This window comes from Pararge aegeria, chromosome 3 (assembly GCF_905163445.1).
Source record: "Pararge aegeria chromosome 3, ilParAegt1.1, whole genome shotgun sequence".
Taxonomy (NCBI): Eukaryota; Metazoa; Arthropoda; class Insecta; order Lepidoptera; family Nymphalidae; genus Pararge; species Pararge aegeria.
The window spans coordinates 11,308,226-11,430,343 of record NC_053182.1 but is presented as its reverse complement, the minus strand read 5'-3'; the positions used below and the strand labels follow the sequence as shown (position 1 = coordinate 11,430,343).

Below are 122,118 nucleotides of genomic sequence, written 5' to 3'. Positions count from 1 at the left end.
AATAAACAATAAGTTATCTTATGCTCTACTGCTACTAAGATCACACGGGTATGGTTTAATGGGTACCGCATTGGCTGCTACGCCGAACCAGTAAAGATCGCGCCTGGGCCCAAGCCCCAGCTAATTTCTAGGAGAGTCGTTTACAAGGCCGTTGTTTCTAAGGCGAATTCTGGCGACTATATAAAAATGATTTACAAGTTGATGTGCAATTTGCACTGCCACAATATTATGTATGTACGGGTAAGTAAAATTTTTGTTTCCTTTAATTATTTCTTTATTTTCACTATAAACTTTCATATTCAGACGACGACAACAAATTCTATACTATCAACATTAATTAACATTTAACTATAACGCCGGCTATACGCCGCTTACTCACTAGTACAGCGCAGGTATTTTGTTTGGTAAAATTAAATAAGGACGCATTTTCATTGGTCTATAATTCGATTTCAAAAACAGCATGCCATTCGATATTATGTAGCATTTCGAGTTCCGGGTTCCGTACCCAAGGGGTAAAACGAGTCCCTATTATTGAGACTCCGCTGTCCGTCCGTGTATTTATGTCTGCCCCTCTGTCATTAGGCAGGAACCGTGATAGTTAGAGACTTAAAATCTTCACAGATGATATAGATGAATATTTAAGGGGTATGCCATACAGCAAACGAGTTTTTTTTGTGCTCGATTTTGCTCGATATTGATATCGGCATCAGGCACTTGAAGTACATACAGAATATGCGAAATAAATTTAAAGGATGCATAAGTACGTTTCATAAGGAATCGCCTGTTAAAATATTAAATCAAAGGAAGCCATACAATCGAATTCAAAACATTCTAAGTGTTTACTTATGACAAACCTATTGAAGAGTCAAGACTGACACGCGCATAAAACTTACGCTACGCGACGCGTACCTTAGTTACTGAAGTGACTCCAATTAATTTTAATTTTGCATGTGATGTTTAAGCTGTTACTGATTTCTTTCAGTTAAAAATAGCTCGGTGGTTTACTCAAAAACTATTAGGTTTTCGGTTTCACAGATGACTTATCTCAGAGACAGACATAATGTACCTCTTAAGCCTGTGGAATATTATATCGATTAACACGTTGTACAAATGAATAGTTAAATTAAAATAGACATAAGAAATAAGACATCACTTTTTTTGCAATGTTAATTGATCATGGTACGGAACCCTTCGTGCGCGAGTCCGTCTCGCAAATGGCTAGTTTATTTTGTAAATTCATTACTTTGTTGTTTCGTTCTATAGTCCAGAAGGGTAGCGGCTAATGGACGTTCTCGACGAGGCGTGCGCCCCACCACGAGTGCACGTCGTGAAGCGCTGCGTGCGGCGCGCCCGCACTGTTATGCTGCGCGTGCGCACGGTTGCTCTTCGTTGTCGCGCTGGCCGTGCCTGCCGCTGCTGAACACAAATTTCTATATAAAACCCCAGTGTTATCACCCCATGGTGGTTGCAGCCAATTTCGATCGATCTCCGGCATGGTATTGCAATTTGGATTCAATAATTTGTGAAATTCGCTCTGGGCTGGTGGGAGACTTAGCTATGACTAGTTACCACCCTACCGACAAAAAAATGCCGCCCACGATTCCGTTTATGTAAGATTTAGTTGCAGTTTCGATCGGTAGCAAACCGCAAGTTTAAGTGTTCTTAAACACAAGTGTAACTGTACAGCTTATATTTTGTAGTATATTGCACGCCTCATAAGCGAAGCGTTGAGGTGAGTATTACTGTCAGTTTACGCACACCGAGTGATTCTCCAACTTAAAATGTCACTTTTTTCTTTATTGCTTTTATAAGTGAATATAAATAGGCAAATGTTTCGAAAAAGCACTATTTTTATCACTCATGATATTTTTCAATCTCTTTTTATTATTTAAACTAATAAAATTGTTTAAAAAAATTCTGTCTTGGACGTCCGTGTGTCTGTATGTGGTCACGATAACGAGCGAAATACTAATCGAGTTGAGTGAGTTTTTTTATAGGGTTCAGTATTTTGAGGAATATTACTTTTCAAAACCTAATACTTTTCACCTATTACTTTTTACGGTATAATTAGATGTATTATAATTATTATTTACCAATAATCTCAACTTTATTGTAATAAATGAGATTATGAGGCGTGCACTTTTGGATTTTCCAACTATCTCAATTTTTTGACACTTTTTATATGTTTAGTATTTTTAAAACAAACTTCGCAGTGAAAGTATTGGAATTCTTTAAACAGACTATAATGCAGATCATCTGTCTAGACTAGTCATAAGGGTCAGTAAGCAATATGGAGTAAAAAAAAAAACATTTAAATTGTAACTATGGATACTTACGTGTTGTTGGTTTTTTGTTAAGAGTCGGGTGTGGGTCGCTCAACGTTGGCTGTAAGTATTTCTTAACAGGACTCTCAGGTCTGCAAAATATAAAGCAGGTGTCCATAAACATTTTTTTACTGGTAAGAGACCTGCGTGGAGTGTTATGCAATAATAGCTGAATGAGGATTATTTATGTTCTAAATTTTGTGCTTATTCGCTTTTGATTTGAAATAACCCAAATTATAGGTTGCGGGGATAACGGAAGCCGGAAGAGCATTGCAGATCTTTGCGGGTTAGAAAGGAGAAAGCAAAGCTCTAAATCAAAAGTTTAATATTTCACGCTGATGTTATTCCAACTACAAATATCGGTGCCTCGCAATTCGACCGTAGAAAGGTGGAGGGCGAACTTAATCAGACAGTCACTTACATTTTGATAACATAAATATACCGCTCATTTAGGACAAGGATGACTTAACTAAATAGCGATTTATTAGTTAATTATAAATTTAATTAATAAAGAAAAAGACATTTCTCGAAGACGCAAGGATAAATTGGCGTAGAGAAAAAGTGACGTCAAATAACTATCCTTTTCGTTTTTTAATGTTGTTAAATGCTCTCCTGTAAAATGTTACATTTTAGATCATGGTTCAAAGGATCTATACATTTTAATATAATTAATATAATTAATATAAACATAGATTTAGTATATAAATCTTTACCTCGGTATCGTTACTGAAGGCAGTCCCGATCTTTTAAATTGGCCTTTACCGGATGAGCGCTTCGGTTGAGTGTCCAGCGATGATGTAACAACTGGAAAGCATTTGAAAATTGGGCTTATCTTATCAACAATTTTGTCTTCAGTATCTTTCAAGCACTCAATATCATTCTAATAAAAAAATTTGTTTACATATGCATCATAAATACTATTAGTTTAGTATTTTTTTATAACAAACAACCTCATGTTTACAGAGAAATTATTAAGGATAAATAGTTGTAGAAGTAAACGATTTGCACTCATTGAGGGATCTTAGGGAAGGCGAGCCGTAGATAAGTGCAATTATCTTTTTCATATATATCGACATATAATTGGCATGCGTTTAAGAAACCTCATACATCCAAAATAAAACGAGTTGCAGGGAGTTGCTGGATACAAGCGGCAGAAACCTTAGCGAGTGGTAATCTCTACAAATGACTAGCAGTGGACGTCGTGCCTTATATGATTTTGACACATCCAAAATACTTCTTAACTTAATCAATAAATATGCGGAACTTATGGCATGCTTTTTAGAAATCTACAGCATCCCAAATGAGTTTCCAAAAAAGTAATAACATTGAAAGATAGTGGTTAGATCTCTGTGTGTTGAGCTTTTTATTTTTAAGCAATTAAAATATCACTTGCTTCAACGGTGAAGGAAAACATCGTGAGGTAACCTGCATGACAGAGTTCTCCATAATTTTCTCTGTCAAGGGCGTGTGAAGTCTACCAATCCGCACTTCGCTAGCTTCGTGGACTAGGCCTACATTCTTCTGAGAGCAGATCCGTGTCCTGTAGTGGGCCGGTAGTAGGTTGATGGTCTATATGTATTATTAAACATGACTTACTTGACATAATTGGTTGCGATGTAGATTCTGTAATTTCAGTGCGACCAGTATTAGCGGCTGCCTGCTGCGAAAGTTTAATAAAGTTAGTAAGAATTTACGTGGACACGTCGTAAGTAACTACAGGTTAAAGGGCCCTCTTGGTTTAAACTATCATTTTTTTTTAGTAGAAAGATAAGGATACATTTATATACGGGAGCATATACAACGTGTAAATGAATACCTAAATAATACTAGACAGGCTTTAGAGGTACATTATGTACTGTCTCTGAGGCTTATCTGTGAAACCGAAAACTTAAAAGTTTTTGGGTAAACCACTGCCATTGTTTTTACTAAAAGAAATCAGATACATTCCAAAACTCACATGCAAAATTTAAATCAAATGTGACTCCTATCACTATATTAGGTACGCGTCGCGTAGCGTAGGTACTATGCGCGTTTCGGTCTTTAATCTCCAATAGGGTGGTAACTACGTAAGTAAACAATTAGAAAGTTTTGAATTCGTTTGTAAGGAAAAATATATGCTTCTTTTGATATAATATAATTCACCGAGTGATTCCTTAGTAAATTTACTGTTGCATCCTTCGATATTATTTCGAAATTCTGTTACACGTTGTATATTTAAGTCCCGAGCAATTGTATATATGTAAAAAGATATCTCTAGTACATATGGTGGTTAGTAACCTGTGCCTCGGCATCCTGTTTCTCCTTTTCCTTCTCGCTGCTTAACTCTACAGGTTGTTCGTTTGTTTTTCTGAGACCTGCTATTAGACTTGTTTGTTGCTTCTGTAAAACAAAGTTTGTCATTTATAGTAACATAAACTTTATGATCATCACTACTATCAACCAATCACATCAAAATGCCAAGGCTGCAGTACAATCACGCTGGCCGGATTGGCAGAACTCTCAGGCATGCAGATTTTCCCACGATGTTTTTCTTCAATACTTTCAATAGCTTCCTGTATACGAGACGTACTAAACTTGCATAAAAAACTCTTGCGACTTGTATACGAGACATACTAAACTTGCATAAAGGACACTGGATGCAGGAGCAGAGTGACCGCTCGCTAGCAGCCCGGGAATTCATTTGCCTGTGTAAACCTATTTTCGATTCTCTAAGATGAAACAAAGTAAAGCTCAATACTCGGTTAGTCTGCAAATAATGTTCTCTGTATATCTCTAATGAAAATATAAGTATGATTACAATGTTTAATTTACCTTAAACTAAAAAAATATGTGAAAAAAATCAAATTTAAACATGATTGAAATCATTGTAAATCAATTGAATTAACAGTGAACAGAGTTCGTTTTTATGTAATAGAAATGCAGAATAAGAATCTTCACGTTAATTCTTAACAAAATTTGAATTCATTTAAATTTACTGTCATTACTATGACAATTATGTATGTGGATTGTGGGTGCATGATAATGGTATGTATGGACCCTTTGCTTTAAATTTTAATTTTAATATAATTTTAATGAGTGTACGTTTGGCTGTCTCTAATATGTTCAGGTAATGAATTCCACAGGGATACATTTACAGTATCGAAGTGTTAAAGTAAGACTCACACTGCTGTTAGCGCGGATCTTCTTGAGGCATCCTTCGAGCCAAGTGCGTATTGTTTGCTTTGCAACCTCCTCTTCAATTAGAAACTCGAATTCTTCGCGTGCTAACAATTCCTCCATTTGCAAAGATTTCCGGATATCGACTGTGCGATACGAAAGCATACTAAAAAGAAAGGAAAATGTGGCATCATAGTGTTTAAGAGCAGTTTTCAATGCAGTTTTGCATTATTAATACTTCCTTATGTTTCATGACTTACAGGACATATAAATGATATGCGTTCTGGATATCGGCTGTGTCTCTAAGAGTAAATATATCTCGGCGACTCGCCATGCTACCAAACACTATGTTAATCAAAAAGGCCATCTCTTCACGGCGATTACATCATGAGGAGTTCAGAATTAGTCGCGATACTCGCATAAATGGAGGTGAAGCCTTACGATGACCAGACACAGTTACATAGACAAAAGTAGTATACGGTAAAACTTAATGCACCCTTTTCCTTCAGGGATGCACTCAATCGATTTTGCTAATGAAATTTTTAATATTTTCACAAAACACGAAAATTAATAGAAAAGGAATTGAATAAGATTAAGGTACAAACACTCTTATAACGCATGGAACCCGTATATACGATTTCACGTGGCTTTTGAGTTAGCTCTTCAAGAAGTTCGCACACATATGTACCATAATACGCGTTTACTGTTACTTACTTGATAACATCATGGAACGTCACGTCTTCGCCATTATGTAATCTTTCCAGTTCATAGCACATGTACTTGAACAAAAGTCGTTCCTTATGCGTGTCACACTCCAAGCGGCCTTTTAACAAACGCAATATGAATTTCACCTAAAACAGCGATAAATTTCTATTAGAATAATATACATAAAATTATAGTCAATTGATATTCTTGTATGAAAGTTGGAGCTTACCTTTCGAACCGGGATAACTCCCTTTTGATGTACATCAACTATATTCCAAGTATTTTGGAAATTCCTTATATCGGCGTACGACAAAAGAGCATCTTCTTCATTTGAGTAGAATAATGAAAAGTTTTCCATGATGATAGCTGCAAAAATTTTCATAATTAATAATATTGAAAATGGACTTAAGAAGTAATTATAATAAAGGGAAATCGAATTTCCGTTAGACTATAAAGTCTTATTTCAATGTGGGTAAAAAATAGTCAACTGCACTAATTTTATTGAAACAAATATACAGTACTGCGCCACTAACCAGTCGTGCAAGGCCTACTTCTTGTATTCCTCTGTGACTATGCAAAGAATATTACTTAGCTTAGCTTAGCTTTTAGGCAAGTCTTAAGAACTTCTTAAGACTTGCCTAAAAGCAAGTTGAGCACGATTAAGGTAACGTAGAAGATGCAGAAGTACCCAAGCGGACGGAAGTTCCCACCGTCGTAGAACAGCGCCATTATCTATGACCTATAGTCGTAAAAATGTAATAGGCCCGTTTTGACATTTGTCATCGCGACGTAACTAGTTATGGACCATAAGACTCGGGACTCGATACTCACGATAAATCAATTCAAGTTTTTATCAGTACTTGATTGATATTATTATGTATTGTAAAGTGTTCGTTCGTTCAAAGTATTCCTTTAACTTCACAACCAATACGCGTGACTGGCTGTTGATTATACGTCCACTTTTCAACATGTTGAAACAGAGTTAGTACTATATAACAACAAACACAAAAATCGAGTCAAATCACTATGTTTAAATTAATGTCCAAAATAGAAGAGCCATAGTTAACGTAATAGTAAACAATATATATCAAACTTAAACGAGCGCACAGTCAACTTTACAAGATGAGGAACGAAAAACTGCGCAGTGCGCGCGGGGACGCTTCAGTCATGTGCCGTTTGGTCAGATACATCAACCCAGACTCATTATTTAGAACCCATTTTGAGAACCAAGCTCATTCTTTGCAGTAAAGATTACTACACAATATTTAATTTCGATATTCAGTAAAAAAATGGTTACAGCTCTAGTATAAAAAAAAAAAAGACTAAGAACGTAACTGTTTTCGGAACGTTTCGCAACAATTATAAATTGCATGCTACGATAAAGTAAGCGCAAAAAGAATACTCGCGATATATTCTTTCATATTATTTAACGTCGCAAAAAAATTTACGTATTTTTTAAAACACTGTATGTAATTGATTTTTATTTTATTGTTTCTTTCAGTTTCATTCCAAGTTACATTCTATGGTCTTGCACAAATGTCAAAACGGGCCTATTATATTTTTACGACTATAGTTCCTGTATTCCCCTTTAACTGGACACATAACCCCCTGGGACCGGAAATATATCGCTTGGAAGGTACCGTACCCACAAATACTTTTAGCACGATGTAGCAAATTACGCAAGCCACCGGGGGTGTTTCGCAATCTTTCACATATTTCCGCGGAAATGCAATAGGATAGCGCCGCCACGCAGGCGTGCGACCTAGTACCTTAATTCGCCTGTGAATACCAAAAACATGTCGCTTGGAACTTCTAAGACTTACCTACACGCAAGTTGAGCAGGATATCTGCATTTCTGCGGACAACTAATAGGCACCTATTAGTTGTCCGCAGAAATGCAGTACAATAGCGTCACTACGCGTGTAACCTAGATCCTAATTTCGCCTGTAACTATACGAAACACTGCTTGGAACTTCTCTTACCCACAAGCAAGTTCAGCACGATGTATGTGATAATCACGTAGAAGGTACAGAAGTACGCAAGCGAGGCGGTGAAGTTTCCGCAGTCTGTCTCCCAGTAGTTATCCGCGGGTGTGCAGTAGGGCGGCGCAACCATGCAATCGTGCATGATCTTGTTCCAGTCCTCCCCTGTGACTATGCGGAATAACATCGCCACACTGTGGATCGGCGAGTTGAAGTTCGCGCGCCTGAAATAGCAAATCAAACAATGTAATGTGATAATCCCTTGCCGATTTGGCTACGCTTACTACAAGTCGCAGCATTGTTAAAAGGGTTTCGTTCGCGTGCCCTTATATGACTGATCTACCCGTCCTATCTTTGCACTGAAATATCGAACACTGTGAGGACAAGTTAAGAGACCACAAACATAACTAAACATCATGTTGGAGTGTGTTCTCATTTTCGCATTTTATCGGAGATGGTCGCATTTAAAATTCAATTAACTATATATTTCTAATGTAAATGCAAAAATATATTTCTTTATTTGTTTGTTACCTATATTCGGCGCAACCGTTGAACCTATCACGAAGAAATTTGGGACACATGTAGCTTGCATCCTGCAGATGGACAATAATAAATAATATTTATCATGGTAAAGCCGTTGGTAAAAATTAGCTAGAGGATTTAATAAAAACATTTGTCAGCTTGTCATGGCTTGACCGCTTTTATCTTGGGTGAAATTCTGCATAGAAATAGTTTGCATCCTTGAGACGGTCATAGGGAAAATAGAGGATTACTGAAGGAGTTTTTAAAACCCAAACTAAACGCGGACGGACTCGCGGGCAAGAGCTTGTAACTTAATAATACAATCCACTTTTTGCAAGCAATGATTGTTACATGCAACTTAATAAAACAGTCAGTAAAGTGGCAATAGGTCTTATTGCTCTTTACTGACTGTTAACATTAGTCGTATGTACATTTTAGACAAGTGCATCGATTTATTCCAGAAAATTAGTAAACGTTCAGGGTGGCTTTATTAAAAAAAATGGCAATGATAGGCACTCGGTGGAAAGGAGTTATCAAGTGAAAGTGGAGTGCGAACCTAAGTTCTTTTTGAATTTGCTCGGCTCTTTATGGACGTTGCTTTATATTAAATAGCCTTTAGCTTTCTTCATGGATTAGGCTTACAAAGAAGTAACAAAATTTCTTTCGCTTCATTATAAGTATAAAATTAACTTGTAGGCCTACAATGTAAAATGGAGCATATTTAGCGGTTTCGAGCTATATTCAAAGTGGACTTTTTATCATCATCTTAATGATGGCACCACTTGAGATGATATTAGTAAGCTTTGTTGTTCCGCTATTCCTTATACTGAATTTGATTACAACTTTAGTAACTTTTAAATCCAGATTCTGTAACATGAACTTATACTATATTGGTATAATTTTTGAAACATAGTCAAGTTACCTTCCGATACCTTCCCCATATTTAACGTTTCCAAACACAATTGTGCCTGCCAGTGCGTAGAAGAAAACCAGTAAGAACATGCCGAATATGATGAAGAAGCTCTTGCAGACGCTTACACCGACTGTGAGCATCAACATCTTGAGTGTCGTGTGCTTGCCAGTAATCGTGAAGAACCGTAGTATCACTACCATGAACCCAACGAAGTATGACAGATCGTTCTGAAAAAAAATTAATGAATCTTATATATTTTTATTGTACGTAAACTACAGAGAAAATGAACAGAAATATGAATAAGATAGTCTAAGGATGTTTGCTAAAAAGGTTCTAGTCCCATCGTCCCCGTAATAGTGTAAGAAGCTGGGATTTGTACATCATCATCATCATCAAATCAACCGATTGACGTCCACTGCTGGACAAAGGTCTTTTGTAGGGCGTTCCAAACTCCACGATTGTGGGCCGCTTGTATCCTGCGGCGGACCAACGCTACGTTTACCGGTGTGGGGTTGCCACTCCAACACCTTGGAACCCCAACGTCCATCGGTTCTCCGAGCTATGTGGATTTGTATATAATTATTCCAAATCGTCGTTCCTCTCATCTATCACATTAATGGAAACGCCTTTTAGAATATTATGGAGAACTTTCAAGCAAGCGGGTTTCCTCACGATGTGTGCCTTCATCGTTAAAGCAAGTGACATTTTGATTGCATTAAAAACGCACAAAACTCAAAAAAGTTACGCACATAACTCAAAAGAGTCGCGGGCAGCGGATGGAACTAGGTTACCAGGCCAACTATCACTGCTTTTTACAACGTATATGCAAATATGTAAATACGAGCATCGTCAATAGCTTATAACAATCTACTGCTGGATCAGACAGGTTGGTGATCTCATAAGATGGTTGTCGTAGCACAGAGGACAGCAGGGCTAGGACAGGCAGGAGACAAAAATTGTATCCCCAGACAAGGGATACAATTAACAGGTCCACCTGCTAAAGCGCAGGAACATGGAATAGGAGAGGTTTACACCTGGTTATTATAACACATATATAAATAAATAAATATACTACGAAAACACACACACCGCCATCTAGCCACAAAGAAAGCGTAGCTTGTGTTATGGATGCTAAGATGACTGATGAATATTTTTTTTTTTTATGAATAACATAGATAAATACATATAAAATACATATAAACACCCAGACACTGAAAAACATTCCTGTTCATCACATAAACATTTTCCAGTTGTGGGAATCGAACCCACGGCCTTTTACCCAGAAACCAGGGTCGCTGCCCATTGCGCCAATCGGCCGTCAATATATATTATTTGGATATTGTTTCCAGTTGTGCGCCAGTTCTCTGCGAGTTGATAAAGCTGAGGGGAGAATATAATTTTTATCCTTTCCTCGGGGAGATAATTATCTCCTGCCAATGCTAATCGTGCTGCTGGTCGTTCCGTGTAATATTCCCTAAGTAACTGATAAATCATAAAAAAACATAATAATATTACAAAAGTTTTATGTATATCTTCTAATTCTAGATAGACTACATTTATTCCTGTCCAACGCACCAATGGACAGGAATAACATATAAAGGTATGTAGGTAACTACAAAGGTAAACATGATCGGGCTGATCATATATCAGTCCACTGCTGGACTAGGGCCTCATCATTGTCGCCATTTTGTATTGCTGGAGAACTGAATACATTTCTTAGTGGTGAAACAGTAATAAACACTGTAATAAGTATAAATTAGTACTTGGAGAGTGAAGTGCATGAATATCCAGATGCACCCAGCGACGGTGACGAGTAGATCGTAGCGGTTTCGGCGGCTCTGCCAGTAGCCGCGCGGCGTGAACGCGACGGTCTTTAGCAGCACCTCCACCACGAACACTAATGTCAGCAGCGCCGACGTCAGAGCTAGACGGGCGGTGTTCGAAGAGTGCCGCGACCACTGATTTAAAAAAAAACTCTTATACAGCTTATAAAGAAAAAAAGGCGGAAAGCTTCGTGCGGTCGCGGTTTTTTCAGATTTTTCTTTGAATTTCATGTGAACTCGTTTTGGGGAGGATTGGTGTTGTTTGTATTGCGCATTTTGTAGTGTTGTCGTTCTCATAGTTATGTGGTCGGTTATTTGTATGGGTGAGTTATTTTAAAATATTATAAAAGTTAAAAATTTTGGATACAATATTTTGATGAACTTGCCTATGGAGGCGGCTAGCTACTGTGGGAATGGCGCTGATACTGCGGTATGTGCAATATAGACAGCACCAGAACTTTGCAAGTTTGCGGTAGATTTGGGGAAATGGTTCGGGGGCCGCGTCCGCCGTGTGCGAAGTTTCCCGCCCCTTTTGTCAGTCAACTGACTCCTGATGTTTTATATTTTATGTTTCCCTTAACACCTGACATTGGCTAATCTGTGTAAAGCCAGGATAGAAAAGCTTATACAGGATGTTCCAAAAATACTGCCAAGCTGAAGTTAAGAGGTAAAAAGCACACACACGCAAACACAGTTTTTTTCTGACCGATTGCGCCCAAGTTACTTAGTTAGTTCTATAGAAGGATTTTCCAGCAGCGCGGATGATATTATAGTGCCCAAATGTGTGCTTAAATACAGGTGCACTCTCTGGACCCTCACTCTTATAGGTCGATGGGACGGCAGATCCGACACGATCGGAAAGGGATCACTCGCAGGACCGACTGTTTAAGGTGCTCTCCGGGGCACGGGGGTGAATCACCGCCAATTTTCAAACTCCGAGCCGATACTAATAATTTTGTGATACAAAACACCAATACAATTAATTGGCTTGACTCGGGGATCGAATTCAGGACATGTTAAGCACTAGAACAAAGAGGCAGACAAGGTAGAACATGGCTAGGGCTACCAATATATTCCACGACTTAGTTTTCCAGTTATAGTTTTTTTACGTTAGTATTTTTTGTAAAATTTTAGGGATTTTATTTTGTATGTATTATATTAAAAAATAATTTAAAAAAATATTGCAGTACAATAATAAATACTGTTAAGAAAATAATGAATATAATGTTATTATACAAGAAGTTTAGTATTCATAAACATACCGTCACTGCCAATAAGCCGCTGTTGATAAGTACGACGATAGCGATTACTCTTTTAAATGACAAGTTTTGTGTGACGTCATAAGCAAACGCACGCACTTTTCTGCCATCGGGTCGAGGAGGAAGGTGTAAAGGCTGAGCGATTTTCAATCTTTTCTTTAAGTCACACCTATAAAATATACAAATTCATTTGAATAATATAGGAAGACACTTTTAAATATTATTTACTAACGTGTATTTCACTTGAGTTCGTTTTATAATTTCAATAACGTATTTTTTTCATGTTACCTACAGAATTATTTCAATCAATTCAAGTTATTTAAAACGAGTGTCTTACCATCTCCTCTGATCAACAGTTAGCAATGCAGTTCCTTTATTTTCTGAATAGTTTGCAATCACAACGCCAACAAACAGGGTCAGTCCAATCATACAACCCAAGAATATGTATACATGAATGTATATTGCATGTACCTGAAATTAATGTATAATTTAAGATAACGAGTATGCGAGATTACGTTATTGATAATAGATGTATAAACGTCAGATCACTTACGGAAATGAATAGTCTTTAGCGAAAAACAAAAATGGCAAGACTAACTTTAGAGTATGTCTGTATGAGAGTGTCAGAGTGAGTGGTAGTATGTGAGTTTGTTATTATGGAAAAGAACTTACGGGACCCAAAGCTTTTATCAATACATCTCGAACATCTAACCAACCCTTGAAAGAGAGCACTTCGAACAGGGTTAAGAGTGCGTCACCGATGTTATCGAAGTTGAAACGCTTTGGATTGGCCCTGAAATTTGATGACAAATCATATTAAAACATTAGTTTCTAATTGTATTTATCATGAAAAAATCTTGTACGATAGACATGAAATTTTCAGTTCGAATGCATATATGGTCAGACCTATATGCTTTCGAACTGTATAAGAAATAACTTTATTGTCTCCAATTTGCTCCTTTGACCAAGATTAGAACCCAAAATACATCTTAAACTTGTAATTATCCCTCTTTATCCTTAGTGTCAATTCAGCGGCGTGCATAGAGGGTATACAGAGGGTATGCAGTTGATATAAAATGAAGAAAATCTCCAGTAAGAGTTATAAAAAACTTAAGGATAGGCATTGTAAGAGTTATAAACAGCCTACCCTCAAGTATTTATAACTCATACTGGAGATTTTCTTAGCTTTTTATCATCTGCATACCCTCTATGCACGCCACTGAGTGTCATACAGACTATTCAGGCAAATGAAAACGTGTCTTGTTGAGGCAAATAAGGTGTCTGACTTCGAACAGGAGATAACAAAAACTAGGATGTAATAGATATAATAGACAAAAAATCCACCTCTGCATAGGGACAAAACGGTACGGATGGTGTAAGGCCAAATATCGTTTAACTCGAAATGTAAAGAAAGAAGATAAGCATCCACTGGACCTACGTACCAAACTCTCGGCACGAGCATAGACGGAAAGGTTTCGTTGGGCCCTGGACGCAGCTTCATCTTGGTAACGAACACACGCCTCATGAATACGCCAACGCAATCCTCGCGTCGTGTAATCGTTGGATCGTTGCAACGAGCCAATCTGCACATCAAACGATACTTTGATGTTTAACATTTTTAATAACTAAAAATAAGATACAACGAATAATGATATCGATTAATTCAATAATTATAAAAGATTTTATTGTTTAATCTTAACGATGTATTTAAAAATTCGTGAAAAAGTTATGGGTGTTTGTTATTTTATACAATATATAAGAGATAGAATTTTAGTCAAAGGCATTGAATCTAATTAGTACTCTCACTGCATAAAAAAGTCAATCATTTCCTATGATTGTTTACAAAGGAAATTATATTATCAAATTTGGATGTACTTCTTTGGCTCACATTTCTCAATTATGAAAGTCTCAAAAAATTAAAAATATCTTTGTTTCATAGTTTATATAAATATTATTCTTTACCTTCCTCCATACAACTGAACGCCATAGCTTGCAAACACAAACATCAGCAAAATTAAAAGCGTTGATACCTGAAACACAAGTTGGCTATGTTAATAACCGTTTACTGTAAAAGATTCGGGCTTTATAACACAAACCATAAAAGTTTTTTTTTTAGATACAAGATAACATAATTTAGTATTGTCAAATTAGAGATGAGTAAGGGTGCGGCGCCACTGACGCAGAGACGAATGTGTAAGAATCAGTATAATTTTAAATGTTTAATAATACTTTCTAAGGGAATGTGTCTTAGTTAAAACGACTCTTTAATGGGCGATTATTCTTCGTGTTTCCGAGACGTACCAACAGGATCTCCTTGAAGCCGCGGCAAAGCTCGTAGACGACCTTGCGCATATGCGGCACGAGCGTGAAGATGCGCAACGGGCGAACGCAGCGCAGAATCATGAGCATCTGCGCCGCCGATCCGGGTGGCACACGCACGGGCATCCAACACAGAAAGGTTAGCGACACCTGCACCACGATACGTTTTGAATTCAGCATCATTAGATTACATTGGTTGACGATATTTAAGTTACTGAGTACTGTCTATGTGTAGTAAGTGTAGTAAGTGTTTTTACTCTGTAAGTGATTTTTTTTTAATAGACTTTATATAATTTATTGAATGAAATTTTATACTAATTAATATTTTATAATGATTTTACTATTTGACATAAAAATTTACTGACATATTAATACCGAATACATTACATTACATATGCATTTTATATATTTTATATGATTTATGTAGAATATTTATTAATTAATTTATTTCATAATGAATTTGTTTTCATATGAAAATCTGTCATATTTTGCTACAGTTCATAAACAAAATAAACTAAGCTAATTCAAATAAAACATAACTAATTAAATGTTAATTGTAATTTATATAATTACTTAACTACTTTAATGAAATTAATTGTAATTAATCAAATTCTGAATGTTATTAATTATTTTTAAGTTAAGATTTGCATGCCTTTAAATGGGCTAAACATAGTTCTGTATAACTTTTTGTAACATCTATAATTTGACATGTTTTTTGCAAATAAATGATTATGAATGTTATGAATGAAATGAAATGTTATGTCTCCACTTGTTGCTATGTTTTGTGCCGCGTGGTGACGTCAGATAAGAATACAGTTGTCACCAAACCGCGGTTGTTCTAGCTGCGGTTGTCGTATAAGGCGACTACGAGAATACAACAGAGAACAGCCAGCAACAGCCTCTGTGCTACTATCCTATACTGCTATCACCAACATGTCTGCTCTAGGTGGTAATCATGGGCAAACCCTACCGTTTGGGGAGGCCTGAAGTCCAGCAGTGAAATTCCAAAAAAAATATAGAAGGACATGGTGGATGGATGTTGTCATAAGTACTTTTTCATACATTTGTTGAGTCTGAGGATTACGTGCTCGTTTTTTCTTCAGCAATCATGCCATTTAATCATCAACATAATTGTCTATCGCGTTATGACATATAGTTTTATGCCACTTTAAATCAGCATCCTCCAAATATTTGAACCACAGGCTAGTAGGTAGTCAACAGTCGAAGTATTATTACACAAATAATTTACTATTATCTCTATTTTTAGTACTATTTCGGTGTGTTACATTTTGACTTACTATATAAATGAAAACATCCAACACAGCAGCAGCGTCTTTGAGGTAAGCTTTAGGGGTAAAGAATAATCCATCCGCCAATATCTTTAGTGCCAATTCAAGACTCATGAAAACCACAAATCCATATTCTGCAATCTAAAAAATAATAAAATAATTTTAAATATGTTTTCATTTATAAAAAAAAACTCAGCCATAAAATTTTCATACCTGTAGTACAAAATTTTCCATAACACGATACGTGGGTGTTTCAAACATCATTGAAAGACACGACAGTGTGGTAACCATAATCATTACCCAGTCTAAGTACGTGACAAGCCCTAGAAAGTTGCTGCAAAGAATAACAAAAATATAATATCCAATTAGTTATAATATAAACGGCTGACTTCGTGAATCACTTACTGGAAACTTTTATAATGGACTTTTCTTTCGTTTCCAGTCACAGGGTCCCTTAAGCGTGCGTCATATCTTGCATCCACGATAGCACGACATATTTTGCGGAAGCGTGATTCCCTCGGAACTATGAGAAGCGGGGTATCGAATAACGGGTGATTTTCACGTAAGTCTTCTTCCCGTTGGTTCCTTCATAGAAAAAAACATATTTATCATGGGCAGCAGCACGAATGTTGTATTAAATATTGGAATGTCATAAGTTCCTTAAAAAGCCACAAAAGCACATAATTTGCATGTATCACCAAAAGTTTTCTCAGCGCAATAATGAATTTTATAGGCAAATATTTGCCACTTGTTACGTAACTTGGTTCACGTTATTGCAAAAAACAATAAAGATCTCTAATTTTACAAAAATTACATATAGCTTATGCTACTTCATGATAATTTAATTTTCTATTGGTAAATAAATTGATAAAATCTGTCCAGTAATTTCAAAGCCTATTCAGTCCAAACAAACAAAAAAAAGAATCTTTCCCCTTAATAATATTAGTATAGATGAGTCCGGCTAAGCAGCATCAGCACTCGCGTCAATCCATTTTAATGATTAAGATACTAACATAGTTTTATAAAATTGAAATATAATTTAAACTAATGGATCTATGTTGTTTTATGAATTACTTTATCATGGACGATATAATACATATAGTACATAGAGTTACCGTCTCATCTCTGCCTGTTGCCTCTTGGCCTGCAGAAGGCGTATATCGAGGTAGGGTGGGCGGGCACGCGACGATGGCACAACGCGCGACGCCGCACCAATGTCGCCGTTCTCCAGCAGATGTTCGTACGTTTGCTTCAGTTTGATCGACCCACTGCGAACCGATCGACGAATGGATCTCGAACCGAATCTACATGTATAAATAGAAACTGAAGGTTTTGTTCTTTTTACATGTACATTTTGGACATAAACAGACGGATAAAATTAGATGGAGTTTACATTTCATCATATCGACCCATTACCGGCCAACTACGGAGCACGGGTCTCCTCCCACAATGAGAGCCTCTTCACATTGTGGGAGAATTCCACCACGCTGTCCTAGTGCGATTTGGTGGACTCCCGTACCTTTGAGAACATTATGCAGAACTCGCCGGCATGCAGGTTTCCTCACGATGTTAACCTTCACCGTCAAAGCATGTGTTATTTTTTTAATTACTTAAAACACACAACTTTTAAATGTGCGTGCTGGGATTCGACCTCCTCCTACACTTAGAGTTAGTAAAATCGCGGTATCGATCCACCTGCCTCGGAGAGCATATTTAAATTTAATTTCACTATTATTTAAGTTAGTACCCACAACGGAACGGATTGCAAAACGGTTATAAAACATTCGGTTATAAGATTTTCGGCATTACGTAGAGTAGAGTAGCTTCTGTGACCATGTTTATCAGCGATAAATTCCCAGGGCACTTGTCTTGACAAAATAATTATACACCCTTAATTAATACAAAACAGTCAATATTTGTATTTTTAGCTTTAAAGAGTGATAGATAATTTTATGGCAAAACTGCATAAAAAATTCTTACTTTTTCTGATCGACTCGCAGCTGTTTTGCACTGGACACCGTTCCTTGGGGTTTTAGACCGGATTTGCCGCCCGTCGCCAACATTGCCGAATCTCCGAGCACCAGACGACGATGGTTGTTAGAATCACTGCAATTATTCATTACTTATTCTTGCACTACAACTCGGTTTGTCGTGAGGAAAAGTTCATTAATCAAAAGGGATATGATAAATAATAAATGAAAATTAATCGAACAAAAAAGAAATACCTTTTAAACCAAATCTCAGATGATTAACAACCTGAAAATAAATAAAACAAAAATAAAATAATATAATATGCTAAACAAAATAATATAAACCAAATTAAGATCGTTTTCTTGTCATCAAGGGTCTTAGGGATAAAAAGGAGAGACTTGGCTTATGATTCTACAAATACTAAATTCAATACTACTTCTTTAAATATATGAACGGGATGAGAATTACCCATATATATAATTATAATTTTCGTAATAAGAAATAAACAAAATTAACTGCGAACTGGATTGTTTGGAATTGCTAATAATTATCAATTTTACACAATATTTTAGAGTGCATGTTTTCCATTTAAAAATATTAGAAATATTAAACAATATTGTTATAAGATTATTTAAAAACCCAAACAAATTTCTGGTCTGTCTATATATTTGTGCCGACTTATCTTCCGCCTGAATCGATTTAACACGACTAACTCGGGCAGTTAAGATGAAATCACAAAGTCCAGGCTGCCTAATGCAGAATTAATCTCGGTAGAATCTGCCTTCCGAACAGGTGCTCAGTCACTACCATCAGACTGACTTGACGTTTCAAAAGCGCTTGTATAATAGGCCGGCCTACTTCAAATAAATGCATTTTGAATTTAGCCTTTTACTTTTCCCCAAGACACAACAGAATTTGCCACAAAAATTTTTCCTTGCAACCTTTTTTCACCGCGAAGAATTTACGCAGAGTACTGCAGAAAACGGAAAATTTTGCGTTGTCGAAGTCACAAATTTCTGAGAGGTTGGAAGTTGCTATTAAGTACTATTTTAACACATCACTTGATAATGGAAGCGACGACGTGTCTCCGCAGCGCTGAACTTGGTCGCTGGGACGGCGGCGCCACCGTCAGCGTCTTGACAAGGCAGCGCTTGCGATATGGGAAGGCGATCTTGTCGACGCCTATGTACTCGAACGCACGACGAGACAAATCGCCAACTTGTGAGCGCGTGCCCACTGCTACTGTCCCCGTCACTCCCACCGCACCCACTTCCTCGTCTCCATCCACTTCGCAGACGAATTGTCGCATGAACGACTCGCGAACCTGATAAGTGAGTTCGCATTTAGTATCATCGTCGTTCTCGACTTATGGCCGTTCAACTCAGGCCGCAAGTCTTCTCTCAAAATTAAGAAGTTTTGGCTTTATGCAAGTACAGATTGGTACTGTCCAAGTGAAATTTGTGGTAATAAGTAGAGATTCAAGCACTGTTTTTAAACAACAAGGAAAACTCCCGGGATATAAGTCGTTTCGGTAAACTGAATGTAGGTTAGTGTGCTCTGTACATAAAAACGATATAGGTAGATGGTGAGTCAAACAATTTAAATTTAGTTCAAAATATGGTAGGGAAATTAAATTGAACTTAGGTAATCTAATGCATAGTTTGATTAAATAACGTATTAATAAATCATGATTAAATATTTTACCTTAGGTAAATTAAAATCTCCGGGAACTTTGTGCAACTTAGTCATTTGTGGGCTATCAGGAAATTTCTCAAATATTCTCAACCGAAAGGGCAAGCTCTCCTTTATTTCGGCACTCTGTTGTCTGTATCTTAATTGCTTGAGCTTTTTTATGTCTTCGTCCAATTCCAAATTATCCAAAATCACTGCTACGAATAGCGATAGCACAATCTAAATATAGGAAAAAATCCTTGGTGAGGAGTATAACTTTTTGGGATTACAGTTTATACCAGACTATAGATTTCTAATCTACATGGTAAGTTCCAATTCTTGAAAAAATATTTAATTAACAATTCAAGTAAACTGGTAAAAGAAGTCGGAGTAGAGTTCAATATCTCAATTTGAAATAATTACCAGCGTAACAAATAGGTGATAAAGTATGAAGTAAATAGCAACTAGAGGTGTCAATGTTTGGCTCGTCCGCACCATAGTTTCGTCCATCACTTCCACCCATGCTTCTTGAGTCAGTATTTGGAACATAGACATAAAAGCCTGAAAATTTGAGAAACATTTACAAAGTTAGCTTAAAAAATATACTAACAACTACCTTCCAGTATAACAGTTTTTGTACTGGTGGATAGTGCAACAAAATTAAGTGTTAAAATAATAAGCATAAAGTAAGTATTCATTCTATAATAAACATTAATATTTACCTCCGGAAAAGTCTCGAATTTCGTAAATTCACATAGGAAACAAAACATTTGCATGGAAATAGAAGAACTTATAATCAGCAAACACATTGTAAATATAATGAGGCTACCCAATTTCTTCCCTGGCCCAAAGATTTTGTATACAAATCCTTCCAACAAAGGTGATGCTTTGATAAGGCGTACAACTCGCAGAACCTGAAAAACATAACCATCCACTAATATTACAATTAAACTAGCTAATATAGACTGAACCTCCGCCTGCACAAGAGCGGACAAAAATAATTAAAAGGAGATCCAAATTTCCAATGGATAAGGATCATGAATATTTATTGTACTTGACCAAAAAAAAGCAGATAAAGATCAATTGGCTCAGGTTTTTTTCTATTAAATTGTATTTATTTCCTTCTATTATTTTTCGAGAATACTTACACTTAATGTACTGGGCGAGCAGACTAAGGTTGAGCCGTAGACTTCAACTATACGACTTTTAAAGGTACGATAAAAATGTATTTCTTACCTGAAAATACGTAAAACCAGACATATAAAGTTGCGGGATTATATGAATTGTAGTTCCGATAGCCAGAAGTAATTCAAACTTGTGAACAGAATGTTTGAAATATCCCTTCCATCCAAGACACCATATTTTTATTAAAGCTTCCAAATCCAAGAAAATTGTAAATGCAATCTGAGAAAAAAAACCCGCAACATATTGTATCTTAAATAACTATTATATTATTAAGATATCTTTTATTCTTATTACCTCTATATAATAGTATTTTTCATAGAAAAACTCCCTTGGATTATCGTCATGCTTGAAATTCATAGTTGCTGTTATAATTCCATTCGCCAAAACCACCCCCATAACAAGAAGTCGAAAGTAAGCTGAGCGCAATGTTTTATGAAATGCATTGGGTGCACTTCCTAGAATAAAGTAATATCAATATTTATCAATTAATCAATCAAATAAAATGAATTTAAGGGTTGGTCTAAAACAGAATTGTTGGACGTTTCGACCTTTTTATAGGACGATTGTCGTACCCAATCGCTCCATCTTTTCGCTTAGAAAGGTGAATCCGTAACAATATTATAAATGCGAAAATGTGACTGTTTTTATTTTTTCCTATGTTCAGCTCAACCACTACACTGATATTGTTTAAATTTAGCACACACTTAACGACATGCACAAACTGTGTGTGTCGTCCCGCGTCGCACAAACAAACTCATGACTAAGCGCCTAAATGAGTTTGGAACTAGTTGGGCAATCTCAGACGAAAACTCACGTGAGTTCAGCTTATCACTTTGCATTACATTAATTTACAATAGTTTAAGTTCTAAAATCAGCGTAACTAGATTTAAATGGAGTTAATTTTCATTTTTCTGGAAGTATCAGCTGTGCAGGTCTTAGTAGCAGTTTCTGTATCTATTGCGCTTATTACAGATTAAAGTTCTCAGTAGGTATATCAGCATTTCCTTGGTTGTGATGCCTGTGTTATGCTTGCCTTGGTGAAGGCTAATCTATGTATTGGTAGGATTATATGTTATTCTTAAATAGCAAATACTTTCAATAAAATCCTTATACAACTAGCTGATTTCATATCATCAAACAAGGTTTATTAATACTTACCTGAATGTTTGTTCTCATCAATTGTTACCAATTTCCATCCATTGTCATCTCCAGTGAAAAATTGTGTTGTGCTGCCTTTTGTAATTGGATTTCTGACACCCCACATTTGTTGGAATTGCACTCTTATTTCATTGAATGTTTCAGTTATAACAGCTATGAACACATTTTTCACAAGCCAGGCCAGAAAGAATATCATTGTACTGAAAATATATACATTTATTAACACCCACAAATTTTTGCTAATACTACTAGTTATTGTCAATAAGTATTTATATCTTACCTAAAATAAAGAGCAGATCTCCAAGCAGGCAATGAATCAATAGCTCTATACATTATAAACACCCAACCTTCCTGAGAAGATGCTTGATATACAGTAAATAAACTAGTTGCTGTAATTAAAGATTACAGACTTTATTATTTTGTTTACCTAATATTAAACTAAATTTAACATTGTGTTTATAACAACACATACCAAATTCTTCAAATCCATTGAACCCCATTATATATTTTGACAAATTCAGCTTCATACATTTCATTCCTGCTGGACATTGGTACCCTGAATTTGGTTCAGGCGAACAAAACGTATCAGGTATAGCCAATGAGTTGATAGTGATTTCACTGTAATTACACAAAGATACTTTATGGATTACCATATATGTTATGTATATATTTTGATGTGTACTTTCTAGTATGTATGATTGTAAAAAAACAATATTTATGTATAATTACTTTTTAAACATTTACTTGCATATCATTTGAAAACTTGCTGTAAATATAATTAATAATGTTTTATATTATTTATTCACTCAGACAACCAAATTCAAATTAATATCAATAGAAAGTTGAAATGATAAAAATTACTTGAAATTAAAAGATATATTTAGTCCTCTATGTCTATCCTACATGCTATAAATTAATAATAACTTGTACTAACTTTGGATATGTATTATTTCTCACACAGTGATGGGTCAATTCTCCAAAAAATTGCACACCCAATAAACTGTACAATGACATAAAGAAGAGAAAAAATAAGGTCACATTGTAGATTTGTTGGCTTGATCTCCTGCAAGGTTGAAATAGTTTAGTAGCTTTACCTAATCATAATGAAATGAAAAAAAATTATAATTTAAATATGTTGTACTTACTTGAATATTTGATTTATTCTAGATTTTGGCATGGAGAATTTCAGAAAGACCCTCAAAAATCTAATCATTATAAGGGGTCTGGGTGCTCTTAAAATACTTAAGTAACTGTATCTAGGCACAATTCCTGTCAGCTCGAACATTTGGAGTAAAACAGATACCCAAAGAAAAAATACCATTGAAGCATCAAACTGACACCAGTGATCTTTCAAGTATGCAACATCTCCCTGACAAGCAATTACAATTTTATAATAATTAAGCACTTTTCTATATTTTGAGTACTGAAAACAATGATTATTTACTTCTACAACTATTAAAAATTTCAAGTAAAATTATTCAATATAAATTTGTTGCATGCAAATTCACAATTGTAAGTATGTTATTTAAAATTACAATCTATAAAATACAAAATCTACCTTAAGAATTCCTCTTATATGCATTTTAGCAATCATTTCAGCTGTAAACAACAGTGTGACACAACAGTCGACTGCAAAAGTAACTGTCTGAAGATAAGGATATTTTTCAAAAGATTTAGGTGTGTTTAAGGAAACTGACATCAAACTAAGAAGAGCACAAAAACGTAAAATTCTTCTGACCCATAGCTGCAATTAAAGAATATCTTTAATAAATCAGCCTATATGCAGGCAATCAGTAAATAATGAGCACAACTTGAACAGAAAAACTATCAAATAAATGTTAAAAAATACGAGTACGTTTTACATACCTTATTTACCCATTCAATATCGGCACTTTCATTTAGAGATTCCTCTGGGCCGTAATCGGCTAACACTGGCTCGCCTTTTAGGCTTTGTTTTCGTCCCAACATGGTGATTTTTAGGATTACATGGATTTAAATAGAAATTTGCGGAAAAATATTGTACGCAATAAAAATGTAAGATAATTTTTGAAACAACTCATAATGAACATATTAATCACAAGCTATAAATAATTAAATTCAAACATTCGTTTTTTGTTCTCGGTAAATTAAAATCTGTAATCATACTACAGTGAAGTTAGAATCTGCAAAATATTGATTTTCTCCACAACTTGAATTTGAATTTCTCGAGTAATCAGTAAAACGTCAAGTCAAAAGTCTATTCTATTAGATTTTGACATATCTACAGTGGTGCCAACACAATAGATACCATCTTAGGTGTATGATCTTAGGCCTAAGTTATGACAGAATCCATATTAATCTGTGGGCTTTACTACAGATCTGATACTTCGTACTTTTTACTTTTGTCTGTGTTTTGTATCCCGGCAACGATGTTTGTAAACATTGTGAAATGTGAACAATATTGTTTTAATAATATAAGACGAAAGTTTAACATATAATTGATACTTGAACTAAGTTACGTTACATAGTACGTTTGTTATGTATAATATCAATTAACCTGGTCATAAAATCAGTTTGTAAACATCTACACTTCACTACAGTTCAAATTTACAGCAACAATATAAGTACTTAATTTACTTAATCATTGACAACTGCAATCATGTTTATTTATATGAGCAAGAAGGTAAACTCCACAACACAATTAAAGTACGAAAAGTTTTCAGGTTTAAAAAACTTTCAACATGTATTAATTAAAAATTTCAGATAGCTATACCAAAACAGTCCAATGTCACATGCCTAGCATGGAATCACTCTTCAAGTTATATTGCTGTAGGTGGAGAGGATGGAATGCTAAAAGTTTTAAAACTGGAATCAGGTAAATATAAATACTTACTCACTTTTTAACAACATACCATTTCCAGGCTTCAGAGAACACTTTAAACTATTGTTCCCCTTTTTTTTGATATTATAATCATGGTAGGATTGAGATTTTAAGCTCATTATTGAAAGGTTTTAATGGCATTTGCATACTTAATTATCAACTAACACTCAACTGTATATTGTGTCATAAATTGTTGTTTGAAGTTTAGGATGAATAGCAATTGAAAATCTGCCATACTATATGGGCAGAAAAATATTAAAATGTTTGCATTATGCTGCATTAAGGTTTTGTTCCAATAATGTAATTGAGATGTAAACTTTTATGTTCAGGTGGTAGTGGTAATCTTTCAATGAACCTCAGTTTGGAAGGCCACACAGGAAAAGTTTGTGTAGCTATATGGAATGAAGTTTTTCAAAAATTAACTACAAGTGATGAACATGGAGTCATAATTGTTTGGATGTTATACAAGGTTTTTAATTCTGTTTGTTTTATTATACTATATTATATTCTATTGATATTATATTATTTATACCTGTTTCATTCTGAAATTCTAAAATGCAGTATCAGTAATAAATAAGTAGGTACCTACCTGCTACAGCGAGAGACTGAAGGTGGTTTGACAGGCTTGTGATTCAGGCTTGTGGGAGTCAGTTAGGCTGATCATGATGATGATCTTTGTCTGCAACGTACAGTTATGTAGGTGAAAGCTACATGTACCATTCTGCTTTGCCTGTACTAATGATCCTGAATCAGGTGATTTTATACTTTTTTTTTATAGTACGAATTGACAGACCAAGATGATGGCCCACCTGATGGTAAGTTGCCTATGAACAGAGCAAAACTTAACAGGGCATGCAAGGGGCACATACTGCAAAATTCTGTCATGTCTCCATCAATTAGGTGTAGGTGTTAAGTCTCATGCGCCTGTCAAATTATACCAGCAACCACACTCACCCAACTTAGCAGCAGAAATAATCATTGCAACTGTACTTCTTTGGACGAGCTCCGTCTCTAAAAGCTCTGCTACTACAGAAAGTATAGTACTCAAAGCTGAATAAAGCCCTCTCTGAATATTCCCAGAGCACATGATAAACATGTACATAAAAACTATATACTATGGTTTTCATGGTACAGTAGACTCTATTTTGATTACCTAGGGTTCCTGGTATGAAGAGATGATAAACAACAGGAATAAATCAACAGTAACCAGTATGGCTTGGGGTTCTGATGGTCAAAAGATTTGTATAGCTTATGAAGATGGTAAGGAATAGATTAATAAACACCCACTATATTTCTGAGAATATATTTTAACAGTTAAACCTAACAATGACACTTATTTGGTTGCAAATAATTATCTTGTGTCAAAAAATCATATATAATTTCTTCAATCCTTATACTAATAATTGTTTAGTATTTAACAAAGGTTCATTGTAAAGTGAACATCTCCTGAGGATGCTCCGGTTTCGGAACGAAACGGGCGTAGAGGGTTGGTGTGGAGTATAAGGATTAAAAAAATTATAAATTACACCATACAGATTATCCTGCTTTTCGCGTAGTATAGCAAATCAAGAAGTGAAATTCCGCAAAGTCACGCCTGCTTCTATTATAATAGTTTATGCCTTTTTCAGGTGCAGTTATAGTAGGTTCAGTAGACGGCTCCCGCGTGTGGGGCAAAGATATAAAGGGACCAGGGTTAAGGGCAGTTCAATGGTCCCCAGACAACTCGCTACTACTGTTCGCACTTTCTAATGGAGAACTACATTTATATGATGATCAAGGAAATTTCACGGTATATCATTTTAATATCGCATATTTTAGGACTTCATGGACCTTCATGACATCTTCTGTACTCTGTATTAATAACATCGAAGGGTGAGGGTTTTTTATAGTAATAATTGAAGTAGCCGTAGCAGGGCATGCAAGAAACCCACCCTGCAACGTCTTATCAACCTGAGGGGTAGGTTTCAAGCCTCATGTGTCTGTAAATACTCCGGCAACCACGCCTGTCAGACTGAAACACAGTCCTGCTTTGCGATAGAAATAAGCAATGCGGTACTCCTCAGACGAGCTCTGTCACTAAACTTCTACTACTACTTAAATTCAAACTCTCTTGCCAAGGATTCACCTCTGATGACTAAGCCAGGGATGGGGAATCAATTTTACTTATAAAGTCCATATTTTTCTATTTGTCTCAAACTGTGTCTTTTTTTGGGTAGATGGCGACAGTTATTTTTTTAATACATATAATTCTGTCGTCAAAATTGAAAATAGGTACATTTTGTGCCAACCCAACATAACTTAAAGAACAAGAAAAACAAAAGACTGTACAATCATTCAATTACTTTTTAAAGTTAAGTATATTTAAAAAATATAAAGCGTGTAAAAAAAAAAGAAGCAAGTGCGTGAAAATAAAAAACCAGAGCTCTTCTTCATGTATGGTACCAGTTTTATTATTTTAAAACATATTTTACACTTACTTACTCTAACTTACTTTAATGAAAAGGTACATTATCAGTCAATGACGAAAAAGTCTCTCCTTTATTTGCTATCTTTTAACATTAAATGTGTAAAAAATAATATAATGTGTGATCAACACTTAGGATCTCTTAATTTAAGCTAATTTCGTACTCTACGCTACTTACTACTTCTACTTACGCTAGAAAGGAAAACTTATTTATTTACGCATGCAACAAGCGATTAGAAGATTGGTCTAAAGTAAACTGAAGTCATGTTGCGCGAATTTGGTCTCTGAGACGTATTTTAGTTTCTCTATGTGGGTATGTCCATAGATCAATGAATGAATGAATGAATGAATACACTTTTATTGTACACCAAAGAAAAGAAGTAGTTACAGAGATATTAATACAGAGCAAGAGAGTATTTGGTGGCCTTATCGCTACATAGCGCCTTCTTCCGTGAACCAGAGGCGTAAAAGGAAATAACATAGAAAAGAAATCAATTATTGCTTGTTGCTGGACCAAAATTCACCGCTCTCTAGATCTGCATGGGAGACCTCATGCATGCCTTTAGACAAATCGCTTAGTTTGGTCTAAAATTACAGATGCCAGTAGCGAGCAATGGAGTGCCAGAAGCCGCGGAAGTTGTATGTATGGATTGGTTTTCTGGCAGAGCTCCCACAAACCGTCCGGTTCTAGTCATATGCTACAGAAACGGACTTTTGCTCTTAATGAAAAACTGTACAGAAGAGGGTAAGAGCATACTTCTTCTCTATTTTGACTATCACGTTAACTCAACAATGATACATAGCCATTCAAAAAAAGGTTTACATACTGACATTTTTGAGACAACGAAGTTCTCCTACAGGTGTTCCATTTTTCGATTATGAATCGAAGGTTGAGAACCCAAAAACTGGCTTAATCATGAATATCAATCATGTTTTTTTTAAAACGATAGATATATTAGATTGATAATGATGATGATCTTATTTATATATTCGAAACTATTTTTTTTGCATACATAGATATATAGGTTTTAAAATTAAATAAAAGAGTTAATTACTAAGGTGTATTTAAGTATTTTTTCCTGTTTTAGAAAGTGTACTAGTGAATACAAATATGACGATGGTAGATTGTAAGTGGAACCACAACGGCTCAATACTAGCAGCAGCGGGCCGCACCCAGGAGCAAGTCAATGTTGTGCAGTTCTTCACTGGCTTTGGAGAGGTGAATTGCGAAATTAAATTTCATGAGTCCTACCCCTTATTACGAATACTAGCGGTTACGTTTGTTTGAGATTTCGTCTGCGTATAAGTCAACCTTAAAAGATAAACATATTTTGCCGCGGACATTTTTTAGAACTTTTGATGAGGAACAGCTTTGTCTATAATGATTTTATTGAAACTTGAACTTAACTGGAAGTTACTCTCTTCCAATATCAACAATTTAACATTGATATTGTGATAGATGAAAGCCGAGCTTCCAAGCATAACATACCCCAATCCCAGTCCCCCGTTATGTTGTATGTTTTAATTTAGTCACATTGTTTAAACTTATGCATTTGTAGGTGACTCTTAACTTAACCCAGAGTGGAAATGCTAACTCTCTGAATATTAATGCCTTATTAATATTATGTTAAATCGTTATCCCAGCATATAAGAACTCTGCGTGTGCCGGGCGGATCTATGCGCGCCCTCTCGTGGGAACAAAGGTCCCTGCGCCTTGCGATCACTATCGACTCCTTCATATACTTTGCCAACGTGAAACCGGACCACAAGTACGCCTTCTATGGGGACACGCTGGCTTTCGTATCCAGTACGGATACAGTGACGTTTTGGGATACAATCACACACCAGGTAAATATTAAAACTATTAATGGTAGATTGACGTAGTGGGCAGCGACGCTGCTTTCTGAGTGAACCCACAGCCTTGGGCTGTGGGTTCGATTCCTACAACTGGAGGATGTTTGTGTGATTGATGTGTGATGATTCTTTTTCATTGTCTTGGTGTTTATCTGTATATTATAAGTATTTGGCGGCGCTTAGTGAACACGAACGTGACGAAATTTGAGTTGAGACGACTTAAGGAGCTTGATGCTAAACGCGACGAGCTAAAGGCCCGATCACCAGCGGCAGTAACTATATTGCCGGTGTCGTCTAGCAAATGCAGCCGCACGTTTAGCACAAAATCAGTTTATGCGAGTCATTTTTGTACCATATAACAATCTACGCTTAATTTGGGGCTAGGTGGGGATGTGTGTATTGTCGTAGTACATTTATTATTATTATTATTAGATACGATTTCATTGTACCTAATTAAGAGTGTGCAAATTTGTTTCATGTAGAGAGTTTGATTTTAAATTGGCGAAATTATTCAAAATTAAATTTAAAAAAATCAACTTAATTAAATGTAAATTTAGATTGAAATAAACACTACAATAAAAACAACGCAAACAGCAAATTAGAAATGATAATACATAAATAAATTAATAACCAATCCAATGAATTTTCCATTATTTATATTACGCAATCAATAAACTTATGAAAGCATCCAATTAATTGGATTTTTGACAAAGAGTTAGTTGAAGAACGGAGAGTAACAGACTACCCTTTATAAAAGTAAAACAAACGGTTCCCACGGCATTTGTAAAAGATTTGAGGGACATCGTGCAGCTAGTTTATTATAACATGGCCGCTGTGTTATTTGCAGTCGTGGATAAACCACATCCCTGATGTCGTAGACATGTGCGGCGTTGACGAGTATTGTATCATCGCTACCATGTCCACGCTGATCATATCAAATCAACAAGGAATTCAGTGTGACGGTAGGTTGCATTATATTAGTTATTAGTTAGTATAATCTATTTGACGAGCTGCCTGGCGAAGTTAAGGCTCTGTATCCCTCTCCCCTAGAGAGCCTTCTAAAGTGCCATTTTGATTTAACGATAAACAGAGCACTAACTCAGCTAGGGCCCTTAATTTTTAAAGTGTAATAACATTGAAGCAGTTTGAAGCAATATTAAATAAGATCGTCCTTATTGGCAGCGTAAAGGTTCTAAGCGGTAAATCCCTCTCCCGTATGAGAATGGAGGCCCAACCAATACTTGAAGTACATTGTCTAAGCATTCCTAATGGCATTGGTGTCATGAGGGATTCAAGCTGAAGGTACATCCCTCTATCCTACGATATAGATCTAATAGTTTCTGTTATCAACGACCGCCAACCTGCATTGTTCACCTCTATATGCTTCTTTCCATGATCAATGCCCAGCTATAGTACATTAGTTAGGCTGGTAAAGACTGAATACGTAGTAGTAACTTAACAAATACGATTTTTATTCTAGCTCAACCTATTACATTATCCGTGGCCTACGTAACTATTAATAGCAAGGCTATAGCAGTTGCGGCATCTAAGGAGATTTTCATAATTTGGAGATTTTCTACGCCATCTAGACAACGTGAGTTTACGCTAAATCATGCGCAAAGCCGACGGACGTGAGAGGGGTGTATTATTTAATACTCATTATTTTTAAGGTATTATGGAACAACAGTTCTATGCTGATGGAACTCCTTATACATCCGGAGAAGGTGGTTTACACGACGACACGATTTGCTGCATTACGTGTTCCGATAATCACCTGTTAATTGGTAGAGACTCCGGTACAATTCTGCTTTTTTCGTTGTTGAACTTCAAGAAAATAACGTCTATCAATATGAACACTAAACCTTACAAAATGGGTCTCAATTCAAACTCAAGGTATGAATGACGTCTAAAGCCTTTATAATTGATTTTTTGCAAGTAATATGTTTGCTTATTTTTTATCACCGGCGGCGGCAGGGCAGGTTTTTTATCTTTGTCCAACGTAAATTTATACGTGACCAGAGATATTAAAATACGGACTCCAATGTCTAGAAATCGACCCCAAGGCATCAAAAGGGATTTCCGGAGTCGATCTCTAAACATTAGATTCGTATTTTGTTACGTATGAATTTACGTTGGGTAAACATAAAGAGGTTCTACTCTGCTCTATACTTGCTAACGCTCCAGTAGCCACATCGTAGAATAGATGTTCAAGTTACCCGTGCGCTGTGGATTTCGCTGACTAACCACATCCCAGATGTCGTTGAGTCGTGATGTAATACCTTATTTTTTTTACTGCTTTCGGTTATAATTTTATGGGCCTTTTTTACCACCTTCTACGACTAGTGGAGGATAGCTTGAACGTAAGTTTTGTCACTTTACGCTTATTTACACGTAAATAAGCAATTTTCGTTATTTTAAATTTATTTAAAACAATAATCGGTTCATTTCGACCGCAACTATAATTAAGCTTGCAGATAGATAAGACAATAGTAACGGAGCTCTACTATGCTTATTTCTGCCACGAGACAGAATTGCTGTGTTCGGTGAAGGGCGTTGGTGCCGGTGCACAGGTACAGAAGAGAAACGGAACAGTCAAAGCTTCTAAGAAGCGAGCAAAATTTATAAATTTTTTGGTAGGGTTGGCACACTAGTTATTTATTCATAAAGATGACAAAGTTTGTTTTTGTTGTGACTGCCTAGTTTAAATCCTGAGCTAGTGAAGGATTCGAGCTAGGATGAATTAGGTAAATGAGAATCCTGAGTCTAGTGAGGCATTCCAAGGCACAAGAAACAAAAAACTTTGCTATCGCGTGATACATACAACTTTTCACTTCAATAGCGAGAAAATACAAGATGTATTTATTGAAACATTAAGGTATTTTTACATTTGGGATAGCTAAAAAATTATGTGTTTTTATTCTTTCTATTATTGTGCATGTGTGTATGTGCACTGTAAAGTAAATAATAGTATAGTAGTGAAACATATTTACACTTTTATATTAAAACACTAGGTATTATAAAATTACATGAAACATTAAATTAAATGAAAACAAGACGCGCGACGTGTACTGCAGTTCTATTATTGTGCATGTGTGTATGTGCACTGTAAAGTAAATAATAGTATAGTAGTGAAACATATTTACACTTTTATATTAAAACACTAGGTATTATAAAATTACATGAAACATTAAATTAAATGAAAACAAGACGCGCGACGTGTACTGCAGCCCCCGAGCTTGAGCACAGGCCGAGCTTGAGCACAGGGCGAGCCGGTATAAACCGAATTCTCTCCGTACGCGGCGTAGCGCCTGTGCTCACGCACATACGCGCCTCAAGCTTGTAGTAGTGTACCTATCGAGTATCGTAGCGCGCTTGTATGAAGCTTTACCTGTTCCGTTTTTTCTCTGTGGTACAGGCACATGAGACTTACACCTACACCTCAGGTTGATGGACATTAAGTTGTAGGACTTGTTCCTTGCATGCATTGCGAAACCCTGTTGTTAGGCGATGGTTTTATACTTACCATCAGGTGAGCCATCTGCTCAGGTCCGTCAAAGAAAATACTATAAAAAATTACAATGACTTTATAAAATAAACTAAGATAAAGTTTTTCGAAAACTAGATTTTCAAGAGATAACTTTTATTTATTATTAATAGGTTATTAAGTATATATGTATGTATATGTAGTTATTTTTACAAGTGAGAATAAACTATCTTTTTAAAACATTATTTTTTTTCTGTTTAAGCAAGTTCTTTGTGATTGATCAAGGCGGGTCATTGTACATTCTGGAGACGGAGATGGCGCACAATGTCAGTGTAGGGCAGGCACTCAGGAAGTAAGTTTTCCTTTAAATAAGAGACCATTGACTTTATTTTCTCAGTATAGGTTTCAAAATGGTACCTTGTGATACCCAGTCTCTGCAAGAAAAAAGGTGGCACGCCAACGGCCAGACAGGCAGACAGACCGACAACTGAGTGATCCTATGAGTTTTCTGTTTTCCAATATGAGGTTCGGAACCTAAAAGAACCAAAATCTTTTCAATCACTACATTAAGCTTCTTTAGAGAAAAGCTACATTATAGGCGGCATGATAACTTATCACCAGGTGAGATTGCAGTCAAGATCGTATAGTGGAAAAACAACTAGTGCTATTGTGTTTTGTCACTCGTATTTCAGTAAAAGGCTCGTAAAGTGTTCCTCGCTTTGGTGAAAAAAACAAGGATATCCGTTATAAGGGAGATTAAAAAACGAAGGTATATTTAAAAGTTCTCATCAGAAGCTGGAATTAACGCCAAACACATTCCACTTTTTTTAAAAAGAAAACCTATTGTTCCTTTAGGTCAGCTACGAAGCAACGCCTTCATTCAACACTTCCCGTGGCTTTTTGTTTATTCCTCGACAAAAGATCTCTTTTTGAAACGAATTCCATGAAAGAACGGTGCAATCCTTCCGGACAATAAAGCCCTTGTCGTTTATCGGTCCAATAACTATCCCTTTGCAAGAAGTTAGGTCAATTTTTGTTTCTGTTATTTCTGGGACCAAGGACCAACCAACATGCCTACTTTTGCATGTGAAATATGATTATTACACAGTTGACTGTGCACTCGCAGGGAGGTTTGGGGCGCTCGATGGGCAACCGATAACGCTCAGTTGCTGGCGGCAGCGGAGAAGGCGAGACTATATGTACTGCGCGATGCCGAGCCAGAGGAACCGCTGCCCATGCAGGGCTACCTCTGCAGCTTTAAGGTAGGCATATAAGTAACAAAACATTCTACTGGGCGCGCAGTGTGTGTAATCGAAGTTTGAAGTGCAGTTTCTAGTTTTTTTTTTTTTTGGAGGCTGACGTTTAAGATTATATAATCTGACTTGGCTGGCAGGCGACTCTCGGAGACGTTCGCGCATGCCGCGTTTTGGCATTTATTCTCATCATCATCGTTATGATTACCTAAACCGATTTACGTCTTAGATATATATATAGATCTTTTGTAGACAGTTCCAAAATCCACTCTCTTTTTTATTTTGTCTGTCCGACTCGCTGTGTGTCAACCAATGCTGCGTTTATTGTTGCGGGGTCGCAATTCTCGCACCTTGGGACCACAACGACGTTCTCTGAAATACATATATGCCCCATAAATTGCCAATTCAACGTCTTTGTTTTAGGACTTGGAAATTACAACGGCACTACTAGACACCATAACTGAAAAGTGTGCTCCTCAACATATAGTGCGAGTAGAAGTGAAGTCTTTGAGGGACACTCGACAACTGCTCGAGAAGGTTGGACTAAAGGAAGCAGAGAGTTTTATAAAAGACAATCCACATCCGAAATTATGGTAAGATTAATTTGATATCGATAGTAGGTACCCGCGGTTCCAAACCTGTTACATTGCAGTATTACATTTTTTATGTTGCTGTAGTAGGGCCGATCCGAGACGTTTCTATATTCGTATATGATGCGAGTTAATTTGTTTTCCCATAAGTTCGAAACTACTCATTTGTTTTCTCATAAGTCCAAAAAATCTTATTAATTCTTATTTTATTTAAATAGTAAGGATGAGATAATAATAATAATAATCACTATGGCTATGTACGTTTAGTTCTGAAGATAGACCATCCATAAAAACCGCCACAACAACATCAGCCAAGCCTGGCCTTGCAAGCTGTTTATGTCATAGAACTCAATTACAGATCCTATCCTTCAGGGAAAGTGTAAATAAAATTGTCTGAGCAACTGAGTGCGTTAACTGAGTTGTAGCAGTGCAAAGAATATTAATATCGAATAGCAACTTTAAATTTGTAAAACGGGTTTTTGGCCACCCACTAAGACATGATGACTTTGTTACGAATATAGGAAAAGCAGTTACGAGGGCAAGAGTTCGACCAAGACTCGATTTTGTGAGAAATAAAACGAAAGATTGGGGTGGGGAGTTATAAAGAGTTGAAACAGAGAGCCATCGATAGAGAAGGTTGGGAAAGCCTATACCGACAATAGCTTACTTAGCTCTTAAGTTTAAGAAGTTTGTTTATTGCGAATTGTCAGGCTGTTACTAGCGGAGGCTGCACTGAAAAGCTTCGAATCGGAGTCCGCCTTGGAGACTGCAGAAGCCGCTTTCGTGCGGCGAGGCGACTATGCCGGCGTGCGCTTTGCATCACGGCTTCACGCGCTTCACTCACCTGCTCTCAAGAAAGCCGAAGTCTTGGCCTATTTTAAGGATTTCGATGCTGCCGAACAAATATATCACAACGAGGACAGACGGTAAGTTGCCATCTGTAAAACACTGAGGTACACAGTCAGTAAAATAATCTATGTCATTCATAATTATAAGTACATCGTTTTGTTTCTGTTTTGTTTTCTGCAGGTTGCCTGGCAGAGATAATTAAGTGATAATGCTTTTTGGATCCTTCTTTAGGTTGCTGCATTTCTTGGTGACGTCCTTGACTTGAATACGGTATACAAATAAAGAGTGCAAAAAAAAAATAACAAGCGCTATCCTTTTCCAGGATATTAAATAATACCAAAAATAAAGGTCTTCTTTTAGACCTGTTGTGTACATATTTAGCTTAGGTGAACCATTTGTGTACAACAGAATCAGCACTATTTACATTAGGTAAACCATTTGTGATTCTGTATCAGCACTATTTATAATACAAATCTTTGGTTTTAGAGATCTTGCGATCGCACTGCGCAAACGCTTGGGGCACTGGTTTCGTGTGGTGGAACTGCTGAAGACGTCGGTGAGCACGACCGATGCTCAGGTCAAACAAGCGTACAGCAATATAGGCGACTATTATATCGATAGACAAAATTGGTAAGTAGAAAGGTTATATCTATTGTAATATTTTAAAATTAATACATAATTTTAAAATTTGTACATCTTTACTGATATTACTTTGTACATCCAACTGTTATTTTACGGAGGCTTTATCAGGATAAAGATAAAGTTAGCGAACCAACGAAATGCATAGAATATTTTATGGATCACTTTTGACTATTAAAGGCTTCCTCTGTCTAATAAAAAAACATGGCGACGATCACTCCAAAATATGAAAATACTCATCTTTTTAGAATTTCCACAATTTATTAAATCAATTAATAAGTACAAATAGTGTTTGTCTCCACTGATCGACATAAAATGGTATATTGTCCTCACAGGTTGTGAACATTTTTGTAACTTAACGTAAAGGTTATGCAACTTAATGCAAGTTGAGTTGTAGCGATTTTGTGACAGAGGTCGTGCAGAAAAGTACTGCCGCCAAAAGCCTTTTTTTCGGCCGACAAGCTGCATTGTTGCGTTTCGGTCTAACGGGCGTAGTTGCCGGTGTAATTAAAGGCACATGAGGCTTAGCACCTACGCCTCCGGATAAAGGACGGCACGTTGTAGGACATATTCCTTGCATGCCCCCAAGTCATACTTTGTTTATAGGCTATGCTTAATGATTTCTAGGGAGGGTGCTTTGGAGTATTACAAAATGTCGAATAATACTGAAGATCTCAAAAAATGCTACATGGCGTTAGAAGACAACGAATCATTGGCTAAGCTGAGCTCAGCACCAGCCAAAACTTACAAGGTACTATCATCGAAACCCTATTTATCCAAAGTAAAGGCCAACTTTTCTGCTTCCTCACTATCATCACCATTTCAAACGATGGACGGTAATTCCTAGTACAGATATTTGACAGGAATTTAACCAGAAAAACGATTCTACGGGGATTTCAAGTCTTCGTCTTCGTCTTGTAGCCAGATGAATTATCTCTTTTTTGAATAAAAATCCTGTATCCGTCGAATACTAAGTTGAGGACATCGGTTTAATCTCGACAGTGCTGGATTAAGGCTAATTGATGGCCAGTGACGGCCTGTAATTTTTATTAGAATATGAACGGAAGAGATACGTGCAATAGGTATTACTATAAAAAAAGTGCTCTGTTTCAAACATCCTTGTGATATTAAATTAAGTTTTCCGATGTTGTTTAAGGTGCCGCCCGATTTCAATTGCATTATAGGCTAATCTCGAATAACTACATACATTTCCTAAATTTTTTTAGGAGATAGCATCGAAACAGAATTCTGAAGAGGGCACTGACAGTCTACAAGTACCCTCAATTCTTGCCATAACTCAGCTAAGAGATAGTGATCGGACTTTGCAAGCTGCCGCTATGGCTTTTCAGGTCGGTAATTCTTAGTGCATGGACTACCTTTTAATATTTGACACGTCGATATAATATGTCATTCGTACCAATGTTTTACATTAATTAGACCCACTAATTAATTAGTATCACCTTCTAGAATACTCATGAAATACTCTACGGACCACCAATAAACTATGACATATTGTTTTCATTATAGTAAAAAAGGCATAACCTTGTTTAGAACGGCGGCTGTACCAAAATACCTAGCTACATGTCTGTCAATGCAATGTTATCTAGTGCGCAGGTATGGTGATCTTTTAACATTTAGCACCAAAGAGTCGGTGCCATTGTGTTTGTTCTATAGATACGTAATCCACACGCAGTCATACAATTTGTATATGGTTTATATATAAAACCTCGACTCTAATATTTAAAAAAAACATATTTTCTTTTTTCAGTTAGCAAATTTAGAAGCATCGAAAGCATCCTCACCGTTAAGAATTAAGAAACTGTACATCCTCGCTGGGCACTTGTATAGTCAAAATTCTATCGGTAGGCAAATATTGTTAATATTCAAATAGATTATGAAAGAGAAAATTATGATTGACAAATCGGATTTGTTTTGGATACTTACTGACACATCAAATTGCATGCAACCTTTATGTATAAATTAGTACCTATACCCAATGCTAAAATGTAAATTGTTGATGTTGGGAACGAGCAACTTCCAAGCCGGCTACCTCTGTTTAAAGTCACTACGAAAAGAAACACTTGACGTTTCGAAAGTGCTTAGAGAGTAAACCGATTTTTTATTATTTTTAAATGAATATAGAATGCCAAAAATAATGACGAATGAATATGCAAGATCAACAAAACGTTGTCCAGTATTAATCTTGTTCTTTAGTTTATCTTATTTGTGCTCCAGTGCGAACGACGTGGTTGCCGGTGTAATTCCATGCATATGCGCCTTAGGTTGATAGACACCGGGCGGCACTTTGCAGGATATGTTTTTTTTGGATGCCCTGCGAAGTATGGTCTCTAATTCTCTATTTCCATCAACCTGATGATTGGTGATGGTTTTCCACTTACGATCACGTAGACCATCTGCTCGGTACTTCAATCCTTGCTAATATTAAGTTGAAAGTATGTAGAATAACATACTCGTAGGATACTTTTTATCCCAGGAAAACAAAGTTTGAAATTATAAAAACCGTAGCGAACGCGGACAAAAGCTAGTCATGATTATAAAAAATAAATGAGGTTCGCCGTCCGCCAGTTGACTCCAGTGTTATTTAGAGGGTGCGGCGGCTCGGTCGGCGGCTCGCTGCCGGCGGCTTGCGCGCGCTGCGCACTGGCTATGCGCGGCGGCTGCGCGGGCGCACATTCCCCAACCGCGCACGGAAGCTGCGTTACGCCTTGCCTCTCGCCTGGCACACGAGCACGAACACTTCCACAGAGCCCAGCACGTACAGGTTAGTATTTTAGGTTCAATTTTTTTTTTTATTACTTTACAAGTTCGCCCTTGACTGCAATATCACCAACACGGCTAGCATGGGCAGGAGACAGTTGTATCCCCGTGGAAAGGATAAAAATTTATCTTCTCCCACAGCTTTATTAACTCTCAGAGCATTGGCGCACAAGTGGAAATAATATCCAAATAATATATGTGTAATAATAAAATGGGTTAAACTTCTTCTATTCTATGCACTTAGCAGGTGGACACGTTAATTATATTCCTTGTCAGGGGAAAGTGATGATGCAGTCTAAGATGGTCGATTTCGATTTTCGGATGGACACTTGCTACCTAAGGGGTTGCTCGGCGTCATGAGAATAGACCCATGTATATAAATAAATACTTATAATATACATATAAACACCCCAACACTGAAAAACATTCAAAGTGATGAGCACATCACACAAATGTTGCCCAGTTGTGGGAATCGAACCCACGGCCTTGGACTCAGAAAGCAGGGTCGCTGCCCACTGCGCCAATCGGCCGTCAACCACTACTAACCAAAAGCTGAGAATGCTGTCAAGTGCTAATTTGTAGTGGAAAAAAGGTCAAACTCCAAACCACTAAGCTATCGTTCGAAAAGTCTTTTTGTATGTTACAGTTAAATTTAATATTTTGGTAGGTGAACCCATTGTATTTATACTGCTGTGTGCTTTCTGAGTCCAAGGCCGTGGGTTAGATTCCCACAACTGTTAAATGTTTCTGTGATGTGCTCATCACTTTGAATGTTTTTCAGTGTTGGGGTGTTTATATGTATATTATAAGTATTTATTTATATACATAAAATTATTTATAAAAAATATTCATCAGTCATCTTAGTTACCGTAACACAAGTTACGCTTACTTTGGGGCTAGGTGGCTATGTGTATATTTTGTCATATTACATTTATTTACTTATTTATTTTTTATATAATTCTTAATATGTGTATATTGTAAGTATTGAATACTAATGTGACCTTCAACGCCCTTAAACTTTGAGCGCTTTCTTTCAGGTTTGGAGTACCGTTGCAGCTCTTACATTACAAGGTAGAGCTTTTGATCTTTGTTCCAAAGCACTGATTAAATTGGAAGCAGTGGATGTGAGTGCATATCGCTTTATTAAAAATCTAGCTCTTCTAACTTATAGGCCGGTTTTTTTTTTAAACTGAAATAATATGTGAACGGAGTGACATTCTCACCTCAACAACGTTAACGTTAAATCGCCACTAAGCGATAAGGCCGCCTGTATTCTGCTTCTGTCTTTGTATTTCTATTGTTTTTTTTATTTTCCTATATTCATAGTGGTGTACACAAATAGAGAGTTAAATAAATAATAAACGTTAGAGTTCATCTGTCAATGTGCACTGACCGTGATAATAATTTCTGAATTTTCTCTGGGCTGGTCTTTTCTCGGACGCTTCGGCCGTATCTAACTATTTCATCGAATAGGATGTGCAGTCAAGCGATTTTTCGTTCCGGTACGATGCCCTTTAGAAAGTAAAAGTAAAATAAACTCGTGCAGTTTGCTAGGCTACATAAAATTGGTAATTCATTCAAAATAAATTGTATATTATTTTATAGCAAATTAATCAAGAAATCTTTGAGATGTCTCTCAACAAGTTCAAAGTCTATATAAAAAGTGAGTTTATTACAAAATCCTATTATAATATTAAGGATTACTTAAACAATATAAAGGTTTGGACATGAATTCCTTCAAACTTCATAGCTAAACATTAATTGATAACAAAAAAATTACCCGGCTAAGTTGGTTGTGTGCTCTGAGACCAGGGCGCATCCAGATGCGCCCTGGTCTCAGAGCACACAACCCTCTTAGCTTTAGGTTTAAGTTAGCGTACGTAGATATTACCATGAACGCTTCATAGCCTGTGATAGGCCTACATGAATAAATAATTTAAGTATTTTGAATCAGATTAGAGGTATGGTTTTACTGCCATACCCCTACAAGATTGGCACGCTGCCATCTTAGATGTGCATTGTCTAACTAGTAAAATAGTAAATAAAAAAGTCGTTATTTAGAGAGTGATGGCAGATCAGAATTCAGATGTCACCAACCCTCCTCTTGCCGCGGATTTCGTACGAGAATATTATGGAAATATAACGGAGAGCAACGCCTTCTGTGCTGGCCGCTCCGTACTACCATCTACTGCGATCGCCAGCTCGTATGCTCTGTGTGGTGATTTATACGTAGAACATCCCTTTAGAAGACTTTAGTCCAGCAGTGAGCATACCATATTGATTATTTAAAGCGCGTAACAACAAGGAGGTACATTAGTGAAGGATGATTTTAGTGGTTTAGCGCATAAACTGCTTTCAAAATGGAGATAGAAGCAACAACTTTGGGCAGTGGCTCATTCTACTCCAGTTTTTGTGTTCTCTATTCGTCCTTTATTTTCCAAACTGTTTAGTGGTGTACAAATAAAGAGTTTAAATAAATAAATATCCTTAAGTTTTTTACAACTCTACTGGAAATTTTCTTAATTTTATATCATCTGCATACCCTCTATGCACGCCACTAACTTTGGGTAACATAAGTGTCATTATTTATATTATTATATGCATGTTTTTGATCGGAAAAAGTAGTTTTACTTCCTTTTAGTCGTTCAAAGTAAATTTAGCCGTATTATTGAGCACAAATGTAGCAAAGTTGTGATGGTTTAATAAACGCACTAAAGTTCTTTGGCATCTTACATTATTAGTAACCCCACCTCCGTTTATGCAGTATTGACTGATCTATTAATACGTTACGGCGACAGTGGAGTAGTAGCATATAATTGATAACATCTAATAGTATCAAATAGCATCTCAATCCAATCCCTTATGCAATTTTCGCCTCTCTCTCGCGCTATACACACAAAATATTAATAAAGTGTGTTCTGTTTTTTTACAGCCACATACTTTCGAAAACATTGCTATTGAAATCTTTACAAAATGTAAACCGAAAGATGTCAAGGGAAACACAATTGAGTGCCCTCAGTGTCAAATAAAAATACCAGATTGGTAAGTTTTAATGTTGTTCTGGCCATTGCTATTTTATGTATTTCATCTGCATTCGTTAAGTTCATTTGCCCAGGCTTAAATTATGCAATGCCTATCTCGAGGATACAAGTTACTGCGAAATAATTAAAAAAATTATAATATAAAAAAAGCAATGTGTCATCTCTTGTTTCAAACGTGTCTTATTGGAATATGGACCTTGAAAATGATGAATGAATGATTACTGGCTACGTTGTTTCCACTGTCTAAAAGATGTTTTGCAAAAAGATTTTTCAGGATGGTTATTATTGAAGGCCAATTGCCATATGCTCTTTGTAACGCGTTGAAGAAATTACAAATCACACCATACAGAGTCTGCTTTTTGTGGAGTATAGCAAATTAAGCTTAATGTTCATAATATAAATCTTGTTATGTTCTCTGTCGATATTTTAGTTTGCAGGACCTGTTATTTACAGTGTTAATATAAGGGCCTGTTTCACCACCTGCTGATAAGTATCGGATAGCTTAACCACAAATTTTGTTTTGACATAAAGTAAGAAAGTGACAAAACATACGATTTGGCTGTCCAACATTTGTCAGAAGGTGGGGAAACAGGCCCTTAGTACAGTACAGTTTTCCTGACCGATTTCGGCCACTGTCGTCCAACTCAAAAGGGAGTTTTTGTGACATTAACCTCTGACCTGTGTTTGCGTACATCTCGTACCCAAACACAGGTCAGAGGATCTTTGTATACTCTATAGTATGAACGTATAGGGTGGCGTCGTGCGCGGCATGCGGCGCGCAGTTTCCGGGATGTGCGGTGTCGGCTCGACCGCTGGTGGCGCCGCGGGCCGTGTGGACGTGCCGCCAGTGCGACACACAAGCGCAGCAACACGAGCTGGTGTTGCGCCACTCCTGCCCCACGTGCCACACTCAGCTTACGTCGCACACCGACAAACCGGCTGCCGCGTATACTGAGACCGTTCGGGCAGATCGTTCCAGCACTCATGCGGATGGGAAGTTCGTGTGAACTGTATCCACGCCAATGGGTGTTCTTTTCATTGCACGCCCTGGCACCGACACCGAGATTAGTGGACGCATAATTCGCTAGTTCATGACAATACCAGCTGTTGCGTTCTTCGCTGAGTGTATGACTGTTTCACTTCCTGGGACAAAAAGTAGCCTATATCCTACCAAAAAACTAACAAAACTTCAATGGCAAAAACGAAGTTGTTTGGTTACTTACTTAGGGTATATAGAAAAAACAAACAAACAAACACAGTTTTAGTAAGGAAAAGGATTCTGCATATTGACAAATATATTGCCTGCATGCGGGGCGTATATAAATGGGTGAAGTATTGGCAAGAAATATTTTCAATAAATCTATTATAAATATTGACTGTATGCTGACAACCGCTGTCTCACTGGAACGGTCCGAAGAGCATGTCGGTGCCGGCGCCCGCCGACCGACACGCGTAGCAGCAAGTTTCCCACGGGTGTCGGTCCAGCATCGCTGTGTTGTGTATGCCTGCAAAACTTTATGTGTACGTGCGATTTTCGTGATTAGTGACCCCGCCCGTTTATTTATACTTCGTTTATTGTGTCTCAAATATCCCTACTAATATTATAAATGCCAATGTAAGTTTGTTTGTTTCGCTTTCACGCAATAACTACTTAACCGAACGTTATAAAACTTTGTACACATATTCTTGGAAGTGTTAGAAGTAATACAGGATACTTTTTATCCCGACATTAAGCTCGGTTCCTTTGTGAGAGGGGATGAAAGTGTATGACGATATTAAACCATAACTCCGACAAATTATAACAGATTTAAATAATTATTTTTGTACTATAGAGGTTATAATATGTGTTTAATTTTGCCCAAACTTTGTGAAAATCGATGAATGTGGTTGGAGATAAAGGATACATCAGCGGACTTAAGGCTTAGCGATACTGAATACTTTAAAAACAAAATCAAAATCAGACGAAGTCGCGGGCAACAGCTAGTAGTAAATAAAACAAATATAATTTGTTTTACGATTCCATAGCTCTTTCTCAAGTTTCGTTGGAGTCTAATGAAGTAACCAATGGCACCGCGCTTATCGGAGCTCACTACCAATTCTGTCCGAATCGAAGTCAAAATTAATAAAATTATATTATATTATATTTATATACTCATGTATATGTATAGACCTTTTAAAGGACCAAGTTAATCTGTCCAATGTTCACAACTCGTTGTTTTATCGTCTACATAACTATAAGTAAATTAATAGTTTTTGTGTATAAGTGTAAGCGGAGCGATGCGTGTGGCTTTATCAATTCAATCAATTGCAATGGGTTCATGTTTATTTTATATCTCATGTTTAACTTCAATTATTTTGAATATTGCTTAGTAATGGTTTGAATGGACGCATTGATTCACGGTATATAGAAGCGTGAGTCTTACAATGTGCTGGGGCTCCTAGTTACCCATGGGGTATCTACCCACCACTGTTAGTATTCCTTGTAGGTCCCTTTTTTTCAATCTTAAAGACATGATTACGATTTAAAATTCTAAGTTAGGTTTATTTTAGAAGAATTTAATCTGCATCGCACAACATGGAATTTGCATGAAACTAAATTTTTCTATATCTTTATATTAATAGATTTAAATTCTTTATTTTAATTTGCCTCTTCAATTGAAAATGCCTCAACAATCACTCTTAGCTACTGTTTGACCGCAGACAAATAGTATACTTTATAAAGCAACGCATATTATGTTTAGTTTTTTGCATACCCCCTTAAGTTAAAACTATGAAAACTCTCTCCCTTCTCCATGTGCGCAATATGCTATGCTTAAAGAGAAAACAATAATTGATTATTTCTTCTAAATTGTTTATTAAACAGATTTTTACTAAGCTTTTTTAGGCAATGTTTTGGATATAATCATTTTATAATCTGACTAGATAATTTTGTATTAGCAATCATTGAAAAATGTTACACCTTTTGTTTCTTCACAATCAGATTAAAATAGTGTTAAGGATAATACACAGAGGCCCAAGTTGGGTTACCTCAAGTCTAGTGCCTAGAAGCACTAACCTAACCTTATGTTGCTTATTTTAGTTTACATTATATAATATTTATAATCTTTATTTAATCACACATTGCCTGTGCAAAATCAAGGTCATATATCTATTACATAGGATGTACATAGGATGTAACAAGATCATTTGGTGTACAATGCTTCTTTTATTTGGACTATGCAATGTAAAATAAGTATACTATTAAGAGGAATAAAGTTTCACATTATTTACATAAGTTTTTTTTTTTCATACTATAAATATCTGAACTGAATCACATATAGATTTTAAAATCGATTAAGTTAATATATCAAAAATTTATGGAACCTCTGACACAAGTATTTGTTAGGTATTCTTGTAAATTATTGAACGAAACTATTAATGGGCATGTTCATTTTTGAGAACTGCAGAGTATTGTCAATAATTTGAAACAGTTCTGGTGGCTGGGGGATTCTCCCAGTTTCCAACTTAGACCATAGTGGAATTTTATTGAGAGATATTTCAAATGCACCAGAGTAAACCAACTGACCTTCTAACATGTTAAATGTAAAGAACAACATCATGCATGCATACAATTTGTTCTCCAAGCACCAATTCCACCAAAAAGGCTGTGGCTTGTTCAACCAAGCAAAGATATTAAATCCACTTAGTATAGCCATGATGAGAACCATTTTGCCAAGTCCCTGAAACAATTTCAGTTTTAAATCAGTATATTCATCTTACTATCTTACTATTACTAATTACTAATATCATAAATGTCAATGTAAGTTTGTTTGTTACACTTTCACGCAAAAACTACTTAACCAATCCTCATGAAACTTTGTGCACATATTCTTGGAAGTGTTAGAAGTAATATAGGATACTTTTTATTACGACATTAAGCTCGGTTTCTTTGGGAGAGGGGATGAGTGTTTGACGATTTTACACCATAACTCCGACAAATTATAACCAATTTGAATAATAATTTTTGTACTATAGAGGTTATAATATGTGTTTAATTTGTGGTTGCTGATGAATGTGGTTGGAGATAGAGGACAGAACTCCGCAGCGGACAGCAGTAAACCCCTCATTTAAGGCTTAGCCATACTGAATACTTTAATTTTTTTAGAATTACAACTAAATTTAATGAAACATCAAAAAACAAAATCAAACGCAGACGAAGTTGCGGGCAACAGCTAGTATTCATTATAAATGTGAGTGTGTGTGTGGATTTTTGTTGCTTAATCATGCAAAAACGGCTGAACGGATTTGGATGAAATTTGTCATGCATGTAGCCTTTGAGATGGAAAAGAATATAGGCCACCTTTTATCCCGATTTTTTAAGTAGTTCCCGAGGGAAAATTAAAAATTGTTTATGAGCTAAGCTGCAGGCAGACCACATTTGGAATTTGGTATGCATACTTTCTACACCAATCTCTCAAATAGTTCCCTCGGTAGGATTAAAAATTGTTAACGAGCAAAGCTTTAGACCCAATTCTGAAGTCCATGCACAAAGTCAGAAGGTAGTTAATCCATTATTCAATATAATATTATTTGCAGATGCCCACAATGCTATGGGACCAATTTTAAATCCCTTTTCATTTTTTAATCAAAAATATACTAGATATATGCATTTCCATATGAAACTTAGCAGCAGTGCCAGTTTTATGGTTATTAATGTTCTTGTGTGGGGTCTTCACTAGCAAACTAATCAAAATAGTCTCCCATTTTGTAAGGTTAAGTTATTTCACTTTTTTTTAATTAAAAATAAAATAATACAGCAGGAAGCAAATAAAACTGCTGTTCAGACTTACTACTACTAACTGTTATATTGATTGCAGGATTCCTATTTTGCAACCTGGCACCTTGCACCTGATTAGACTTTATAACTTTTCAGTGAAATACCTATGAACACTTCTAGACAACCTATCATTGCTCTGTTATTGGCATTGGCTTTCTGAACAATTAATCTCTATGAATGAAAGAAGATAAAAGCTATTTAGCTACTTAGATAGCTAAGCTAGATATCTAAAATGAATTGCATAAAAATAGAATGAATGTCCTATCCAAAATTTCTCTAGATTAGTACAGTGAATGGTTACTTAGTTAAAAGGTCAATAAAACATATTTCATTACAAAGAAACTATAAACCTCATTATATTATTATATTAACTATACAGATAACCATTAGTATAAACAAGGCCAGATATATTTCAGGTACATTTTGATTTTGATTAGATTGCAAGCCAGATGAAATGGATTATCTCATAACTTTAAATAAGTAAGTGGTAATACAGCCTAAAATAGATTGCTAGCAGATTCCAAATTCATGGAGAAGACAAATCTGGTTTTATTATAAAGCTACAAAACTAATTTAGAACTATTTATTATACTTACAATGAATCTAGAAAGATACATGTTAAATCCAGGTGGGTCATAGTTATTGCCGATGACAGATATTTCTGGATATTTTTGTTGAATTATACCAGCATAATCATCGTAAACTTTTTTGTATCCACAAGAGTAACTGAAAAGCAATTATTATTTAAACAAATTATAATCATTTGATCAAGTAGTTATTCAAATTAACAATTTACAAAGCAAAAATAAGGCAGGGTAGGCAGGAATGCAATATTACCTATTAGATGGCACAATACAATATTGCCAGCTGTGTTATGATAGGCCAATACTACTGTGTAGTATATTGCAGCTGGAAGGATTATTTTCCTTACAATATATGGAGCCTATTAATGGCTTCTTCTATCATAGAAGAGATTGCCAACCCACCACATTGTACAATGCGGGTTTGTGCGCTTTTGATAATATTCACATGTCACTGGTAATATTTTTATTTTATAAAAGTGACGGCTGTAGTGGTAATACATATTTATTTAATTAAATTTCAAAAATAATTTTTCCTCATTTCGTGTCCTCAATTTTTTAATCAGGTCAGACAAAATGTAGTCAAAAATACTAACCAGTAATCAATGTTCATGATATGACCAACTGCTTGGCCAATTTTAGAGATGCTTTCTGTATCAATATCATTTTCTTCAACGTCGTTTTCGGCGCAAAAAACGCAACACATCAATATAGTGATTACAACGATTATGCCCATGTTAGTTATAACGAACAAGATGGCCTTCCTATCTTTCGTATGATCGTTTTTTGGATCATTCATCGAATTCAACATTTGCTTGCAACTATTTAGATACCACACCAAAGTTGATGGATCTTAATTAGTTTCCAGAGCGAAGCAATTTCACGGAGCAAAATTCGACAATGAAGGGCGATCTCAAAATCGAATATACACCATAGACAATGATTTGTGATTTCTTTTTTTTATAATTTCTTTTATTTTACGGCCATGGATTCAAGTCTTTTACGGCCTTTCAAAAAAATTGTAATTTCTGTGAATACCACATCACAGAGCACATACCCATGTAAGGTCTAAGTAAACCGTAGTGATTATATCAAAGGGTCCCAACTAAAACGTGGAGCTACTATAATTTTCCTCGCTCGGACGTGCTGCCAGAAAAACTTGTGTCATTATTATGAGGTCAAAAAAAATCTTGTCGACTGTTTTATAAGGTAATAAAGTAAATAAAAACAAAAAATACCTGTATTTTTAATACAAGTACAATTGAAAATAAATCAAAATTTATTTTAAGTTAGAAGATAGAAGCGGGCGTTACTTTGCGGAATTTTATGATATATTATGGAAATTAAATTCAAATTCAAAATGTTTTTTTTTCAAGTAGGCCTAATTAATAAAAACTTTTGAAACCTCAAGTGAGTCTATTTGTAGTTACTCTACCACCGATTCGGAAGGCAGATTCCACTGTCAAAAGCCGGCAAGGAACTCAGCAGATTGCTCTTTTCCAACATCATTTTAAAGTTTAACAATCTTTAGAATTTGTCTGTTTTGTGAGAGATGAGAGCGGAGTGGCCTGCTTCCAAGCAGCCTTGTCGTCGTTTATCGAATTCATCAATCGTGTAGTAACCACGATTTGTTAAATGTGTTTTAATATATTGTTTAAACTTTCTTCAATCCTTATTCTCCACACCAACCAGATCTTCGGCCATGTACCCTTCACGCACGTTTCGCTCCTCAGGAGATGTTGACTTTACAATGAATAATTGAAAAGTGAAATTTTTTCCAAATGCCTTATCTAAAAGCTATATTCAATAGAGGTGAAGTTTATAAGTTTATTTGTTCGTTTAGCAATTCGAACCTCCCATTCTTATGTTTAATAATTTCTAATTGTTCCCTCAAATCAAGTCTCAACCCTTTTTCGCAAGTATGTAATACTCGTATTACGTAGGAATGATTACTGGCTACGTTATGTCAACTGTCCAAAAGATCGATTAATATCTTAATTAAAAAAACGATAATAAGATGATTAAGAAACAAAAAAAAAATCCTGTGCACTTTATTCACACACGGCGGAAGTGTAACTTCTGAAAAGTAGCCTACGAGAGATTGAGGTGGATTAGAGTATCAGAACTATTAGGATAAATGTAAGGTTTATTATTTAGTTTCCGTGGTAACTAGAACAGGTAAAAAAATGTGTAATCTTTTCTATCTCACTCCGCCCTATACATTTATGTGTTTGTTTCTTTATCTAGATATTATTCGGTTTCCTTGGTAACTTAAATACGAAACAAAATGCGTAATGTATTCTATCCCATTCGGCCTGTTTGTGGTCGAGTCACCACCATGTCATATTTGGATTGCCATGATTGGATGCCACTGAAAAGCTACTTGACAAACTTGAAAGACTTCAGAATTTGTGCATTCGCTTTATCTTCGGATTGCGCAAATTCGATCACGTTTCTGATTTTCGTCGTCAATTAAAGTGGCTGCCAATTAGTTTTCGCCGGAATGTGCATATTTTAACTGTCCTTTACAACATCCTATATAATTCTTCTTCTCCTGGATATTTGTGTGAGCGTATAAAGCTATGTCTTCCGCCTACGAGACCCTTGCGGTCTTGCGTGTCAAAAAATCCTCTTGATGTCCCTTCATATAATACTATTTTCTTCCAGAAATCTTTCTCCGTCCACGCTACACACCTTTGGAACTTACTACCAGAACATATTAGACACTGCCGATCGGTGCACTCTTTTAAACACAATGTAAAGGAGCATTATCTATCGTTGTCATAGTATATTTATCACTGTTTACTTATTATAGATATATATTTATATTTATATTATATAAATATTTATTATATTATTTTTATGTATTTTGTATATATAGTATATTCAAATGTTATTGTATTAGTATGTAGAATTTTGTTATTATTTAGATATATTAAATATATTTAGTAGTTATGAAGTATATTGTACCTTTATTTGACCTATACCACAATTAAATCATCTTACTCACATCCTGGGGTAGCTGGAAGAGATCTCTTATAGAGATAAGCTTTCCTTTGTACACTTCATGTATCTTATGTTCACAATCACAATTTATGGTACATAAATAATAAATAATAATAATAAATAATATTTAAAAACAAGCTTTTTCGAAGTATATTCTTCTTCTTTTGATTTATGGCTTTTCGTAGTGCCAAAACAGCACAATGTACTTTGCCAGTACCAAGTAGCTTGGAAAAGGCACGAACTAGAGTGGTCAGTAAAGAAAAAGAAATGTCTATTTCATAACTTCGACCTGCAATAGTAGTTGTTAGTGAAATGAACTAAGTACGCATGAATTTACCAATCATTTGAAGATAAAATAAAATTCAAAATTTATATCCAAAATATATAAATCTTTAATTTGTTAATTTTAATAAATTGGCATAGATATTTAACATACCGACTATACACTGACATTAACACACACTCGACGAATTTTAGAAGGAAGTATATCATACAGATTAAAGGGCAATGTGAGACTGATCCTTCGTCCAGGCCACACTCACATAGAAAATGATCTCGAACTCTTATGTTTGTCAAATGTACTGGGATACAAGCATGTGCAATCCGTAGACGACTGATAGTTGACGTGACCCAGCTTTATGAATAAAGAACCAAGGTTTTCGGGGGATATTAGGCTGGATTGAAGCATATTGTTTTCCTTTAACCGATTTTGATTCGACCCACACTGAGTTCCAAGATTTCTCCAAGTCTGATTTTGCTAAGCAACGAAGGTATTGCGGGTGGTTTTTAAAATAGGTCATAGAACCCGATTCGGTTGCAAGTTTAGCCAGCTGTCTCATTACCAATGATGCCTGAGTGACCTGGAACCCATCCTAACACAACGGTAAGGCCTTTCTGCTGACATGTTTGCAATACCTCTCTTATCCTTAATATGATGGAGATTCTCATCTTAGAGCGAAACGGATTATCCTTTAGTGATTGTAAGCAGCTTAAGGAGTCAGTCAGTACTATTGTTCGTTTTATGTTATGGGCTTCCATAAAGAGGATTGCTTCCAATATACCTATAGCCTCTCCTGTAAATACTGAAGATTGTGGGGGACACTTGAATTGAATACCAATTTTGTATTTTGGTATCTAACATGCTACGCCAACGCAACCAGACAGAGATAATTTTGAGGCTATAGATGGTAAGGTACTCGGGCCAGTTACTATGAATAATTTCATTGAACCTTTGGTTGGCCTCAATTGTATCGTTATGTATATTTAAATTAACAATGGATGGTTTATAAGTCAAACTTTTGAATGGTGTAGAAAAAAGGGATATCATTGGAGATGACTGAATTGGATGAGGAAGAGATGTGAATTTACAAAAACTATTTAAAAGAAAAGGGAGGTCTTGGTTTGTTTTGACAACAGAAGATAGCCGTCGAAGGCTATCAAGTAACGGATGCGAAGAAAGTTGTAAAACTTTACCGATAAAGCGGTCACATAAATACTGGCTTCTAATCTGAACTGGAGGATCAACGCATTCCACTTGCAGTGCATTGGTGGGAGATGACTTCATGGCACCAAGTATTATTCTTAGACATCTGTATTGTATTTTGTTTAGCTTTTCAGTTGCCAATTTGTTAATGGGGTCAAGAACAAATAGCCCATAGTCAATGTGGTTGCGGGTTATGGCATTATAAAGAAGTTTTTGGTAGTAGGGGTGAGCACCCCACCACACCCCTGACAATGCACGGAGGGTGTTAATGCCACTTTCACATTTTTGACTGACGTGTAGAACATGAGACGCGCCATTGAGTCTTGAGTCAAGTACAACACCTACAAATTTGGCCTTATTTTCGAGGGTAATGCGTTGACCATTATACATAATATTAGCATCTGGGATGATTATTTTCCGAGTAAAGACTACTGCCTTGCACTTATCGATAGAAAGAGACATACCATGATCTAATAACCACTGGCCTAAATAGTACAATGCAGAGTTTTTTACTTGTGATATTTACCATGCAATTGGTGCTAACGTACAGGGCGATATCGTCAGCATATTGTAGAACATTGCAAAAGCTTACGACAGACAGTTCGAGATCATAGGAGTAAATGCTATAAAGCAATGGACTTAAGACAGACCCCTGATCGAGACCTCTGCAGATGGTTCTGAGGGGAAGAAAAGAAGAAGGGGTTTTCACCAGAATATTTCGGGTTGATAGAAGATTTCATATGATTTGAGTTAACCTCGGCGGAATATTCAGCTGATGCAGTTTATGTCTCAGAAGCGGAAGGAGAACACTATCATATGCTGATTCTATGTCAAGTAATACACCCACGAGATACTCTCCTTTAGCCAGGGCTGTTCGAATATCAGTCGTAAAGACTCCAAGACTATCCATTGTTCCGAGTCCCTTTCGGAAGCCAAATTGGGACTTGGCCAATAAACCTCTACTTTCTACTATCCACTCCAATCAGATTTTTATCAAGTGCTCCATAATTTTGGCTAACGTGGAGCAAAGAGCTATGGGACGGTAAGAGTTTGGATTCATTTACCATGTTTTCGTAAATCGTATTGGGATTATGACTTGAGTTCTCCAAGATTCCGGGACTATTCCTGTTAAAAAAACTGATGATCAAATCAAGGTAAAAATGTTTCGCTTTTTCGTTAAGTTTTACCAAAAAGGACTACGGTATGCCATCGGCCCCAGGGGCTGAATCTTTAAGACTTGAAAGAACTCCTTGAAGTTCATCAAACGAAAATGGGGCATCCATTTCATTGCCAGATAATAAAGATGAGGAAGGAGTAAAGCTACTTCCACAAGGGACATACGGAGGAGCAAGTTTATCTACAAAGGCTTCAAGCCAGATATTTGTATCGTTCGATGAAGGATCTGTAGATGTAACAGAGTTCCGGAAACGCTTAATTTTATTCCAGACTGAGGACGAGGGAGACCGAGGATCTAAGGATTCACAGTAATCTACCCAACCGTTTTTTTTTTTTTTTAGACATAAGTCTCCTAGTTATACCATTAGTACGCTGGTAATCAAGAAAATTGCTACGAGTCATATTCATTGTATAAGAGATCTCAGCTTCCTTGCGTTTTTTAATCATGTTTGTACACTCGTCATCCCACCAAGGTGGAGATGAGTAAAAGTCACGTTCAGTCTTTTTTATAGGAATATGGAGGTTAGCTGATGATTTCAGAATTTTAACAAATTGCTCATAGTAAATTAAACCATCACCACCACCTCCAGCAGCTGAGAGAGAATCAATAAACCTATCAACGGAATCTGCGTACGCAGGCCATTGTGCTTTTGTTAGCTTATACTTAAGTAGCGGGTTAGGCACTTTGAACGGAATCGACCTTTGGGCCAAAGTGAGAAGAATAGGGCAATGATCGCTGCCGTGCGAGCTTGGGAGGGTTTGCCAAGACATAAGTGAGGCTAAAAAAGGAGAACAAAGAGATAGGTCTAAAGCAGACTTAGGGTTCTGATCTGGGTATACTCTTCTTGTCGGAGATCCGTTATTGAGAATACATATGTCAAGCTCATCAAAGAGTTCCATCAAAAGAATGGCAAACCCGTCACATGAGTGGGAACCCCAGGCTGTGTGGTGAGAGTTAAAATCTCCCATTACTACAATAGGGGAATTTAGTGATAGAAGTATAGATTTCAACTCTGGGATAAGTGATGAATGTGGGTGTGGAATATACACAGAGAGGAAATATATTTTAAGTACTTTAACAGCTACAGCATTGAACTTTTTACCGTGGGAGGGAAGAGGAATGGAGGAATAGATGAGAGAGCGCCTGACTAGGATAGCGCTTCCCGCATACCCATCATCCCTGTCATCCCTCAGACAAGTAAAGCCCGAGACCCTAAAATGGGAAACTGGCTTAAGCCAAGACTCAGAGATGGCAAGAATGGCAGGTTTATATTCGTTTATTAGTAAAGATAATTCATGTTTTTTACTACTTAGACTTTTACAGTTCCATTGTAGAATTGTGACTTAGTCCATTATAAAGAAGAGAGATGATTTTTATCAATATATTTGCAACGTTGGACGGTAATGATTGGGTAGTAATCTTTTCTAAAAGATCAATTAGGGATGTTTTTAAACAGGGTCATCATTGTCACTAGAATTAGTAAAGTAAGAGTGATCATGGTTGGAATTAATGGCACAGCCATTGCCTAGGGAAGATGAACAGTTACCAATGATATTTTTATGAGCTTTTTGGTCGTATCCCTTTCTTGGGCTAGGTCTAGGACGAGGACTGCTAATAACCGTTTTTCGGTAAGATCGTGTAGGAATTGATTTAAACTGGGTATTTTCATGACCAGAGTCATGATTATTAGATGAAGCAAACATTTGCTTAGATATTTCGGCATAAGAATGGTGGCTAGGCGGGAAACGGGAAGAAGCTTTCAATATAGGATATATTATCTTGAGACATAGCCTGCTTAATAGACTGTTCGCGCGTATGTTCAGAACAGTTTTTGTCAGTAGCTAAATGCCCTCCTGAACAAAATATGCATAATGCATCATCCATAGTTATGTTGCAAGTATCTCCGGTATGTTGCTGTAGCACCTAGGTTTTGAGCGCCATTGGATTTTTGTATGACCAAATCTACAACAATTTACACATTGTATGGAAGGGAAATAGTACGTTTCTACTGGAAGAGATGTATGGTAAGAGTTAATTTTATTGGGAAGAATTTGTCCTCTAAATGTGACGACTACCGATTGGGTTAGAACCCAAGTCACAATGCCTTCTGTTATTTGCTTCCGGTTAAGTCTTCTGGCTTTAAGCACCTCTCCACAGCCGGAAGGGAGATCAAGAGACTCGACAAATTCATCCAGGTGCCATTCAACAGGAACTCCTCTTACTAGACCCATTCGAGTTATATTAAACGTAGGGATGTATCCCTTAAATTCTGCATCCCCACACTTAAATTCCACAGACATCTTATTTCTACCTACGCTCTTAACACCGTCATTAACAATAGATTTAATTTTATTCTTATATAAAAATTGACCGATTTTTATTGCCCTGATAGAAGAGCCAGCCGAGGGATCAGTCACTTCGCGTGATACATAAACAACAAAAGGGCCTGAATCCGTGTCCAAGTATTTTTTAGATGCATCTTCTAGGGATGGATGGATATAAATCAACTGAATAGAGGGATTTGCAGATGCAGGATCACTGATAGATTTTTTAATGAGGCGTGGATTTTCTCTTCTCTGCGTACGCTTTCTCGTCTGCGTCTCTCGTCTTTTTCTTTTTCTCGTCTGCGTACGCTGTGGGATTTCTACATGCTCTCCTGGATAAGGGTGCATTGGAGGATCTGCCTCCATGTTCCCCCAGCTTGGTACTTCGGCGGACGAATACAATAAGCAAGCACTTACCAACAACAAATATTGCACAAAATATAAACACAAAACTATAATATATTTTACACCAAAGTCTCTCTGATCCGTGCGTTAACCACAGCTATTAAAAAGACACTCGAAACAGTTATTATTATTTGTAACCGAAAATTTTATGTTTGGCGGCATAAAAATTCAACGTTGTTTCGCGCCATCTTTTTCTGGAAGTATATTGTTGCCCACAGAGAAGTAAATAGACAAATGGATAGCATCCGTCGCATTCACACAAGTAAGAGAACAACTTATGTATACGTCTTGTAAATAAACGAGATAAAGCGATAGGGTCTTTTGTCTCATACCGCGTGCCAGTTTTTTCATGGATTAGCAAAGCACTTTGCGAAACAAGTTTGACAGTTAGCCATCGTTTTATTAGTAAGAGATACTTTTATTAGTAAGAAATTCAAGATAAACGGATTGTGAGCACAAAAACACAGACCTAACTAATTTGACATTGTTAATAACCAGCTTCCGTGAAGAATTTCTGCGAAAACATGGTTCGGTGCAGTGTTTTAGGATGTAAAAGTGATAGTGAACGTAAATTTACGGATTTATCGTTCCACTCGTAAGTACAATACTTTTGATTTGCTAAAAGTATAAATAATTATCGTTTATTATATTTCTATAATATACAACACAATTTGCAATAGAAAATAGATCGTTTATAAGGTTTTATGCTAATTTTAATCATAGATAACCTAAAGTATAATAGAGTGCAGTGTTGCCTACATTCAACATGAAAATTGCCCAAACTGCGCAGTTTAATTTATTAAAATTATAGAATTTCAAGTTTTATGTGTCAATAATGAAAAAATGTATTTGGTGGAACTGTAAGAAAAAAACTTGTTGACTCCAACAAATATGCAAGCACTACGTTGTAAAGTCTAAAGCTAATTTTTTTTATACTCCTCGAAATATTTCGGAATCCATCGAAGATAGTCTTTGACTATTTTCATGTACAGAAAAGTAAACTTAAAATTATACTATGCGGAGAAACGAATCTCCCAACTATTATTAAAAATTATGTTTAAAATATTTTGTTCCAGTTTTCCTACGGTCCATAATTTATTGTTGATATGGGTTGAATCCACAGGTCGCACTTATTGGACACCCAAAAAGAGTTCAAAGATTTGCAGCAAACACTTTCATAAACATATGGTCATTAAAAAGAACAAGCTAACGATTCTGTATCCTAACGCTGTTCCAACACTGGTCAGTGAATAATTTAGCTTTTGAGTTTTCATTGTATGGAGATATGCTGGATGATATAATTATGACACTTTTTGTTTATTAGCCTACTATAAAATCATATTTAGTTTGTATATATATAGATTTATAATGTTAATGACAAAGTTGCCTGGAAGCTAGCCGCTCCGCTTTCATCTTCCAACTAATTACGAGCCATCTCATAAAAAAAACTGCTAAATTGCTTCACAGACCAACGTACTAATGTTATTCCATAAATGTTCCCTTTTTACAATTAAGTTAATTACGGAACATTAAAAATAAGTGCAGCTGCTTCTAATGAAACAAATGCCTACATTTTGCTACACTGATAAAGTTTAGTATGGAAAGAAAATTCCTGTAAAACTAGTCTTAAGTTGGAAATAAATAAATAAATTTTGTATGTAACAAATAGTAATAAACAAATACCAACAAACTATAAGTGTGGTAGAACCTACCTTAGAATCGGGGTAAAAAAAATGTATGGCAACACTTCTCAAATATGCTCTGTCTCACAAGCGGCACGCCAACTATTCGTCTATTTTATGGAGGGTAGAGGTAAGGAGAGTCATCTGTGTATATGAAAAAGTGTCGTCAAAATGTATTAAATTAGGATGGCGCCACATTTGCATCAGGGTAACTCTTAAAAGAAGCGCCAAATATAAATATTGTTAGAGTAGGCTTGAAAAATAAACAAGGAAGTAAGGTTATATTTACCACAATATTTTGTACAACGTAAGTTGTTGAAATTCCCAATAATTAACTACTTTAGTCGATAATGACATTAAATTTTTTAACTCGGCATACTTCAATTCATCTACGATTGCTACATTCATACCATACCCTGTGCATCCACCAGCGCCATTGTGGAGGATTTTTGAACTGTTATTTAGCGCAACATCTGGACACTTTTTCAACTTTTCTCCCATATAAGATGACTCTCCTTACCTCTACCCTCCATAGTCTATTTACTTCTCTGTCTACGTTGTTGCCTTTCTTTCTTGTTAACTTTCTTTCACTGTCACCAAAGACTAGATCACTACCATAGTATACTCGGAGACAGTCACATTTTGTGTAACAACCAGTGTTTATTTTGTGTTTCAAAATCTGCACCAATAATGCCTCACAGTCATTGCCATGGGCATGGCCATGACCACGATCATGTCAACGTTGAAGAGTTGGGTATTCAGTACAATCTTTTTCAAAAAATTGATAAGGATAATCTGCAATGTCTGAATGAAAGCGTTGAAGGCGCTGGAAAAACGGTTTTTAAGGCTTGGGACCAAAGATTAGATAGAGAGCAGGTAGAATTATTTTCCTATTCTTAAATTCATATATTTATTTTGCATAAACAACGTAATTTATATTATTTACAATCCGGTACTTGCTCAAATAAGTTACTGAGCATACACTGGAATAATGAAACCTACTGTACACAGGTCTGTCGTGCAGTACATTGGCTTGTGCTCTTTGTATCCTGCTATCTAATGACAACACATCCTATAAAGATCTGTCTTGTCCATCACCCTGAGGTGTAATCCTAAAACCTCATGTGCCTGTAATTACACAGGCAACCTTGCCTTTCAGACAAGAACAAAGTAATGCTGCTTGGCAGCAGAAATAAGCTTGTTGGTAGCACTTCCTGAGGTGAGCTATAGAGTATAGTGATAGCACAAAAAGCTTATTACTACAATGTCATTTGTACACCTTGAGAGAAGTCCACAAACACAACATTCTATTTCAGTTTTTGGGATTAGGCAAGACATTTCCCCTTTGAGCTTTATGAAGATTTTAATTTTTAATATAATCTCTCTCTCGTACAACCATTAATAAAAGATTTGTTTGTGTGTCACAGCCACCATGAACATTTTTTTAAATATTTTAAAAAGATTTTTTTTATCCCTTAAATAGCTCTCTCTTATACAAATTTATTTAAGCAACCAATTGGTACTTAGCCAAGTATTTTTCTTCTTATTTTTTAGTATGTTGAAAGTGATGCTGATGAGGAGTTACTTTTCAATATTCCTTTTACTGGAAATGTTAAACTAAAAGGTATCAGGATAGCTTCAGAGGATACAGAATCACACCCAGCAAAGTTAAGACTGTAAGACCTTTTGTTTGATATCTAAGCTAATTTTTCTCAGCTCAAAGTCAAGTCAAATATTTCTTCACTTTTAATACATGGTTCTTAAAGAACTAATAACATTACTTAAAAACATAAAAATAAAGGAAAATTTCCTTTTATTTTTTCATAGCTCAATTGCTGAACAAATCTTGCAGAATTCTCTACTAAATTGTATGCACCCTTCCTACTGGGAGACCCTGTCAGGAATAATTGAAGTAAACCTACCGTCACTGCCTATAAAGAAATAAATAGATTTTGATGAATTTTGGTACACAGCTATAGAATAAGCAATGGCATGCACAGGATGTTTAATTAGGGAACTGATTAATCAATCAGATGATATTATATAATTGGCAGTGCTTTCACACATGCATGTCTTTCACAGCTCTAATGAAATATTTCGACCATATTAGCATAGATTTTTTAAAAATCCTATTCAGTTTATTTGTAACATACAAGTTGAAAGGACATAAAAATAAATCTATGCTAGTATTATTATGTCACAGAAGAGTAAACTTTCAGTTTTCTAACAATAAAAAAAGTAAGTATCAGAGATTATGTTTTTTAGATTTAAAAATAAACCCAATATGACATTTGATGATGTTTCAATGGAACCAGATCAAGAATTTGAACTCCAGAAAGATACTGATGGCATGCTTGAGTATAATCCAAAGTAAGTAAATCTAAATCAACAATCAAGTGGAAATGGCACTGAAATACACTGAGTCTGTGCAGGGTACAATATTTGTGAAAAATTTCATCAGATTGGTTCAGTTGAAGGCTCAACTGCTGAACATATTGTAAAGTTAAGAATATATTGTAAAGTTGGATAATCCGTAGTGACCATATTGGATAAGCATGGCGGGTCTATGCTCTAAAATTGTCTCTCCTATGAGTCTCCTATGCGCCCTATGCCCAGCAGTGGGAAGTTAATAGGCTGCCGATGATAATGAATTTGTAGTACAGTCGGGTTCAAACTTTGTTGGTTTTGATGTGCAGAATTCAATATTCTGTATTAGCCAATCAGCAGGATGGTACAGTTTACTACCTGCACGGAACTTAACTTGCAGCTAACTTCTGCAACTACATAAAGTTTGAACCGGACTGTAGTAGTTTCTTATGGCATGGTAAAGAGTACTTGACTGCATAATACTTCATCATCATCATAAAAAATACATTACAAAAAAATTTATTTATTTTTAATTCATAGTGTCATCATCATCATCAACGTCCACTGCTGACATGGGTCTTTTGTAGGGCGTTCCAAAATCCAAACTCCACGATTTTGGGCCGCTTGTATCCAGCGGCTCCCCGCGATTCGCTTGATGTTGTCTGTCCACTTGGCTGGGGGTCGACCAACGCTACGTTTACCGGTGCGGGGCTGCCATTCAAACATCTTAGAACCCCAACGTCCATCGGTTCTCCGAGCTATGTGCACCGCCCATTGCCACTTTAGCTTTGCGACTCGTTGAGCTATGCTGGTAACTTAAGTTCTTTCTAAGGATCAGAAATGAGGAATTTCTGGTTTGATCACGTAGAGATACTCCTACCTAACATAGCTCTTTCCATCGCTCGCTGAGTGACTGTGAGCCTTCTTATGAGGCCCATAGTTAGCGACCACGACTCTGATCCTTAAATCATCACTGGCAACACGCACTGTTCGAAGACTTTGAGACTTTGAGGGATTGTGGACGAAAGATGTCACGAAGTTTCCCGGACGCTGCCCATCCGAGTTGGATTCGGCGGTTTACCTCTTCCTCGAAATATTTCTTGATTTTTTTTTCTCTAATGCTGCTCTCTTATGCTCCATAAGAGAATAAAAATCAGGAAATATTTTTCTATAATTTTAAATATAATTTAGTTATATTTTACTATATAAGAAATATTTTTTTTATAATTTGTGTCAACATTCACACAGAAATGAATTTACCCTACCTATTGATAATAATATTGTATTTTTTTATTTTATTTCAGAATTGTCACATTCTCTTCAGTTACACACTTGACTATGCATTTTCCTAGCAACTTTGGGGCAGAAAGTACGAAAATATATTATATCGGACTAAAAGGAGAATGGACGCCAGGCCATAAACATGGAGTTACTATTTGCACATATGAATCAAGACCTATGATTGATGATCATAAATTAAAAAATTTAGATTCTGTATACAAACCAGTGGATTAGAGATAGATCTTAATAAACTTACTAAAACTGTAATGTGTGTTTGATCATAGGTATTAATTGAGGAAAAGCAGATACTAAGTATAAATTTACAGTTTAGTTTGAATATAAAATATATATTTTTTGTTTTCTATTTTAGAATGTTATGCATCTATTATAGTAACAAAATTGTTAATAATATTAACTGGAGTTAAACAATTTCTAATTTTTATAATTTTAATTACGGTTTTTACCTACACTTGGAGGAACTATCAATTTTATAAATTTAAAATGCATATAAAAATTTTCGAAACCGACAGGATTTGAACCTGTGACTCAGTAATAACTTAATTGGAGAAAACGCTCAGGCCGCGATTGCCAGAGAGTCGTTGTCGGTTCCGAAATTTTTTATATGCATTTTAAATTTATAAATTAAACAATTTCTATTATAAGAAAACCTGTCGGACCCTTAATGTCTCTGTTCATTTATGGTAGCACTTCTGGTGCTACTATGACTAAAAGACTTCTTGATTTTTGGGAGACGTCAAACTATGTAGGAAAAGGAGCAGTGGCGTGTCCTTAAATTTTACCCTATTAATAAAACTAAAACTCGCAATAACTCCTCAATTAAATTTCCGTTTGAAATGAATTATAAAGTATATAATAATAAAACAATTTAAATAAGAATTAATACTGCGATACCAATGTAACCCACTTTAGTCTCTACCAGCGATATAATAAAATTTTAGAACAAAGCTTTGGGACTTTTTTCGAGATGATAATGGGTACTTTAATCTTGTAGTACATATATTTTTATACATCAACAATAATTTTTTCAGCGCACGCCAAGTAATTAATTGTATAGGCAAATTTTGGCTTAATGCAATTTTCTTAAGAATTTCCAATGTAACTTCCTGATAAAAGTTTCTTTTGTTGAAGAATTGGTCATAATCGGTCGAATACTTTTGAAGCCTATTCGGTACAAACAAACAAACAACAAAAAAAGAAAGCTTTCCTCTTTATAATATTAGTTTAGATTGGCTTTTACTTGATACGTAGTATGTATTTCTGTTTGGTCATAAGGCTAAATACGCATTTTTTTGTAAATTAATCCAAGGCTCTGCACAACAAAGACGCCACTGAATAGGATGTGGATTTGATATAAAATTAATAATAAAACGAGATCATATTAATTAGTTTATTTTTACACTAGAATATCTATGATCTATTTAAATGTATTTATTTACAGACTTCGTAGGTATTAAATATGCGAATGCCTACCTTCGTTACATAATGTTGTATAGAAAAAAAGCCGTCCATCCACTGGTTTTACTCACTGTGAGGTACACGAAAAGTAGGTACTATTTACCCGTGCACTCACTGCATTACGATAGAAATAAAGTTCAAAAATATTTCGAAAATTGACAATAATTTATATTGTTGTCTCCTCATCAAATGCTCGATATCGTTTCGTCTAAAATTGTTTGTGGGTAAAACTGGTGTGTGACGGATCGCAAATTGTGTTATTGTTCTAAAGATTAAGTATTTAAATTCTTATTATTATTTAGTATAGGTAATAATTCGTTCTACGAATAAAACATATTAAAATAACATTGTATTACTGGTATAATGCTACTTACTAATAATTGTTTTTTTATTCGGTGTATTTGCGAATCCCAATGTAAGTACTTTATATTTACTGAAAAATGAAACTATTTAAAAATATATTTAATATGGCACTTCGGCCAATCAACATTTATATCGAGTATGGCAGTGTTAACATGATAATGCCTGTGAATCTTAGAAAAAAAGTAAAGTATACCTATCTTACTTTTTTATTAACGACCATTTTCTACATTCAATCTATCTGTATAATCTGTAAATAAGTTGCTAAGCAAAGTTGTTATAAACCTTATAGATTACGGATAGATTGGATGTAGAAAATGGAAAAAGATCTACAGGTATTGTCACGATAAAAATATTAAATAATATCTACATTTGACTAAGTTGCTTAAACTTATAGGATTGGGAGGTACATAAAGTTGTAATGAGTTCCTGGTTGATACTGTAGTTTAGTGATTGATTTTTCAATGACGACGCCTGCCCCGCACGTACCGCGTTTGGCCGTATGGTCCTGGACGTAAGCGGTACGGCCGGTACCCTCCGGGACGGCGCACTGCGTTCGGGACTGCCTCCACTGAGGCCGTGCCGCTGCGAACGGTGCTTGACCGGCCTGGTTGCCGCCTCATACAAACCGCACATCTAAATAATTCAAACGAAAAATAATACATTACCTACTAAAGATTGATACCACCGTTCGCTATGAGAAAGAAAGTTCAATAAAACCACATTTGTCTATAATTTACAATGTTCAAACTTCAGCCATGCAGTGACGTGGGCCTTTGACCAGGGTATGCATAAATAAAGAAGATGGCATAAAATGGAAAAGACCTTCGACTTTATGAGTTATAAGTACAAACGATTTAGGGTAGGCAGTGCTTTAGTTCATGTATGAAGTGCACGCCACTGCAGCCATGAACCCAGAGCTCAGCAGACCATCGCCATTCCATACTCCATTAAAAGACCATAATGACCAAATAGTCATTCACAAATGGAATTTTAGCGAAATCAGCTTACACTCCATTTTTTGTAACTTTAGTTTAGCACACTTGTTTTTTTTTATATTTTTAAATCTGTACACTAAAAAGTAACAGAGATTCACTTCCATTCTCCTTAAATAACCTTAAGCCTTGGTTCGAGTGGCACAGAAGCCTCTCGCCCTCAGGATGACTTTTCGTAGAATTAAGCTTGAGATGGTAAGGATAGATTCGGAAGCAGTATTTGGTAAAATTTAAGTGGAAGATTATTTTTTATTCTACTGCAAGTTACCCCTTGACTGCAATCTCACCTACCGGTGAAGGATGATGCAGTCGAAGATGGTAAAGGGCTAACGTGTTAGGGAAATAACAGTTATATTAAACTCATACCACTAATCGATTTCCAAACGATATAGTACCGGAACGCTGAATAGCTCCGCGGTACGTCTTTGTCGGTAGGGTGGTAACTAGCCACGGCCGAAGTCTTTCACCAGATCAGACCAAAAATTCCCAATTTCTCCGAACCCGGGACCTCCCATGTAAAACCATAGCGCGCACCGCTGCGCCATCCAGGGAGATCCATCGCCATCTTAATAAGAAGAAGGAGATAGTATTTACCTGCCGATTTTCGATATTTTATCGCCCTTCAATGTTTGTTGTCGGGGTTTTTGGAACATCTCACTGGGGTCCAATGCGGAAAGCCAGTATGACAACACCGTAGCAAAGTAGTTGCACCGCCCGAGTCCGTTGCATTCTATGACGGGCCGTGATCTAAACTCGCGTAGGCACGAGCCCGGCGATATTAAACTTTGGCCGGCTGCATCCATACCAGCCGTTTGCTATTTGAACAGAAAACATTTAGAGTAAGTTGCTAATATAATTGATACTAATCTGATTTAAACCAGATCCGAAGAATGATAAAATTTTACTACATAATATGCGATATGCATTTGATGACGTTAATCTTGGTACTATTTTAATCACTGACCTCTACTATACTATAGTACGCGTATAATAGAGGTCAGTGATTTTAATCGACTTTTAAAAATTTTAAGGTAGTGATGACAGGTGAAGTCGGTTGTATTTTGTTTATTCAGAACACCGTCATTTAAGGTGCGGATTTGAAAAATAAAGTTAGTTCTTTTTCTTAATCGGGGGCATGGCAGTGCCTCCGCCAAGTCGAGCGCGAAGCAAACACTGCCGTACCATCCTTTACTGGAACCATTTCGCTGCATCTTCAGGCCCCTATTTGTGAACCTCTGGATAAGACCAGAACGCAGAAATTTTCGTCATCCAGCAAGCTATAATCACGATCAGATCAGATTAGAGAAAATTCCGCAATTATAAATTCCCAAATTGCCCCTGGCGGGAATCTTACCCGGAACCCCCTACTTTGTGCCACAGCGCTTACCAGCCTTTTTGTATTTTTACGTCACACATTCCAATGGGATTAATTGAATTAAATAGAGAACCTAGGTTTTTTTAAATATCTCCTTTACTATCAATACGTACCTGCCCTTTGTTAAAAACTGTTAGGTAGGTACTTCGACTAACAAAACATTTTGCAAGAGAAGAATTAGGCAGAAGGACAGTATCATACATATATATAATCATATCATGTCACTCCCTTATCTAATATAAGTCCAACTAAATGTTAGGATATATATCAGTAACCCAAAACCCATAATCGGTTTCTATGCGGCGTCCACCCGAGCGCTAAATTGCTTGATGCCACGTCTTTGTCGGTAGTGTGGTAACTAGTCACATCAAGCCTCTGACCCAACCTGGTCAAATGAAATTCAGAAATTATGAATTATCAAATTGAACATCCCCACTTCGATATAAGACCACATCGTTGACCGCAGTTTCAAAGAGGTCGTAGATTATTTTTAAATTGTACTTTTGTTGACAGATTTAACCTAACCTAACCTAACCTAACCAGCTTTCTACTTACCATTAAGAAACTGTATCCCACCCATAGCTCGTCCCAGTCAGGTGGACAACTTGGTGTTATGCTACTTTGGCTATGAATTGCGATGGACCTTGTTGATGACTCGCATACTTGGCATCTTAAACAAAAACTCACGTTTATTTACAAAAATAAACATTGGACCTATCTATTATATCTATTGGCCTACCTAGGTACCTACAACAACTCGTACACTTATTTTTACCTAGCAGAACCACAAGTTTAGGAAAGTACCAACTATTTTTGATATTCTACTTAACAGTTTTTATTCTTAGCTTACGTTTTAACTTTTAAACTTAAATGTTATTATCAAACAATTCACATTATAGAGTAAAGGTACAGTCAAGAAATGAAAAGGTTCGTTACCTTAGTGTCGGTTTTCGCTTGCACTAGTACTGCAAGAGTCTATTACGCCAACATACCAATTACCAGTGCAAGAAACAGTGCTGCTAACAAACACAACACACTATCTTTCTGTTTTAGAGGACAGTATGCTACCAAGGTTGGTATGGTACTCATACCAACCAACAAGAAGGTTTATCAAACATAATTATCTTGTTGACAAGATAAATACTCAAACGACTTTAATTTAAACAATTTTGAACTTTACTTACGAACAGTTAAACATTATTTTTTCTAACTCGAGTCTATTCAGTCAGAGTCTTAACATAGTTTCAAAAAGTTATATGTGCGTAAGTTATACGTTGAACGAATCAATTTGAAAATCGACGAACCTTTTTATTCCGTGACTGTACATTATCGAAAGGTATGTGAAAATAAATAAATCAGAGTGCCTAGGGTGAGATTTCCTACCTATTCGATGGCGTGAAAGTTAATTAAGATTTATATGCAAAATGAAACAGCGCCACCTAGTTATAAGAACAGACGCTCTCACGATTTTTAAAATAATTCAAATTAAATGAAACTTTTAAATGAGCTTTTCTTTAGGTATCCCCGATAATGCGTAAATCCAATCAAAAAGTATGTATAGGCATTGTGAAATATACCTATAAATTTTTACCTGGATATATAGGATTGTACATTTCTTGCTTCGATGGGTGTCATTGCCATTGGCATAGGTTCTGGAGTAGAAAGCCAAAAACTGTAGTCTTCTCTTTGAGCAAAGTTACATCGTTGGTTCAAGTCACAAAACATAAAAGGCATTGTTGAGAATTTTTGTAGGCAACTTCCAGGGGCACCTGAATATAAAAGACATCATTAAAATAGAGCAATAACGTATCTTTTGCAGACTACAGCACTTATGGCTTTATGTTAAAGCGCTTACGGGTCCATGATCAATTAATTAACAAATGGGCTTCCATAATAATTAATGTAATTTCAAATCTCAAAGAGAACAATCGGTATATAAAATAAATAAAAATTTTGAATTTAAGTTATATAGGATACAATAAATGTCTCATCTACTAACCTAAATCTTGTCCATGAGCCTTAGTACTAGCAACAATATGTAGTAACGAGTATCCTTCCCAAAGAGTCGTTGTTCCAGGTGGACACTGTGGAATGGTTCTCTTTTGTGAATGTACTGCGAAGGTAAATCCTCTCGATTTGGGTAATGGCGGTAGCGGTGCAGGTAATCCAGGAGGGCCAGGTAAACCGCGGTTTCCTTCTAAACCTATCATACCTCTCGAGCCCGGGAATCCCACTTCTCCTATTTCGCCTGGATTCCCAGGAAGCCCGTAAGGACCAGGGTTACCCTTTTCACCTTTGGATCCAGGAATACCATTTTGTCCAAAGTTTCCAGGTGATCCAGGGCGTCCTGGCTGCCCTTCAAACCCAGCATAGCCTGAATCACCCCTTGAACCTCGCGCTATTTCTGCAGAAATCGTATCCCCTCTATCACCTTTACTACCTTTAAGTCCCAAATTGCCTTGTGAACCTGTTGGCCCCTCATCCCCCCGTACACCTTTAATTCCCATTTCACCAGTATAACCTCTGTATCCATTGGATCCAGAGTCTCCCGTGTCTCCTGCTATGCCCTTTAAACCATTATAGCCCGGATTTCCGCGATCACCAGATTGGCCTTTTGGACTTATAGCAAAACCAAGTTCTCCGACTTCACCCTTTCGTCCTGGAAATCCCGGAACTCCTTCTATTCCCCTAGGACCGGGTATTCCAGGTATACCACGCCTTCCTGGTGGACCATCGTCACCCTTTGTGCCTTTCTGACCTTGAAACGTAAGCCCAGGCTTACCGCGGAATCCCTGAGGGCCATCAACACCATATTCACCTGGCTTACCCTTTTGTCCCATAGGCCCTGGCCAACCTGGTAGACCGTCTGTTGCAGCTTTTCCCTTTTCACCGCGTTCAGGGTTAATACCGTCGAGTCCAGGTCGGCCTGGAGGACCGACATCACCTTGTATTCCTGGAAGACCCGGCTGCCCCCACATTCCTGACTCCCCTTTAATGCCGATATCTCCTCTATCTCCCTTAATGCCGTATTGTCCCATATCTCCAGCATCTCCTTTATAACCCTTAAGGCCTGCAAATCCTTCCATTCCTATATCACCCATTTCGCCCTTCGTTGCTGGTAAAAATGTTGTCTCACCAATGTCACCCATTTCCCCTTTATTACCAGTTTGACCTCTAGAGCCAGTTATACCACGAAATCCGATGTCACCAGGGAAACCAGGACGTCCTATTTTTCCAGGTTGACCTTCATATCCAAGATCCCCTTTCTTTCCGCGTATTCCTGGTATGCCTGTTGGTCCCATTATTCCCTTCGGACCGTCTTTACCCATTCTTCCAGGAAAACCAGGTAATCCGCGATATCCTTTGTCACCTCTTTCACCCGGTAAGCCTATGTCACCGTATGAACCAGCCATTCCTTTATCACCTGGTAATCCCCTATAGCCTGGTCTTCCATAAACACCTTGCTCACCTTTTCTGCCGCTGGCACCTTTATAACTTATACCAACACTACCTTCGTCACCCTTTATTCCTTTTGATCCAGGTAGGCCCGGCATGCCATCCATTCCATTAAAGCCTTGTTCACCTCTATCTCCGAAAATACCACTGGTTCCGTTTTCGCCACGTATACCTGAATAACCTATGAAACCCACATCACCTACGATTCCTAGAAAACCAGGAAATCCATCTAAACCAATTTCACCTGGATTTCCATTGAAACCACGCATACCTTTTTGTCCGGCTAGTCCCTGAGGACCCATTTTTCCAGGCAAACCTCTAAGCCCTGGTAAACCAAAATCACCACGTTCTCCAATTTCGCCATTAGTTCCCGGTCTACCCATTCTGCCTGGAAAGCCAATTCTACCCGGATTACCACGCTCTCCCACCCAACCTCGATTTCCAGCGCGACCTGCATCTCCTTTCAGTCCTTTTGGCCCCTGTACGCCTGATAATCCATTATTGCCTTGTGACCCTGGTTCCCCAATTATTCCTGGAAAACCTGGTCTCCCCGGTTGACCCGGTACCCCTGGAGGTCCTGGTATTATATTACCGGAAATACCTTTCCGTCCCTGAAATTAAATAAAACATTTAAAAAAAAAATCATCCTTACTAGTGTACGTTTGTCACGTAAAAATGGACTACTATTAGTGTTTGTAAAACAGCATGAAATGAGTTAAGGAACACTCTGCACAGACTTAGGCAACCTAACCTACCATATTATTCTACACGTAAGTATACGTACTGCTGTGTGCTGCTCTGTAGCGTAACGAATGCGATGTTATTAGAATTGGGTCTACTTTACCTCAAAAGTAGTTATATTTTAAGACAGATATTGTGAATTTGCGGGTTTTGGATTGACATTTACTGATATACTTTATTATTTTTTTGCTACAACCATCTAATTACTTTTTAAAGCTTAGTTATGCTGTAAGTAGTTGTTTGACACAGGCGGTTGGTTTAAAATTTCTGTAATAAAACCTTGCTCATATTCCGCTACAAATTCGTCGTAATAATATTTTGTACTTTGTTGAGTTTTCTCATTGATTTAATATGTTACCTACCATCGTGTTTCCACCTAAACTAGTGCGTCAAAGCGATACCGCAGCACTCTGTGTCGCGGCATCGCATTAGGTTTTACAACTATTCCCGCCGCGTATTTCTGCAGCGAATCGTTGCTGCCGATTGATTTAACATTTTAGTACATTTGGCCTTATCGATCGCCGACTTACTGCTGCTAATAGGGGTGAAGTTCGAAGTCGTGGTAGGACTGCAATAGACGTGTTTAGGCCCTTTAGGGCGTCAACACGTCTATTGCAGTAGGTGTGCGGCATAGAGTCGTTTGTGTGCGAAAAAGTGTAGCAGAGGGCGACTTACTAGAGGGTTGGGGTCTTAGCCAGCGTTTTATAAATATTTTTAACAAATTTTAACATTTTTAACGTTTATTCCTCGTATAATTTTAAGTTCATAGATTTCTGTGCCCAAGTGTGTGTACGCAATTTGTACGTAGAGAATCGTGTTAAATTAAAAAAAAAATCGGACCTCTCACGAACACAGAATCAACTTTATTGTATCTACTTAAGTATGTTGACTATTTAATGATGAAATTAAAATCACTCACCATCTCTCCGAAAGGTCCCTGTGGGCCCTCATCCCCAGAAATTCCTGTTTCTCCTTTAGGCCCCAAATATCCAGTTCTTCCTGGTGCTCCGTAGTATCCTTGCTCGCCCATGCCACCCAAATCTCCACGAGATCCATTTGCTCCCTTTTCGCCGACTATAGTAGCTAAGCCGAATTCACCGCGTGAGCCTTTTTGCCCTTTTGCTGCAGGAAGTCCGACAGCTCCTTGTGGTCCTTGACTACCGGGTTCCCCATAAGGGCCAATAAGACCTTTGTCACCGGGGAAACCTTTGGCACCCATAATACCTTGCTGCGTTATCCCCTCATTACCCTCATCTCCTCGAATACCCGGAAGACCATCATAACCCCTTACTCCGGGTTCACCTTTCCTGCCATACCAACCTACAGAAACAAACATATCATGGCATTAAAATAAAATAATACACTATAACGCAAGAACCAAGGACTAAGAACGTAGACATGGGATCGAGCTTTGGATCAAAGGTAAGGTAGAATACAAAATAGAGCGTGTAAAGGCGGTCCTATCACTAAAGCGATTTCTTCCAGACAACCTTTGACGTTAGGAAAGACGAAGGAACGCTTTTCGTCTGAAAGGTTTTCGATTATCTAATTTAATTAGTGCACTACTATTACCCGCGACTTCGTACGCGTGGAAGTTTCGATGTCTATTCGTTTCTTATTCTCTGCCTCTAACCTACTTTCCACTATGCAAAAAACATGTAGGTCTTTTGCTTCAGACCGGCGATAAAGACAACGGATGGCCCTCGAAACTACAAATAATAAATATTGGCCGGGGTGCGATTCGATTATATTATACTCGTATGTTTCGTAACCAATTTATGCTCGTTACAAAAACGCTGCTGAGTGTGAAGTGCCCGGACAACTTCTCAGCCATTAATGCTCCAGATTCGGGAAAATTAATATTTTTTTTTAATCTTGAAGGTTATGGGTTAAATTTAGAAAATTGCAATAAAAAAACGTCTTTTTATATAAGTATCTTTTTTAAGTAACTGTCGCATAATCGATCCGATTAATCGATTTCACATGATCAAAGCAAAGGGAGGTTCTAACCCTAACCTACTATGAATTTTATTTTTCAATGACGAATATATAGTTGTAATAAAAATGAATTACCACCGGACATTACCACTGGATTCAAAGCTTTTATCTTTTAAGTTTTGTACTACCTATGCTGGGTAGAGGAATTAAATGTAATGATTACCTTGTGGCCCACGTGGTCCCCTGTCACCCTTGACACCTTTTATGTTAACTCCGAAACCCAATGCTTCACCAGCTTCGCCTTTAAGTCCATCGTCACCAGGCTCACCTAATTGTCCTCTGTCAAGAAATGAAAAAAAAGATGTTGTAAACCCTAATATTACATATAAAAGTAGGTATAAAACAAGTCCGCGTCTGGCTATTTGTTCGCCAACTCCTCCTAAACTACGCAACGGACTGCGGTTTTCACCATCTTTTGCAGCGGATTTATAGAATAAAGCCTTAAATAAAAACATCAGAAATGTTCGCGAGGGCTCATGTAATTTTTGCCATCAGAAGAAAACGAATAGCATCCTTGATGAAAAGAACGTGGGTAAGTAACGGCATTCTGAAATCACTAATAAATTGATACGACTCTCCAATTTACAAGTTGTATATTAAACTCCACGTAGAGCTGCCTGGACGCAGAAATTTTAATTTGTAACCTTTTTTTTATATTGCATATTAAGAGTTAATGTATTTTTTTTAAATTTAGTTTAGTTGTTAATTATTCTATTTATGTTATAGTGTAGTGTGTAGTGATGGGTCAAAGATACCAAATAAAAAAATAAAAAAAATAAGTATTTTACAACTAGAAATAGAATATTTTGTAACAAAGTCGCCAAAAAATATTTTTTAAGATAATTTCGAGATGATGTCATACTTGATTCCCTTTTCTCCTTTCTGTCCATACAGAAAAGCGACCGGTATATCAGCTGGAGCACCGGGCCAACCGGGTGATCCATTTCGCCCATGTGACCCGTTGCGGCCTGGGTAACCAGCAGCACCGTCTTCGCCTTGGAGACCTTTCATACCATCTATGCCGTAACCACCAGGGAGTCCGGGCCATCCTCTATCCCCAGGCAGTCCAGGATCACCCATAAAACCTGCAAAGGTGTAGTATACGAAATTAGTAATAACATTAAGTTCGGAACATTTTTTAATGTAACTTAGAAACACACACTTTAATACACAACCATATCAGTCCGTAGACATCATAATATAGGGTCCTCAATACTTTTTTTTCACCTATTACCGTGTACTGATAGCTATAGGTAAGAAAAATAAAATTTTACTTGCCTGGTGGTCCACGTGGCCCTTGTTCCGCTTTAGTTAATGAGAATGGCGGTTGTATTAATTCACCTTGTCTACCTTTTGGACCCTGGGGGCCCGCCATTCCTGCTAGACCCTTGTTACCCTTGGGACCATCTGGTCCTGGAAGTCCAGGCAAACCAGCGTCTCCTTTTTGGCCTTGTAAACCAGAGTAACCTTCAAGACCCGGGTATCCTTTTAAACCTGGAAACCCATCATCGCCTCTGTGTCCTTTGGTACCCGGCGCACCTAAAACATATACAAAAATATCGATATCAAAATACAGTAATAATTCTTTTATTGAGTAAGTGAGCAGCTCCTTATGCATTTGACGTAATTAAAATGACAACCGATCACTGTACGAATTTTCACATAGAAAAATGACCGCCGTAGAGTATACTGGTCTAGGATTATTATATAAAATATTCAGAAATGAAATTAAAAAACTAGTCAAATTTTTTCCTCTACTAAGTAATCAATGTTTCCTCCTTGCTCTTTTGAACGAGGGATATCGAGCTTTAAACCCACAATTTGCTTCAATACTCATAAAGTGGCGCACCCCGCAATTACGTCCGCATACAACATGTTTCCTATACAAACTTTCTTCCGCTATTCCCGACCTACCGCGTCAAATCGCTTGCCTCTGCTATTACATTGTTTGCCCGGCTCCTTTGCTCGCAGCGGTATGATAAATACTATCTAAGCTATCAAAGGCAAAAAAAAATAATAGGCAGTTGAAAATAATATTATCTAACTGATATTGTCTGAGTTAGCGCATCAAAACAAAAAAAAACTTTCATCCCCTATTAAACGCCTTTGGCTTAGGAGAAGTTTCTAATGCCTAAGATACCTGTATTTTAAAATTTTAATGGTCAACCTAAATATAATTTTTTACCCATATAACTTAAAACACAGCCTTTCATATTAAAATTTATACACTGTTTAACTCCTTAGGGGTGAAATTTAAAAAGTTATATACCCTTTCTCAAGAATTGGGCTATCAAATACAAAAGGTCTAACTAATAGTTCCGGAGTATTGCCGCATCCAATAACTCGAAAAGACGGTTTTTTATAGTAACTTTCATCCCTTATACATGTATCCCTTATGTGTCTTTAGTCGTTATATGTGATTAGTCGTTATTTTCATTATGGTCCTAGGAAAATTTTCATAGAGAAAATTTAAGCAGGATAACTGTTGGCTAAGCTTTAAGACTAGTTCATTACTAGAAGAGGTTTGAATGTTAAAATAGTTTTTAACACACATCAACATGCGCATAATTCAACATTTAAAGCCACAAATAGTTTCTTTGACTAGGTATATAATTATTAATTATTTTAAGGTTAGCTTCGGTGAATATCTGTTAGCATAACTACAATATGTATTAAATACGACTATTTATATTTGGTTCAATATACCTGATGGACAGAAACAGTCATCGCCTTTGTCTCCCTTAAGTCCGAGAAATCCTGGGCGTCCGGATCTACCAGGATCACCGACTTGACCAGGGCGACCCGGTGGACCGTCTTCTCCAGGTGGACCAACACCATGTACTCCATGCCCAGGATAACCAGGTTGACCCATATAACCAGGTTCGCCTCGGTCCCCTCTTATACCCGGTATGCCATCCATGCCCGGTTCACCATCTTCCCCTATAGGTCCTACGACTGTTGATCCTTTGAATCCTTTGGGACCCATAGGTCCCGGAAATCCAGTGGAACCCATTGGACCCCGACGACCTGGTAATCCCTTGTAACCATCGTTTCCCGGTTCCCCTTTAGGCGAGGCTCCTATTGGTCCTGGTCTGCCAGGAATACCTCTAACGCCAGGTATGCCCTGTGGGCCCACTAATCCGGGTAACCCAGGAGAGCCATCTGAACCAGCGGCGCCTTTAGGTCCCATAAAACCGATTGGTCCCTGGGGCCCTATCGAACCTGGTAACAGTGGTTCGTTTAATCTTTCATCATATATTCCTGGTTCGCCCATTGGTCCCTGCTCGCCCGGTCTTCCAGGCATTGCATCTTCCCCTTTCGGCCCAGGTAAGCCATCTTCACCGTCGGGCCCTTCATATCCAAGCCATCCTTTATCTCCTTTTAATCCAGGAGGGCCCAAACTACCACGATGTCCAGGTTTTCCTCTAGGTCCATCGACTCCTTGATCTCCTTTATAACCTTGCGGTCCATTAACTCCGTAAGATCCCTTTAAAATGAAAACAATATTATAAACAAAAATTTATACCTATTACTGAGGTAAAATCCATGAATTTAACTCGTTTACAATTTTCTCTTTTATGTTTCTAGTCAATTTCCAACAACCTTCATAAGTAATCACTTAGGAAGGTACAGAAAACAAATGATAATTTAGTCTCATGTAGAGGAGGTACTACATTATAATAAAAACTCACGTGTGCGCCTTCGGAACCTCGTTGTCCTTTAATACCTTTAACGCCTTGAGGACCCCGGTATCCTTTGTCACCTTTATTTCCTTTCGCTAATATAGTAACGTTTTGTTGAACTTGATCGATGTAGATCACTCTAGCTGGCCGTCCAGGTTCTCCCACTTCTCCGGGATTTCCCTTTTCACCTTGTGGTCCAAGAACATCGTCACCAGGATCTCCTCTGTACCCAGGATCACCTTTGTATCCCATAGGACCCTAAAAGGTTTAAATTTACAGAGATAGGGAACACCCTTCACTTTCTTTTGGACATCGAAACTTGCTATTTTGGATAACTAACGAAAAGTACTATTAATTAATAATTTTCATTTGCGGAAAGTATATATATTAAAGTATTCTTTCCCGAGCGTCATAAATTTATTTATGGATGATATCGCACAAGTTAGGTAGAAGTTATAAATATATATAATAACTTAAGGTCAATACTTGGCGTTAGAAAACGGTGATATTTAGCATAATATGGTGAAGATGAAAAAGGTACAAACCTATCTCGCACGTTGCATGCGATCTTCTTCAATTGAAAAATAGTATAATTAGGTTGGTGAGGAAGAATGATTACACCCTCTAATGTATATAATAGTTTCATATTATAAACAAATAATAATAATAATATTATCTATAAATATATATGATTACACATTTATTTTTCAAAAATCCATTTAAACAGGCAACTATAAATATAAATTTTCATTTTTAAAAGTTAATAATAATTAATATCTAGTCTATTTATGAATAGTAGTTTTTTGAACACATATCGCATATGTGTATGGTAGGTATTTTATTCTTGTATAGTAAGAAATTTTTCAGTCTTATCATAATCTAAATCTAGTAGCCACTTATTTATTACTTTTTTTACAATTATGGGAAGAGAGTGAGCCAATGGAAGAACCTTATTGCATTTATTGTACAAATAACTACCCAGGAAAGCGAAACAATTGTTAGAGAAAGTTGTGCTTCGCATAGAAATATGTTATACTACATTTTTCCGACGTTTATCTTTTAATTTTCGTAGAATATTAGGGTCTATTCTCTTACGCTGCTTTAAAATAACCTTTTGTATAAATAACTACCTTACTGTGAGAACTTTAGTTTCTTTAAATAACGTATTAGGGGGAAATATCGAGGTAGAAAAGAACTAACTTTGAGTACCGCCCTCTGTGCTCGTTCCTACTTAAGAAGCTGGGTTTTTGTTACTCCTCGCCAAAAATCAATACAATATGTCAATAATGATTCACATAAGGTATGTTATAACATTTTCAATATCTTAGTTTCGGCCACGTGACGAATATTTTTTAAAAATCACTTTTAGCTTACGGATTCTACCTGTTAGTGTATTTATGTGATTATCAAATAGGAGATGTTTATCACGGTTACACCTAAATATTTGATACTATCAGGTTTTTCTAAATAGTGACAATTACATATACTTCTGGTATTTGAATTAAGACACAAAACAGAATGTGCGTTAATGCTGAACTTTTCTAGACAGGGTTGTGTGCGTTCCGAAATTGAGATCATGAAGTACCTATTTAGTTTTCGTAGCATTAATGCACAAACGACTATCGTGCAACCAGGACAGGACCATATCGAAACCCTGTAGAGTACTATAAAAAACTGTTTCCCAGCTATTACCCCAGAATAGAAGACCCACGTCATCAGCTAATGATATAAGTTTACCGTTTAAAATTTTCAGATTACATATTTGATTTATATATGAAGGTATCTATATATATAAAAAAGTGAGTGGGTATGTTACGTATAACCGGCTGGACCGATTTCAATGAAACTTTCACGATTCAATGTTCGATGACGATCGGAGCACTCCTATTTTTGAACTGTCGAACTGTCAAATACAGCTTTTATTTACTATGATGATATTCTATTGTTGGGTGATAATGATCTTCACCCGCTCGAGAAGAGCATAGAAGAGAATGAATACGGAGAGAAATAAATGATTTAATATATTATGAGACTTAAATTAAAAATTTAATGATGTAAGTTTATTGTTTAAATACAATAAAGCAAAATCTAGCCCGGCGAAGCGGGCTGGGTACGCTAGTATTCTATAAATTTAAAAACTTTGTGAGTAGCACTAGCGGGTAGTCGATGAGTACGCTTACACTAAGATAGTGCTAGGTACCAATGAATAATATTCCATATTGTATTAGGAAATCGTTTGTAATTTATATGATTATTCTGAATGTGTGATGTATATATTTGAGTCTGAAAGTTTGGAATGTGAATATGTATGAGCATTTGACTGTTTAAGAGTTATAATGTAAGTATTTAATACTATACAAGAAAAATAAATAGAACTTGTACATGAGTGGTATATAGGCTAATTCCTACCATCTTTCCGTAATTTTAAAACGAACCTGATCACCTTCATCCCCAGGCATTCCACTATCGCCTCTCCATCCCATGGGTCCTCTAGGTCCAAGAGATCCGGGGCGCGCAGTTTCCCCTTGTTCTCCTTTTGCACCTCTGGAGTTTACTCCACCATCACCAGCTAAACCTTGTGATCCTTTCTCCCCATATGGACCCGGCTGTCCTCTATCACCGGGTATACCTTGGGGTCCGGTTGGTCCCATAGCACCGTCTATACCGCTACATCCATCTAGTCCTGCGAATCCTCGCACTCCTACGTATCCTGCAGGACCCTTTATCAAAACGAAAAAAAAAAAATCTTAGATAGTTACTTAACTAGCTGAACTAATAAGAAATAGTTAAGCGCAATTAATTTTTTTCTTTAGAGTGTTTCTGTTTTTGTAAATTTTGGCAAGTAAACTACAAAAATATTGTTTAAATCATTAAAAATTTTACCTGTGGTCCTTCATTTCCTCTTCTTCCATATGGACCTTCTATTCCCTGGAATATTTAAAAAAAAATTAATAAAATTCTCAAAAAAAACTCATAATAAGTGATGGCGACAACTCTTTGTACAAATATGAAAAATATTGCTGCCAAAAATATTGTACATGATATCGTCCTTTCCTTTATCATTGGTGAGGGGAAAAGGCACTCCTTCTGTTGCTTAGCATGTTTAACTAGGAATAAAAGACATGGACAAAGAATGTGGACATCGGTGGTATTCACCTCAGTGACTCGGAGAGTACGTTAAGCCGACAGTCCCGGTTACTATCACTAACTATGAATATAATCATAAAGCCCAGCAATCTGCATTGAAGCAGCGTGGTGAATCTATGTAAAACCATTTCTCCTATGTGAGAGCAGATAAACGTTAATGGGATAAAGCTGACTAAACTACTTATAGTTAATCATCATATCAATCCATTACCGGCTCATTACAGGGCACGGCTCCTCCTGCAATAAGAAGGGGAAGGCCGTAGTCAATTCCACCAATCCGCTGGCCCAGTGCGGATTGGTGGACTCCACAAACCTTTGAAATCTTTATAAAGAACTGTCAGGCATGGAAAACATCGTGGGGAAGCCTTCCTCACGATGTTTTCCTTCACCATTGAAGCAAGTGATATTTTGCGCTGGGAATCGAACTCGGCCCCCCGAAAGTGAAGTCGAAGCCCTATTCATAGGGCTATCACCGCTTCTATAGTTAGAAGACACATGTTATCATACCCGTTCTCCTTTATCTCCGGGATCTCCCCATTCGCCGCTGTCACCCGGGCCGCCAGAAATTCCCATGCGTCCTTCAGGTCCATCCTCACCGTATTCACCCCGAGGGCCAGGTATTCCTGGAGAACCTATGCTGCCATAGTCCCCCTTTATTCCATCGCAGTTGCATAATGTCTGGTTACACACGACCTGCCAAGTAATAATTTAATTATGTACTTTTCGATGTTACTATCTAGATAAAATCACGACCAGTTTATTTGCTATGCCTTTATTACATAAAAGAGAAAGTACCCTTAAATAAAAATTGCTGACGTCAACAATTTTGCAGCTTAGTTTTCTATATCCGCTTCAAGCGTTGAAAAGTCTAAAAACATGTTCAAACATGTCACAGTACCGCTCGTAAATCGTAATTGTATCATTGTATTCATTTTTTATCATGGTCCTTCAGAAAGCGCTTTCTTCTATCTAATACAAAATATTATTAAACGTTTTTTTTACGTATAGGTATCTAAGAATTCGTAAGCAACCGTATAGCTTATTCTAAAACAGGTAGGTACCACATAAGCCTAATGAGTGATAGGTGGTAGGTAGGTGCCTGTACTGTGAAAGTTATTACCATATAACGACTGATCCAGAATATTTTACTGTTACTATAGCTTACGAACGTGCCTTATCAATAGGACCTCTGGCATAAATACGGCTGCTTGGGCAAGTGCAAGACCGTTGCACTTCCTTCTTTTTAATAGAACATATAAATTGCACGGTATTTTTAATCGCTAAATGAATGTACAGTTGATAGCTCAAAAGTTGCAAAAAACTTATGTGTGACTCTCACATATCTAATAGGAATCATTTTTGGATTCCGTGCCGAAATGATAAAAAGTAACCCTTATGGTGCGAGTTGCAGGTAATTTATTTCTTAAGCTGAGGGACGAAATTTTTAATAATTATAAAAAAATAGTGGGCCAAAATTATTCAAGAAAACGAAAATGGCAGCTATTTTATTTGTTTGTTTATTACAAAAACCTACCGTAAACTTTGGATAAGACTAGTAAGATATATAAACTGCTGAAATTTTTAGATGTCACAAAGTAACCTTCACAAGCAAAGTTAATTTGCGGTTTATACTTTGGCAATTTCACGGAACAGTGGACAAATAAAATAGTGACAACAAAGAATGAATTTAAATGAAACTTCGCATGATTTAAGGTCATACTACGAGGTAGGACTTAGGATATATTTTATTCTGAAATTCAGCTCAGTTTCTTTAGGAGACTCCGTCAAATGTTAACCGATTTAATTAATTATTTTTCTACTGGATAACTTATACTATTAATTTAGTTTAAATCAAATTTCGTGTCGATCTGACAAATATGATTGGTTGTGGATAGGTAGAAGACAGAACTCCACAGCGGACTATAGCAAACCTCTCCTTTAAGGCTTAACGATACTGAATACATGAAATGTTGTCACATTTATGAGGACTTCAGTGCTAGGACTAATTAAAAAATATTCTAAATTTTCGTGGTTATATAAAATAAAATATTAATTAATTAATTATATAAAATTCAAACTCCTCACTGACTGATAATCAACACCTAGCCTTATTCACTGGAGTTAGAAACTTGGAATTTTGACAGTAGGTTTCTGATTTAGGGTAGCCGCACACTAAGAAAGGATGGTTTGAAAATCCACCCGCAAGAGGTTTAAATAGGGGTTTAAAGTTTGTATGAAAGTCTGTAATTTTTCAAGTTATATCGACGAAACTTGGTTCTTTGGCTCCTAAAATAAAATTTAGAATTATTGTGTACCACAGTTTTTGGAAATTATAACCGCAAAGGGTTTAAACGAGGAATTATATACGACTGAAAAATCAATGCACAGCTTAAACCGCTGGTCCTAAACACCTACATTTTGGAGTGTGTAGGTATCCACTACGAAAGAATATCCTAAAATTTCACCCCTATACAGTGAAACCTCATGGGGTAAATACTTATAAAGAAGCTGTCTTTCGTCCGTTAAATATTGTTTGAAAAGTGGAAGGTTTAATATTGAAAGAGAACACAAATAATTAATTTTTATTTTTTGTCTTCCTATCTAAGGATTTAAGTGCAATTTAGTATACTTACTTATAGCTGGAACTTTGGGTTAACATTTATGCCAATTTTATGCCAAAAAACCGTAGGTTCCTTCGCGATCTCAACTGATTTTATAAGATCTGTTTTTATTGGAAAGGTTGCATCAGTTTAGCTTTGTCCAAATTTGGTTAAGATCTGAATAGAATTCCTCGGCAGACAGACTCAACCTACTCTCTTTAGACTTAACATTGCTTTATATATAATATTATGAATAAATAAATAAAAATTGCTTTATATGTTTACACATTCCATACTTATATGACGGGGTGACCTTTAGTCAGCAAACTTTCAGCATACAAGTCAACTAAGAGTATGATTTTTATTTAACGATTACTTTTTGTACTCCTTAATTTAACGATTAATTTTTGTAGTTGATGATACGCAAAGTACGCTTAATTCTCTTTCCAACATGCAAATTTGGTCACCCATCCATTAACCGACTTCAGTCAATGCTACTCAACCCGCTCAATCGACAATTTTCCATGCTGCACATAAGTCACAAATCTCTCAATTATTATTAACAGTAAATTGTGACAGGGAGCGAAACATAACAGGTGAGATGAAACTGTGGTAGATATTATTGATTGCGCAAGTTTGTCTGTAGGTATGTTTGTTTATTATTTGTTTGGCTCAACCTTCGCTTACCTTGATGGAATTTGGTACAAAGGAAGGATAAAGACATAGGATACTTTGTATCCCGAAAATGCACAGGGGAACAGTTGATGGTAAAAAAAGTGTTATTCTTAAAGGGCTTAGCAGCAAAAGTCATCTTTAGAAAATTTTGAATAAATATAACATCCTAGATTACCACATCCCATTGCATAATTTTATAATTAAAGCCCGGATGAATAAAGTGTTCATACGCGTTTCTTTAAAAACCTAAACAAACGCGGACAAAGTCGCGGGCAAAAGCTAGTAGATAATATGTGAGTGTGTATACTTATTATTTACGCGTATGATCTAATTTGGATGTAACTATGTCAACTGAGGACATATTCGTAGTGTAATACGAGGAATTGAGTATAAGAAACCATCAAAAGCGAGAGCATGTTTGCCGTAACGAGCGATATCAATTTATCCAATTGTAATTTATAAGTAGGTATCCATAACTATGATTGTTACAGACAATGCTAGGTACTTTTGGACCTGGTCTTCACAAGTTGAAAAGCTCTATATAAAAATACAATATTACTCGCGTGTGAATTATACAGCAAAGAGGTTCAAACCAAGAATGAAATTTTACGAAACTTGGCCTAAGAACTGTGAAGCGTTCATACGTAGATAGATAGTACTAGATACTACCATAATTTTCCATTTTTTTCTTGTCATTTATATTACACACGCGTCGATAACATTGGCCACTTTAATAGCAAAATCGGGGCTCGAGGGGCTCCGGGCTTAAACAAAAATACCCTATATTTTGGTTTATTAATAAAACTATATCAATTTAAACACTTGTTTATTAGATAAGGTATTTTTTTAATTTTTGCAAGCAACGGAGCTCGGAAGAAAATAGTGCAAACACCGTCACACACTATATTCATTCTAACATTTTTGACTGTTCTGTAGTTATAACAGCAAAATTAGTTGATGATCTGATAATCATATAGTAAAAATATAATAATAATTATTTATTGTTCAATTAAACATAGATAGAAGTTATATATACATGTATATATATGAGTTATAACTATAATAAAGGTATAATTTTATTATAATCAGCTATGGCTAAGCTAGGTTAGCAGAGACAATAATTCTTGAGTAGTTTTCCTGGTACTTTTTACAGCTACATTATCAGCATATTAAAATAATCGAATCGCAACCCGTGATATAATATGTATTATTGCGTAGTTCCGGTGGCCTTCCGGAACATCATCATCACTTTCACTTGACCAAATGGTGCATTTCGAAAGAAAATCCTTGAAAGTTACTATAAAAAGTACCTCAATAAGTCAATAGCTATAGGTGTGCGTTTATAATAGAAGACTTCCCTCGATATCTCAAGGGTCCTTTGAAGTATATATCGTTTTAAACAAAAAATAATAGTTTTGAAGAAAAAAAAAAACGGGTCTGAAATAACAAACATACAAAATACAACCGAAATAAGAAGGTTGGTAAGGGTGCATGATATTTCATAAGGAATCATCCTATTAAAATATTTAATCAAAAGGAGCATATTTATTTTTCCATACAAACTAATTCAAAACATTATAAGTTTTTACTTATGACAACCCTATTGAAGATGAAAGACCTACACGTGCATAGTACGACGCACGACGACGACTACAACCATACACACATCGCCACCTTACACGCTTACTTTGGGGTTGGGTGGCGATGTGTATCGTCGTAGTATAGTATATTTATTTATTTATAGTACCTACGGTAACCGACGCGTTAAGTGAGAGGAGTCACTTCTTGACTCCTGTCACTATACGCGTCACTTAATTTTACTTTTGAATTTTATGTAATCTGAATAAGTGAATGTATCTGATTTATTTCAGTAAAAAAATTTGGCAATAGTTTACTCAAAAGCTATTAGCGTTTCGGTTTCACAGATGAGTCTTAGAGACAGTAAATTCTAAAGTCTCTGAAGTATTATTTCGGTTTTCATTTACACGTTGTATATATACTTAAATATCCTATGGTAGGTAATCTTTGTATCTCATTCTTGAATTAAAATCTGTGGTGTAGGATTTATGCAAACATAGCGCATTCTTTTGAGTCAAATAACCAGTGGGCATGGATCTATGTACCTACCTCCTATGAACGTGTTAACCGGTCACATTATTTGAGTAGGTAAGGACAAATAACGAGTAATTTAAAGTAAAGTTAGTATTTTAAAATGTAAATTTAAAACTTAAAGAAACAAGCGTGGCAGTCTTCCTTCCTCGGACTACTGTCTCATAAAGCTCTACTACCTACCACTCAATAATATTAAACCGTGGAAAATATTAAACAGAAAATAATTACAAATAAAAACGGAATATAGGTATACGTTGCGTTGTTGTGGTCAATGGGTCACCAGTTTCCCTCTGTTTTCTAGTACCTACCATGGCAGTAAATGAGCTTACTGTACATGTTTAATTTTATAAAGTTTTATGTAACTATAATATCTCTTAAACCTATCGAGACACTAATCACCATGCAAGGTTAGCGTGAACAGAAGACAAACAGTTCTCAGAACTCCTAACGAGGTATATAATTTACTTGTCCATTTTCAAATCACGGCAACAGCACGGCTAGCAAGGGCAGGAGACAATTATATCCCCGGGGAATGGATAAAAATGTATCTTCTCTCACAGCTTTATTAACTCTCAGAGCACTGGCGCTCAAGTGGAAATAATATCCAAATAATATATTTGTAATAATAAAAAATCATCCCCATTCACGTTTCCGTGCTTTAGCAAGTGGACACGTTAATTATATCCCCTGACAGGGGATTTAATCGCGAGATATAATTTTTGTCTCCTGCCTGTACTAGCCCTGCAGGGAAAACGAGATGCGGAGAGTTACCACGTTTATGTTTCCATCCGTGCGCCCCTGCTCGGAAAGTGGATAAAACTGTGGATAGAATGAGAAGATAAAAATTGTGTTGTTTCCCCGTGAAGCAAAAACATCTCCTGCCCATGCTAGCCGTGCTGGGACATTTAGCACTTCCTTTCTTTTAAGATAGGTCATCATCATCATCACTTCGACCTATTGCCGACACAGCTGCTGGATAAAAGGTCTTTTGTAGGGAGTTCCAAAATCCACCACGGGCCTGGCCGCTTGTTTAGAGTGGCTCGTTTGATGTCGTCTGTCCACCTCGTTTGGGGCTGTTTAACGCTACCATTTACCACACGTTTACCAGTGCGGGGTTCGCATCAGTTCTCCGAGCTATGTGCACCGTCAAGTGCCACTTCAAGCTTCGCGACTCGTTGACCTTTGTCGGTAACTGTATTGGTCCTCATTTCTAATATGACCGTAGGGATACTCCGATCGACCGCTAGGTGATCTGAGCCTTCTTATGAAGCCAATAGTAAGGGACCACGACACATCCGATTCTAGTAGGTATATGATACACCAATTAACTTAGTAGTAGGTATTAGATGGTAATTATGGATCGTGTCCGCGACCATTTATTTGTATTTTGTATTTTGAATTGCTTTTCAATGTTGCTATCCAATGACGGCACTATAATGTGGTAGGTATTACAGCACCAGGCGATTATAGAACGGGTGAGTCATTAGTTGCAATTCAAGGAACGGGCTGGATAAACAATCATTGCAGTGTCCCAGGCGATAACGGCCATTCGCACATCCCGCGCGCGTCCGCCCAGCCCCGCGCCCCGTGCCCACTACCACGTGCAAAAACCATAAAAGAACACATTTTATAACAATTAAAGTAATTAATGACGTAAGTATTTTTATTGCAAAACAAAAGTGTGTCATCTAAGCTCATGTTTAACTTTGATATTTCGTATGATTTTAGACAAATCTCTAGTCTAAACTAAAATTACATATCTAATATTTAGTCATGCTATCCTTTATACAATGTTTCCTATAGAAAAATACGGCACAATTTTCAGATCTTGCATTTTAGTTTAGCATAGAGATTTCTGTTGAACACTGGCACGATTTGTAGGATTTGCAAAGCTCCATAATATTACACTCACCTACTACAATTAGATGATAGTGGTATATCGATAGATATAAGACAACTGATATAGCAAAACTCTGGCTTGAAATTACATAAAAACTTGTACTGTTGACGTAATTTGAGATATAGTAGCGCGGTTATTAAAAATTTTGTAGTATTGGGTAGGTACTTACAAAAGCAAGTTACGTAGTAACGTTTAGGCAAGTAGGTAGGTACGTTTATTTCTGGCTTTCGGTGGCATTTTGAAATGACGATAGTTCAAGTTCTACCTAAGCTGAATAAGCACTTATTTCTATTAGCAAGTTGCTCCAGGGGATTATGTTATTACTTTTTCTCTGTGATTTATGATATTTTATTTTTATAATTAATACTGGATGAACCAAGTAGACATCCCACCTGATGGTAACCTTCGCCTATAAACAGAAGAACACTTCGCAGGGCATGCAAGAAACACATCTTGCAAAGTGTTGCCCTGTGTCCACCAATCTGAGGCGTAGATATAAAGCCTAATGCGCCTGTAATTACACCGGCAATCACGCCTTTAAGAACGGAACATAACATTGCGACCATGCTGCTTAGCGGCAGAAATAATGCTTCTCTCTGCCGCTAAGCCGCATGGTCTCAATAGTAGTTCTTCCCCCACGAGCTCTGTCACAAAAAGCTCTACTATTACTTGAAAAAAACGTTTAGCTTCATAGCACAAAGCTGAAAGGTTATTTTATCATGATCATTATTAACCAACTACAGGGCACGGACCTCCTACCAGAATAAGAAGGGATTAGATTAGGCCGTAGTCCACCACGCTGGCCAATTCCGTATCGGCATAGTTCACACACCTTTGAAAACAATATGCAGAACTCTCAACTATGCAGGTTTCTAAGAGATTTTTTCCTTCACCGTTAAAGCAAGTGATATTTTAATTGCTTTAGAACGCACATAACTCCGCAAAGTTAAAGTGCGTGCTACGTATCGAACTCGTTACTCTCAAATCTTAGTATAACCACTAGTCTACAGGGTTACACAGTTTTTAAAAAGGTAATTTAATGTTGATTTATTTAGATTACTTAACTATATTTAATTTAGGGAACATTTCACACGAATGAAATAACTCCTGCAGCATCTCTGGCCGACCTAGGAGTCGAGGGACTAAATTCTAACGCCACCCCTATGACAGAGGAGGTTTGTGCCCAGTTAATAGTGTGTTATTGGCTATGTACGCTAATTTCATACCTTAAAACAACGGTTAACAGCGACAAATCCTATATTACAAACCGAAACTGTGTCATAATTTCAAAAATTGTATTACTAGTAACGACATGCTGGTATTTACGAGCATGCTGTCGGAATCTGGTGACCTCGGCAACTCGTAAACGCGCCCCCATTACATCTTACCGGCACCAGTATCTAAATTAAATATCTATAACAAAAACGAAGATCGTGAATCACATAACTATCTTTAAATTTTCCAATGTCGGTGATGTCGGTTCCTCGGTGGCTCTTCTCATGTGTTTTCCAATCTAAGCCTCTGTAAGGGTTGGCATAACTTTGTCTAATGACAAGTTTTTACTATAAGAAAATTAACGAGACAAGATAGGTCATCATTACGCCAAGTTTGGAGAAAAGCTTGAATCAAATAGTGTTATATAGGTTAAATAAGTTCGAGAAAGCCCAAATTCTTTAATCACTCTATAATTTATTTGTTGTTTAGGAGTAACTTACAAAACATACTAAATCTATATTCACTGTTATGTACTTTCTATATAATTTAATACTTAGCAACGTGTTTTTCAGCATTATAAGAAGAATGGACAAACAAACAAATACACTTTTGCATTTATAATATTAGTTATGATTTTTCGTAGCGAGGCCTATCGATAACTCACTATGGTCTGAAAAGTGAATTTATGAAAATTAAGCTTAATTTGCTATACTCCGCGAAAAGCTAATTTTATGTAAAGTCGAGCCTGCACGGCACTGGAGATTACTTTAGGAACATAGACCTAAGAGGCTAAGACCGTCAGTTTGGGCTGGTAAGTAATATTTTTCTGTTCGTGCATCATCATCATCGTCAAGCCATTAGCGGCTCACTACAGAGCACAGGTCTGTCTCAGAATGAGGATGTTTCCCTATACCATGTGATATTTATTTTTAATTAAAAACGCACATATCTTCGAAAAGTTAGAGGCGCGAGCCAGGGATCGAACTCGATCGCCCCGAAAGGAAATCCGAAGCTTTACCCAATAGGCTATCACCGCTTCGCTTTGTCATCATCATCATCATATCAACCCATTACCGGCCATTATAGGGCACGGGACTCCTCATACAGAGAGAAGGGGTTGCCGCCGTAGTTCACCACGCTGACTCTGCGCGGATTGGTGGACTCCACACACCCGAGAGAACATTATGGTTTCCATGGCATGCAGGTTTCCTCACGATGTTTTCCTTTACTGTTGAAGCAAGTGGTTTTTTAATTGCGTAACACGCACATAGACAACTTAGAAAAGTTAGTGGTGCGTGCTGGGATTAGAACCCAGAAAGTGTAGTTGAAGTCCCACCCACTTCACTTCAATTGCAAAATATTCTTCTCATATCTTTACCAACTAGTGAACAACCGCTTACCTATTCATTCGTTGTCTGTGTTGCTAATGGCAATGTAGGGATACTGTTAGTGACTGTACTAAATATAGACCAGGAATACGGTCGTACGTTCAACTGGCTTTTGTTACCGAACTGAAACTATTGACCTATTTCATTTTACTGGAAGTAAGTAATAATTTTCAGTGCATTGCACGTTGCCATAAAATCGGCTTGTGAATAGCGTCTCACATTATGCCTACATGCATTAATTATACCTAACTGCTGTGGTGACTGAAATCGGTGTCTACCTCTCTATTTATCATTCTAACATTTAAAATGTAAAAGACGTGTTTGTTTGTTTGTTTTTCTTTCACGTTACCACAGTTCGTAGTGTTTTTTTTACATATCACATTTTAAAATACTTCGTTCTTTATTTTAAGTAAGCTTACAACACAGGCTCTTCTGAAAATTCAAGTCTGTAGAATTGATGCGACTCTACCACCGTGTCGTAATCCAGATTCGAAGTTGAAAAGAAACCCCGTATATAGTATTTCTAAAGATTAACGTTTTATAAGTACTGTTACATACTTTTTATATCAATGTTGTGTACAGATGAAAGCGGGAGGGCTAGCACAAAATTGCCCAACTCCTAACGGAGTTTTTGTACTTCTTTAACTAGTTTTAAATATTGTATTAACAGTACGTAAATAACAACGTAAGTAACGCGGTATGGGAGTATTAACGAATATATACCTACAACTTACGCAAATAGTTCTTTGCAAAAGCTAGTGTTACATAAATAAATAATGTTCCTTTTATTAATTACCTAAGTATTATATTTTTCTTAGTTTAAAGTGCGCGTTGATGGATGGCTTAAAAGGTTCTCTGAGCCATTTATAAAAAAAGTAGGATAAATTAGTATAAATTAAAAAATAATACCTTTATAATACATAAGCACAAAAATTGCACAAAAAAATTAAAAAAAAAGTGCAACGTTTATTTCGTTTTATGACGCGTTTAAGTTTGCAACGTTCGGAAATCGATTCCGTTCATGTCGCGCTTTCTGAAAATCATGTTGAATGATGACTTTTTCCGTTAAAATCAGAATTAAAATAGAGGAACAGGGATATTCACTCTAGGGTTCAATGTTCTGTGTTTGTATACGTCACGGCGATAAAATATCGACTCATGTGTTGTCCGAGCATTGACAGGACGATTCACCCCGGAATAGAGTCGCGAGATGGCCGATCTACTAATGGACACAATAAAATATTACTTTTCTTCTACTTCAAGATAAGGGGGATGATAAGTTATATAGGTATATCATTTCATATACCTATGAATATCTGATGATAACTCGTCGGCTGGTTGGTCGAGTGGTTATTATATATTAATAAATTAAAAAATTTGTTTATTACTTGATTTTACGGTGAAAGAAAACATGTTAAGGAAACCTGCACGTCTGAGAGTTGTGTAGGAGTGGATTACGGCCTAACGCTTCTCAATCAAAGAGGAGACACGTACTTGGTACCCTCACTTTTATGAACGTGGAAGTCCGTACCCAGCACAGCAGCATAGATTTAATTTAGGATTTTGACTGTTTTTTTAAATAAACAAAATTTAAAAAAAAAACCATCTATGCCTTGAATTGCTGTTGCTTGTTGCTACGGTAGTCCAAGTGTGAAGACTTGACTTAAGACTTTAAACTCTGAAAAAAGGATTTCAGAAAACGTCTATTGCCTTTAACTTCGCAATTCGTTGAACTACGTCAGTAACTTTGGTTCTTTTACGAATCTAAGAAGTTCGGTTTGATCACGTAGCCGATAACTCCGAGCATAACTTTCCCCTACCCCTATTGATTGGCTTTGAGCCGTCTCATCAGCACTATACTACATATTCACCCAAAACCAAAACGAAGGCCAAAATCGAGGGAACAAGTGCTCACGTTTGATCTTAAGCATATATTGTTCGATACTTGAGAACTTGTTCTTAGCTTAATACTTTCCTTAGACGCGCTTTATATATTGTATGTAATATATGGAACAACATAACAAAAAAATAACAATTCAGGTCGAATTGATAACCTCCCCCTTTGGAAGTCGGTTGATAAGTAGATATATTGACAGCGCTTTTCCAAGAAGTCTAATCTCGGGGTCATTATGGCATTCAGAAGATATGAAATCGTGGGAGTTACAGTATCATTATTTCGGCAATAATTGCAAAAATTGTATTATGTATATGTAACGACAAGTTGATAACGGTTTCCCGTCGGTCTGATTACAGATCCTGCCGTTTATGCCACGACCTCGTTACGAAAGCTTTGTCAATGGCCGCTGATTTTGACCTATTTATATCATCGATAGTCCGTACTGTTCTAAATTCTGATATAAATCTTTGGCTCATTTAAGTATTTACTAGGAAAAAGATTAGGCCACCTAATAGAAACATAGGTAAACGAATTACCATGATGTGAAAAAATATGAAAATTTACGTTGTTGTAGGACTAGGTAATCTACTATCTAGGTATGTATTTTACATGTTTCAGTTAGTCACATAACATAATAAGGTTTAAATAACTATAAATTTATTACAAAATAATTAAATATTAAAAATTAAAAAATTCTAATTTTTAAATAAGTACCTATAACTATAACCTAAAATAAACTATTTAAAAACTAAATAAAATCTAAAACGTCCTCGAAACCACCGCAGCGAGGCACAGTTCCTAAGATGCTGGCAGCATTTCCCCTCTGGACGGCCAAACTAATTCGTTGGCCAAGGTAACTGCCCGCTCTAGGATCACCGGTAGACTCGATAACCCTTTTCGATAATTCTTTGAAAAGGGCTCTTGCCTCCGGACCCCACGGTCCCAAAGTCTCTACACCAAAAGGCACAAAAATGAAGCTGCTATCCAGTTTAATATTTATTAGTACCTATTGCTTTAGTAATGGTAATGGTGGCAGAAAAATACATGTGTCATATTGAGAAGTGTCTGTTCGTTTTTCAGCCTGTCAGGTTTCTATAATATCTAAACTAAGTAACAATCATCATCATATCAACCGATGAACACTTCTGGACATGTGTAATTTGTAGAGATTTTCCAAATCATCGGTCTCGTGTCGACGACTTGCTGCGACTTTTTGGATTTTTTGGACGTCTATCCACGTGGGGAAACGAATACTACGCTTTCGGGAAGTACGGTATCGCTTCTTCAGCAATTCGGGACTACAACGTATATCGGTCTACAGAGCTATATGCCCTGCCTAACGCCACATCAGGTTCGCAACTCGCTAAACTATAAATCGTCGGTGATTCTTGCCCTCGTTACATAGAGTCACTCCGACCTTAAAAATATCCTTCAAAAGGTAGTAGAAGGAATTGGAAAGCGCTTCGGTCTGCATTTTGAGGGGGTAACAGTTCCATCCCCAACTCGCACCGCTATCTTTTTGGAGTTATGCACATAATATCGTTCGGTGACGAAAAACATCGTGAGGTAAACTACATGCCTAAGAGTACTGCATAATGTAATCAAATGTCTTCCAATCCCCACTTGGTCTCCGCAGTGGACTATGGCCTTTCTCATTCTGGAAGGAGACCCGTGCCCTGAAGTGCGTCGGTAATAGGTTGATAGTGATGATGCTTCAAAGATGTTTTTGTGGGCCCGTGTTTGAACCTTTGAAAGATCTTACACCGAGGATCTCTTCAACTTAGTGTTGCTGAAGGTACATATTTGAAATCTTATACGATTTTTTACGCTATTTGCTCATAATATAAATATTTTCATAACTAAGTATCTGTCTATCAAATGTTACATTACTTGTTCAAACGCTGTAAGTAGGCTTTGTTTGCATTATATCTACTTCGTTGTATACATAGACCTGAGAAAAAAGTGCAAGGAAAAAAAAAGCATTTACTTGTATACTATGTATATAACAAAAATTATATGCTTAGTTCAGTTAATGAGACAGATTTAAAAAATTATGAATGTTTTTTTAGGTCACGAGGCTATAGAATGATAATTGTGTTGCCAGTCGGAGGTCCGGATAAAAACTACATGATAATAGAGCAAAGGTTACGGTAACATCAGATTGTCGAATTCAACAAGTACACGAGGTACCTATCTCCTATATTTATTTATACAATCTACGCATTTTAGCATAAGATAAATTTTATAATTGCTATTTCGTAAGTTATCTTTGAAAACGACCCCTTAAAGAATAATGCTGTGAGATAATTCGGTGTATATGATATCTATTAATAAATAATAGGTTATCTGATCGATTTCCGAGAAGTAGCATTTGGGTCGACAGCTCGTCATATCTATATACCACATATAATATCCAATCTATTATAATAAGTACTACTTTAATATTACGGTCTTATATTATTTAGAGACCGGTAGTAATTTTGCTAAGCAATTCATTCGTACAGTTTCATTAAACAGATTCTAAGACAAAAAAAAGTACTATATCGGGCTTCCATACGAGCACATAAAATTACGAAAATTACTACTTTACCTTTTATAGATTTAAAGGTAATTCTGTAACTTTAGTATCTATTTACTTCAATTATTTATAAATTTAATTAGATAAACTGCAAAGTGCATTTCAATACACTGCTTAGCTCCTTCTAAGTTATAATAGAGATTATTTGTAGTGTTTGTATATGTTATAAGATGTTTAAAGATCGCTAACCATGCTCTAAGATTCGAGTCCTATATTTTTACGAACTAAGTATTAGCTAAGTACTGTTAAAAGTGTCATGATTAGTACGTTGGTAGATTAGGTATCCCATTATAAGAATTAACTTAAGATCGAATGATCTTAAGTTATTATACCATCCAAGGGATCCAAGGTAGTATCAATTCCTGTGATCACTGTGTTCTACGAGTATATGAGGCCTTACTGGTCAAAAATAGTCTACTTAAAAGTCTGCAAATGATTGCAGACTATGATAGTGCTATCTAAAACTTGGTTATAGCAATCCATACCTAAGCACTTTCAATCGTTCAATTAGTATATCATTAAGAGTTTTCTAAAAACTTACGGTTTAATAAAACCTTTGAACGTGTTGTTTTAATGAAGATGATATTATATACCTAACTACTTAATTAAAAATAATTATTGTACTTATGTCTTTGTATCACAAACATTGATGTCATCACATAAATGTTTTTGATACAAAGATACCCTCTGTATATCTTATCATTGGTTTCGGTAACTTCTTAGCAGTAGTTTTGATGACTATTTAAAGGAGGTATCGGCTCATTCAATAAAACTTATCAAAACACTTTATTTATCCGTATAAGTAGTATATTAACCTATGACACCTGCGGTCTTCATTATCTACTTATTTCTTTATCAATCAAGGATTTTCACATTTTGAAACCAAAATAGAATATTTAAGATAACATAATACACGCTTAGTATTTTGCGTGTACTTATTAGTACGTTAACTTATTTAATTATGTGGAACTTACATTCAAACTTTAGTCGGGCCAAATTAAAATGGACAAAGGTAATGCTGTAGCTTCGAAAGAGTAACCTAATTTGACTACTTTTCTTTATCGACTTTTGTATAAAAATAACATGCTATGTTTTTAATAACTTGTTGTATGTAAATGATATTTAGTCGAAAACTGTTTTAAAATATAAAAAAAACACTGTTTTAAAATATACATAAAACGAATGATTTTTAATTGTCCTACACTCAAAAGTTATCTAAGAAAAAAATTGCATTTGAGATTTCAGTCAGATATCATGGTTTTTGTAAATGATGATGAATGTATGAATATGATAATATTCTTGACAAGAGAAAGTGCAAAAAAATATTAAACAGTATAAACGTCTCTTTTCGCCCTTACGGAAGTGAATAATGAGGCTTGTCTCGGAAGGCTAAGTTCTGATCACTTGAGATGTAAATGAACTAGGTATATTTTTCCTGAGCTCTAACTTGAGCATTCCGTTTCGATAACTTATACGGAAAGTTCTCAAAGTATACCTATTGAATCTTGCTTTTGTCCTCGTTAACCCGAAAGAAGTTTTAATTCTATAGAATTACAATAACTTCTGCAATTCGTAATAGAAAGAATCATGCTAAGAATAGAAGATTTTTTTAACGACAACCCAGTCTACGCAACGTCCAATATCCATAGGAATAATAATAGGTTTAATAATACTACACCATTATATGTATTCAATGGAGTAGCATTGTGTGAGTAACTAGCTTCAGTTACATTTTTTTATTGAATGACATGTTTTGCGTAAAGTGATTCTTAGCATAACAGACTAGAGGCGTTATTGACGGAGACGGAGAGGACGGAGGAGGATGAAAGACTACTGTTTTGCCATCGAGCCTATTTCTATTCAAAAGCCTATTTAAATACAAATAGGCTCGCAAAATTAGTTGATTGTTTCTGTTTCGGGTGGACTGTAGCTGATAACCAGCATAAGGGTTGTAACAGCTTCACCAAGGGTAGGGCGAGCTCGAAGCTGATTGACATCGTTGGAATGTAAACTTTACGGCAAATACTCTAAGGCTCGGACCTCAACTTAGAGTAAGGTCGGGTAATTTAAGCTTGGTGGACTGTAGATTACTCCGTAAGCCCCCAGACCATGGTTGAGATCCATGTCTGGACAATGTTAGAAGTCCGGGACCTTGTAATTGCCAGCAATGACGCTAGGGGACGTTGTATCGGTGTGTCATACTTGAGATAAATTATCGGTCCGGGTCGTAAATGGCATGCTTAGGACTTCTCCTGGGGGGAACGGGATAGTATATAAATAAGTATTATTACAAATAATTTTATTTAAATTTAATTATAATTTATCAATTAGGTCTTAGGGCTTATATTGTGCCCCTAATCGTTATGAAATATCAAAAAAATATCAAAATATGTATTTAACGACAGAAAGTTAGGTACGTACAATAATTTATGTTCATGGGCGAAAGCTATGTTACTTTGAGTACGTATATATATATATATATAGTGAATTATTATTATATAATTATTACTATACAGTGACTTTGGAATGGCAATTTGTATGGAATTATAAGGTCTTAGTTTATTTCTTACTAGTTGTTATCTTTGATTTCGTGTTTAGTTAGATTTACTTAGGTACCTAAATATTTTAATTATTAAATGATGTTGCATTATAATTTAGTGTAAAAAATATATAGATAAATAACTATAAACAAAAAGTTGATTAAACAACCGACTTGCTAGAAACGGACATAAATTATTGATATCTGCATATCGTCTGAGAAAAGTACAGAAAACCTTTATGGGGATGGGTATATGCTTTTATCACATGATACTGAAGGTAAGGTATTATTAGATCTACCTTTACCTAAGTTTAAACAATGGTTACTATACGAGTGATGAATTCCTTAACGACAAAAATACTTGGAAGCAAGCCACTTCGCTCTCATCTCTCACAAAACCGAAAATATGAAATGATGTTGGAAAAGAGCAATCTGCTGAGTTTCGCGCCGGCTCTTCTAAGTGGAATCTGCCTTCCGAACCGTTGGTAGAGTCACTACAAACAGACTGACTCGACGTTTCAAAAGTCCTTATAAACTAGGCCTACTTGAAATAAATGAATTTTGAATTTGAATAATATTCCAGGCCATGGCGTCAATTTTATATAACAGTAGTAATTTGTGGCAAGGAGTTAAAAGTGTAAAAGGAGACGATAGATATACGAAGATAAGATCGTAGACGGTCCCAGGCACGGTCATTTGCGATGGACAACGTTGATTAGAAAATTGTGTTTGTCTATTTGTTTGTTTCATGTTTGAATCAACCTTCGCCGATTTTGATGAAATTTGGCGGAAAGACAGCTTACATTGCCCTTTTCACATATAGCAGCACTCTTGACTTTCTTCATTGTTCTTGGCCATTTTTTGCATACAGCTTTCCAGTGATAGACATTGCATAATTTTAAGCCTGAGCAGATAAACTATTCTTAACTTTTACATGTTACTTGTAGGTACACTATGTTCCTGTATGGTTCTTAGACATTGAAGCTGTATAAATATAATATATAATAAGTTTAATATATAATAAAGTTAACTAGTACGAACTATTTTTCGAGGCTCGTCAAATAGACCACAACAGGTTGCTGGGCAATTAGGGGTAATTTCAACCTATGATTTCCTAATTTTCGGGCGTTATTTTCTAGACAGCAATACATCATCAACTCATTACAAATGTCCCTTTCAGAATAAGAAGGGCTTAGGCCGTAGTCCACCGCCCTTGAGAACATTATGGATAACTCAAAGGCAGCTTCAGGTTTATTCTCGATGTTTTCCTTCACCAATAAAGTAAGTGATATATAATTGCTCAAAATAAAAACGCACATAGGTAACGAGGATCAAATTGGGATACCTTGTCCACAAGTCTATCACCGCAAGTCTACAGACAGCATCATAAGTCGATGCGAATCATGCCAAATCAACGAATTAAAAACCTCCTGAACCGCATGCCGTTCTTGGCTCCGTCATCTAACGTTCACTATATCATAGGCATACGCAGGCCTGATAATATTTCAGATTAGCGTTTCCTATAGGTTGCATCATAGCACATATATACATATTATAATATGTACAGTACCTACAGCATAAACAGTATTTGTTTACGATAGCTATATTATATACTAGCTGTTGCCCGCAACTTCGTCTGCGTTTGATTTTGTTTTTTGATGTTTCGTTAAATTTAGTTGTAATTCTAAAAAAATTAAAGTATTCAGTATCGCTAAGCCTTGAATGAGGGGTTTGCTGCTGTCCGCTGAGGAGTTATGTCCTCTATCTCCAACCACATTCATCAGATCTACACAAAGTTTGGCAAAATTAAACACATATTATAACCTCTGTAGTACATAAATAATTATTTATATCGGTTATGATTTGTCGGAGTTATGGTGTAAAATAGTCAAACTCCCAAAGGAACGAGCTCAATGTTGGGATATAAAGTATATTACTTCTAACACTTCCAAGAATATGTGTACAAAGTTTCATGAAAGTTTTTTCGTGAAAGCGTAATAAACAAACTTACATTGACATTTATAATATTAGTAGGGATAGGGATAGGGATAGGGATAGGGATATATTTATAATAGGTAGATAGTATAGTTGTCAATTGACGAAATGTGTTGATTTTTATTGTAACATTGAGTTATATGCTATAATTAATGTTTATATAAGCCTACCGCATTTTTTTTTCAATAGGTACACCTATTACAAATTTCTAGCTTAGCTAGCTTTCACAACACTAAGGAAATTATTTGAATATTTCAGAAGCATCTATAAATAGTGTTTTTTCGATTAAGTTTGGGTTTGTCTTTTAAAAATACAAGTGTTTATTATTTTAAGTCTAAATGCCAAATGAGACAAGTGCAAGAAGAAGAGAAGTTTAAAGGCCAAGATAAAATAGTTACATGTTGAGCAGCGTATAAAAGCTCTAACGTTTCATTTCTCTTGTTATCTGTAGAATTATAATATGGTCACTTTATGTCTATATAGAGAAACTTCCTTCCAGTTGAACAATAACATAGTATACCTAGTTAGTAAATTTAATAAAAAATAAATAAATCCTTAAAAAAATGTATACACCTACAGAACCTGTGGAATGAAGTTATTGACTCACACTTTTTGTTTAGACGATTTAAATTACCTTAACTTTAAAATGCTCCTAAAAATATTATTTATCTACAGCTTAGATCTAGATATAAGTTTGAACTTAAAAGTATCAGAGGTTCCATGTCCAGCTTCACTATTGTTATTATAAAGGTAGATACATTCGTTAGACAATACGACGATTTGCTTTTGATATTAATGTGATTTATACGCGCAGCTTCTAAACTAAAGAGGTATGAATGTTTTATTTAACTCTTTGTAATATTATGGTTAATTAGTATTTGTCTTAATAGCCGGCTAGCAATGTATTTCGTGAAAGCAGCGAACCCGTTGAAGTCTTTTAGATGAGAAGAAATAGAGTATTGTGAAATTCTAACTAGGTATATATAAGAAGAATACTTACAGCAGAAACTGGTGAGAGGATCCATTGAAACAGCAGCAGGGCGGCCGGCACGAGATGGATCGCAAAGAGGCGCGCGCGCGCCGGACCCGACATGGCTGCGCCGCACAACTACTGGTCGCGCGCCCTCGCACCGTTGGAGCCCGCAGCGCTGCTCCCGCACCGCCTAGGGGGGCGGGGGTGCCTGGCGCGGAGTCCGACCGCCGCCCGAGCACTCCTCTTTCCTTAGTATCCCGACATAAACGGCGCGCGCGCAAGGTACACAGCCGCCGCGCGCTCCGGGGCCATGGCGGTCCACGTACTTTGGTGAGCTAAGCTTTTATTTAAGCAAAATTTGCAAATTTCTTATTCATAATTTTTTTTTGTTTGCAATATATTTTCGTTAATGTTAAAAAATTAAGTGACATTTTCTTTCGAATTTATAATTTAGAAAATGCATTTAAAAAGATACGAATTTAAATTTATGTTTTTGTTTAATTTAAAAGTATTTGTTGTTTTAGGTTGGTGGCTGCTTTGGTTTCGATAAGTGTAGTGAGTCCGGTGAGTTATTTTACTTTACCATTAAAATTAGTCCATAGCGTTTAATTGAATAATAACTTTTTGTTAAAATTTTGCTGGAATGGGGCAACGCCGCGCGGGACGGCGAAAGGGCGTGCGAGCTGACTGGTCCGTCTGCTCAAATTCGTTCTTTTGCAATTTCTTCAAAATGCAGACTCGACCGGTCATTGTATAAAAGAACGCAGCTGTAAACAAAATAGTAAAATTATTGTAATAAAACATGTAATATTATTAACAATAAATACATTTCTTTAGATATATAATATCTTTCATAAAACGTATTCATACGTGTAACCGACAAAGTTTATCACTCGGATGTTATATTGTGTCGTCATTGCGCAAACCGTCTCTACAAAATAACACATACAAATAACATATAAATAAGAACAAAGCATCTCCATTAATATTATTTTTACGAAATATAATTAATCGTAACAAAATATAATTAATTTATGCGATAATGTTTGTTTTCAACGTTACTAGTGTATAATTCAATTATGTATTTCTTTTTTTTGTACTTAGGATAGTTTTGAAATTAGAATAGAGCTTATGCTCTTGCGCACATTTTGTAAAATAATTTAAAAGTGAATGTGAACATATATAAAATTTTAATATGTTACATTTCGTCTAATAAATAAATAATGAATTATTTAATTTGATTTATCGCAAGGTTTGTTAAACTTTACGTATTGCTTCAATAATAAATTAATCTTATCTATTTAATTCATGCGAAACTAAGTTTATCAGGCTCGCGAGTCTCTACATTGTTGCTACTTATTTTTAATAGCTAGGTCTTACGGCTGATATTGTGCCCCCAATCGTTATGAAATATAAAAAAATATCAAAATAGTTAAAGACAGATAGGTACGTACAATAATGTATGCTCCATATTAATGGGCTAAAGCTATGTTACTTTGAGTACGTATTTAAAGTTTTTTAAATTATTATAAAATTACCTATTACCTACAGTGAATTTGGTATTGCAATTTGTATGGAATGAATATATATTAAGAATTAATATATAAAAGAATACCTCTGATTTCGTGTTTATTTAGATTTAAAAACTTAACCATAAACTTAACTTAACCTTTCTAAAACCGGACTAAAAATGTAAAATTAAATTAAATACTAAATTCTGACAAGGATCGGTTGTTTGGCTAAGCCGTGCATAGGTATTAAAGTTAGTATTTTTAATACCATAAAAACAGTTTCCGGGACATATTGTACATATTATAGTATCCTAAGTCCATCTCCAGCGTTCAAACTGCCTCTATGCATGATTATATCAAGATCGGTGCAGTGTACAAAAAAACGAAATGAAACACTTTCGCATTTATAATTAGAGTAACTTTTTTACGGGCGTAAATTATTTGGAATTTGTCGATCAATTCGGGTTGTCCTTTCTAAAAATTATTATTTTTTTCCTTCGGGTTTTTTTTTCTGTTTTCCTTCCTTTTCTGCACAGCGTACAGCTGCTGTGCAGTTTTAATACGTAGCTGTAAGCTGTAAGCTGCTAAAGATAAATTAATTTTCCTGCGAGATTACTTAAAACCTAAATAAATGCGGAAGAAGTTGCGGGTAAACAGCTAGTTTTTTATATACTACTAGCTAGTTTCTAGGTTAGGTTCGCGTTTGTTTTTTTTAAAGCACATTCTAAGTTGTGTATTCTCGTAGAATATAATCGCGTTTAGTTTTTAAAAATTAAGTGTAACTCTTAAAACATTTATAAAGAAACTACCTGTTGCCCGCGACTTCGTCTGCGTTTGATTTGGTTTTTATCGTATTCAGTATTGCTAAGCCTTAAATGAGTACATGTGACTGTCAATTAATTATAGACAAACAATTTGCAATAAAATAAAATTGCGAATATAATTAAATATCTAAGCTATCCTATCTCTTAAGTTGGAGCAGATTGCTCACGGTGTGCCAATTTAATTTAAAATCGGTTAAGTAGTTTAGGAGTCCATCGCGGACAAACATCGTGACAGGAGATTTATATATATTAAGATGGTGAAACCTATTTCTATGAAAAATTTCACAAAGATAGGTTAAGCGGTCAAGCCAATACATACCTACTTACTTTACTTTCCAGCTTTGCCGGGACTAGTATTATACTATGTCCATCTCCAGGATGCAAGCTAGATGTATGCTAAATTTCATAAAGATCGATTGAACGTTTGAACCAATAACAATAATAGGTAACAAACAAACAAAAATACACATGTTCGGATTTATAATATTATTAGTAGGTATAGATGTAGAGTATCCTTATAGTACAATAGTTTTATTTGCTCAACTCAATGTGGATTGTACCTATTTAGGTTTATTAGAATACCGAATTTTAAAACAAAGATATGTTTAGTTTGCAATTTACTAGTGGATGCAAGCTAATTTGTATGCGTAGAATTTCTTATATCCCGAGAGATTGAGAATTTTTCCCGCAGTGCCTTTGCCTAACACCAAAAAGTAAGCTGCAGGCAAATAAAGCAAATAAAAGTCAAAATAACATAGATTTTACCCGTACATTTATATATATAGTATAACCGTATAGTTATACCCGTATACATTCGGTGGTAGAACTTTTAAAACCGTGTAACAAATACTTTTAATTTTTAAACGAAGGCCAAAATAGACCTATTTTTGAAGATATAGCTTAAAAGATCTTTTGAAATGTTACGGACTTTAATACAAACATTCATTTTTTATTTCAACCGTTTGGAGATTTTTTTTTAAATAGGTGTACCTATTTCTATTATATTTTTTTTGAAAAGCCCAAATACTTTACAATTTTCAGGGATATATTATAAAATTAAAGACTTTCATGAATACTTTTTACCATTTCAGGGATAGAAATAAAAAAACTACGTTTCTTAGTACATCCATAGCCTGCTCAAGAATATTATCATAAAAAATTGAAATTTCTATTTCTATGTTGATCCGTTTGAACTGTATGTCAGTCAGTTCTCCTGCAAAGCCTTTTGTAGGTAATAATAGATTATTGAAAGTATACTGTTTACTAAACGACTTTGATAATCATTGAGAGTGATTTGAATTGGAATTAGCCGTCTCGGATAATCTTCATAAAAATTTTAAACAATCATACGGTAAGGCCTTTCTGAAATATCGGTTCAGATTAGACGGAGATTTGGTGTAACATTGCCAAAAAAAAACTCTCTTTACGAATTCGGTTGAACACAAATATTCAAGATTCATTAAATGATGAATCGCGCTGGTGAAACAGATACCATATTGCAATGTCGTTGTACTGCGTAACTAACATACCGCGTAAATAAACTTTTTTGCTAATTTTATATATATATTTTATAGGAGGGCTCTGGGCTAGCCACTCAAATTACAAACAAAGAAAAATTTCGGTATGATTAGTAATTAGAAGCTAATTTAGGTACATAAGGTCGGTATTTCAATATATAGATGCCTACGTACAGCAGAAATTATCTGCTATAAGATAGATATATAAGTGTTAAATAAGGCTTTGTACGTACTCATGCCGTTTAAATGAAATGAAGGATAAAATTAAATGTTTAGGTTACGATAAAAAATGTCGTCGAATATTTAAACTATCGAGTATTGTATGTGGCTACTAGCAAAGGTATCATTTTACAAACTAAATGCATTCAAAGCAAAATATCGGGTGTCTACTTAAACACTATTTGGAACATAATAATATCATAATGCCAAACTATATTGATACATATAGGTAGGTACTTACTTAGGTTAAATAAGGTTTTACTTATTTAAGGTTACAATGTCTAAGTAAGCTTATAATATTATGAAAAAGTTAGTTAAATCATAAATTACTAACCTACTGACAAAGACGTCCCGCTAAGCGATTTAGCGTTCCGTTACGATGTCGCGTAGAAACCGATTAAGGGTATGGGTTTAATGTAACTGCCATACTCGCTAACAGATTAAACCGCTACCATCTTAGACAGCATTAACTTTACCACCAGGTGAGATTTCAGTCAAGGGCTAGCTTGTAGTGGAAAAAAAATCAGTTTCGAACAAAAAAATAAATTATTGTGCAAATTACTTTATAGATGACTGAGGCCCCCTAGGAAGCGATCACTTTATGTCCGAAATACATAAAAAAATAAACTTCCGAATTGGAGATTAATTTTTGACGGCCGATTGGCGCAGTTGGCAGCGACCCTGCTTTCTGAGTCCAAGGCCGTGGGTTCGATTCCCACAACTGGAAAATGTTTGTGTGAAGAATATGAATGTTTTTCAGTGTCTGGGTGTTTATATGTATATTATAAGTATTTATGTATATTATTCATAAAAATATTAATCAGTTATCTTAGCTTACCCATAGCACAAGCTACGCTTACTTTGGGACTAGATGGCGGTGTGTGTATTGTCGTAGAATATTTATATTTATATTTATTATATTTTTAAGGATGAAAAATACTAGATGTGTTTATACCCTTTTTGTCCCTACAGCAACAAGATGGAAACCCTTGGTCGGACTGGATGTCGCAGAATGAATATGAACCATATGTAGATGACAACACATATTACGGTTTGTCGAGGAGGCCGGACTTACCTATTTCGCCACCGCCCTCACAACCACCACAACCACAACAACCATCCCAAGCTCCACAGCGAGAATCTCCCAGTTTTGGTCAAAATTTTGCTGTTTATGACCCTGAAACCAGGAGGCGGACCACAGCATTTGACCGCAACTGCACGGCACCCGGTTGTTGTGTGCCTAAATGCTTCGCTGAAAAGGGTAACCGAGTAAGTATAATCTTTGTAATATGTATAATATGTATATAATAATTGTAATAATATATAATATGTTTATATTTCAACAACCCCCTTCGGCGCTGTGGTGAGCGCCATCTTAATAATTAGCGGGTCCCAGGAGTGCCTGCACAACGGTTTTATGCTTTGAATACGAATTTATGAATGAATGAATGAATACACTTTTATTGTACACCAAAGAAAAAAAAGTAGTTACAGAGATATAAATACATACATAGCAAGAGAGTACAATTTGGTGGCCTTATCGCTACATAGCGATTTCTTCCAAGCAACCAATGCGTAAAAGGAAAAAACAAAGAAAGGAGTAGAATTTATTTAAATTTTTCATAAAGTCCTAAACAATGCATGCAAAAACATGCTGTTTGTTTTATGTTTACTTAAGATTGTTTTAATGATAAAAAATAAATAATATCATATGCCTAAAAAATTATGATTAAAAAGCACCGTCGATTTTTTAAATTAATTTCTGCATAAAATATTCGTTATTGTGGCTTATTTATAATTAAATAGCGACCCGTATCCGTGCAAAGCCGGGAGATATGAATTTGGAAATCGTTATTTTAATATTAAAAACTACTTTTTGTGACTTAACTACCAAAGTTAGAAATATACCTACTGTCGCTGCCTTTTTTTTACATCTCTTATCGTTCGTAGAAGGGTTTTAAGAAACTTTGTGTTATTTATCGGTTGAATATATAGCCAATGCCACTCACAAATAATGTTGTATTCTCAATGTAAAATAATTTTTAAAATAGATTTAGTAGATCCAGAGGCTACCCCCTTATCAGTGGCATGCATAGAGGGTATGTTCAGGGTATGCAGATTATATAAAATGAAGAAAATCTCCAGTATGAGTTACAAATACTTGAGGGTAGGCTTTTTATAACTCTTGCAATGCCTATCCTTAAGTTTTTTATAACTCGCACTGGAGATTTTCTTCATTTTATATCGTCTGCATACCCTCTATGCACGCCACTGCCCCTTATACAACCTCACAAATTTTACCTCTTTATGATATTAGTATAGATAGTTATATATAGAAATTATTGACATATGATTGACTAGGTCTTTAAAGTCAATAATAAGCGCTTTTTCTTCTGGCTCTATTTACAAAAAGGTCCCTTAACTACAAGCTGAAATCTTATTATTACTTAAAATAAAATGTTATTTACTGACAACATACCGAAATATGTTATATGTTTATAAATTTCCCTTTCCCCGCAGGGATTTCCTGGTTCACCTGGACCACAAGGGCCGCAAGGTCTTCCGGGTCATGAAGGAATAGAAGGACCACAAGGTCCAAAAGGTCAGAAAGGTCATATGGGTCCACAAGGTCCTAGGGGCCCAAAGGGTGAGCGAGGAAAACAAGGCTCACAAGGTTTTATCGGACGAACGGGTCCCCCGGGTCCCCAGGGTGAACAAGGCGTTCCTGGAATACCTGGCAGAGACGGATGTAACGGCACAGATGTAAGTAACAACCTTGTGTTCGTTTAAGTTGGCCAAACTAATCATTAGAATAAGTAGACTAATCTGAACACGGGGCGTATACGTACACACTGTACCTACAGGATGTGATTAAGTTATATGAGCATCTACGCAAACGCAACTTGAATTGAATTACTAATAGAAGTACCAACTATACACACAGTGTATATATTGTACTTCAGGTAAGAAAGTCCGTATTGTAGTGGTAAAGGTACAGGCTGTTTTGTAAGCTTTTAATGAAGCGAACACTGAAGAGGGTTAACTCAAGCAAAAATGAGTATCACGGCGCAACTGTTATAAGCATAGGTTGCTCGCAACTATGTACAATTTCTAAAATGTAATTTTATGTTACACATTCAAGATGGCATACATGCATCCCGCATTTATCCCCAAACGGGGGTTGATTAAAATAGTATATGTCACCGTCTAATGCGTGTGACTAGTTCAGCCATCACGGTTAAACTAGAACAAAGAAATTTTATGGGAAAAATGTCAAAGTAAATTATTTTAAAACGCCGCGTCCGTGTCGTAAAGATTTTTATAATTGACCTCTCATCCTGTATCTTTACGTGTTTTCGTAGAAAACTTTATTTATAGAAGATATGATTTTCAGGGAGAACCAGGTTTCATAGGGCCTAAAGGATCACAAGGACCTCGAGGTATTCCTGGATCAAAAGGTGACAGAGGTGATAAAGGAGAACCAGCTCATATCGGACGGTTTTCTAAAGGGCAAAAGGGAGAACCAGGCGCTGATGGTATGCAAGGCCCTCAGGGACCAGTAGGTCCAACGGGACCTCCGGGATTAGTTGGACCTAAAGGAAATACTGGACCATTGGTGAGACTTTATCAAATTATACCTATTATACTAGCTAGCAATCAATGAGGCTGTTAACTTTAACGTTTATAATATTAGTAAGATACATAATATATATAGATATATATACTAGCGGACCCCAACGCCATCTGTCGGGCTGATTTGTGAATCTTAACCATCCAGGGTGCCAAACAAACGCTTACTAAAAAAATCATTCAAATCGGTCCAGCCGTTTAGGAGGAGTTCAGTGACATACACACGCACACAAGAAATATATATGTAAAGATATATATATCTTACTAATATTTATATATATTTATACGATATATCAAATACCAGGGATTTCGAGAAAACACACACAGGCCTGCTCTCTCAAAAGGAAGTGGGGTTTGATCCTCCTGGCTGCGCTAATACGGGTTGGTAGGCTAAATTTAGTAAGATAATAAAGTCGTATTTGTTTCCCAAACAACGAATTATCAACATATTTTGATAGCCGACATTTTTGGAGGGCACCCTATAACCGATACTAAACCCAAACCTGCAATGATACTTTTTTATCCCAAAATCCAGCTCAGTTCTTTTGGGAGAGGGGATGAAAGTATTTGACGATTTATCACTCTCTGTCAAATGTTAAGCGATTTAAATAATTCTTTTTGTACTTGATAGGTTATACTATCACTACTTGTTAAGATTATATTACTATAGAGGTACATACATTTATATATATATAAATTATATGTTTATTTTATTATATATATTATTTATTTTATTAATACTTATGTGTTATGTTTATGTTATAATAAAGTATAGTTTGTTGTATTTATTTCTAATTTAGTTTTCTGTATTTAACTTTTTTATTTTTTTGTTTTTCTGGTGTATTTCTTGTATTGTTTCTAATTTTGTGCAATAAAGTATTCTTTATAAAATAAAATAAATACTATTAGTTTAGATTTGCCCAAATTTAGTCTATATTTTATAGCTGTACTTTTTTAGCTTGATTCTATTGTTACTTATATAAGTTTAAAATATCAAAATGTGGTCAGCGCATGGCTACGCATTTCTGTGGTGTCACCTGGTACAAGGTGCCAACTGTAAATCAGCGCTGTATGCTTCCACTATGCATGCAGAACAATGCTGAGCTGACCTTTGTCTAGGTTGTTGTGTTTAATTTGTATCTGAATTCCAGGGTCCCTTTGGACTTAAAGGTGACAAAGGAGCTAAAGGACCTGAAGGGCAATCAATTCAAGGAGATAAAGGAGATAGGGGAGACAGGGGTGATCGAGGCCAACCTTGTCCAACAATGACATTACCTTCTACAGATAGTAAAGGTGCAATTAAAGGAATTCAAGGGGATATGGGATACAAAGGAGATAAGGGGGAACCGGGTAGAATGGGTGAAAAAGGTGAGACTGGACCAATGGGAGAACCAGGATTATCTGGGCTAATGGGTATTAAAGGAGAAAAAGGCATAAGAGGAAATCCAGGGGAAAGAGTAAGTATTTATTATCTTTCACATAAGCATTCATAAGCATTCTGACCTGCCTACTTCTCAAAGACGAACAATCTAGGAAGGTTTTTTTAGCAAGTATGAGAAAATTCCTAAAATAAATACTTTACATATTGAGTAATTTATCAGTGCTACCTTTGTGTTTCATTTAATATGCAAAAGTAAAAAAAAATACTCCTGCTTTATAAAACACGGTTAATAACACAAAAAGTTTGATATACATATCTAATATCGTTAGTAAAATACATAAGTGAAGGTTACAAAGAAATCTCTAGCAGACACTCTAGCCAAAGTTTTTTTATACAATATTATTTTACTAGTAGGTAAGTAGTAGTGCGCGAAGTCCAAGTGCGCGAGTTTTACTCGCATGGTTTTACTCGTTGGTTATTATCTTAGTCTTTATTTCTTAAAAACAGGGACGAGATGGAATGTATGGTGCTGCTGGACTAATGGGACAAAAAGGTGACAGAGGAGAAGTCGGTTTGGCGGGTCTACCTGGCAGACCAGGATTAAAAGGAGAACGCGGAAGAGATGGAGCACCCGGTCGTATAGGCTTAAAAGGCGTGCCTGGTCTCCCTGGTGGCCGAACAGGATCAAGTGGACCTCCGGGCCCCCAAGGACCAAGAGGTTATCCGGGGCCCGCCGGTCCACAGGGATCAGATGGAAGGGCTGGTGAGGGAGGACAGCCAGGGCCTATGGGACAACGTGGTGGTCAAGGTGAACCTGGAACACCAGGTATTGAAGGTCCGTCTGGTCCAAAAGGAGAAAAGGGAGAATCTGGTCTTAACGGTTTGCCTGGTGAAGTTGGGCTGAGAGGCTACGATGGACCCACTGGGCCGCCAGGGCCTAGGGGCCCAAAAGGAGATGATGGTTTTTCCATACCTGTAAGTATATTATAATTCAAAATAATTAATAACATTATAAAACTATTAGCCGATTCACCCGGTGCCGGTACCATACGTAATACGTACCGGATATCGTATAGTTATGTTATAAACACAGAATACAGAAAACCTGAACACGACTTATTTTGAAGCTACAGAAACCACTCCAGGTTCTCAAACAAACGGTTAATGACTTGATATTATTTAGGACTTGTCGGTAATTATTTTACCTCTAATGTTCACCATAAATTGGGAAAATGGGATAAAAAAATCTGACCTAGCAACATTCCGCGAGTGTAAAGTGGGATGTGCGCGTGGAGTTTTCACTGTATTGGACACAATGCACTTCAAACAATAATGGCTGAATGAGGAACAGTGTGTTCTTAATTCAATAGTTATCAAATATATTAAACTTAGGTAATAATAGCAAGTGAGACATTTTGTATAAAAAAAGATAATTTCAGGGAGATAAAGGAAACAGTGGTATGCCAGGCCTCCCCGGATATCAAGGTCAGAAGGGCGAAAGGGGATATCAAGGCTTACGAGGTGTTCCCGGAAATTCTACGTTAGGTACACCTGGAATGCCAGGTGAAATGGGACCGGCGGGAGAAAAAGGTGAAAAAGGAAATCCAGGTCATGATGGTATACCCGGCTCCTCGGGCCCCAAAGGAGATATTGGTGGACGATGTAACGAATGTTGGCCTGGTGTTCCCGGGGAAAAGGGAGAACGCGGCTCAGACGGACTTACCGGAGAACGTGGAGAACGTGGTCCCCAAGGGCCGGTTGGACTTCGTGGTGAAAGAGGGTCTGATGGTATAAATGGTCAGCCTGGATCAGCTGGTTCACCGGTATGTATTTTGCACGGTACATGACGATCAAGACCAACGGTGGAAAGTCAAAGGGGTCAAGCATCGAAATTCACATTTTTTCATGTATTAATAATGCCGATTTAATTAATTTATATTTAATACAAAATATCTCGGAACCATAGATATCATATCTTACATAGCTACACAGGGATTAGACACTGCCGCGATTAATTAATGCAGTAGTAGGTCTTGAATTTATAATTTTTTTTTATTTGAATTAGAAGTTTTTATTATATTTAAAAAAAATACTCATTGACAATACAAAAAATTGGTATCTTTAACGCGTTAAAAACAGCATTATTGCATTTTGTGTTCCGGACCAAAGGAGGTGGTTTCCGGAGTAATTACAGGCACCTGAGGCTTGACATAGGGCAGCAATTTTAATTTAAGAATAATAATCAACAAGCAAAGGCTAATCAGAAACGCCCTTCAAGAAATAGGCTTCATAAAAAAAGATTTAAAAATGAGATTTCGAGTATTAATACTCGAAATCTCATTTTTTAGATAAAGAAGATAAGATCAAGAAAAAACGTTTTAAATACAAAATAACGAATAAATACAAGCTCCAAGTCTTATGTGTTTTAAAGTGGTCATATGTGTTATGTGTTTTAAAAAAGCTTTTTATCCCGGCAGTAACTGACAAGGGTTTCCATCAACTTGAATTCTTTTGCCTTTCTACCATTGAATCGTCCGTATGATATAATGAATCTTTTGGTGGCTATGAATTTAATGGCTATTTACTTGCTTTATTTTTTGAGTAGTTGACCACCGGTTGCCTTTCTAGCAGCAATGGTTCAACAGAAAAATCTATACGGTCTTATATAATTTCTTAATAAGCAACACCCCAAACAAATCTTCCAAAACATGCATGCATGAATCTACATTATTGTGGTTTGTCCTTAGGATTACTTAGTATGTACCATCAATTTTAAGTACTTACTGATCAGACTGAAATTCTGACGCCATTTACAACATATTTTTCGTTTGTCTCTCATAAATTTATCGATTACAATCGGGTAATAAATTACATTTTTGGCTAAAGCTGTTTGTCTTCAAAGTTTTGCATGATTTTAAGCCTTAATTAAACCGAATGGGCAGCACGAACAGTTTCTTAAATGCTTATTTTATTATATCCTTCTGCGGAAATAGTTTTCCGGAAATTTGTTTAGTTGTAATAAATAATAAACATGTTTCTAGGATATAAAGTAACATATGACTAACTCTAGAAATATAAATAATATGTCAATTCCTCACAAAATCATTGTGTTAAGATCCTGCGGGGAAAACGTAGCATGCTTAGCTTCTAACGAGTTTTGTCAATGATAATTACGAGTAATGGGTCGAAAGTAACATGGTTCTTAGCATTGGCATTATTAGCAACTGACATTACCATTATTAGTAATTTGAGTTAATAAGTAATATTTCATTTAGGGTGAGCGAGGCGAAGAGGGGCCAATGGGACCAGAAGGAGAAAGGGGTGCAAATGCAATTATACCTTCGAATTTAGTAAAGGGTCCCCCAGGCGAAAGAGGTAAACAAGGAGAAAAAGGTCCTATGGGTCCGAAAGGAGAAAGAGGGCTTACTGGCCCAACTGGAGATCGTGGTCTCAGCGGTATGCCTGGTCAGAAAGGCGATAAAGGTAGACTGGGGTCACCCGGTTTGGAAGGTATACCTGGATCTGATGGTACACCTGGCACACCGGGGACAAAGGGGACGTCCGTAAAAGGAGAGAAGGGTGAAATAGGTGATGATGGGCTGAAAGGCGATAAGGGATATGAAGGAAAGGCCGGTCTAAAAGGTGAACCAGGACAATGCCCTCTAGAATTAAAAGTCCGTACAAAAGGGGACAAAGGAAATCCTGGAGCAGCTGGCCCTCAAGGACCTATGGGTATGATTTTTATGTTAAAACATTCCGATTTTTTATGACAATATTTTATGACGGTTTTTTATTTTAAATGGTTTTACTTTGTCGGAGCCAATTATTACATTTTGCATAAGTTTTGATGCGGCAAATCGGTTTTTCCCCCCATAAATAATGTTTCATTTTCAATTTTCATTTTAATATCGGTGTTATTTTTAATAATTTTTTTTTTTCTTCAGGTATGCCTGGTCAAAAGGGTGATCAAGGTCTTATAGGTCTAACTGGAGAAAAGGGGCAGAAAGGAATTCCTGGACGGGCAGGCCAAGTTGGACCAAGAGGTCCACCTGGTCCTAAAGGTGACAGAGGAGATCTGGGGTCAATGGGATTCCCAGGAACTACAGGCGCTGCAGGGCCAAGGGGTTTTCCAGGTATGCCTGGTTCTAAAGGTGATAGAGGTGAAATAGGACCATCTATGCCAGGGCCACAAGGTCCCGGTGGATTAAAAGGCGATAAAGGGGATATGGGACCTAGAGGTATACCTGGAATCCCAGGCAATGATGGTGCTCCAGGCCCTAAGGGTATAATTGGAGAAAAGGGAGAGATGGGCTTTGTAGGACAGCGGGGTCTTCCTGGCCTTCAAGGCTTAAAAGGTGAACCGGGTCCAATCGGCCCTCATGGATTACCAGGATCGCCTGGTTTACCTGGACAAGATGGACCAAAAGGACAACCTGGTTACCGAGGATTACCTGGTAAACAAGGAGTTATTGGGTTACCTGGACTTAAGGGTCAACCAGGGGTACAAGGACCAAATGGTCTAAGAGGCTTCCCAGGACCTCGAGGAAGTCCGGGATTAGCAGGACAGACTGGAGTTGACGGTAGCCCAGGTGAAAGGGGCGAAAAAGGAGAGAGAGGCTATCCTGGACAGCTTGGGGAACGTGGTTTCGATGGCCCAATAGGACCAGCAGGCATAGCTGGATTAAAAGGTGATCAAGGTTCACAAGGTCCACGTGGCCCCCCTGGCAGAGAAGGTTTACCCGGAGATAAAGGAAATATGGGGCCACGAGGTCCAACAGGACCAAAAGGAGAACTTGGCTTTACAGGGGAAAAGGGTCAAAAAGGAGAACGTGGGCTCGAGGGCTTCAGAGGGTTAGATGGTATGCCTGGTAAGACTGGTGAAAAGGGAGATAGAGGTGAATACGGTCAACCAGGATATGGGATGCCTGGTGGACCTGGTCCGAAAGGAGATGCAGGTCAACCTGGGTTTAATGGAGAGAAAGGTGATATGGGACCTAAGGGCGACAGAGGTTTGCCGGGTCCACCTGGACCAAAAGGTGAGAGAGGTTTTAACGGAGATTCTGGTCTACCAGGCAACCCTGGATTAGATGGGAGGCCGGGTGTAGCTGGCGAGATTGGGCTTACTGGTATTGAAGGTGAAAAGGGTGAACGAGGTGAAAGAGGTTTCCCTGGACGTGATGGCTTAGATGGATTGAAAGGTGATTCAGGGCCACCAGGTCCTCCAGGTTTATTCGGAGCTATTGGATATACTGGACCTAAAGGAGATCGAGGATTACCAGGTCTATCTATAAATATCAAAGGAGAAAGAGGTGATATCGGACCTCCTGGTATATCAGGACTTCAAGGTGATAAAGGTGATAAGGGCAATGAAGGACTGCAAGGTATACAAGGGGAAAAAGGAGACCGTGGCTTTAGTGGTATTAAAGGGGACATTGGTAGAACTGGTCAGCTTGGGATGAAAGGTAACTATGTATTGCTTTTTATTTGCTACTTCATATTCTGCCAATCGTATCTGACAATTCGGCCTTTAATACAAAAAGTTACGGACATATTAGGTTGGGCAAAAAGTTTCTTTGCATTTTTGCAAATGGTTCGGTTTTATTACGTCGTAATAAAGAATCACAAATGATTCATTAGGTTTCTTTCAGTGAGCTCGTGAAGTACCCAAATATCCGCCTTTTTTGTGTTTCCAGTTTTTTTCAAATGCGCCAAAACTGTTTTGTGGTCAATTCCTAGTTCTTCAGCTACGTTGTAACCACACCACAGCATTTAAAAAATTGCATCTATTTTATCCGTAAGAACGACCAGAGTGACGTGCATCTTTACATCAAAATTTCCGGATTGAAAACGCTTAAACCAAATTTGTGCTACGCTGATCTAGGTCCGTAAACAAACGCAAATTTTTTTCGTGGCTTGCGTTGCATTTTTACCTTTTTTGTAGTAAAATTTTGAAATGTATCGAATTTCTTTATTATATTCACTCATCTTCACAGTAGGAAAAACAAATAAAACTCACACATTTTCCTAATTTGAATTTGGAATTATCTTCTATAACATTTAAACTTTTAATGATACCAAAACCAGCCAGATATAGTGTAGCTAAAGTGATTCTGTTACAAGTTCATACATACTATAATGCGAAAAGACGTTTTCCCCAACCAATTAATACAGTCTTTCAGCAGTATGGATTATTTAATAATAAAATAATAATACGAATTATTACTTCATTTCAGTAAGGCAAATAAACTTTCGTATTCATAGTAAGTTTTTCTGTTGTAAGTTGAAAGGAAGAGAATACAAGAAATAACATTTATTAGCCGTGACATATTTCCATTTGATAGGGGATTGATTTAATTGTTTTTTAACGACAGGATATAACTGAAATCATTTAAAGTAGGTTTTTTGATAAACGACAGGATATGACTGAAATCATTTAAAGTAGGTTTTTTGATAAAGCAGCATTTTTCAGATAGATCCCAAAACAAATTAATTCTAAAATTGCTACGGTAACAGAATATCAGTATGTGTTTGAATTGTTAAATTTGTAAAATTATTCACTATTTACGACAAATACTAATAAAAAGATTGTTTATTTAATTTTAGGTGATAGAGGTCCAGCTGGCCCTGGTGGCATTCCCGGTCTTACTATTAAAGGTGAAAAGGGTTTACCTGGATTATCTGGAAAGCATGGTAGACCAGGATTACCAGGTGCCACTGGAGAAAAAGGAGACCAAGGTTTGACAGGCCTTCCAGGAATAACGGGACTACCAGGAATACCGGGATTCCCAGGAGATAAAGGAGAAAAAGGTGACCTGGGACGAGAAGGAATTGCGGGATCACCCGGTATGGATGGAAGCGAGGGTTTGCCTGGATTGCCTGGTGTAATGGGCAATCCAGGTGAAAAGGGTGACAAAGGGGCTACAGGTTTTGGGTTACCTGGTTCTAAGGGAGAACCAGGTCCTCCGGGTATTAATGGTGCACAAGGACTAAAGGGTGATAAAGGACTCCGTGGTTTTGATGGTCTTATAGGGCAACCAGGTGAAAAGGGTGACCAAGGTTACAAAGGAGATCAAGGCTACCCAGGGCGTATGGGTTTACCAGGTTTGGTAGGTCCGAAAGGAGACAAAGGTGAAACAGCTGCTATTGTTACTGGTGAGAAAGGAGAGCAAGGACCTCGGGGTCCACCCGGCTTAAACGGACTTGCAGGACGTGACGGTCCCCCAGGTGCTAGGGGTTTAGACGGTACACCGGGTATGAAGGGCGATGAAGGATTACCAGGGCCAATTGGACCACCAGGTCCACCTGGACCTCGGGGCCTACAAGGTTTAGTAGGTGAAAGAGGTGAAATAGGACTTACTGGGCAACAAGGTTTACCTGGTAATCCTGGAACACCTTGTACTAATACAGATTACCTCACCGGAATTTTGTTAGTTCGGCACAGTCAAACTAGCATAATACCAAAATGTGAAGCCGGACATGTCAAGTTGTGGGATGGTTATTCTCTACTCTACATTGATGGCGATGAAAAATCTCATAATCAAGATTTAGGCTTCGCAGGTTCATGTGTCAGACAATTTAGCACTATGCCTTTCTTGTTTTGCGATATTAACGATGTATGCCATTATGCTAGTCGAAATGATCGGAGTTATTGGTTAACAACAAACCTACCGGTTCTTATGATGCCAGCAGTAGGAAATCAAATTGCCCAATACATTTCAAGATGTGTAGTATGCGAAGCTCCAGCTAACGTTATAGCAGTCCACAGTCAAACTCTAGATACACCAAGTTGTCCTCAAGGATGGAATTCATTATGGATTGGATATAGTTTTGCTATGGTAAGTTTATTTTTTATATCTACCCCGCTAGTGGATCTAGACCTCATATTTTTTGGGGAGAAAGTCTTGAGTCAAGTAGCAGAAAAGTTCATACCTAAATCAATTGAAGGGCAGCTCCGGCCTCCTCTCTTTAAAATGTTATGCCCACCACTTTACTCGAATGCTTACTAAAACATAGTCTGTGCCGTAGTCAAGTCGGTTAAGTCAATGATCGATTGAATTATTTTTTTCTCAAATTTACTATAGCATTACGTCTTTAAAAATTAATAAGCGTGCCAAATATCTATATCTATACTTTCTGTACATTTAATATATTTTGAAAATTTTGACCGGGGGATGCTTCATAATCGATACTGAGTCCAAAACAGATTTTTATTTAATTTTTGTCTGTCTGTCTGTCTATCCGGGCATCACGTGAAAACTACTGAACGGCTTCAAATAAAACTTGGTATAGTGGTAGTTTATATTCCGGGTCAACATATAGGCTACTTTTTATCCCGATAAACAATAAGTTTCCTCCAGGAAAAGGGATGAAAACTTTTATCAATTTTACTTAATATCTCTGTTAAATTTGCACCGATTTTAATCATTCTTTTTTTATTTGAAAGTGTATACTATCAAGCATGTATGGTCTTATTTTAATAAGGATCTGATAAATATTGTCGGAGATAAAGAACATCAACAACAACTCTTCACAAATAACTGTCAGTCGCAAGGCGTATGGGACATCCTACTAATATTATAAATGCGAAAGATTGTGAGGATGGATGTATGGATGGATGTATGTATCAACTAAAATACCACGTAAAATAATAGTAGGTACATAGCTACCCACAATGATTATGATGTTAGCATTAGATATATTCTAGCTTCTCGATTGACTCATGCGCTGACGAATTCGCGGGGGTCCGCTAATATAAAGAAATTATAATGCGACTGTTTTAGGCAGTATAGTCTTTTCTTATAATACCTATACATTTATATGTTTGTTATTGAATATGATCTAAAGAGAAACTATACAAAATTATCTGCTAATATATAATAAGATTTTAACTAATTTGTCGTCGTTGTTAATCATACATAAAAATGTTATCCCTTATTTGATGTCGTTAACTGTTAATCAAACTTTTCAGCATATTGGAGCCGGTGGCCAAGGTGGTGGACAGGCGTTAGCTAGTCCTGGTTCGTGTCTTGAAGACTTCCGAGCAACACCATTCATTGAATGTAACGGCGAAGGTGGAACTTGTCATCACTTTACTAACGGACTTAGTTTCTGGCTTACAACTATAGATGACAACCAACAATTTGAGATGCCAGAACGTGATACTCTTAAACCTGGTCGCACCATGCAACGAGTGTCTCGATGTGCTGTGTGCATTAAAAATACAGGCAGTTCTCGCTAACACTACACGATATTGTTAGATTATTCTAATAGATAATACTCCAAATAATTATAATTTAGACCGCTGATGATTGGCAATGGTTTTGTTACCTTCCAAATACTTTAACTTAATTCAGTCTACACTTTTTTTACGACTGTAGTTATATTATTACAAACTTAAATGTCCTATTAAACTAGCCTTTTTTTTTTTGCTATACCTATTCAATTTGATAAAGTACTAGTACTTCACAGTTAATTCAAATTATAGTAAATACTATATATTACATACCTACCTACCTACTTAGCACCTACCTTTAAAAGTCAAACGTATTTTATGCGCGTTGATATTATGTATAGAAATTTAGTAAGTAACTAATTACGGAAGTATGTACCTAGTTAATTGAAACCAAAAACTTTACTAATAATAAATATTACGAAGTACTTATAAGCTACCCACTTAGATTTTTCAAATACTTCCCCAAAATTACATAATACCTACCAGAGTTAAATATGTAAAAAGTCCTTTTATACCTACTATTACTATTAAAAGAATTTTAGATTATTTACAGATATTTTGTATGTAGGTACTTATTAGGGCTATTTACAAACAGATATACCTTATACATACAAAACTACGTTTAAGTTTATTAGGCGTAGTTATTTCATATAACTTATGTTTACCTACCTATCTATCCTAATGTATTTTTACTAGTCACGCACAATACTTACATGCCTTTCTATTATACCTACCAATTCAAATGAATTTGCTATGCGTTGATAACATTCATTTATCCTTGTGTTGTGTTCAAAACAAAAGATGAAGTAATATTGTGTAGCTACCCTTAAGTATCGGTAAGCGAGAAAAATAAAGAAAGCAAAATCTTAATACTATTGTAATATTGTACTTAGTATGTCATTATTAAAAGCTTAAAACATTTTAATATTTAATATTAAATTGTGTAAATTGTATTATAATAAAATATACTTATATAAGGTAGGTACCTACAAAATATAATAATTAAGCTTGTATTCACAGAATGTAATAGGTTCCATCGGTATACCCAAGCACTGCCAAGATTGTAGATAGAAGATAGAATAATATTACATAGATAGATATTATATACATATTTTAAGTCATTTTAATAAATAATTTATAAAACATATGGATATTCAGGTTTTAATTTTTTTTTAATTAGCCTTTCATTATGGTTTACGGAGTATAAACAAAGAAACTTTTTAGAATATTAGGTAGGTAGTCAATAGCATCATCCTACAAAGTTTTGGTAGGAAAAGACATGTGACGAAATAAAAAATAATTTGGTAGTACATTGTCAGTTATTGCTTTATAGATACAAGGCTTGGAAAAGGGGCTTGTCGTAGTATATTTATTTATTTTATTTATTTAATATTAGCTGTGTCTGTCACTTAACCGAGAAAGGGGGGAATGTGGTCCTGTTTATTAATAAAAAATAAAGAAAGATTTACGTCTGTTTGTTTGTTTCTGAGCACGACAGTCACCGACCGCAGCGCAAGATCGTTACCGGAGATGTAGCTAACGAGTAAGTAAGCTCTCGACCAATCAGGCTCGAGTATTCCGAGTAGAGTTAACGTTCTTTAAGTTTAGCTTTCTGAGGAAAAATCTAAATAAATATAATTTATTTTGCATAAATTTATCCTATAGGGTTAGGTATATATATTCCTCCTGGCCGTATCCGAAAACAGCGACTCCTTTTGAATTAATGAACTGAACTGATGTGTTCTCAAGTGGCTGGCATAACCACTTTTTGTTTTAAATATTTGATTACATTGATATCAAGTCAGTACTCCACCAATAATATTGTAATATATACCCGGTGACGGTTTGGCCTGTAACTCGTTACGCCTAGGATCTTGTTCTTTTCACCTTATAGGCGCAAAGGGCTTAGGTAGATTACTTAGAAAAAGGGCTATAAATCCTACATCTTAGCATTAATGCTAAAAGGAAATATAGCTCAGTAATGTTTTATTCGAAAACTTAAAATTACCTACTCCGCAAAATAAGCGCGGGGGTAACGCGCGGGCTATATTTATAGCCTCGGTGGTGCGGGGCGAGGTCTGCGGAGTTAGCATGCATGACCCTAGGTAATGTAAATAGTCTAATGTAAATAGGATAAGATTTGCCATCTAGTCGTATAATATATAAAATTTTAAGTCCTGATTGACTGATAATCAACGCACAGCCTTAACTGCTGGGGTTAAAAACTAGAAATTTTAACAGGTATCTCTTATGACGTAACCGCACACTAACAAAGGATTTTTTGAAAATCCACGCACAAAGATATTCATTCAAACTTTAAAACAACTACGTATTTAAAATGGTTTAAAGTTTGAATTAAATCTAAACATATAAAAGCCTAAAAACTTTTTAAATTTTATAGATGTGTTCCTTTTAAGACGTAGATGTCAGCTAAGAAACGGTTTTGAGAAATTACCCCTCTAGGGAGTAAAATAGCGGTTGGATGTTTGTATGTAAGTCCTATGTTTATGATGTTAGATTCCTGAAAATTATGCTGATTTTTTTTGTTTACAAACCTGACATTTAGAAAATAGGTTTCTTTTAAGGCCTTTCAATATTTAAGAAAATATTTTATCCAAATCTATCCCTAAATGGGTAAAACAGGGGTTGGAAGTAAGTGTGAAAATGCTATGTTTTGAAGTTCACCAAAATTTGCATTAATTATATTATATTCTATAATATTATGAATAATCCGGCTAATAAGTCAGGGATACACCTACAACTGACAAGAAATTTTGAAAGCGGCAACCAGCCCAGTATATGAAGGAACAGAGAGTGATGACTTAAGGGAAAAGTCTTGGCGAAAAGTCGCGACAATCGAGTTCAAATATAACGTCATTTTCCTCGATTTTCGACCATTTAGATATCAAATGTGTAACTCGGACGGAAAAATTGCAACTCGATTCGATTTTGTCATAAATATCTTTGGTGAGGTCTCGCTTTTCGATGATCGGCTAGACTCGATGCAACTCACACACACACACACACACACACACACACACACATGTATAAAACGTTCAAAACATGTAACCTAGTACAAATATGATTACCAGCGTTACCTGCGAATTGATATCTTTATTTTTTCTTTTTGTTTTAAACGAGCCATATTTATAAGGAGAGCACTGTCAGCACAACAGCTAGTATAGAATACCAAATTAGTGTATCCCAGTTTTTGGAAATTCTGCCCACAAAGGGGTTAATAAGGAATGAAATATGATTGAAAAATAAACGCACAGCCTAAAACGATTGTCCCCAGAGACATGAGATTTGGAAGGTTTGTTCTTTATATAGTGTAGGTATCCACAATGACAGGATATTTTGAAATTCCACCCCGAAGAGAGTGAAATGGGGTTCGAATACTTATAATAACACTGTGTGTATCACATTTAATATTTTTGAACATTTTAATCGGTTGAAGCTTAAATATCGATAGAGAACACAAACAGATATTTTTTTTATTTTTGTAAGCGCATTACGTGTAACTAAACAGATTTAAGTGCAATCTAACTTACATATATTTGATACCGGAGGATTAACATTAAAGCTTATATTTTTATCCCAAAAACATTTGGGGTCCTGCGTGCAAGGGATGTAAGATTGAGACTATTTCACACCATAAACATATATATATTATATATATTATTCATTAGGCATATTTCTGTCAGAATATGATTTTCACTCTTAATTTAACGATAACTTTTAGTTTTTAGTGATAGAAACTGAAACCGACGTTCTCTTTCAAACCTCTAAATTCGCCTTATTGATTATTATCGATGTTTGGCTCTACCAACGCCGATCTTGATGGAATTTGACACCTGTATCCCAAGTACCCAGTTTCCGGAGTCCGGAGTGGCAATTTCGCGGGCCACTGTTAGTTTATATTATTAAAATTGGAAAATTAAAGTACCTATTGGTCACAGGGGTGAGGCGAACTTTTTCGAAAATTGATAGAAACGACCGGCCGAACGATTCCACTGATCGTGAAGCAAGAAAACAAGCAACAAAAGAGGAAAAAATATTAGGGGAAAATTTAAGAAATTGTGAAAGTCGCTATTCTACGTTACCTTTGCTGTCAATTTCAAGACCTTTATTAAATCTCGTTGTTGGGGCGAGATTTATTCACCTCAGGAAAGTCACCCCTCACGCAGTTGCTTTGTACCGAATGGGCTGTGAATGTAATGGACCGAGTTTAACCATGGCTTTGCCAAAAGAAAGTTTAACTATCATATATAACATAGGATATAATTTATTTAAAAAAAATTAAGATCCCTAAGAATTAGAAAGGTATGGACTTTAGAGTGTATATTTATAAAATTATTTGTTTAAATTGCGATTTCAATCAAACTGTCGATTGACGCAGTGGGTAGTGACCACCAGTGACTCTGCTTTTTGAGTCCAAAGCCGCGGGTTAAATTCCCACTACTAGAAAATGTTTGTGTGAGGATCACGAATGTTTTTCAGAGTGTGGGTCTGAATATTCAAAGAAATCTTCATAATAAAAGTAATTATGTATATTATTTATATTTTTATTTATGTTCCTTAGTACCCATTACACAAGCTACGCTTACTTTAGGGCTAGATAGCGACGATACATTCATGTATATTCTTTTCCTTTAGGAACAAGAGATAAGGTGGTAATTTGCCTGTAGCAATTACGAAATTATTGTGGTTGCTCGCGTTATTAATATTTGAGTTGCATAGACCAATCTGTAGTCTACCCTAACGTAGTGTTTATATCGTCTTTGTATACTTCTTTTATTCCTTCAAGTTTTGTTAATTCGAATTATTTCAAAATGGTCACACTGACTTAGAATTGTCAAAAAGCGGGAAATGGAAATTGGAAAATGGAAGAAAGAACTGAAACTGAAATATTTACAAAAATCTTTTCATAGTTATATTTAATTAAAAATGCGATACTTTTATTTTTTGTAAAGTTATTAAATTTATTAAACATGTTTGAGTGGGCTTATAGCGGTGCTAACAAAGCAGTCCCAAGAAATGTCGGCCCCGAGTGTGCTTATTTTCTATCGCCTCAAAGACAAATAATCGAAACTTTATTAGTAACAACGACCTGCGTGTATATTATTGTAAGTATTTTAATATAGAACAAACTTAAATGTAATGATTTTTACCAAAATGAAAAGGATTTGAAGAGTTTGTATGTGTTCTAATTAAATTAAATTATTAAGTTAATTAAAATGTTTAATTGTTCTTGTTTCATTTTAGCTGAAAACTTACCGTAAATTGCATATTCCAAAAGATAATTTCTACGTAAAAAGTGACAGAGGTGGAAAAAGATTACTTGTGATACTATTGGCTCTTCTATGGGGCATGGAAATTGGTTTTAAATTTGCATCGCGGACTGTTATTTATCTGTTAAATCCATGTCACATAACAACATTGATCCAGGTTGGTATTCTTATGAAGTGCACACTATAGTTATGACCATAG

General features: G+C 36.3%; 7 protein-coding genes across 14 annotated transcripts in view; 4 read left to right on the top strand and 3 right to left on the bottom strand.

Annotated features, from left to right (window-relative positions):
- Positions 1–1,005: 1,005 nt before the first annotated feature.
- LOC120637251 (sodium leak channel non-selective protein) lies at positions 1,006–24,403 on the bottom strand. Of its 6 annotated transcripts, none has more exons than XM_039908987.1 (35): positions 24,144–24,403; positions 23,836–24,021; positions 23,423–23,700; positions 23,212–23,340; positions 22,750–22,895; positions 22,558–22,666; positions 22,278–22,477; positions 21,414–21,574; positions 21,171–21,338; positions 20,657–20,848; positions 20,358–20,495; positions 19,968–20,174; positions 19,325–19,587; positions 18,273–18,398; positions 17,408–17,596; positions 16,698–16,877; positions 16,506–16,626; positions 16,302–16,433; positions 14,986–15,153; positions 14,647–14,714; positions 14,127–14,267; positions 13,357–13,477; positions 13,022–13,155; positions 12,688–12,853; positions 11,366–11,560; positions 9,612–9,829; positions 8,168–8,391; positions 6,415–6,551; positions 6,195–6,331; positions 5,487–5,646; positions 4,602–4,703; positions 3,921–3,984; positions 3,038–3,128; positions 2,337–2,416; positions 1,006–1,416 (listed from the first exon to the last, which is right to left on the bottom strand). In XM_039908987.1, the coding sequence occupies exons 1-35, from the start codon at positions 24,243–24,245 to the stop codon at positions 1,280–1,282; spliced, it is 5,370 nt and encodes a 1,789-aa protein (XP_039764921.1). In that variant the 5' UTR covers positions 24,246–24,403; the 3' UTR covers positions 1,006–1,279. The 6 variants fall into 6 exon arrangements, with proteins under 6 accessions (XP_039764921.1, XP_039764922.1, XP_039764923.1 ...); XM_039908988.1 differs by having other exon boundaries at positions 1,006–1,413; XM_039908989.1 differs by having other exon boundaries at positions 3,921–3,981.
- A 280-nt stretch (positions 24,404–24,683) lies between these two features.
- On the top strand, positions 24,684–43,744 carry LOC120637338 (WD repeat-containing protein 35). 2 transcript variants are annotated; one of them, XM_039909136.1, is made up of 23 exons: positions 24,684–24,783; positions 25,020–25,131; positions 25,467–25,606; positions 26,295–26,397; positions 26,766–26,926; positions 28,199–28,346; positions 28,690–28,820; positions 29,246–29,449; positions 30,303–30,417; positions 30,936–31,049; positions 31,126–31,348; positions 33,202–33,291; positions 34,066–34,201; positions 34,616–34,785; positions 35,493–35,708; positions 36,118–36,261; positions 36,898–37,021; positions 37,497–37,619; positions 38,039–38,132; positions 38,877–39,052; positions 40,086–40,172; positions 41,981–42,090; positions 42,841–43,744. In XM_039909136.1, the coding sequence occupies exons 2-23, from the start codon at positions 25,104–25,106 to the stop codon at positions 43,094–43,096; spliced, it is 3,093 nt and encodes a 1,030-aa protein (XP_039765070.1). In that variant the 5' UTR covers positions 24,684–24,783; positions 25,020–25,103; the 3' UTR covers positions 43,097–43,744. The 2 variants fall into 2 exon arrangements, with proteins under 2 accessions (XP_039765070.1, XP_039765069.1); XM_039909135.1 differs by having other exon boundaries at positions 24,684–24,939.
- Positions 43,745–45,012: 1,268 nt separating this feature from the next.
- Positions 45,013–48,405, bottom strand: LOC120637283 (thioredoxin reductase-like selenoprotein T homolog CG3887). Its single transcript, XM_039909044.1, has 3 exons — positions 48,083–48,405; positions 47,502–47,631; positions 45,013–45,808 (listed from the first exon to the last, which is right to left on the bottom strand). Exons 1-3 carry the CDS (start codon positions 48,295–48,297, stop codon positions 45,488–45,490), a joined length of 666 nt encoding a protein of 221 aa, XP_039764978.1. The 5' UTR covers positions 48,298–48,405; the 3' UTR covers positions 45,013–45,487.
- A 9,708-nt stretch (positions 48,406–58,113) lies between these two features.
- LOC120637453 (PITH domain-containing protein CG6153) lies at positions 58,114–61,478 on the top strand. The gene is made up of 4 exons (XM_039909303.1): positions 58,114–58,439; positions 59,118–59,239; positions 59,829–59,933; positions 61,235–61,478. The coding sequence occupies exons 1-4, from the start codon at positions 58,254–58,256 to the stop codon at positions 61,443–61,445; spliced, it is 624 nt and encodes a 207-aa protein (XP_039765237.1). The 5' UTR covers positions 58,114–58,253; the 3' UTR covers positions 61,446–61,478.
- A 1,046-nt stretch (positions 61,479–62,524) lies between these two features.
- On the bottom strand, positions 62,525–98,487 carry LOC120637452 (collagen alpha-5(IV) chain). Its single transcript, XM_039909302.1, has 15 exons — positions 98,342–98,487; positions 78,950–79,135; positions 78,179–78,223; positions 77,731–78,015; positions 75,305–75,553; positions 74,319–75,099; positions 72,891–73,151; positions 72,475–72,697; positions 71,776–71,891; positions 70,534–70,934; positions 67,417–69,484; positions 67,009–67,186; positions 65,973–66,087; positions 64,637–64,857; positions 62,525–63,683 (listed from the first exon to the last, which is right to left on the bottom strand). The coding sequence occupies exons 1-15, from the start codon at positions 98,432–98,434 to the stop codon at positions 63,509–63,511; spliced, it is 5,397 nt and encodes a 1,798-aa protein (XP_039765236.1). The 5' UTR covers positions 98,435–98,487; the 3' UTR covers positions 62,525–63,508.
- Positions 98,488–98,552: 65 nt separating this feature from the next.
- Positions 98,553–117,548, top strand: LOC120637451 (collagen alpha-1(IV) chain). The gene is made up of 12 exons (XM_039909301.1): positions 98,553–98,644; positions 98,839–98,878; positions 103,358–103,654; positions 104,906–105,148; positions 105,780–106,001; positions 107,167–107,472; positions 107,904–108,371; positions 108,836–109,219; positions 110,672–111,128; positions 111,341–112,858; positions 114,000–115,231; positions 116,365–117,548. Exons 1-12 carry the CDS (start codon positions 98,625–98,627, stop codon positions 116,632–116,634), a joined length of 5,457 nt encoding a protein of 1,818 aa, XP_039765235.1. The 5' UTR covers positions 98,553–98,624; the 3' UTR covers positions 116,635–117,548.
- Positions 117,549–121,490: 3,942 nt separating this feature from the next.
- Positions 121,491–122,118, top strand: part of LOC120637398 (transmembrane protein 164) — a 5,152-nt gene continuing 4,524 nt past the window's right edge. For both annotated transcript variants that reach the window (XM_039909224.1, XM_039909223.1), the window contains exons 1-2: positions 121,491–121,754; positions 121,894–122,076. In XM_039909224.1, coding sequence (XP_039765158.1) covers positions 121,620–121,754; positions 121,894–122,076 — 318 coding nt within the window. In that variant the 5' untranslated portion in view covers positions 121,491–121,619. The remainder of the gene's footprint in view (positions 121,755–121,893; positions 122,077–122,118) is intronic.

Bases quoted from the DNA above. Each gene is read 5' to 3' on its own strand.
- LOC120637453 (XM_039909303.1), top strand. From the start codon at position 58,254: ATGCCTCACAGTCATTGCCATGGGCATGGCCATGACCACGATCATGTC. The intron at 59,240-59,828 runs GTAAGACCTTTT...TATGTTTTTTAG, and splicing joins CACCCAGCAAAGTTAAGACT to ATTTAAAAATAAACCCAATA. The intron at 59,934-61,234 runs GTAAGTAAATCT...ATTTTATTTCAG, and splicing joins ATGCTTGAGTATAATCCAAA to AATTGTCACATTCTCTTCAG.
- LOC120637452 (XM_039909302.1), bottom strand. From the start codon at position 98,434: ATGTCGGGTCCGGCGCGCGCGCGCCTCTTTGCGATCCATCTCGTGCCG. The intron at 66,088-67,008 runs GTAAAAATTTAT...TTTTTGTTTAAG, and splicing joins GTACAATCCTATATATCCAG to ATGCCAAGTATGCGAGTCAT. The intron at 64,858-65,972 runs GTAAGTAGAAAG...CTGTTCAAATAG, and splicing joins TGGGATACAGTTTCTTAATG to CAAACGGCTGGTATGGATGC.
- LOC120637451 (XM_039909301.1), top strand. From the start codon at position 98,625: ATGGCGGTCCACGTACTTTG. The intron at 105,149-105,779 runs GTAAGTAACAAC...TATGATTTTCAG, and splicing joins ACGGATGTAACGGCACAGAT to GGAGAACCAGGTTTCATAGG. The intron at 108,372-108,835 runs GTAAGTATATTA...AGATAATTTCAG, and splicing joins ATGATGGTTTTTCCATACCT to GGAGATAAAGGAAACAGTGG.
- LOC120637283 (XM_039909044.1), bottom strand. From the start codon at position 48,297: ATGTTGAATTCGATGAATGATCCAAAAAACGATCATACGAAAGATAGG. The intron at 47,632-48,082 runs GTTAGTATTTTT...ATTGCTTTTCAG, and splicing joins ATCATGAACATTGATTACTG to TTACTCTTGTGGATACAAAA. The intron at 45,809-47,501 runs GTAAGTATAATA...AAATTGTTTCAG, and splicing joins TGTATCTTTCTAGATTCATT to GGACTTGGCAAAATGGTTCT.
- LOC120637338 (XM_039909135.1), top strand. From the start codon at position 24,916: ATGTTTATTTATATGAGCAAGAAG. The intron at 28,347-28,689 runs GTAAGAGCATAC...TTCCTGTTTTAG, and splicing joins GAAAAACTGTACAGAAGAGG to AAAGTGTACTAGTGAATACA. The intron at 36,262-36,897 runs GTAAGTAGAAAG...AATGATTTCTAG, and splicing joins TATATCGATAGACAAAATTG to GGAGGGTGCTTTGGAGTATT.
- LOC120637251 (XM_039908987.1), bottom strand. From the start codon at position 24,245: ATGTTGGGACGAAAACAAAGCCTAAAAGGCGAGCCAGTGTTAGCCGAT. The intron at 18,399-19,324 runs GTGATGTGTTAA...GAATAATTGCAG, and splicing joins GTCGTCGCTTCCATTATCAA to TGATTCTAACAACCATCGTC. The intron at 3,985-4,601 runs GTTACTAACCAC...AAACTTTCGCAG, and splicing joins AACAGGATGCCGAGGCACAG to CAGGCAGCCGCTAATACTGG.